This window comes from Corvus cornix, chromosome 1A, assembly GCF_000738735.6.
Source record: "Corvus cornix cornix isolate S_Up_H32 chromosome 1A, ASM73873v5, whole genome shotgun sequence".
Lineage (NCBI taxonomy): Eukaryota > Metazoa > Chordata > Aves > Passeriformes > Corvidae > Corvus > Corvus cornix.
In genome coordinates this window covers 27,297,578-27,441,756 of record NC_047057.1, presented here as the reverse complement: position 1 = coordinate 27,441,756, position 144,179 = coordinate 27,297,578, and positions in this window count along the sequence as shown.

Genomic DNA, 144,179 nt, shown 5'->3' with positions numbered 1-144,179 from the left:
ATGCAGATTTATGTCAAAGCAAACCCCTCAGTTTTATAACCCTACTAATAGTATTTTAAATCCAAACTGAGCTATGATACATAATAAATTGTTAGTTGTGCCATTAGATCACGCCAGCTGCACCACAGTGTTAAGGCCCAATAAGAGATGACTGTAATTAGTGTAATCTAAACACATTAGCTAAAAACTGCAATAAATATTTAAGTTATCCACTTGACATTTTTAACTTAAATAGCACAAATGCTCCATTTAGATACCTGATTTTGTATTGACTATTGTACATTATTTTAGATTTTAGGTCTTTTCACTTGCCTAGTAGTGCAGATAAGGCAGTGATCAACTACTATCTTATGAAGTTAGCTCTGAACTTCAGTGATTAAATTATATCCCGTGAGCAGACCCACCATACACATACCTTAATACTGAGTTAAGGGTAGTCTGCAAATGCAGATAAGCAAATGAACTTATAGATCATTTCTGAAGAGGATTCATAGGACAGTCCTTAACAAACATGTGAGATAATTAACAGGCTACCAAACATTCTGGACAGAATGTACCACACAGATATAGTCACTGGTATCCTGCCAAAACTGCATGCAGTAAAAGAAGCCTCATTAGGAAAGAGAAATAAAATAAAACCTGAACTTGTTCAGATGGTTAAAAAAGATCATATTGAATAAATTCAGAGACCAGCAGACTGGCCTAACTGTATGGCTACTGATTGAAACAAAATCATCAAACATGGTCCCAGTAAAAGGTCACTTCAAGCTTCAGATTGCAGATTATGTCTAGCATTTTACGTGTACCAAGAGTGCCAGAAATCTCATTTTTGTGGAAAGAACTGAAAGTACCTTACCTGCAAGGACATTAGTAAGACTGATTTATATTTTATTTTATGTTTTATTTTATAATTTAATGTAATATAATCTCATCTCACTTTCTTTTTATTTATTCTAAGTTGGTCATCTGTAGGGGGTTAGTATTCTAACAGTTAATATCTACTGACAGTAGTGAGAAAACAGTGGATTGTTGTTACATTAGTATCATCGTAGATATTTTCGTGTGATGAGGGTACAAATTATTTATTTGGCCCTTGACAGAGTTCTGCTAAGTCCAGGGACCAGTGCTTGGTCCTTGGTAAGGTCAAGTACTAACGTAAAATTTCTGACGGGCAGCAGGCCCTAGGGAGACGCAATGATACTCCTCTGTCAGGGCAATATATTAGATGGTCAAAGAGTTGCTTCCCATCATGTTGCATTTCAGCTTGCATCAAGCAGACAATTCTGGTTGCTTGCAGAGAGGTGTTGTAAAGATGATATGAATCATAGAATTATAGAATTGTGGTTTGGACTGGGAGGGATTTAAAAAATCTTCTAGTTCCAACCTCTGTGCCATGGGCAGGGACACCTCCCACTAGATCAATTTGCTCAGAGCCCCATCCAACTTGTCCTTGAACACTTCCAGGGACAAGGCATCCACAACTTCTCTGAGCAACCTGTTCCAGTGCCTCACCACCCTCATAGTGAAGAATTTCTTAAAGTAACTCCAGAAGACATTGAGAGACCTACTAAACGCCTCTGAGTCAGAGAAGGATTGGCTATCAAATCTGGACATATCTGTTCTAAGTTCTCATAAATCTCAGAAAATTTCACAAGAAGGTTAAGAGAGCTTCTTTTTATTTTTGGCATATTCCAGATATATGATGAGATGGATTGCAGCTACAAGATTTGTTATCAGGATCTCTCCCTATTTAAGAAAACTAAAATGTTTACTGTCAGTAAATGTTTTGCCTATTTGGAGTTTTTGCTAAGTATCCATCTGTATCCTTCTGCTGTCTCTAAAATAGGTAGAGACAAAATTTTATGAATTAGCTGTGGTTTGTATGCAAAGAAGAAATGGTGTAGCTCACTCAGCATCCAGAATAACTCTGTGTACGTTACACACATCCGAAAAATCAGCCTAGCTTCTTTAATCTGCATGAAAACTATCTGGACAAGAGGTGACAGAAATTCTCCACAACATCAAAAATCAGACTGATCTTATTAAAATCTTTCATTGTAATTGAGAAAAGTCCTTACTTGATACTTAATAATTCATGCTACACAATAACCACATATTTTATATTGGCTATTACATCTACACAAATTTACAGGAACAGGAGAACTGTGTAATCTTTGCAATTGTTCATGCAGTTAAATAGTTTGTCATTCAGGAGGGAACTTCAGAAATAATCAGAATTATGTGAAAGTCCTTAAATATTCATTACTTTTTTTCCTAATACATTCAGTATTTTCAAGCATTTTTCTTCTGCAAGGAATAAATTATCCATTAGAAATTTGTCATATAAATTCTTTCACTTGTGCTATAACATGGGCTGTCTTTTAAAATTAAACTTGTTTTTAATGAGGCTGTTAGTGCTGCTTTGATAAAGAATTACCTAATAATTTTGCTGCTACCATATAAGTGATTACAGGTGCCACTGTACAACTTCAGTATTAAAAAGTCATATTGTCAAGTGGGTTTAAAAGTACCTAGTATTGTGATAATTCACATACAATTAACTAAAACAATTCAAACATGAAATTGCTGTCAATGTACACTTAGGATAAAAGGTATTACTCAGTTGAATCTTTAGATACAAAGCTTATATTTCTGCATTTGAAGTAGCAGAAGAACACCTGGAAATATTAGTAGTTACAGCCATGAGTGGAAATATATTTTTGTATCCAGTTTGGGCATGAGAGTTTTGTAAGTAAATGTTCAAGCCTGAACCTTTTTGAATGACTTTGTGTTGAGCTGGATCTTCATCTAAGAGGGAACTTAGTAATTTTGGATATTGCTCAATCATTACCTCATTGATTAAAAATTTCATTGGTGGATGAAAGGCAAGCACATATTCTGACTAAGAACTTGGTTTAAATAAGAATGCAAGAATCATGAAGACTTTTGAAGCTAAATGACTTGGTTTTGTTTGTTTGTTTGTGGATATGATAAAGCAGACATTCAATGTTCTATTTAAAACCAAGAACACAATTTTATGGACAAAAATTTTATCTTGTAGTTGGATGGTCCTGGTTTAATCTCTTCTTTTTTTTTGATGAAACAACTTTAGAGAAAGTGAGTGATCATCACCAGTGGAGCAGAGCCAGGCACCAGCAGGGAACACATTGTTAGAGCTGTATGACACAGGGAAAATCGGTTGTTAGCTACTGTGTCAGAGAGGTCAGGGGCGATTGAAGACACTATCATCAGTGCTCTTCTAGAAGAAGACTATTAACACCCACAAATTTTACACAGATTTATCTCCAGGTATGATCTACACTATCCACTGTTGCTGCCTGTTCTGAGCTTCCCTTTCCCCTCCCCAAGACAAGCCAGGACTTGCCTCTGCCATGTGCCCTGAACTCCTTTATTCCAAGTGCAGGCAAAACCAAAGGTAACTCAAACTCTTTAGCAGTGTCTGATTGGCCGGTCACCCCGGGTCCGCCCCCAGTCCTCCCCTTTCCCCTTCTCCCAATAAAAGAAGGGCCTGAGAGGGTGCCAGCCCTCTTTGGCTTTGCAGTCCTTCTGTGAACGTTTGTGTGTCTCTGTCTCTGTTTGAAAGCTTCTAATTGCAGGAATTAGGCAAGCTGAAGGCTATATTTCTCCCTCTTTGCTTCTACTGGTGGTATCAGCTTTGCAGCTACCATTTTGCTGCTTTCAGAGCTACTGAAATGCTGGATTGCCCGTGCTACCTCTCTAGGCTGCTTGAGGCTTTCTAAGGCATTGGACTACGAGCCTAGCCAGTAAAAAGCTGTGAGTATTTCCACAATCCACAATACTAAATATGCTAATGAAAAATATGTGTGTGGGATCACACAGCCTCTGTGTGCTAGGAAAGATTTGGCACACAGAGCCAATAATGGACAGGAGGATGTTTTTCAAAAATAACCACTGGCCTACCAGACCTGATCCTCAGGGTGTCTGCAAAGACCATCACAAGAACAAGCTGAACACTAAAAGTCATAATTCCAGTGGGTACTATAATGTATGAGCTCAAGACACATGCCAGTTTTATAGTACACTCTTTTTGTCATTCCATCCCATCCCAAACTCAGCTTGATGCTTCTCATCAGTACAGACAAAATTTAAAAATCATCTCACCAGTGGTTTAGCTCCGTCTGTGGGAAGTGAATAGAGAGGCAAATCTGGGACAGAGTTTATATGCAATCAAAGAAGCATCTGCAGAGAAAATCAGGTGTATCCTAGGATGTATGAGCAAGTGTAACTAAGATGTCAAGAGGAAATGATTGCCATCTGGCACTTGTGAGACCACATCTGGGGTATTGCCCCTGGTCTTGCAGTCCACAGTGCAAGAAAAACCTTCTGCAGTGTGGCCTGTGGAAGGCCATCAGCATCGGGGGATGGAGCACAGAGGTACAAAGCGAAGTTGTAAGAAACAGGTTTGTCCAGCTGAAAGAATAGAAGAATAAAAGGTAATATTTCTGCTTCTTCAGCTATCTAACGGGACTCTTCTTGAATTGGAAAGGTTAGAGACAGAGGACACAAGTTGGGCCTGGGAAATCCTGACTAGAAATAGGGAAGAACTGTTTGTACAGTGAGGGTGGTCAAACACTGGAGGAGGATGTCCAGTCGTTGTGAATCTTCATAATCGGACATAATCACAGCAAGACTGGTCAAGGATCTGAGAAGCCTAATGTAGGCTTGCCCTAAGCTGGAGGTCAGACTAACTGACCTCCAGAGGCCCTTTCCAACATAAATCATTCTATGTTTCTCTGTTTCCTAGGAACTCAGCATGGTGTTTCTACTAACGAGAAAGGAATGCATTAGAAATAGCAACAACATTCTATCGTTTTGCCTAACTCTTTTATAGGCAAAATAGAGCAGCTGGACTTTATATAGATAAGTTTCTTTTTGCCACTCTTATTAAAAGTCTAAGCCAAAAGCAAAAATCTCTTCACTGAAATTTATGTTTTGCTTTATTAAATGTCATGAAAAGACAGCCTTTCCATAAGTTTTTCTTTACTTGCAACTATATAAGTGGCACAAAACTCAAAGTTCTTGCTTTTTAGACCTTTATGATATTATTATTTTCCTGCTATTATTATTAATATTATTATTGTTGCTATTATTATCATTATTAATGATAATAAAAAATAATATCTGCTCTGTTTTGCAAAAATATAAATTATGCATATATGTATAGATAATTGTTTGTAAAACATTTTCAAATCTTGAGATGGAAAGTGCTAGATAGATTTAGACTATTTCAGATATTGTTGAGTTAATACTTGTAAACCTGATTGTGTCCCAGCAAAAGCTGACCAACTTAAAAAGTGTACATCTTACATATGTTTTTATTTTTTTTTTTTATAATTTTAAATCGAAAAATACAGAGCAAAATAAGAATTAGGATACTCTAATGACCAATCCATCCAAAATACTATTATCAAGATAAAAATGTTAGTTGGATTTTCAAATCTAAATTTAAATGAAACAGAAGCTTAGAGCTCAGCATTCCACAGAAGTAAAAGAGACAAAGTATTGCCAAAGACATAGTGGTAGGACGAGTAAGTTACTTTCTAAAATGACAAGCAGATAACCCTTAGATGAAATAATTTCTGGTTACGTACACGGTTAACAACACGTACTTGTTTCACTGTTTCTTTATACCAGATCAGGATTCCAACATCATGTATCTGGTGGTGATGTTACTACTTGTCATGTTTGGTCATTTTGTATTAGTGTTTGAATGTTTTGGCTGCTGAGTTTTGTGTGAAATGCACCCTACACAGTGAACAGTCTGGGAGAGCTGCCAACAATAAATTGCAATAATCCAACCTTGGTTTTGTAAAGGCATGAGTCAAAAGCTCAGCATCTTGCTGACACAGCAATTATCTTAACCTTGTTGTGCTCCTGAGATGGTAATATGAAGCCTTATCAATATTGTTGATTTGGCTCTCTGAGGAAAGCTGAGGGTCAAAAATTACTGGAATTTATCATGAAGAGTATTTCTTTCAGGATTCCTCTGTCCAGCAGTAGAATAGTGGTTTAATATTAAATTTTCACTGGAATGAGAGAGATCTAGCTGCTTGCCTGTGGAAGCACAACAGGATACAAGCAGAAACCAAAAAATTATATAAACCCCAGCAAAATTAAATAAAAGCTGGTATTTACATTTTCACTGATGATTATCTGATTTTAGGTTTACCCTGTAGGTTTTTACAGACCAAATAGAGATTTCTAGTCTGCTCCACCTTCTCTGAAATCAAAAGTTTCCAGGAAGCCCATATGTGGTTTTTTACAGTTAACTCATCATAATGGTGTGGAAAAAGGTTGTATTTCCTTTTTCAGGAAGAGTCTGTGATGAAAGCAAATCAGATGAACCTAGACATTTTTCAGTAACAGACACACATAGAGTTGTAGCTTCTTAATTTTCATTTAGTTTTTGTTAGTATAGCAGACTTTTTGTATTTACATATTGTAAGGCATAGCTACTGTGGCCTAGGAAACACTATTTTTCCAGTACTGTTAAAAGACTGATCTGACTTTGTATTAACTCACCACTTTAGGCGTGGTGTGGCCTTATCTTAGCAGGAACTGATTTTATGTTGTTTTCTCCATAACTGTTGTCTAAAGGTGAGGTGACTGTTGAGTACTTTCTCTTGGTTTAGCTCTCTGTGTATGGTAGAGATCTAAAAAGTTTATATGGGCACAGAGAAACAAACACTAGGCCTTTAGGGCTGGAGGAAGTTATTGAATAACTTTAACAATGTACTGATGGATGATATAGAAATTTTAGATGGGAAGCAGAGAATAAAGAATAAGATGACTATATTATGAAAATCTAAGAGTAACCTTAAATCTACTTGAGGTTTGGAGTAGTGGAACTAAAAATAATTTTTTTTCATGCCAATTTATATTTTAGATTAGCTGGTAAAGAACTAAGCATACTGGTGACTTTTAATACCTAGCTTTCCCCTCCTCTCATGCAAATTCTTCCTGAGGAAGACTGAAGTTGTGAGCCTTTGCATGTGGAGGGATATTGGCAGGGTGAGCATAGCACTAGAGAAAATATTAGGAAATATAAGTGCATCATTTTACACTGTATTACCAATGAAACTCTTCTGTAGTTCGATGATTTGAACTATGAGTGTTAGGATTGTTAGTAATTGGATGAATAACTAATTGTTTTATTTTGATTTTACTAATAAGGCTTCCATTAGCTTGAAGATAATTCTTAGATCATCATATATGGTGTTCTTCTACCAGAATTTTGCAAGAAATATATTCCAATACTGTAGTCCTGATTCAACAAAAATATTCTGTCAGTTTTTTGATAATTCTGGACTTCCTGATTTCTGATAAAGTTTGGATTTATCTAGGTGTCTTTTACTGTATAAATTCAAATTATTGATTCTATAAACAGAAGGATATGACAAGAATCTGGAGAGTAAAATACCTTTCAAGGCAAGAGAACCTGCTTTCAACTTTCCCTGTCAATAAGATGGAAGATGAAAAATTGGTTTTAGGCAAACATTGCCAAATTTCTGTGACAGGCGGTTGGTTGAAGATACCATTATGATATGAGATATATAAGTACACACTTTTTCAGGAAGGTAAGTTTCATTGTAGCTACTTTGAAAGCAAAATTTCCTAACTAGTTTTTTCCAATTGCCAGGGAAGAAGTGTGGGTCCTTCACTGATGAAGACACCCAGTGGAGGACCCACACAGGAGCAGTCTGTTCCAGAAAGACTGCTCTCCATGGAAGGGACCCACTCGGGGCAGATTGTAAAGAGCTACAGCCTATGGGAAGGACTCAACGCTGGAGAACTTTATTGAGGACTCCTGTGGGAGGGACCCACTTCCACTTAGGAGGAAGAAGCAGCAGAGACTATGTGTGATGAACTGAATGCAGGTCCCTATCCCAGTCCCTGTGAGCTGCTGAAGGGGCTGGACAGAGAAAATTGGTAGTAAAGTTGAGCCTGGGAATATGGGAGTGGTGGTGGGGAGGGTGTTTTTATGGTTTATTTTTATTTCTCATTATCCTACTCTGATTTGATTGGTAATAAATGAAATAATGTTTTCCTGAGTCTATTTTGCCTGTGACCGTAAATGCTTTGAACAGATCTTTCCCTCTCATCCCAACCCACAAGCCTTTTGTTCTATTTTCTTTCACTGTCCAGCTAAGGAAAGAAATGATAAAGCAGCTTTGTTGGGCACCTGTTATCCAGCCAGGGGCAACCTACAACAGCTGTGCATTTGCTGTTTGTCTTTTTATGTCCCAATAGCATTGGATAAAAATTTGAAGGTTTGGGAGGCTGTAATTTTACTCAGGTTCCTCTTAATCTGTGTGGAGGCAGGTGAAAATGGGAGCTAACCAGTTCTTAGCTCAATTTCTGCAGTCGCTTCATTGAATCTTCCAAACCTTTTTAGTCTCTGAAAGATGTCTGCCTTGAATGATATGGAATTGTCCAGAGAGAATATCTATGTTTAGAGGATCACTATCCCGTTCTGTGACCTCAATTCTCTTGTATATATATGGAACCATAATAGAGCCAAAGCCTGGAAGCTCCCAGCAATGTCTATTCTGTGATAGATTAGTGAGTTACTGGGTGACATGTCTACTAGAAGGTGACTGGATATGTCTCTTCAGGGAATGAGCACCTGTTTAACCTACTTTTTATTTTCTGTAAAAACACTGGCATTACAGGAGGCCTAGTAGACACTCCTTTCTCTAAGAACAATCTAGAGTGGTCTCATCAGACTCAAAGAGATATGTTCCAGGCAAACTGGATGCATCCAGCTTCTGCAGAAGACAAGCACTGGGGAAAATAATGACGAGAAAATGATGCTTGCAAGGAACCAGACCCCGACACTGACCTTGGCAGAGACAGAGATAGCTCTTTTGACTTAAGCTGTAAAGACTTCAGCTGTGATCAGATAACAGATATGTTGATTATAAACAGAAACCATTAGAGAATGACTAAACTTCTTTCAAGGAAAAGGTTCAAAAGTCATTTAGAATAACATGAGAGCACATTATTTTAATGAAAAGGCCTTGTAGTTGCATCACATTTTCCCACATCAAAGAGACACAGTCATAAGTTCCTGAGATCTGGGCTAAGGTTTTCAAGATGAAATTGAAAATACTGTTGGTTTTCCTCTCATATAGAGGAACAAACTGCTCCCCTGTGGTATTGAGATCAGAACTGTGTAAAAAAGGCATATGGTAAAATCTCTGCAATCACTGGCTAAAATAATTATTGCTTTCAAAGGATGTTAGGCCTGAAAAGTACTGACTATCTTTCTGATGTCTTCTCAGCACAAGAAAGATATAGGAAGAATTTGGTTGGCTCAGAACAATTTGCTTCATCTCTGGTGCTACCCATTTCTGGGCCATATTATGAGAAAGCCACCAGATCACTGTACAGGGAAGGAGGTGATTTTGCATTTTGCAAAAAAACCCTCCTTTAGAAAAGGGGAGCTTTTCTTACTACAGACATCCTTCACCTCTGCCCCACTGAACTAATTTAGTCCTCAGACAGCAGACCACCTCTCTAACAAGAGAGAGCTTTGCACTGACAAAAGCATTCAAGTCAAAAACTGAGTTAGAAAAGAAAAGAACTTGAGTTCAGGCTCTAAAAAAAAGATTTCAGCTGCTGTTGGAAGACACACTGCAGAGAGGTCCACATGAAAGATTTCATTTATGTGGAAATAAATTTGGAGATTTTCTTTTTGAATAAATCAAGTTTTGTACAGGATACAAGAGAGGTTATAAAGAATTTATTCAATATCATTTTCTAGGAGACCTGTGAAATATTCTTGTTTAACTTTTGATTTGAATTGCAATGGCATACTGGTTGCGGATACACTTATATGACAATTTTAACGGAATAGTCAATATGTAATATTTTGTTCTTAATTAGTTACAGTTTATCATGTATTACTGTCCCTGCTCGGCTCCGTGGGGCACCGCGTGCCCCCACAGACGCACGGGTGGGTTCAGTGTTACAGTCGGTAGCAAAGAGTCGAGAAGGGCATTTGTGTGCGTTCCAGCAGGAGCATTTATTGCTGCTACACTGTCAAAGGGTGCAGAGGCAAATATGAACGAGAGCCTGAAAATCAGTTTTATCTGGGGGTGGGGAAAAGGCAGGAACAGGGAACGGGGACCAATGGGGAAGCTCTGGGGGAGTGACGAGGGGTAGAGGCCAACAGCCAACCAGGGAATCCAAACTGGGATAGATTAACAAAACAGAACATGGCAGCCTGGGGGAAGCCTTTCTCTCGCCATGACTCTAATTCTCTGGCACCAGAAACTGTCTTACCAAGAGCTCTCTCTGTCCCTTGTGCCACAGGCCAATCAACCATCACAATCATGTCCTTGTGTGATTCGGTAAATAGAAATGACCGCAAGTGTGTTAGAACTTTGTTAAATCGTAAACTTGCTTTACTTCTTGGTTACTTGTTAAATAATATGGATAGTTTCTTGAACAAGGCCTAAAGAAGCAATGCTCACCCACATTATCAAGTCAGGGTGAAGGAGGAAATGAATTCTTTAACTATTTTCAGCTTTTTGGGGAAAAAAATCACAACTAGGTGCAATTGGTAGGAAGAAAAGAGCTTCAATCTATATAGAAGAAGGATAAAAAAACTGGATGTTTGGTATTTTCTATTTTTTTCATAAATAAATAAAAAAAAATTGTGTCTGGAAATACTGGACACGCACACACAGGGGAAAAATTGCATCATCTTTCATCATTGAAAAGATAATTTGTTGACCTCAGGTCAAGAGCTGGATAAAGTTGTGAGTTCTGCATTGCAGCTAGTTACTTTAAATCCAGCCTACAGATACAGGTATCATCTCAGAACAACATCGTTTTATCTTATTTTTTTACAACCATAAACAGTGATTCAAAAAATATATGCCTATTTCTATTAGTACTTTTTAGGCCCAATAAAACACATATTTTGAATGTTTTAAGACTTGCACTGGATTGTTTCGTGTTGTATCTTTTGACTGGTATAGAAGTAAATAGCAAATTTGCAAACCAATATTTCTTTTAATTCATTCTGAAAACTGTGAGAAGAGGGAATATAGAATAATAATGCAGAGCAACCTGTGTTCTAAATATAGCATTTTTTTCAACTTACATGTTTGCAATTTATAACTGATTTTGGATAAAAGGGGATAAAGTCAATGATCTGTTAGATTCTCTGATGCCAGTAAACCGCCTGCCAATTCCCACTCCCTGAATGTGTTATGGCAGCACAATGTCCCCAGATACTGGCTGGAAAGCCAAACTACAATTACTTACCAAGCAGAAAAACTACTGAGATACAGTGCAGCATTCTCTCTTTTGTAGCAAATTATTACAGACCATAATAGGAGTAGAGACCTGTTAACAGCTAAGCTATCCAAGGACTTCAGGTAATTCTTCTTGTCTTTCCTTCTGGAACATGTCTTTCATAAATATTTTGATTTTGTAACACCACTTATAAAACAGAATCCCTTCTAAAACAGTCGTGCAGTAATCAGTTCTATTGTTCCAATAAAACCAGGCTTTCCTAAAGGTATTAGCAACTGTAAAGACTGTAATCAAGAAGTCTGCTCTGCACACACATGCATTATATACTGCCTTTGCTTTTATAGGCAACAGAAGACCTGGTATTGGGTATTGAGCTAATTAGGTCCCCAGGGTCTCCAGATACTGACTGAATAATGTCTTAGTATCTAGGGTCTCTTTCTCATCTGGAAACAGGACTGAAAATAATTACTGGATTTTCTTTAAATTTCCTGATGTGTTTAATAAGTCTGTGCTACTGTACTGCACTTTTAGTTAAGCTGATACATTTTCAAATGTTTGTACAGTATTTTCTTTTCTGTGAAAATATTCTTGTAGTGACTCTCGATTTGAAAAATATATTCACAGCAGGGTCACAGCATTGCAGTATGATCAGATGGGATAATGAAGGGAATATGTATTCTTGGAAAGGCCTGGTGGTGCTGTGGATTTTGGCAGGTAAATGCAAAGCAATATTATGTGGAACTCAGTGTAATTTACTTACTAGCACATAATCCACCTGAATAGCTCATTTAAAAGCCTGCAGAGTGCTTAGACACATTTGCTAAACATACCTTGATGCTTAAGACTTTTCTTCCTCCTACCTTTGATTGAGTGCATTGGCCTCAAGAAATAATTTATGGGCTTTCTTCTCTAATCTAATTAAATGAAGGGAGGATTCCTGATCATTTATTATTAAGCTGAAATATGTGTCTTTACTTTCCAGAGGGTTTTGCGTTTTGGCATGCACGAGATATCAGTATCTCAGAAGACATACTCTTGGCCTGCTAAAAGCCTTCTTTGTATCTTCACTTCCCACCTTCCCCTCACCAGGAGACTCCCATGGTTCTTGTCCTGCCAAGCTGCTCCCTTCCCTCTTGTTGCACAGTGCAGGGAGGGACAGGGGTGTGAGAGACATGCCTTCGACCTGATTTGTTCATAAATTTCTTTTCAATGAAGAAAGAAGCCCCTTTGTTACAGTGCTGGTTTTGACTGGGGTAGAGTTAATCACTCCAGTGATGGAGCCCTAGGGATGGCTGAACACCTGCCTGCCCGTGGGAAGTGCTGAATGCATCTCTTGCTTTTATTTTACCTGTGTGCATGACTTCTGCTTTACCTAGGAAACCATGAATTCTCTCACTTTTACTCTTCTGGTTCTCTCACACATCCCAGTTTTCTGGCTTAGCAAATGTGTATTCAGTGCTGAAAATGGATTAGAATACAGCTTTGAAGGCAGAAAGTGATGTGACATCACTGTGACTGGATTTTGGCAGTAGAGCACTTGGTGCATCTTTGCCAATTTCTCTGTGTTACTTCATGGTAAGTAACATTTTCTTCAGCTTGTCTCTGGTTAAAATCCACAGATGCTTCCAAAGGAAATTTTCCAAAGAGGAGTGTTCTGGTATGCATTATGGACTTCATAAGAAACATTCCTGCACAGAGGGAACAGCTGATCTACATGGTAGAACATTTAGGTGTGTAATTATAGACACATATAATGTATTTTCAAACACTTGGACGAGTCTATCCTGTTGTTTTATCTTAAGGGCTGGTGAAGGAAATGAGCCATCCAAGCCTGAACTTTGGGTGGAAACTATTTGGTGAAATTTTTTCTTCCTGAATGGGTATAGAAAGCTAGCAAAGCACTGGCATGGTCTGGGTATTACAACTTTGGAGGGTAGAATTTGACCTGTAACATGCAGGCTTGTCATTCCCTGTCATAAAACCTCCCATAAATCCAGATGGAAAACCGTTGTTTTTGGAGAATATGGTGCGTGTCTGTACATACATTTGTTTGTTTCTTCTTAAAAAAGGAGCATTCTGCAATCCAATAAAGCTGTTAAGAGTAAACTCTGATCCTTGTAGTTTTCCTTTCTAAGGGACCCCAGGGAAATAGTCGCAATTGTTTATTTTTACTCATTATTACTAAACACAGCTTTTACACTAACATCTACTGCCTGGTAGAGATTGTGATGTCTCTTTGTATTCCTTCAAGAATCTCAGACACAATCCAATTCCACTTCAATCTACTAAAATACTGTTAATAAAGAATAAAAACAAGGTAATTTCTGCAATTCTTTTAATTTTTAATTTTTTTTCTCATTTCAGTTTTCAAAGACTCAAGTGACAGCATAAAGAACACGATTAAGATTCAAAAGAATTTGATTTTTTAAAAAATATTTTTTGTTTGTGTAAGATTTTTTCACTTTTTGTGTCAGAGTAAGACTCATTCTGGCTTCAAATGAGAAGTCTATTTGCTTAAGTTAAGGATATGCAGAAATATACTGAGGATTTAGGAATTTATTGAAGGACCCCCTTATGTTCAGCATTCTTGAATTGGTTATTGTGAATGATATAAAGTCTTTTTCTCTGTTCACACCATAATCACTGACATAGAGAAAGATGATCAGTCTCTCCTCTCCCATCTCTGCAAAATAATTAAAATACTCCAAAAGGTAAATCTTTCAGATCCCAGGAAAGAAACACTGGCTTTTATACAGTGCCTGCATTCTCTGTTGTATTGTCTCTGTCTGGGAGCAAAGATGGTAAGTAAATCTAATGTTAGCTCTATCAAATCTCTGGAATCCCTGAGTGTTTTGGATATTTTCTGCATCACTTAATCTAGCAGACAAATAAGTTAGTACACAATCAAAAATTAAATCATATACTTTCACATGAAAAAATACCCCAAGTGCTTCTACAACAAAGAATTTTGAACTTTCTTTTTTGAGCATTCTGAGCAGCTAAAGTAGGAATGATAGTTTATAGTCTAGGCTCTGACACTAGAATATTTCATATTTAATTTCCTGAAACATGAATTCCTGCTCTTGGCTGCATAGAATGACAACAAAATGAAGTACAAAGGCTGTGGATATAACATACTGCTCCCTTAGTCCTGGAGTGGTCTCTGCAGGCTCCAGGTAAGTGCCAAAATCTGCCATGATATCAGCAATAGCACAATTAATTTATTCCATATTGCTCCCTTTAATGATCTTTCAGCAGTACCAAACTGATTTCATTTCTACAGCTACTGTTCTTCCCTATCTCATCTTCATTCTTTCTCCCAGCTTGAATTAAATAAGAGAGGTGAGAGATTTATTTGTGATAGTTCATTGTTATAAAGGAGATTGCTCTGTAGCATTGTATAATATAAAAATCTTCATTACACAGATATATTTGAGCACATTCTTCTCCAAAGAAAGCCATATAGTTGAATTAACTCTTAGTATACTCAACACATAAAGTATCATTTTGATTGTGGTACAGCTCAGTAAGCACTGCTAGATTGCAACAGGGAGGGAAAGTTTGCCAGCACTTTCAAAAAGGTAGCAGACTAGAAGCTTGCTTCCTGTAGTCGTCTTGACACACTGTAATAAAACTCAGAAGTCACAGTTCTGATTTATATTTGAGTGACCACAGAGTTCTACAAAGACATTTCAATATGCAGTCACTTGACCGCATGCTGAATTCACACTGCGAATGCTTGCATATTGTGGCCTATGGAGATTTTGACTCAGAGGTGCCAGCAGCTCACTTCTAGACTATTAAAGCTGCTGGGTCTTTCCTGATGCCATCTTCAAAGAAAGATAAAGTGCTTTTGGAAGGCTGTAGGGACTAGTTGCTTTTAGACATATTGGATGGGTTGAGACAGCTAGGGAGTTGCATTTCTCTGAGGATAATTTTATGATTTCATTGTGTGTATACGTCTAAACTAATATTCTAAATCTGTATGATCAATAAGGAAAGAGTGTGCATTCTGTTCACTGTAATGAATTAGTGATTAGTCTGAATCATTAATAACTTTGGACTAACTTGCAGCCATCAGAGCTGAGATATACAAAGGGATGGGAGAATTCTGGGAAGCAAGAGGCAGGAAGCAGCATAACAAAAAGTTGTGATTTGCCCCAGCTGCATGGATTCGTGTGAGGAGTGGCATTGCACTGATAGCAAAAGTGGGAAATAGCTTATCCCTTTTCATATTGAGCAAAGGAGGTGGAAGCACATGCTGCCCTGTCCCTGCTGAAACAGACTCCCAATTCCCCATTTTGGTCTACAGGAAGCATTGTACCTGTGCTCTGCCCTGGGTTGTCCTAGTGGGATATATCCTATATATGACCTAGTGTGGTCATATCATATTTTCTTCCTTGAAACTTACATCAAAAATCCCATATCATCCTTCAATTGGTTTTAATTGCAGTAAAAAACTTCATGAGCACTTTTTTCTATTGTTAAAATTATTTGTGTTATCACAGTGCCCAGAAGCTCGTTCAAGGGGCTATGTGGGTAAAGCATATAAGGTTACAATGACAGGTCTTGTTTCAAATAGCTTTCAATTGAAATGCAATAGAAGATTCAGCTGATGTGGATAGACCAGTGTGGGATGAAACAAACTGGTGATTGAGAAAAATGATGAAACATCTACATGCATGGCTTTCCATATGTGGAGAGAAACATATAAAATCCCAGCAGTGTCTGTTCCAAAATGTAATCAAACTGTCAGATGGAGGGCCGACAATGCTGTTATTTCAAGCCAGAGTTTATAGAGTGAGTGTACAGCAAGAAGGACTTTGACAGTTAAGACTATCAGCTTGTATTTGACATGAAGAAGGGACAAGTAGTAGCAGGACTTAAAGGGAGAGATGAATTTATTAATCATCTTTGGAGCAATATTGCTCCACATACTGTTATGAGAATATGGGCTGTATGACAAGGTGAGTTTCTGTGTAGAATAGACAGATCCTAGAGATAAAAGAATGTGTAAAGTTTATAGTCTGAAAGCTTGAATTGTCACTGAAGCTTGAGTCAAAGACTATTGACCTGAAAGACAAGTGGAAGGACAACCTTGTGGAACAGATCTGAAAAATTTAGGTAGCAAAACTGAAGGAGGAAAAAATGAACTCATCTGATCTCAGAATTTCTGTCATAAATGTTTCCTAATATAGGAGTAGGAATGGAAGATAGTGTCAAAGGTGAGCCACATCTAAAAATAACAAAAAAAATTATTGTAATAGGAAAGATAACAGAAAGAATCAAGGGGGAAACTTAAAGCACAAAGGGAACCAACAGGTCCATCACTAAAAGAGAGGAGGGAAGAAGGGAGGAAGAAGAGAGGGGTAAAAAGGAGGGGAAAGCAGGAGATCTAGAAACATAATGTGTCAAGGCCCGAAGTGGGAGGTGATGTCACAGGAGGAGAGTTAAAGTCATCAACAAAAAAATTGGTACTTGGAGAAGACCAAGGGAACAACAATTTTTGGTGAATAATAGAGCTCCAGGCTGAATAATGTGATTAAAAAGACAAATGGAGTTACAGGCTGAGATCATTTATGGACTGATTTCAGTAAGGATGGTACCTGAAGAAGGTTTTATTTTCTACTCCAACGATAATCTTAAATTGTTTTAAATTCAAACCAGCTTTAAGCATAAAAAGAATAGGTATCTTTATCAGGAACTCAGTTTCTCAAATAGACTTTAGTCATACTCTCCACTCCTTTTACTACTTCTGACCTCTTACTGCTTTTTGCAAATTTAGTTTTAGCAAAATGAATGAAGATGGTACTTATTCAGGCTAGGTAATTCAGTGATCCCACCTAGGCTTGTATCATATTTGAACTTCAGATATTAGAATAAGCATTTCTGTAGATGAGTGTACACAGTTAGGCAAAGTCCAGCAAATTTTGGGACTAAAGAGAACAGTATCTAAATACTGTGGCAGGGAATGTGGCAGGCCCAGAGGGAAGGAAAGTAGAGAGATGAGACACATGCCTAAGACCAGATCCCATTCAAGGTTTTTGTTGTACTTGCAATTCTATCCATGTGATTGTGATACACAGGTTTTCACCAGTGTGACTATTTAACATGTGATCTCAGATTGCTATGCACGACTCATCATTATAAAAAGGTGTGAAGTAGGATTTTGAAAGTTACTGATTCATGTATTTTGATAATTTTAATTATTTAAGCAGAGGAAGAAAAGGATCATTGTCATTGAACTGCACAAGCTAAGAAAGTAGTGCAATGTTATTAAACTTTATAGCTTGTAATAGAAGTAAATTGCTTGTGCAGAGCAGGAAGATTTTCCCTTTCTATTATTCTGAATATTAAGTACTGGCTGCTGCCCAAGAAAAGGTAATCAGTGAGATGGGACATTGAATTTATCTGATATGTCAAATTCAGGTCTCCTTTGAAGGAGGGAGCGCTAATCTGTGCCTCACAATTCCCATAAATACAAGGAGCCATATATTTAAGCAGTGAGCTGTTATTTTTCTCTCCTTGAGTATAGAACATGGCATCCTTTTGACATTTTGTATAAATACTTAAATCAAAATGGTTGTCATTATGTATCTGGTACTCCCTGCAGCACACGGGAAGGTGTGTTTTTTTCTGATGTGGTAAAGCTGTTAAAGAATCCCTTTTTAGTTTAAGTGTATTTAGCCATATGGTATAACAAATAAAGCCTTCAAAACAAAATGCCTTGAGCTTTTAACCAAGTGAATATAAAACAAGATGCTCAGTAAACAAACAGATCAGGTGTATATCTATACCTGTGTACATACATGAGGAGCAGCTGAGGGAGCTGGGGTTCTTTAGCCTGGAGAAGAGAAGGCTCAGGAGAGACCTGATCTCTCTTTACAACTGCCTCAAAGGAGGTTATAGCCATGTGGGTGGGGATTTGCCTTTTCTCCCAGGCAACCAGCAACAGGACAGGAGGAAATGGCCTCAAGCTGCACCACAGGAAGTTCAGGTTGGACATCAGGAAGAATTTCTGCACTGAATGTGTGGTTACACATTGGAACAGGCTCTCTGGGGAGGTGGTGGAATCACCATCCCTGTAAATGTTCCAGAAATGCCTAGATGTGGCACTTAGAGCTCTGATTTAATCACAAGCAAAAAAGCTGCCTTGTTAACTGACCTAAATATCATTTTGGACTTGATGATCTTGTAGGTTTTTACCAACCTTGATGATTCTGTGATTCTTGTGTATGTGTATATCTATATTTATCTATCTATCTATCTATCTATCTCTGTAAATAGATCACCCAAAATCATGGTAGGTTTTTTTTTTTTTTGAAGACCATCTACATGAATGAGATTTTTGTCTTACTCCTGGGAAAAATGAAGTAGCTATGTTTCAATGCATTCTTACACCTATCTCAGTTCATTTTTTAAATTTATATTGTGATTTTCCCTTTGCCAACTCATTTTTATTGTCTCTTACAGTTATCCATGTATTTTTTTTTTTATCTATCAGTTCATATTCACTTATACTACCTGGGATATTCATTGCTTCATATCTTTTAGATTACAGCAATGAAGAAAAGTACCAATTGTTTTAATTTTTTTTTTTTTATTATTTCTTCATCTCCTCTAAATTTTTTTAAACTCAGTGTTGGAGATATGAAAAGAACATTGTCTTAGTCTGCATTTAAACTACTGACAATCAGTATTATATTGCATACTCTTCTAATTATATTATACGTGAAACAAAGACTGAAATATTCTTTAGTTCTCTAAAAATATAGCAAATTCATAAGCGGAAATAGGATAATTATTTCCCCCTAATTTATTTGACCCTCATTTTTTAACTATGATAGCCTTTCTTACATGGATAGCTATTTTGAACAGAAACAGTCTCATAGTCCCATGGAAACATTGTGGAATCTTGGAATTACCTCTCTACCTGCATCTCCAGTGCAATGGCAAATCTCATTACTTTTAGCAAAAAGTAATAACTTGTGCCAAGTTTAATATGCCATAATTCATTTTTTTCCCCACAATGGATTAAAGAGCAAGTTAGGGCTGCTCATAGAAAAGTGATCTGGGTTTTGACAACTCTGAACTCCTGTGCTGGAAGTTAATCAATCTTATTACCTTCTCAGAAGGGGCCTCTGCAGAAATGGAAGAGACTGCTACTCAGGTACCTGGTCACTGTGTCTTTGGTTGTCTGAAGCACAAAAAATTAGGACTGATTTATGTTTGGGCATGGGTAGTTTATCTTTTTCCACTGAAAAATTAAATTTCTGTAAATTTTTAATTCAGCCCCTTGAACTGGACTGTGACAAGAATGGTCTTCTTTTGCAATACCACAATGTGTAATGCCAAAATAACTGACCTAGTTCACTGAAGTAGAAAAATACAAATATCCCCTTTTATTCTGAGGCCATGGCAAATCATAAGCCTGTTTGTGAAACCAAACCTATGTGTATGCAGAGAATTCAGTTTTAATTCTCAATTACAGTTTTCAGTACTTGTTAAAGCAATAATGATGCAGTTTATCTATCTGTTTATATTTCAAGGTAGAAGACTCTTATGGGGGAATGTAGATGATTATTGACAGAGGAAAGGGAAGAATTTCCAAACAAAGAAAAACAATGCCCCAGGCTTTATCCTGTCAAAATCTGTTACGCTACAAATATCTTCAGAAGTGTGTGATATTCCTGTTGACATTACTGAGTGTTTATACATGGGCTGATTACTCTCCAGTGTCCTCTGCAGACAATAATGACAACAATGAAGGAACTGACTTTTCTCAGCATCTGTTTAAGTCTCAGTCAATGTTAAATTCCATCCTTTGAGTTCAATGAATCGAAACTCAGTGCTGATAATTATTGTATTTGCAGTCCCAGAGACTTTACGGCTCTTGAGACAGAACAGCAGCATTCAGTTAAAGAGGAATGAGACTCAGAGAGCTGCCTTGTCAATTTACCCAAATATCATGCAGTTAATGAAGTGTTTTTAAGGATTCTGTAAGCTCATGAGATATTGGACGCTCTTAAGAAGGGGAGAATATTTATCAATGCAAATGAAGGCAAATAGTCTAGGCAAAAATACTGGCACACATTCCTGTCATGGAAATGACCATAAACATGATTCCCATTTTCTCAGTGTCTTCATAATGTTTTATATGATCTCTTCTTTTTAAACCTTTTTTTAATGCAGTGGAGAAGGTGTGTGACAGTAAAATCTTCCCATGGTACAGACAAATTAAATGTTTGTGGAGCACTCACAGTTCCTTATAGCCCAGCACCACATATTGATACGAAGTATCAATAACTGAAGAAGATTCTCCTGCTTTGCTCTTTAAAAGATGACCTGCAATAGCTCAGTGTCTCAGGGTGATCATTCGCTTTCAAAGAAGGCAAGCAGGTGAGATTGCAGATGTGCAAAGGGAAATACAGATGGATTTGCTTTTAATGAACAGCAAAGTGCACCTCAGCAAGAGGAAATTTAAACACGAGACAAAGCTTGAAAAAGTGGGTTCGTTTTGTGCTTTTTTATACACAGTGTTTTAAAAATGTCCAGCAGTACAAAACCAACTGCACAACCCCTGGCAGTAACCATTGACTAATATTATTTCTGTCCTTTTTTTTCCAGGTACACTGTACTAGCCCATTTGCTGATCTTGAGAATATAACCATCAGTTAAAGAGAAATTGGAAATGGTTATAAAGAGGATTACTTTTTAGCCTCTGGTTAAGGTTATATGATCCAATAGCAAGAAGTAGTTTCAGTGATTGAAATGTACAGTCTCCCCTCTTAAAAGAAAATCTTCCATTTCTTAACTGGCCACAATTGTTAGCATGTGTAAATACCACATAAACTGAAACTTAGACAAGAAAGCAGTACTGGTATAAACAAGAGAAACCATCAGACCGGTAGAATATTTCTAAGCCTGTAATATCAGCCTAATTTTGCTTCCATTAATATAAATTGCAAAAAATCTTAATGCCTTTTCTTGGGGATAAAGTTTATCCATCACTAACAGTTTTCAAAATCCCATCTTTGGTGCTTTGAAATCTCATTATGTTAGTGAAGGGCAGAAGTAATTGCTCATAGTATAAAGCAAAGCTAAAACTGAGCTGTAAAAAAATATGTAATTGCAAAAATGGTCAAAACACTGCTTAGAAGAAAACGTGGAACTACTCTGTGAATTGAGGGTGCAAGTTTCCCGTTTCTGAGTGCATCAAAGGATTATGCCTAAAAAATGGATTACAATTAAAAAAAAAGAAAAAAGAAAAAAAGAAAAAAAGATAAAAACTAAATTAAAATCTGCCAAAGTACAACTTGTAAGTAATTAAAAGTTTGGTCTATGGATTGATTTTTAAAACAATGTTAATTTGAATTTTGTATCTCTGTGCTTGTGACAAGCATTCATCTGGAATAATTAAACACTTTGAAATGCAATTAAAATCAGTCTTTCTTTGACACAAACCCATTTCATACATTTCTTTTTGTTTCTCTTAAAAACACAGTACTTTCTGAGAAGCCTCAAACTTCCATTTGCAGGCAAGAGGTGGTGTTTGAAATGTTTTGATAGCAATAGCTTCCCTCCTTCAGCAGAATATATTTGATCATTGTGGCAATTTTTTTCTTTTCTTATATTTAATTTTATTTTATTTAAATTTACTTTTTTATTTTGCAACATATTTAATTATTGTATATTGCAATGAAATTCACAACCTGCCCAGCTGACTTCTTAGTGAAAATTGTTATTCAATGTAAATACAGGTGTCTCACTTATTCCAAGAGAATAAGGCTCTACTGTGTAGATATATTTTCATTGAATGTGATCTAAATTGTCCAGGCAGATCATCCTCTTTTAGGTATTTCTTGAACAGCAGACATTATTTGAACTTGCAATAAAATGCCATTTTTAAATTTTGCAGCCACATGCGTAGTCATGGATCAATAACTTTATATCAGCCCCACATATGAAGAAAATTTAATGAAAAATGCAAGACTGCATAGATTAAAGACAAATAGTGCTTGGTAAAGTGAGAATCATGTCTTGCCTCCACCCCATACCATGTGGCAACCTCTAGTCCACATGTCAAAGACTAATCTAGGTGGGCACGAATTGTTCAGTTGCACAGCAGAACGCTTACATTGCTTAACTTTGGCATTTCAGTCAGGCAAACTGTCACTTCATCAAAGTCTCTTACAAAATGTCAGCATAGCAGTCTGCTTGAATGTTAGTCTTCCAGTCATTTGGGGATCAAATATGTCCTCCTTTATGCCACTTTGTGTATTGTTCTTTCACACTTCATTTTCCTATCCTGTTAGCACTTGTGAAGGACTCTTGACATTTTTGGTTTGCCATGTGGTCTGAAAAGTAATTTTTTCCCATTTCCTGGGGCATGCTGAGACTTTCTTGAAATTTTTTCCTTTTAATCCTAGAAGAACATTAGTTGAAAGAGAGGGTAAGTTCTGGAGGTCCCTTAGCCCTTGGCTTTGGAGGTCAGTAATGTATGTATCAAAGGGAGGAGGAATAAATCCCTGTGGACAAATACAGACTCACTTTCTGCAGGAGTAGTTTCTTCCTGTTGCATCTAATGTGTACACTGAAGGAGGAAATCTATATCCCAGCTTTTTTCTTATTATTTTTTATTTTCTGAAGGCTATCTATTGTCATCTGTGTAACCAGACAATGGTTATTTTTATAATGTATCTAGGCTCTGAGTAATTTTAATCCCTTGGCCTCCTTTCATGTTTGATATCTTATTCTGTTCTTTCAGTGATCTCATTATAGAGCTTAATAATTTGTGCACCTGGGTATTTTAAATGTTTACTTTGCTTCTCACAGAAGAATATCTAAGATAGCATTAAATTAGTATTTGCAATAGGTTCAGGTTGTTTTATTTATTGAAATTCAATAGAAAATTATATCTATTAGAAGAATCCAGACATAACCATCATAAGAAACAGTCAGTAGATCAGTAGGAATTTTACCCTGGCAAGGCATGTATTGTTTACCCAGATATAAATTAGTCTGAAAAATCAAATCGTTATATAAAGAAACAGTGGCATTTGATTTTCTCCTAAAAAGTGGGTACAATTTATTTCCTTCTCTTTCTCCCGACATTATCTAGGTCTGTTTAGGGAGAAATTTTTCTAAGGTTTATCAGAGAGCTGTTAGGTGGGGTATGTTTTAGCTTTTCTTTCTAAGCAGAAGCTATTGCACTCACTGAGAATTAAAAACTTAAGAAGACTTTTAACCATTTACACTAAAAAGAGACCTTAGCTGAACAAACTGAACAAGTTGAACAATCTGAAATAAAGAAGAAATTTTTTTTCTTTTATTTAGAGGACATCTGATACTTTTTGAGATAAAGCTGGAAAAAAAGGAGCAAAGACCCAGATTGGGTGATTTTTGCCTGAGAAAAAGATGTCCTGATAAGTGGCATCTAAGTAGCAGGAAGAATATCTACTAGTGATTGCAGACAGTTCAGAGACATTTCTTAAGAGAACAAGTCAAAGAGAAACTCGTTTCAGAAAAGAACAGATAGATTTTACTGGATCAGAAACTAGATTATGCAATAGAAGAAGCAAAGCAGAAACTGAAGCTAATATCACTAAAAAAAAAGGAAGAGGCAAATGCAGCAGCTCAGGACCATAGTGAAAAGGTAGAAAGCAGAAGGACAAAAAAACAAACCTCTTCCCTGTGCCTTCAAGGAAAGAAACTGAAAATTGAGGAGAAATGATAGAATCACAAACAGAGCAAATAAGGTAAAGCAGAATAAAAAAGTAAGATAGGAAGCAAGAGGTCTCACAAAGAAAAGGCAATACAGCAGAGACTTATTATAAACTGACGATCACATCTTTGGACAATGATAGGTGGAATCAATTTTACATCTGAACATCTTCCTGTATGTGATGTTTCACTGTTGTTGTTCAGGATGCTAAGAAATGATACCGCATGAGAGAATGCTCCTTGTTCAGTTCTTAACAGCTCTTTCCTTACTCAGAATGCTTCTGGGAATTGACAACCATTTCTGAGAGCACATCAGCCTTTCTGCTTCTGTTTACAGTGAGGGTAATGCACTTATGTTCTGGGCTATTACACAAGCTCGTGAACTTGTGGTAGGTGGCTGCTGTTTTGTGCATGAATGTTTCACACCAGCTTCCTAGGTAATACCTTAATTTTACAGATTTTCAAAACAGGAAATCAATGATTTCTAATGGAAAGTCTCTTCTGCCAATCTAATCAACTAAATTAAGGCACCCATTTAATTTAAAATTGGTTTTAGAGAGTATTACTTTTTTTGCCACCATGCCTATTTAAGTTTGCCATGGGCTAGAATCTTAAAGCTTGTGTTCTCAGCAAAATCTATGCAGAACTGTTAGAGTACTTTTAGAGTCTTTAACGCTTTCCTACTTAAATATCAGATTTAGTAGGGTGGGGGAGTGGGGACTGGAAAGAAAGAGGAAGATCTGCACTCACACCTACAGGCTTATGCATATCCCTACTCATATATCCTCCACAGAAATGCACTTGTCCTTTGCCTCACTGCTGTATAAAACTTCAGGTTTTTTTGTAATAGAGATATTTTCTTGCTGTCATGAAAAATTAAAAATGTATTTACATCAGTAGTTCACCGATACCTGGGTTATCCATGTCATATCACAGTTTGCCATGTATCAACTCAGCTTGCATAGTTCTTCATTGCTGCCCCACTGCCGCCTTTTTGAAGGCAAAAGCCTTTTCTAAGAGGCAGCATGACTGAAAGGGAGCTTGTAAAGACAGGTCCTCTCAAAACCTGTGCGCTGCTCAGAGCTCTACTTGGTTACTGTAGGGTGTGGGAAAGAATGTAAATTCGAGTCAGCTAGAAAGTTACATGTTTTAATTATTTATTTGATATATTTAATGTTCTTTTTTGGTAAAGAAGGGTCCTTGAACAGTATCTGGGATGAATAGTTTACACACATCTCTTTTTAAATTGTGGGAAGTTATACCTAAGATGCTAAATTGCCTTCCTGCTCTTATGCAGTCTTCACTAATCTTCTTGGTTATGCTGTGGCTACACTGTTTAATTAGAAATTGTTTTTGTTTCCTTGACTGAGCTATTTCTACACCTTTAACAGCTTTTGGCTTGTTACATAAATTGCAATATTTTCTTCTTTTCCTAGCAGGAATTCTGGGTTTTCAGCTGAATAAATGCGTGCATGAGCAAAGATGTGGACTCAGAAAATATAGAGTTAAACTGTTCTCATGTTGTTAATGAGGTGCTGGGGTAAAAGAGGCTGCATCTGGCTGAAAAACATCTCACTCCAGGACAGTGTACAACAGGTTGTTAAGCTTGCAGTCACAGATGCAGACCCATAATGCCTCTCCCTCCCTCTCTTCCTCATGCTTACCAGCCACCTCTCCATCTAGCTAAACTCTCAATTTTAGAACTGAAGAAGACCTTGCCAACTCATGGGACTCCCACCCATTGGCACTTAGCTCATCCACATCTTCCCATGGACTGTCTGGGAAGGCAGGTTTCTGAGAAGAAATCATGGCCAGAAGGTTAAAATGTAACAAGGTATAGCTTTGGAGGTAGGATACTTTAATAGTTTGGGTCTTGCAATCTGTACCTTACCCACAGATTGAGACTTAGAAAAAAGAAATGAACTTTCCTTCTGAGTCCCAGAGAGCCCCAGCTCCTGTGTGAAAGCTTCCATCAGTGATTGCTCTGTGGAGCATAATTTCTATGAGAGGATGTCACCTGGTTAGCCAGGGTAAAGGCTTTGGGAGATCAGCTGATTTTCCATCTTTTTATACCAGAGTTCTCAGGAAGAAAATATGAAAAAGGCCGAAGGAAGAAGACATATCCTGTTAGGAGTAGTTGAGGACCTTGAGGTTGTCTAGTTTGGAGTAAAAGAGGCTGAGGAGAGACATCATTCCTCCCTACAGCTTTGTGAGAAGGTGAAGGGGAGGGACACGCTGATCTCCCTGGGATCTAGTAGTATTCCAGCCTCATTCCCTGGAACTTTTGCCTGATGGACAAGTGTGAGGTGAGAAAGAAAAGGACAGAATGGACCTTGTCAAAGCTATGTTTTTCATGGAGTACATACTCTCCCAGCCAGGAGAGTAGAATTTGGTGTCAAGGGTAGCATATATGCCAAGGAAATGCTCAGCTGACTGTTTCCTTTGCCTTTGTCTCCACCCTCACAGGTTGGCTATGCTCCATGCCCCTGCCTGGTTTCGCAGCAGTAGAAGGAGGTCTGCTTGTGCAGGAAAGGTGTGTCAGGTGAAAAGCTGACCTTAATAAGGCATTCACTTTAGGACACACTTGTTTCAGGGTGTTCGTGGGTGAGACAGCTCTGCTGAAATGCTGTCATGATGAAAACACATGTGGTAAAGAGGTGGTGAGCTTGAGTTCACTTCTGCCCAACCCCAGAGAATGTAAGTATAGCCATCAGCAGGATAAGGCTCTTTGTGGATCCTCATGATCTTAAAGCTGCTTAACTTATTTTGAATACTCATAACAAGAGGAATAATATAAAAGTCTGATTCAAAGCCTGATTGAAATTTTTTTTCTTTAAATATCCTGCTTTGTTTCCATAGTTGTATCAGTCCATTTAGAGTAGTTTGTGTTTTTGCTTTAGCAGCAAATAAAACTAGTCATTGACTGAATAGAAGTATTCTCAAAGTTGGCTGCAGAAACAGAGATATAATATCTGCATAGAAAGAAACAGATTATAACATTTATTTCATCTGAGCATGTTTAAATCTGTGAGAATAGCTTCCTTGGCAAAATGAGTCCATTTTCTTTATAAAAGGGTTTAAAATATAGTTCGAATAAAAATTACATATTCTTACAAGTGATTTGAAAGAAGAAAAAGAAAAGAAACATACTGAAAGTGGCCCAGAAGCCCAAAGGCTCTTTCTCTGAGCTAGGAAATGAGCAGCTGCCTACAAAAGAGGCAGCTGAATTGGGTATAAGAGGTAACTCACCTACAACACAATGACACTTCTTGCCCAATCTCACACTATAAATATCCATGATTGCTGTGCTGCATCCCCCAAAGCAGACACTGCTCTACTCCTGTCAAAATATTATGAGTCATTCTGCTGAATCATGTTGTAGAAAAAGTTATTTATACAAATCTAATCTCTTTGGTTGAGGAACCCAGTACTTTCCACACAGGTCTCCTTCCCCATTCGTTCTAAACTTAATTTTGCTCTACTTTGCCTGAATTCATTGCAGGGGTGGGGTTGAGGTCTGTGTAAAACATATTCAAAGATTCTTACAAGTGTATTCCCTGGAGGGAATATTTTGTGAAAATGCTACAGAGATCTAGTACTGCCCATCTTAGCTTACTCCACGTCTACTTCTAGCCTAGTTTATACTCATTACAAAGATGAAAACATCTCAGAAATTATATCTACATTGGATTGAATTAGATGCGTTGTTCCATTTCTGTCTCATGATTGATGTTCAGAGCTACAGTAACTAACTTTTGGTACCTGTGAGAGAAACAGCTTTTGTGCTGCTGTTAGGGTCTTTTCCTCTATGTTCCTGTGCTCTTCTACTGTATCTTCTTAGTACAGCAGGGAACATGGGAGGCTTTGCAGTCCTCTAAAGCCTTGTTTCATGCAAGAAGCACACATACCAGTCACAAATATGTGATGTTAAAATTTCTATTATTTTACTACTTGTAACATAAAAGAACCATGTTTAATGCAGTGATATTTGCACTTTTCTTCAATTGCTTGTAAGATTTCCTAAGCAGTAAAAGTGGAGATGTAAACACATTTATTCATACATTAACAGTTATACCCTTGAGAATATTTCAAGCAAAACTGCATTCAAATAGGCTGTTTATTTGTTTTAAGGACTTTTTAAAAAATCAACAATTAAACAGTCCATCTGTTCCCCAAACACTTCTAGTTAAACATTTGACTATACAGTTTTGAAATGGCAATTTTGCTAAATTAAACATTCTGTGTTGCTTGTGTATAAATCCTTGACTGCTACAGGGAAGCAGCAGAGTAGACAAAAGCTTGTATTTGCCAAATTAAAATACGGTGTATATCAGCAGAATTACACCCACTTATAGTACATTAGGTTACTCTTTTTCTCTTCTTTGAAAACCACAAGTTAAAAATATTCCCTTCTGAAAGCTGGGTTAATCTTACAATTAGAGAACACAACAAAGGGTTCTAAAATCACTGGGAAAGTACTTTCAGCATGTGTTTGTGAAAATAGCTTTTCAAAGTGTGTTTATATCCCCTAGATTTCTTTTTCCTGCATTTTAATGTTGGCTAGAAACTGCTGATATTCCTGTTAAAATGAGCCTCCACTCTAAAACCAGTGGAAAGACTTGCTAATGTTAAAACCACATACAGACAAAAAATGGGTGATTAAGGATAATTTATATTTTTCATTAAATGAATGTACATTATTCTCAAAGCAAAGTGCTTTATTATTAATGGAAATTCATGATTGCTATTAATTACACATTTTTAAGTGCTTTCATTTTAACCTGTAATCAATTTCCCACAGCAAAATAATGTGTTCTCACTTTGAATATTCTGAACCTTACTTTGCTCTTAAATTGTGTCAAGAGTTTCCTTTGGACAATCTGTTATTTGGTGAGCATTTCTTCCATTTAACAATAACCATCCCTTCAGTCTTCATCTTGCTTCCTCATACTACTACTTTTAAACTTGTTTTATTTTTTTCTAGAGTAGAAATACCTTTAGGATACAGAATCAAATTTTAAACTGTTATGTTATTGCCCCTATTATTATTGAGTGTTAATTTGTGGAATCAGGTATTGGAGATTAATTCAATATGCTCATATTTTTGCTTTGCATGCAAGTTAGTTAAATAATGAACGAAATTTTTCTTCAGGAATCTTTTTTTTTTTTTTTTTACATGGGCTGTAGAAATAATTCCTTGAAATGATTGTATCTTGATTCATCAGAATGTATCTCCAAAATCAATCTGTATGTGCAAAACTGACATGGAGACTGAACAACTTTGTAATCACAGATGGCAGGACAGATGCTTCACATGAATTATAAAGAAACATCAGCAGTCAGAGGAATGAGTATATTGTCTTCAACAGGTCCTGTAGATGCCAAATGGAATTGCGTGAGATGAGGCAAATTCTGCTTTACTATTATTTTAGAGGTGTTTCACAACTGTGACTAGGAATACTGTTTGACCTGATCTGTCTTTGAATTCCAGTAGAGAAATTAAGCAATACAGGAGCCTGCTCAAAAAACAAGCAAACCAAACAGGAATATTTACATAGGAAAGAAGCTAGATGGTCAAATAATATCATAACAAAAAGTAATAAGGAGCAAAGTTTTAAACAGGCATGGCATCAATGTGTTTGCTTCTGCCTCTGTGAAATTGTTCAAATCTTAGAATACTTATTGACAAACTTCCCTTATTTAATTTTACTGTTTTCTTACATTTTTACCTTTCTTTTTTAAAACACAATCTTTTGTTCTGGCCTGTTGCCTATGATTTTCATTCAATGCATTTACTCTTTTTTCCTGATTAGGACCTCAGTGCTTTTTAACTCTTTCTAGGCTGAAATTCTCTTTGCAAACAAATAGATGAATAATCCTTCCTTCCTTCCTTCCTTCCTTCCTTCCTTTCCTTCCTTTCCTTCCTTTCCTTCCTTTCCTTCCTTCCTTCCTTCCTTCCTTCCTTTCCTTCCTTTCCTTCCTTTCCTTCCTTTCCTTCCTTCCCTTCCTTCCTTTCCTTCCTTTCCTTCCTTTCCTTCCTTCCTTTCCTTCCTTTCCTTCCTTTCCTTCCTTCCTTTCCTTCCTTTCCTTCCTTTCCTTCCTTCCTTTCCTTCCTTCCTTTCCTTCCTTTACTTCCTTCCTTTCCTTCCTTCCTTTCCTTCCTCTCTAATCTTATCAAATATTTGAACTGCAGGCACTCATTCAAAATCAACACCTTTCACTTCCCTCCCAGTTTAACAATGCCCATTCTGGATATCTTGGTTTTTTAGCTTTGATGGTTGGGGATCAGAGTAGGACCACTGGGAGTTGGATGGAGGTTGGTGGTTAAAGGGTAACTGTGAAGACCAAGTGGAAGCAAACCTGCTTAGTGAAAAGGAAAGGAGACCCTGGTCCAGGGACTGGGACTGTCATGTGACTGGCAAGGGGTTGCATAGAAGATATATTGGGAGAAAAAGGAAAAATCCAAAGGAATAGCCAGTCATTTCTAAACAGGAGAATAGAAAGATCTGAAAGCTGAGAGGCTCTGACAGAGGAAAAATTTGAAGTGATGCACAGTGAGGTACTTTGAAGTGTAGATAGGATAATTTAGATTTAGCTGGAAGTCTAAGAAGGAAAACATTCATTTTAGCAAGGATTTAAAGAAAGAAGAGATGATTCAATGGCAGGTTGCAGGCTAGGGAAGAAGGACAGAAATGAGGCCATGGGAAATCAGAAGACATTGCAAATTAAATTAAGTCTATGGAACACAGAATCTGTAGGAGGAAATATGTCTCATATACTGTGATGACTTCACCTGTTGTCACAGCACTGGATTTAAAGATGAGTCACCAGGGATGAATATTACCTTATTTGAAGAGGATAAAATGTTAATACTAATCTCAAATGGACAAACAAAATGATCCTTTTGGATCCCTTCCAGCTCAGAATATTCTGTGATTCTGTGAAAACAAGTAAAAAAAATCAGCTGCAAGCACTTCATTACATATTAAATTAAAGGATACGTTGCTGTTGTGTCTTTGGAGAATTGAGCAAAGGAAAACAGGAAGTAAATGTGATTTGGGGGCTTTCTTTTCTCATTTTGATTGTTTTAGAATGCTGCTCTACTCTTTTTACTCTTTTTTGTCTTCTTTTGCTGCATTAGCAAAATTAATTGGACTTTTTGTCAAATAGAAAAAGCCAACTAGCTTTGAAAATTCATTCTCCTTTTTCTTTTACTTTACTGCAACGAAGATAACAAAGCTGAGCCCAAACAAAAATCTAAGCCCAAACTCACAGCAAAATACCTCACAACAGGCAAACTCCACAGGGTAAAAATGAGGATACGTTCTGATTCTTGCATAACCTACATTTATCAACCCATTGTATTTTATTGTTAAATATGTTTTTATTACTATTGTCTAAGTGTTTTATGAAACAGATGAAAACTACAAGGTTCCTGCCCTGAGAACCTGTGGCTCTGATTCAGATGTGAAGCAGCAAGGAAGTAAGGCAGAAAAATGGGGATGTGAGAAGTGCTAACCAACAGAGCAGGCAGGTTGTTTGATTGCATTGCACCTCTAAGGTCAGCTAGCTTAAGTTATGTGCAAGAAGAAAGAGTTCACATCTATCCTAGACTCAAAACAGAACCAGAGAGGGTTAAACTGTCTGTTATATTTTCTTCCTTTTTATAATGTTTTAAAAATGTGCTGAGAATGTATAAGCCTTCCAAAAAGTGTTCACTTGGCTAGTAGGTGTTAAAACCAATATGCTAATATTTTACTGGCCTATTCAATGATGAACTGGGAAAAATTACTTATCTCAGTTACATAATTAGTGATCTCTTGACATGGAGTAGCCACTATCCCTAGCCCACTCAGCAATTTACCTTCCTTTTTGCCATGGAGCCTCTAGACCCTTGGCTTTTTGTACCATGCTTGAAGGTATTAATACTATTTCCAAACAATGCAGGACACAAGTTTCCAAGTACTCAGATGCTACCTGCACCCTGATGCCAACAGACCTCCTTTATAACGACAGGTTTGCTTTCCTAGAGTGGAGAAGAGGTGTTCTCTCTGGAGGACAGATTATAGGCTATGCTGAGTTCTAAATTTAGTCCCCAACATTAAGATAGTTGCAACTATGCCAGCTCTGATTTTGAGATAAGAAAGAGGGGAATAGTCTCAAAAATAGAATGTGATTGTGGTTTTCAAGGTAAGGATTTCCTTGGGCATTTAACAGTCATAGAGGAAGATGTTAATTCTTGGTCACTATAAAGAGCACAAGCTTTTCCACATGAACAGATAAAAGAAATTAAGAACTTCTCATGTTTCCTTGTTTCAGCTGAGGAAGTTAAACGGAATGGTACTGGAAAAGTGCAGGAAAAAAAAGATATGAAATGAGTGTTTTGAAAAGATATTCAACAAAAATTCTGCCAAAGTGAGATTGCCAATGCTGCATCCAGAGAATCTTTATATTAATTATCTGTTTTCATAAAGTAAGAATGATTACATCAATAAAGGGTGATTCATAGTTAAGTGGTGCCTTTCAACCATACGACATCTATTGAGAACAAACACTGCTCCAGATGGAAGACAACTAATGCACTAACAACATAATTACAATGATTCCAGCTGTGACAAAGGGTATGAGTGGCTTTCAACCACATCATACAACAGCTTATAAGACATGCATTTCTGTTATTAAGTATGTTGCAGTTTTGATTATAAGAGCAACTAGAATGGAACTGGACCTGTTGGCTTATACTAGACACTACAGAAACTGGTAAGAAGGGAAACAGTTATTAAGACCACGAGAGAAAAATAATCTAAAACCTATATAGCATTCTGCTATTATTTTTATCATATTGCTGTGCTGCCTGTGAGTGTTCATGTGCATACATATGCTGAAAAGAAGGAGAGATCCTGTCATAGAATGATCACCCATGAGAAAATAGAGTCAGGGATGGGATTCTTTTCACTGGCCTTCTGACTCTTGGCTCCCTGTACACGTACCTGAAATGAGCAGACTCTTTCAGAGTGTGATTCATTTTGTCATAGTTTAAACTTCGATTTTTGTGTGGGATTACTTTTGAAGTAGCTGATCTGCTCCTCTGAGTAAAGGGAACTAGGATGATGTACTCACATATGCACATACACATATTGTAAAACTCTTCATGAGACCAGATGTATTACACCTTTGAATGAATACAGAAAGATCAATGCAACAGTGCTGACATAAATAAGACCACGCATTCAAGTTAAGAATAGTCATAATACTATACATAAACATATACGTATACATAAGCATAAGTTGTCCTTTGTGTATAGCAAAGCAAAAGTGAGCTTTGAGAAAGTCAAAATTGGTAATTATTTAAAGACTACTCATTCCAGAAACAAGGCAACACATGAAAATAAGTGGAAAATGGCGAAGATTTAAAGGTTTAACAACACTGAATATTGCAGGTATGTTGCGAATGGAATGCTGCCTAAAAGATAACAGTCTGTGAAGGGATTCCAAAGCAGAGGAAAATGTGGTGTCATGTGGGTTTGCAGAAAAGCTGCTGGTGAGTAAATACAAGAGGAAGGCTTATCCTAAAACACAGCACCCACAAGTGCTACCACACAGACCTTTGCAGTTTGGCATGACCCATCCATAAGTCCTACCTCTTCCAAATCCAGCACAGACACAGATCTGCACTGCTGTCTCTGAAATCTCTGTTTCTGAGGAGACAGTTCACCCACAATCTGATATCTTCATATCATGTACTGCAACATCACTGAGCAAGCAGAATGATAAAAAGTACAGCATTTATTAAGTAGAACTTTAGGTCAGATACTTCATTAAAGACCTGGGAAAAGTTTGGATAAAATAAAAAATTTTATTTTAGTAACATTATGATAAATTTTATTAAAAATCTGGGACCTTAGGTTCAAAGAATAACACCCCTTCTCTGTTTCCTCCCAGCAGCTAACCCACCCACCCAGTTAAAGAGAGGTGGGAATATCCTTTCCCCATAGGCACTACCTTGTTGATCCCCTGTAAATTGTTTTTATGCCTTCTAGGTTCAAGATAAATCTGTTTTCCTTTCCTTTTCCAGCCTTAATTCTCACATCTGAGCTCAGTGAAACAGAGCACTGATAGCTTATCTAGCAGTAGAGGTGAAAATTAACTTTGCTATATAAAGCACTTTATGCCTTATTACAGTTGGAAGCCTTTTTCAATCTGCAAATTACATATTGTAACAAGTATTAGCTATACATATGTTCTATTAAATTAATAATCTTCATTATGGCCTTAGCTTTTGGCAGGGACTACTCATTGAAACCCATTAGTACTTGCTGACACAGGCTTGAGAAATGTTCTATCAAAACCACCTTCTCCCTCTTTTATCTCATTCTGTTACTTTCAGAGGTAACAGTAAAATAAGTAGCTAGAAAAATCTAAACAGAATTTTAGGTACTGTTTGGAAAAGAACAGAATAAATAGGAAAGCACCACTACCAGGCTGCATACATCCAGGATGTCCCTGCTGCTTAACCATTATTTTCAGTTCTATCATCATATATCAAAGGGATAGAGTATAAGTAGAAAAAGTACAAAGAGAGGCCACAAAAGTCACAAGAAACATGGAAAAACTTCTGTAAAAAAGCTGATTAGATAAAGATTTTTTAGATTGGGGAAAATTCATCCAAATATCAATAAAATGGAAATTTATATAAAAGATGGAGATATAATTTATTCAGTAATTACCACAGTGAAAGAAAAAGATGACACTGAGTGAAATTATTGGGTAGCATGTTTAAAACAAACTGACAATATATCTAGTGAAAGATTAAACTTAGGTTAGTTTTCCTAAAATGTTGTGCTGTCCAAGGTATAAGCATGTATAAAAAACCTTAAGCAAATTCTAGAGAACAGACTTGCCCAGGTTTTTTGGGTACCATGGTCCCAGTGGTGTCCAGTACAAGCATTCCCTGGACATTTTTTCTCTAGTAAATTGAAGGAATTTCATTGGAAAGGAGGTGGTGGAATAACTTTTTGTATATGCTAGTCTACCAGCCTCCAGTTCAGCAGGCCTTCACCAGAAGTTTCAGGTGGGCCATCTGGATTTGCCTTGACCTGAAGAAGTTTTTCCTTGAATACTCAAGTTCACTTGGCTCAGACAAGTTGATTCAAGTTTGTAGGTGACTCCATTTTAACCACTTTATTTTTTGTAGTAAGAATGTATGTTATACTACCTTGAATTAAAAGTTAGTTTATCCACCGAGCAATTTTACCAGTTTATAAAATCTTTAAAACCTGTTTTATTAAGTGGACAAGATTTGCAAAAATGTGAAAAATGTGACCTCATTCATGCCATTATTATATTTTTTACAAGATCACATTTATGTCAAGTGCACTAATGAGCTAGAAAGGACATGATTAGCAAAAACAGTACAGGCAGATTATATTGGAGCATTGTAAGAATAAAAAAAATTTTCCTCTTCAAGTATAATGTTTCCTGGTGGAGAAGCTGGTGGTCTAAAGCAGAGTGAAGCATAGCAAAATCTTTTCAAGAAAGTTTTTGTGTTCCGGAAGAACTTCATTTTTGCTATAATTTAAATCTATGATCCAGAACTAAAGAAAAGCTTTACACTTCGTTAGCAAAGCAAATATAACTATGTCACTAATGCTTTGAGACAACACTGATGATGAATGATTTTCTATGCTGTACTTTAATAGTACCTGGCTGCTTCAAATTTTAGAGATGAAGATACACATGGCTAAACTGAATTTGATAGTTTACTTACCTCTGGAGTTGCCAAGTTGACACTTCACTGCTTATAGAATTTTCATGCTTTTACCTGAATTTATAAGCAAAAATCTTACGCAAAAGCTTGTAAATGTGATTTGTCCATAAAGCCTGCATGAATTAGATCAGGTGCCTGTGCACCAGAAGAGAATTTAAACATCAGTACCAATGGCAGTCATAATATGCCAAAGTGGAGAAATTTAACAGAAAACTAAATGTGAAAATTCTGTCAGCCATTGGGAATGCATCTGCTGCTAATTTGGTGCTTTGGCTCTCAGAGCATTCAAACCTGACTCAAAGCTCAGATCATCTACAGGATGAAATGCTCATCTAGTTAAATTTAGTGGCAAAATTGTTCTTGTCAGGAAAACCAGTTTTTCAGAATAGTTTTCCATAGAAAGATGAATCGTTCTGAGGTTATAGTAGTCTTGCTACTGCATAATTTTTTTACATATAGAGTTCATATATTTAAAATTTATTTCAGCCATACTTTGTATATTCCTTTCTACTTATTTTGACTTGAGCTTTATCTCTTTTTTTTGAAACACTTACCTGTTGGGAAATAAATCACACTCTCATTTGATACTGGTAAATGCAGGAGCTGTTTCTACTCTTTTCCTTGATGAATCTTGGTGCTTCAGCTTGCCCCATTTTTCCTTAGTTAAAACCAACTTTTGTAACAACAATATGTTTAGGGACTTTATATTTCTTGGTGATTTTGCCGGCGTGTTTTAATACAGCCTGACTTGTACTTCATAAAACTGATAGCATTTAAGTGGTACTGTACAAAACATTACTGAGGTAACATAAAACATGTTACTGAGGTAGAGTATGTGTTTTATGTATTTTGTTAATATCTAATAGAGTTTTTTTTCAGTATTCATTCCATCCCTTCAGTACATCTTCTTATTCTTGTCCTTATGGAGTGAAAATCTATACAGTGTGTCCCAAATAAAACACACCTCATCTGTTTCATCTGAATTTTTGTTTGATATAGTGGAGTTTTAAAAACCAGTAGAATTTATGCTGGATTCTTCTTATGCAAGTGGCTGTATTTGGACCTATCAGCTATGTCAAAATTTGATATATGAAATGCCAATGACTATGACCCATAATAGCCTGTTTTAATGGAGGTATCAATTTTTCAATATTACTGCTATGCAACAACAACAACAACAAAAAAGACATGGCTTGTTTCCGATGAACTCTGGAGGTTCAAAATTTTCCTTCAGATAAGCTTGCTGACTTTTTGACCCGTATCTGAAGGTTGTCCAATTAATTTTGGATTTAATTATTTAAAAAATAAGATTTGAAAAATTTTAAAAAATAAAGTTTAAAGTTTAAAATTATGTAAAAAGTAGGGAAAAGTGAGTAATTTCATATTCAGAAATGCAGAAGTTTCATCTAAATCAAGGTGCTGGGAGATGAAAAATGAGAACTAATTCCCTCTCATTTAAGAACGGCTTTGTGATTTTGGAAGTATGTTCATTTTTTGTTGTTAGAACTGAAAGGATGCTCCAGCTGTCCTCAGAGCCCTTGCCCAATAGCAAGTGTTCTGATAATATGTTTTTGCTGCACTTTTATTATAGAAAATATCTTCAGTGTCTCTGATAAAATTAACTTCATTGGAACAGCTGGCAAATTCTAGTTTTTGAAAAGAGGACTCTTGTTGAGCACTCCAGTTGCAAAGAGGATATAAATTAAAATAAAAAATCATGTTATATAAGAGGCAAGAGATATATGATCAGTGGTGGTATCCCAGAGGGCTAGATCACACTTTTCTCGATACTTAATCAATGCTAATAACTATATATTTGCATCTGTTTTCATTTAACAAAGATCTTAAGGATACACTTGAGGTTAAGCTGAAGTTAACATGCTAGCTTACTGAGATGTCATGGGTTAGCATAGCTATGGAAGTGATTCTCTTGCAAAAAGTGCTTACAGCTTCCTCTATGACCTAACAACCTATCAACTGGCTAGTTTGAATATTAACAACTTTTTAAGCCACTTAAGGAGCTTGGCACGCCTCTGTGATCCACATTTAAGAATGAACAAACTCTGGGAAAGGTCTCTCTTGCTTCTGGCCTTGGGACAGGTAACTGGGGGGATGCCTGTGAGGTCCAGGGAGGCCGGGCCAGGCCCTGCTCAGCCCAGGCGGGGCCGGGACACAGCCATCCTGGAGCCGTGCGGCCCTGTTCCACCCGCGGCCCCCCACAGCCCTGTTCCGTGCAGGCGGCGCAGCCTGGCTTCACACCCTCTCCCTCCACTGCGGCCGAAGATTCAGCTGAGGCTGCCCCGCTGCCCAGCAAAGATCATGTGACCAACAGCAATAAGCAAACTCCAGCTGCAAGGCCCAGGTGAGATTAACCCTTTTAGTGCTGTAAGTTTCCTCCAGAACAGACGAAGCCTGCAGACATTAATCCTCTTCAGAGTCTGAGGAAGAGGAAAGGTGAAGAAAACACCATAGAGACACCAAAGTCAGTAAAGAAGGAAGAGCTGAAACCCTGAGGGAGAAGAAAGAGGAGATGCTTAGAAGCTGAAATTCTGTTGTAAAGCTATGGTGGTGATGGACTATGATACCTCAGAGTACCTGTTGTAATTTCATGAAAGCATGGGGGGGTGGAGCATTCAAACGGTACTTGTGAGCAAAAGTACCTATGCTGAAACAAGCAAATGACTGTAACTGTGAGCAAAAGTACCTGTGCTGAAATAAGCAAATGCTGAAGCAGCTGTAATTTGATGAGAAGTTTGAAAAGGGAGAGATGGAAGTCATGAGGACTCTTACTCCAAATCGGAAGGAGAAGATCTCTGTTCCTAGAGATGAAGATGCTCCCAGAGATAGTCCTATAGATGAAGATGCTCCCAAAGATGGGTGAAGAGAACCTTTGTTTGTGAACAGCTCATCCTTAAAATGGTACCCCAGTAGCTCAAGATTGGACCTTCAAAAGCAGTTGGGGGGAAAGCTGTAAGAAGAGGGAAGGGACTCTCACATGCGAGCAGAGAATCAACCCAGGCGGCTGTCTCGTTGTGACATTGAAGCCATGAGAGAACTTGTGGAGATGTCTCCATAGCATGAGCAAGAGAGACTCTTCTCCCAAAGTGAACTGAAAAAGGTTATTATAGAAGTGGTAAACTGAAAATCTCAAGGGTTGTCTTTTTACATTGTCAGTGCGTGAAGGGACAAAGGTGGGGGGAGAGGAGAAGTGTTCTGAAGGTTTGGTCTGAATTTTTTTCCTTTATTTTAGGTCTGTTAATAAACTTCTTTATATTCTTTTAAGTTTTGTGCCTGCTTTGCTTTCTCCTAATTCTTATCTCACAGAAGGTAAATAAGTAAGTAATGAGTATTTTGAACCAAAACCACTACATGAGACCTCCTTGACTACATAAAAATCATTTTTAGTATTAAATGGGAAGCACAGATTAGTATTTTACTTTATTAACAGATATATTTGAAACCCAGATTCCGATGAGAAATATAATTTTTAGAATTTGTCCCTCTGGGTCCTGTCAATATCCATTTGTTGGACAGTTGTTGACACTTCAGACAAAGGTAAAAAATTACCCTGAAAATACACTTGGGAAGCAGCATAAGACTTTGACTATTCCAGGACATGAGCCAAGAGACCTGGGGCTGGTTTGAACATGCTGTTAATGTACAGCTGCCAATACTATCAGCTTTCTGAGGTGATGCAGGGAATCTGGATCTTCCTGTGGGCCAGGAAAGAAACAGAAACATCTATGTACACATACATCCCATGGGGAGCACTGTGACAAGCCAAATGAATCCCAGACAGAGACTGAAAAAATATTGAAAGTAAAGCACACAGATCCTACCCTCTCTCTCTCTCAAGCTCTCAGTAAAGTTGTTACAATGTTAAATTGCCTCACATCTCTCAAATTGTTTTCTGCTGCAAGATTGAAATAGTCTTTCAGCTGTATTCTGCAGGGCTGCATACAGCTTTGTTAGCAAGGTGGAAAAAACTCCCACCCCTGCAAGCCTTTCAGTCTGCAAGTACAGCCACCTAGCTATGCCTTCACAGTCTCTTGTTAAACCGGTTGAGTTCTTTAATCCTCACTTTTAAATAGTTGGTTTTCTGCTTTTTTATGTCTTTCTTTTGAACTCTTGTTTGTATTTTTATGTCCTTCTTAATTCATTGTGAGACCAGCTGCTTCCTTCCTCGTGTACTGCACCAGGTCACATTTTACTTTTCTGCAGTCTTCTTGGGAGAGTGCTGGTGTTTCAGGATCACCTTATTCTGGACAAGGATCTTGGGCAGAGTGCTGTTAACAGGGGTATTTTCTCTCCCCTCTCTCTCATATATGAGAGTGTGCTGGTTTTGCTCAGCCCAGGTTTTGGTAGCGGGGGGCTACGTAGGTGGCTTCTGTGAGAGGCTGCTGGAAGCTTCCACCATGTCCGGGAGAGCCAATCTCCGATGGCTCTGAAAGATGGATATGCTGCTGGCCAAGGCTGGGCCAATTAGAGATCATGGTAACACCGCTGTGGTAACATATTTAAGAAGAAATCACAACAAAAGTAGTGGTGCAGTTTTAATTCCAGCTAGAGAAGAGGAGGTGGTGAGAACATGTGAGGGACAACAACATGGCGACACCAAGGTCAGTGGAGAAGGAGGGGCAGGAGGTGCTCCAGGTGCTGGAGCCGAGGTTCCTCTGCAGGCCGTGGTGAGGACCATGGTGAAGCAGCTGTGCCACTGCAGCCCATGGGGATCCACAGGGGATGCAGAGATCCACCCGCAGCCCGTGGGGGAGGTGCTCACACTGGAGTGGGTGGATGCCTGGAGGAGGCTGTGATCCTGTGGGAGACCCAGTGGAGAGAGAGGGCCCTTGCTTCCAGTCTGGAGCAGCCTGTCCTTGGAGGGCTGCACCCCGAGGAAAGAGAGAGCCACAGTGCAGCAGTTTGGGAGGGCTGTGTGACTGTGGGAGGGATTCACATTGCTGCAGTTTGTGTGAGATTGGAGCCAGGCTGAAGAAATTCACAGAGAACTGTCTCTCGTGGGAGGGGCCCCCATGGTGTAGCAGGAGAAGAACTCCTCTCCCTGAGCAGTGGAAGAAAACCTTGGGTGTCAAACTGACCAAAAGCCCTGCACCCTGTCTCCCTGAGCCATTGGTGCGAAGGAGGGAGGAAAGGGGGGGGGGGGGGGGGGGAGAAAAGGTGGTTTTAAGGATTAATTTTACTTCTCATAATCCTGCTCTGATTTTTGTTAGTAATAAATTTACTTAACATCTTTAAGTCGAGCTTGTTTTGACCTTGGAGTGTTTTCTCCCAGTCCTTATTTCAACTCATGAACCCTTCATTATATTTTCTCCCCTCTGTCTAGTTGCAGTGGGGAGTGAGCGAGAGGTTTTTGTGGATGGATGGAGTTTGGCCAATGTCAAAACACAGCAGAGAATTTCACAGCAGAAAGGAAGCTGAACAAGTGCTTGTGCTTTCCTTGAGAAAAAAAGGTATGGCAGAGGAAAAGTTTTCTGACAAGCGAAACAGAAGGTTTCAACTCAGTCAGCTCTAGTGAGAGGGAGGGAGGAAGGAACAGTGACAGGCAATCAGGTCTACGGGTGCAAGGATGGAGGACGGAGGTGGGAGGTGAGCATCCCAGAAATCTAGAACCTGAGGACTGCTCTGCCAGATCATCACAAACACTAGAGACCTGTGATTTCAGCACCCAGTTAGATTAACTGGATGTTTATCTCCTGCACAGTCCTGGATATACTCTTTTTTCTTTTTCCCCCTGCCTTTTTTTCAGTCTGAAAGGCTTTCCTAGCTGCTTTTTGATTACACTCAGATCTCACATTGAAGTGGTGATATGATGTCACACATCAGCAGCCTCTGACCTACAAATTTCTAGTCTTGATGCCAACTGTATTAAAACTTCCAGTGGTTTATAAGCATTTGATTAGGGAATACAGTATTCTGAAGCAGTTTATCTTCCTGATTATTTAATTCCCCAATGAATTTTGTGTCATTTGCAAAGTTTATCAACAATGATTTTATGTCATCCCTCAGCTTTCATAGCTGCTGTATTTTACAGTACAATGCAATTATGAGCTAATATTCTGTTGTGAACTATATGAAGACATTTGTTATGATTACTTAAAATAAAATGCCCAAATTGGGAGATTTTACAAATAATGCAAAAGGAAGGATAAATAATACAATAAAAGTATGAAACCTGAAATTTGCTCCAAACCATGGTCAATCGGTTCTGCATTGCTGTAAAAGACAAGATACTATAAAATTCTCTTTTGACTTCTCAAGAAACAAGAGTGTATAGCTCTGAGTATTACTCCGCCCTTCAGATAAGCCAGAATGGAGCTCATTTAGGTCAGCTGAGGGGAAATCCAAGACTGCTTTGCCACAAAGACTCATTAAAGCAGGTAGTGTTTAGCCTGAGTGCTTCTGCCACTCAGTATGTGGCACAAACCAGCTCGCTCTGACTTTCCAGAAAGAAGCTCAAGACCTGTGAGCACCACAAATCGCTTCTGCACCACACATTCTAGTGATCATTCTTAAAGAGAAGCTCTTTCCATGCAAAGAAAGAAACTGCAGGCAATTCAGAACTGTTGGAGTGCTTCCAGAGTGGCCTGTGTGTGGTGGCCCTGTGCTTCACAGACCTGGATGGTGTTTGGGGTGCCATTATGATCATAATTCCAGATGCATGGTGACAGCAAGCAGGTTTCCCTGTGAAAGGAACCGAAGTTCCCAGGTTACTTTACATCTACAAGTGTGTTATGACCTACCCCAGAAGGCATGTTTGGGGAGCGGTGGTCTTTGGTGGTCACAGATGAGCAGTTGCTTCTTTGCAACGTTTGCATACAAAAGTCTTCTGATGATCTTAACAATGTCTAAGCCATGAGCCATTTCAGCCTCTCACAGAGCGCTCTGCTAGTAGAAACACAGCAGTGTTCTCATTCTGATGCTGAATACCTTCCCTTCTTCAGTACGTCCAAGGTGTACCTTTTCAAAAACTCAGTGTATTTTATGCTAGGATTTATCCAGAATCCAGAACTTTTCCTACTTCCTGTATTATTACTAATGCAATTGGAAAGTTATTTATCATCAGATAAGCTACCAAAGGACAAACCTACTTCAGATCCATTGAATATCTGGCACTGTTTCCTGAGATTTTCAAGGATGTCATTTGCATAGATTGATTTGCTGGAGAACAATCTTGATTTATAAAGGATTTCATCTTAAATAGGTTTACTTTTAGAAATATGCCTGGATTATTTAAGATTTTAAATAATTCAGCCACTGCTGTGTAGAAAAGTAATGATAAAACACACAAGATACAGAAGAAAGGCCATTTCAAGGCTGTTGATCAGTTAGTTAGACAACTTAGTATGCTGAATAGCCAGTGTTATTACCCTGAAATTATCCTCTAGTGCAGTTTAAAACATCCTATATGTCTGGTAAGACATTATTTATACAATGTTAGGCAATGCCCTCTATTATATGGCTATACTGAATTGTTACGAGACTGAATGGGAACCAGAGTGGATGTAATTTATTTCTGAACAGAAACTACAATGTTAGAGTTAAATTAAAAATCAGAGTTAAAATGTCAAGTTGCTCATCGCTTGGGTGTCATGAGCAAAATGTTTATTTTCTAATTTTAAAAATGCTTTATTTATTAGGGTTTTTTTGACTGTGCTGCATTGAAGAAACTTTTTATGTGTTGAAAAAGTGTTTTTTCACTGAAAGTCTGAAATTCTATGACAAATCATTCTGTTGTCCAATACTCAGATTGAGATGACTATGTTGTTCTTCCTTGGAAATTTTATTATAAGACCTTGTAATTATGTGTGGTCAGATTTCTATATCTATGGGGAAGCCCTGTGACAATGTCTATCAAAAGCTTTTTTAGAGTGGATTCAGCTGCAAGAATCAGTACTTCCTAGAGGACCACATATCCAGATGGAATTGAGAGCTTAGTCATGCAACTGTCAGCCATGTGCTTGTTCCTCTCAATGCTCTAAAGGGATTCTTGGCACGATTAAGGATTAATCAAGAGAATAAAAGTTTGCTGGGTCAGGTCCCAATTCTGGAATGTGATTAATTCATTGATTGAAAAAAACATGCTGCAATTTCCAATATTACAAAATACAGTAATAAATAAACAAAGCTGATGTGGCTCTGAGGTTTGTTGAGGATTATAATGAATTCTGGCTTGTGAATAAGAACTGGCAGGCTGTGCAAGGGTTTCAAGTCCAGTGCCATGGATCTCCTGGGAGGTATTTCAGCTTTTCTAGTTATGCAGCAGCACTGATGCTGATTGTATAAGAAGCGAACAGATTTAAGAGGAAAAGAAGTGAGACGACAGCTATAGTAAATCAGAAAGTTTTTCCATGTTACAGAAGACATCTGAGAACACTGTTGGGTATTTCCAGTTTGTGAAAATTTAACCTTTAGCCAGCTAATGATTATAGTACCTAATTATCTCCTTTAAAGTAGAAAAGAAACCCAAAACAATAAACAGTAAAAGCTATTAAATATATTCTTCCACTCTTAACTGTTGTAAATCTGATGATTTCTTGATTATATGTTAATTTTGATTTCTATAGCCTTTTCTCTTATATTTTTCTTCCATTGAGACAGACTATATTTACCCAATTTAATATATTCCCATCTGAAACCAAGAGATATTCCTCAATAATAGTTTGGGCTTCACATTTTAAACTACTTCAAATTTCTGAAGAGGGAGGCTGCTGAGAAATGCGTGTGCTCTTTATTTACTGAGGAAGTGTCAGGAAGAGGTTTCACTCTGCTTGCTGAATCACTAGAGGGAGCTCCAGATGCACGGGAAGGGAAGGCTTTGTTCTCAAAGCATACAAAACTCAAGAAATCAGAAAAAATACCTTTCCCAATGGACAGTGATTGCTAAATGTCTAAAAGAGAAAAAAAAATAGCCCTTTTTTCTTCTTCTTAGTTAGAGAATTTTATGTGTGTTTGTTTGCCAATAATACATGCCTCACAACCTAATAACTACAGCATTTAAAGGCTGGTTACAAATAATGTCCGGTTAAAAACTTTACAAATAGAAAGCTTGAAAAATGCCTGAGACCAGTGCCTGTAAGCCCATTTAGGCAATAGCAATCAAGATATGTGGCTTTTTCAAGTGGCTGGTTTGTCAGAGCTGATGAGATACATATCCATTAGGTTGGAACTGAACCTTTCCTCTGATGCAATGCAATGATTCTAAAACAGTATAATGTACCTGTAAATCCACTGATCTGATGTCTGATATTCATATAGGGCAATGGCTCTTATGGTGCTAAAACGGGGATAATTTTTGATGTCCGAAGAGAAATTTATTTGGGTGAAACTTAACATGGAGAAATACAAAATAGCATTTTCTGAAGCATTTTCAGTCTTTATTATTTGGAAAATTGCTTCCAAAGTGCTGGAATTAAGAAGGGATTTTGTTCTGGCCTATATTTAAAATGTTATTGGTTTATTTTCAGTGTTTTTTAAGGAGATGCCTTTCTTTACATGACATGAAAAGCTGTCAAATGTTCTAATATCTTTTAAGAGTTAGCATTGATATCTCAGTTGCCCAGAATATTTGAATTAAGGCAGTGGAAGTTCTATAAATATGCATACACAAGCACAAAGAGCACTAGGATGAAGCCCCAAAATCTCAGTATACAATGTATAAAAGCAGCTTTTTAGTATCAGCTATATCTATCTGCTTTCCTAGTACAGTGGGATTTTTTATATGATAGTCTTCTCTGAATATTTATTCCTATATATAGAGTAATCTTTACAATATGTATCTCAGAAATTCTACATTTGACATTACGGTCTTACATAAATACCAAGAAATAACATATAAATACAAAAAATATATATATTGTATCATCAGGATTTCTGATGTTTTATCAAATATATTTGTTACATCTTTTTACATGTGCATTATAACTGTATCATGTTTAGTAAAGATTGCAATAAACTGCTGTTTCAACATCACACAATGATTAGTACTGGGAGGGAAATTCATAAAATGTACTATTGAAATCTGCTATTTCTTCATGTTGGATGATAGTGCTGCAGAAAATAGAAAAATAGCTGTGTGTTTTCATACTCTGATGGATGATATAGAAATGTATGGCTCATCAGAATAAATTAGACCAGCTTAGAATTTATGGAAATATTAATCTTTGACTTCCATAGTATTTATACACTACTTACTGATTCCATAAGGAAGAAGCAGAAGTGCTTTATTCTCGAGGCTGTCATCTGATAAACAGTGCTGTCAAGGTTTATGCACTGGTAGGTATGTGTCCCTATTATGTGATGGCCATTGTTTGGGAGTGGCATTGATAGCTGAATGAAGCACGTTCACTTTTGCAATCCCTCCTTGAATTGTTTCCTTAAGGTACAATTTTTTGGATGTCACCTTCTATGAGTCTTGGTCAAAGAAAATACATTTATATTTTTATGTCATTTTATGCTAGTATTATGTTTGGATTTGAAAAATGTAGGGAAAAGAGGAAGAGGTTTTCATCCCTTCCTTACTCCTTACTTTCTAAGGCTAGAACGTAAAAATATTTTTCCCTCCCTATAGTGTTTTTAATGGAATAAGAATACGAAATAGCACATTTCTTCTAAGAGTTTTGTATACTGTTTTCAGAAAGATCTATTTAAAGCTACTCAACACGTGTAAAAGCAGCAGGATTGGGCCTCTAGAGGTAATCAGATGAAACAAGTGTTAGAAAAAACTCACAAACTCTTTTTCTGTGTAGCATTAGGAAGAATCTCCTATAATTTTGAAAAGGGCTAAAATTCTCTTTGTATCTGTTGTAGTCCAAATGTTTATTCACAGTAACATAATAAAACACAAATAAACCCCTCTGGGAGTATGGCCATATATTTTTTCTTAACAAAAGAGAAAGGTTGTGATGTGCATATTGTTCAAAATTAGAGAATTAAACTCACATCATTCTGTGGTGTTTATTTCCTAAAAAAAGATTTCTTTTTTTTAATCCTGCTTCTGTTTTTACCACATCTTTCTGAAATGTTGTACTGGATACAGGGGAATTTATATGATGCAATTACTCCCCATATTTTCTCTCCCACCTGAAAATAGCCTGTTAAACAATTTAAGAAGTGAATGGCGTCACAATTTTAGCCAGAAATTGTCAGGAAACATTTGCCCAAACCCAGTCTCCGTCCCAGCCCAGGTTCTCAGTGTAGCTCATACAATGATGGGAGGAGGATTCTCAGCTTTGCTGTTTAGCCCAAGTCTCAATGTAGCTCACAGGGCTTTGCACTTTCCCAGCACTGTGTAAATGTTAATGGATCTTCATGACACCTCAGTGATGTGGGTAAAGATTAGCAGCTTCATTTTCCAGGAGGGAAATACCTTGGGAAGAACTGAATTTGTCAGCTCATACAGGGAAGCAGTGACCCAACAGCTTTTAGAACTGAGAAGTCCTATCCCACTAAAACACAGTGTTTTGGGCTCAAAACCCACAATAAAATCAAACTGTACAATGATTGACCTAGAGAAAGTGGTAAACCAGATAACTGATAGACATCTGGTGTAGAATGCCAAGGCATAATGATAGTGTCACAAAGTATATTTTAAGGCCTTGAAATAAATAGAGAGTCCAAGAAATTGTAATTATCCCTCACTTATATTTTTGTGGCCATTCTGATTTGACAAGTTGGAGATATGTTTCATTTTGTTGAAACAAATGTACTGAACTCATGGTAATGTGTGCACTGTGTCTAGACACTAGAGCAATTATAAGGAAAATCACATTTTCATTTCTATTGCAAATTGTCTTGTTAATCTGCTCAATATTTCCTTGTCTAATCATTTTATTCTGCAGTTCTCTTCTTTAAAGAAGGTCAAACACGCTCTTTTCAATGTTACTACTGACTGCTGTAGCTATAATATGGGCAATAAGAATCATAGTTCATTACTATCATACAAAAAATCTCATTTTTGTAGTGGATCTAGCTGATTTACATTTTATTTTTCCAGTATTTAAAATAATTAATTTATCAGGGAGCAAGATCTGGCGAGTTCTCTTCCCTACAAATACATGTTGGCCTTTATGGTCACTGCTTTTCTAATACCCACAAGAACTGCAAAAGGTGACTAACTATTGCCTCCTCCTTTCTCTCCAGCTGTGGAATAAATAAAGAAAGGAGAGAATTTTGCTTTCAGGACCAAACAGAACTATTAGCATTGCCAATATGGTGTACAAAGCTGCCAATTCCAACACGGATATAAAACTTAATGGCTTGGGAACTGAGTCTTTTAAGAAACCAGGAGAAGCACTTCTGGATCTTCTCTGACTGGGAATGCAATTGAACCCCAGATATCTGCCCTCCTAGAAGGCAATACAATTCATATCATCATTGTGGTGAAATCACTAACACAGTCACCTGGAAGAATAAAAGAAGAGTGCAATTTTCATTAACAAAACAATGTGTTTAAGAACCTAGATATGGAAAATGATGCCTTGCCATGAACAGAGCTCTCGAGGAGCTGCTTCATTCTAATTTCCAGACAAGTGACCAGGTCCAGAAGCAGGACAGTGCTTTTTCTTTCATGGTTTAAGCATTTTCTGCTGTCTCTTTCAGATGTCCTTTCATACAGCTGACTATGAAGCTCTTTTGTAGATGCCTAAATCCCATGGGATAATAATGAACTTTGGCTTTACCACCATAGAAGGACCTGACTCAGCACTTCTGGAGCTGAATCCCTCTGTGCACTGTAGTGTTGACCATCACAGGACTGGTAAGTCTCTGGGCGTACAGTGACTAAGAATTAGTGCCAAGATTTTTTCCATCTGAGCCTAAATATCTTCTACTCTTGCATAAACTTGCAGAGTTAAATTATTTATTGTGAATTCTTACAGAAACTAATAATAGCCTTCTTAGAAAATGTAGTTTTGACTTATGAAATGAGAGACTGCCTCTGAGTGAATAAAAATGAGGAAATGACCACTGCAGAAAATAGAACAGTGGGTAGGGAATGATTTAGTATGACAATTATGCAAACAAATAATAATCTAAACTACTCAGAAGGTATTTTACCACTGCAAATTGTTAGCATTGTCAACAGTTTCTTGAAATCACAAGCTGTTTGCTGAATTTCTGAATTGTTCCTACCAGGGTGCATATTTCTATGTAAATGAATGCCATTAAACAAATGCTCCTGTGGTGATGATACAAGTTCCTTTCCACATTATCACAAGTTCTTTCCTTAGGCAAACTGCAGGGAGAAAAACCTAAAAAGCCATTCATATTATTCAATGTCCTATTTGTTTCTAAAATACAGCAAATTTCAAACCCAATATTTTTGTCTGTATTGGTGTGTACAACTCTTCTATAGGACATATGTATTTTCCTATTCTTAGAGAATATGCTAAAGTGAAGTCCTCATGTTGGTGCTGATTCTTGTCAATCTTCTTATGATAGTGCCTTGTGCTTGTTCTGTTTATGAAACTCAGGGCCTCTGTTACCCCTCAAATCAACAAAAACCTGCAAATATATGGTTCTGAATATTTCAGGACATTTTAAAAATCATCTTACAAGTTAAGCAAAGCTTAAACTTTCTCTTTAAGATTTTCCTGTACTATTTTAAACTCAACAGTGCTCATTCAGGAATTCCTGAAACTGAAACAGCATTATAACATAAAGGGTAAATAGCTTAGATTATGCTGTTGGCAGACTGTGATTATGTCTTGTTCATAATCGAATACAATTTATCAAAGAGCAGAAATTTACTGTGTGCAGGAAACTCCTGATTGTCCTTGAGATGGCTGGTTTCAGAATTTCCAGGCGTCACATGCTGACTCTTTTAAACATTTCTCAGACCTAGGAGTAACATGATGGCCTTGTTCTTTTTCAAGCTAGTAGACCTGAGCTTAGAAGAAAGTGAGGAGGGATAGACAGGAGGAAAAGGGTTAACAGAAGTGTTTCTAATGTTATCTGTGAAGAAATATCTTGTACCAAATAAACAATCAGTGGTATCTACAGGAAAGAATACCCTACCCACATTATCAGCCTGCTTAGCCCATATGGCTCACTTTCCTCCTTTCTCCATTTTGCAAAAGAAATGTGTCTGTTATAGAGGTTTGTTTCCTTTTGAGTCAAGTAATATCACAAACTTACAAATTTTCTTGATTATTAAAAACCTACAGGTTTTTTACTAAAAGCAAAATTAATGGCAAAAATATTTTTCATTCTAATTGAAAGAACAGCTGTGAAATGTTTAGTTTAATAAGAATTAAGTAGAGAAACCTGAAGTTTTAGTAGTGAAACACTACAGTACTCAGCATTCTTAAAGTATTTTTCTATGAAGTTTCTGTTGGCTGAGGTGAATGCAAAGGCTGTGATGATAATACAAAGAATAAAAAGAATTGGTAGATAATCAGTGATTCTGGAATTTTCACAATGTAGGACAAAATTGGCAGCAAATACTAAGTCTTCTCTTACATCTGATTGGCATTCAGCGCAGATATTGAAAGTGGAAAATAAAATGGATTTCAGTCAGATATATACCTGTTTCAACTGAGAAATTTCTGAAAGTGATTTTCTTAACATTATAGTATGATTATTTTTAGGTATGCATTAATTTCTTTTTTAAGATTTTTATTTTCAGACTGCTTTTAATGGTGCAGAATAGGATATGTGGAAGAAAGAATAAAACCTGTGTATTGTACTTTCTTGACTCCCTTTCTGCTCTGATTCCTAAATGAAATCCTGTATTTCAGATTTAGCAGCTACTGTTGACTGAATTCAGTACAACCACAAAATTTTTTGCAATTTTGCACAAGGCTGTGGTCAGTCATAAAAGCAATCAATGTCCAAACAGCACGTTAACATTTATGGAGTGATTTCTTTTTTTTAAATAGATGGTCATGCTGTCCTAATCTCCATCTATAGAAATCTTGGATAATCTTTCACTCAGATAGTTTTACATTAGAAAGGCAAATACAATTATATGCTTTCAGTTTAACCAGCTGGAGGCTTGTGTTTACCATGTAGAAGAGGTATGAGGTTGTCTTCCAAGAACCTGCTGAAATCTGGTTAGCACAGACTGGAATTACACCTTAACATCTCCTGGTAAATCAGCATTTACTCCTTCTAGATACCTTTTATTTTCAGAAAGCACTAAAGACAGCAAGCATGGAATATACCTTACTTCAGTATATTTTAAATGGAAGTGGTGAAAAAGTTTCCTTTGCTATCTCTATCATCTCCATTCCACCACCTTTTATCTTGACAGAATCAGTAAGGGTCTGTTTACTTTAAATATGAAAAGACATTTACAGTTGTGTCTAATGGTTCAAGAAAAATAAATAGTCACCCTCCATCATTTTTGTACGCTAAAGGAGCTTGGTTGGCTGCTCTTCCCAACAGTCCTGATGTTTTTAGAGAAGTTTCTCAACAGGAAGTATAAAGTTTGAAAACTTAGTGGAAATGGCAATGACAAATAGTAGCTTCTGGTAAAGACGTAAAGGCCACATGAATAAAAGAAACAGAGAAAGAACTGGGGAAAGAAATAGATCTGCTGTATACAACTCTGGCCTTCACTCAGATAATGGTTTGCTGTTTCAATTTTCCTTACATTTGTAAAGGATACACTAAGACTGAGCTACTTCTTTTATAGAGGAAGTGTGTGCATGTAATTGTTTCCTTCAATAATACCAACATGGTTTTACAAAAAACTGAGGAGCTGAAGTAGATTCTAACTTTAAGCACAGGTAGACTTTCTCTCTTTTTGTAGTAAGTCAACATTTCAAACTGGAAGTGAATAGTTATTGGGTCCTTTCCTTTGTCTATGTGCCTTAAATTATTGCCGTATTTACTGAGGTGAGGTGTTCTAAAAATTAGAAAAGCAACTTAATGTCAGATAAATAAAGGACAACCTAGGTAATAATTTTCCTTCATTTTAGTTTACCTTATTTAAGCTGTAGTTCATTCATGATTTTGGCTTGACGACAAATGAAATACTCCCCATTTGAGACCAAGAATCAAAGAGGCATTGTCAGCTTGAATTGGTCCTAGATTTAAATTTAACAAAAAGGAAGATTTAATTAAATCTAACAGTGGCAGGAAAGCTTTTGTAATTAAAAAGACTTGAACTGTCCCATGTTGGTAGATAAAGACTTTCCTGCAGTCTTTGAATCCCAAATGATACAACACAAAGAATATGACTTTCAAAGACAATTGCTTTAAATTGAATTAAACAAAAATAAATTGATTTTTGCATTCCACTGCCTCAGCTGTAGAAAATTTAAATCAATATGAAACAAAAATTGAAAACAAAATAAAACTATTTTTCTCTGTCTTTGAAAGCCATAGCAGATACATAGAATCATAGAATCAGCAGGGTTGGAAAAGACCTCTAATACTGAGTTCATCCTTTGACCAAACTCCTCAATGTCAACTACACAATGGCACTAAGTGCCACATCCAGTCATTAAATATAAATAAATTTATAAATTATTCAATTTAAATAACTGAAATTTTGGGTAATAAAGGTGGACAAATAGTTCTTGCCAAAGCTTATAGATCTAGAAAAACATTAACAGGGCTAGTTGGGGAGTGCTTTTTACCAGAGACTTGTAGACTTGTTTAAACATGCTGTGTAAAAGATACGTCTTCTCTTGAAGTCCTCATTGCCTGCTGATAAAGGGTTAAGTTTCTTCTCACACTCAGCATTTTTCTAGTTTAGTTGGGGTTTTTTTGTGCTTAGTTATATAAATACTATAAAGACATCTTTTTTACATTAATTTCCATTCTGCTTTAAAAGTAACTACATACGGTTTGACTAGTTTTTCACTATTGTGGTGTTATTTGTTCAAATATTTTAAAATTTGGCTGTTTAATATGCTGATGGTCCCAAGTCTTAGGCATCTTGAATGGAAAGACTAGTTTTGATAGAATTTAAGTAATAACTTATAGTATCACATATTTTTAATAAATACTATCTAACAAAGCTTTGTTTTAAAGTTTAAAACTGGCCTGACTTATCAGTCTTCTAGAAAATCTAAACACAGTGGTTTCTAATTCCCCAAACTCCCTCTAATTCTTAACCTCTAAATTCCTAAATTTCTCTAACTTCCTAAAAGGAATCTCCTAAATTCTCTAAATCCCTATATAGCTATGTCTACAAACATACTAACTTGCACCCCATTCTGACGGGAACTTTCAGGAGGAAGATGCTACCCAGTTGGAAGGAGTCTTTCTCTTCCCTTGATCAGTCTTTTGAGGCTGAAGAAGGAGCATCCTGTAAGATTTGAGCCTTGAAGGCTCTTTGGATTTTCAGCATTTGGACTACAAAGGATATTTTGGACATTAATTTACATTTTCCTCAGGATTTTGATTGGAAAGAGAATTTGAATTTTGACCTTGCTTAGAAATGTTAAGATATTCTTTCTTCTCAATGGGCAGATAACACAATGAGTTCAAATAAGTAACCTGGAACATCCACTGAGAAAATAAACCTTTGTCAAGAAAATCCACTCTCAGAATTTTTACTTTCTTTTAAAATTTATTTCCTTTTTTTTTTTTTTTTTTTTTTGGTGAAATTCATGTATAACAATGGTTGAATCTTTTGATAAATAACATCTGGGGTTTTTTTAGTGACTGGGCCACTTATTTGCCTAGGAGATACCTTAGGAATTCAGATTCTGCTGATAATAAGTATGCATTTCCCATTGCTGCCAAGTAAAAGGCTTACCAGGTTTATAAGGACAAGAGCATCCATAATCATTTCTCTCCTTGGGAGTTCTCCGATCGCTGGTGTAACCTTAGGCTCCCTCTTCTCCCCATCCCAGCCAGGGACCTCTCATTCCTGACTGTCAGTGAACTTATAGATGAGGATCTTCTCTCTCATGCAGGAGCTGCACATTCAACGCCTCTTGCACAGAGAAGAATCTAAACTCTAGTTTTCTGCTTTGAGAATGGAAACTGTGTATGGTGCTTTAGTTCCAGAATACATATTTACATGGTTTTATTTTGGAAAATCATATGTATATATTTAATTATATCTATGACTAGAATCCTATTTACATTTTTCTCCTAAAGTGAAGGATTGGAGAAATGAGGCTGGTGGCTGACTCATCCTTCATATTTACCTTTCATCCTAAGTCATTAAAAGTATTTTATAAGGCATATATCATTGAGTGCTAGTCAATACACCTTGCTGGTTTCTTTTCTGTTTCTGGAGGAAATGTGAGGAGTTCTGACCCAGCATCCTTTGGAGCTTCTGTGTCCTTCTGTTCCTCTCCTTAAGATACCGCTTTCTGATAAATATGTATTGTTTTAGTGATCTGATATATGATGATTCTATCTGCAAGTGAGAACCTTGATTTTGGGACTATATTATAAAAAATACTCTGATTAATGACAAGTTTCTGGTTTACAGATCTGTGAAATAATAAAAAAAAAAAGACAGGGTGTCTGAAGGCAATAAGGCCATGTTCATTAGGTTTGATATACAAATCCCATGATGAGTCCTCTGAGTTTGATGGATTACAGTTTTACTAAAGAATATGAAAATATGTCTTTTTTTGTGTCCCAGTTAGAGACAAAATTGGAGGAACGTCTAAAATGAACGTCGTCTGATAGAAGGCAGGTTACAGCCTTGCAGAATTCCTTGCAGAAAAGTGAAAGAAAAAAACCATTTATTTAACAGACGCAATGCACAATGGGAAAAGAATAATGCTAAATAATAAAACCTCTTGCTGTGGAGAGAACCTGGTACATTTTCAGAGTCCTTTCTGTGAGTGTGGTCTCTCTCTTCCCCTCTTTGGGGCTGGGTTGGCGTGGGCCCCTCCGGGCCAAAGGTGTAGGGTCTCCCGATGTGTTCTGAACAGTTCCAGAAGAGAAGCCAAAGTCCCAGGAAAAAAAAAGTTTAGAAAGCTGGCTGAAAAGCAGCAAAGGGTGCTTCCTCTGCTCTTGCTGCCGCAGAAGCATGCAGAGGAGTAGTATGACCTTGGAGCACAAACTGCTTTGAAAAGTTCGTCTGGCTTTTTTTCTTTCTCTCACACCCAGTTTTAAAGACACAGAAAGGCACAGGAATCATGTCTAGGCACAGAGCGGAGATAGGGGATGCACATCATTAAGTCACCCCAGGACAGTTTGGTACATACATTTGATGGAATTATGAGACAACGTAATCTTTTTGTTTTTGGGCAAAGCTTTATAGAATTCAGGCTTTATAGAATGAAAATTTAGCTACTGAATGAATAATTAATATAGCATGGACATTTTCATTGGCCTATTTTCAGATGATTTACCTGCAAAAAGATAGCTCACCCACTTCATTGCTTAAGACCTTTGCTTCAACATCAGATATATTCAGTTTAACATTTGTAATTATCAAACAGTTTACCTTTGCTTGGCAATTACCTACATCCTATTTACAACATTTAAACTATTTTCTTTCAAAGCTACTTTTAATAACTGGCTTTAATATCTAATTAGGCTGTAATTGCAGTACACATTCAGAAAATTAAAATATACTACAGCAAAAGCCCTACCTTGAAAAAGGTGAGAATTTTGAAGTAATAGAAACAAATAGAAGTGATACATATTTTCAATTTGCTCATTGAAATTGAGGGGAATGAAGGTTACCAGATTATTTTTTTTCTCTGAGTGATAATTCAGATCACACCTCCAAAGGGTTTGGAAGCCTCAGCCCTAAATTATAATATTTTAAAGAATAAGAGGCGGGGGCAAGTCTCAAACTAAAAAAAAAAAAATCTCAACAAGCTTGGCTGTAACTATTCCTTCATACCCAATATAGGTAATGCCAAACTAAATGAAATTATGAGTCCTCACTGACTTAAACATGTGCAGGATCAAGCTCTTTGTGAACCAAGTATTCTGTTCCATATGCTGGAAATATAATGGGAGAAACAGACTACTTGGTCCTAATCAATTCATAGCAGCACTGGACCAGTTTAATTTTTTACAATATGTGTACTAGGGAATGGGATACAATTTGGGAAACTGGGCTGTTAATGGTTAATGACTCAAACCATTTATCCATTTGTGGAGGCACCAGGGTGCTTTGGTGAAGCCAAGCTTCAAGGCTGACAAAGAAGACAACAGGCTGGTGCTCTTTATCATGGTAATTGTCCTCTGCTCAGTTGTAAAACTTCCCCCCCCCCACACAGGGGAAGGTCTGATGGGACATTACTGGCTCAGCTGCACTGACATGGGAGCAGCTGTTGTGAATTAGAAGGTGTCATAAACCATCAAAGACCTTTGTAATTCCCCCTCTCACTTCTGAGGCCTTCCACCAGAGGACTGAAAGATCTCCCTCACCACAGGGGAGGTACCAGGTTGCTCCCACCTGAACCTGAGTGTTTATTAACCCATCAGACTGTGTTTCACGGGCTTCTTCCCCCAATCCCGATGGGCGAAGATCATCACTTTGACAAATGGCTTCATTGTAGATCCACTGGTGGTGATTGTATACCTTTTCTACTACTTCCCTTTCTTTTTCTTCCTTTCTTTTCCCTTATACTTTTTTATAAGTAAAGTTTCTATGCTCTCATACTGCTATATTATTACAGATAATAATAACTAAAATAGCTACATAACTGCTTTCCGTTGTAAAAAAACTGTTGTAAAATAAACCCTTCATATATATATTTATAAACACTGATCATTCAGCGTCACTTCACTCTAATCCGCCCCAGGGCATCTATTAATGAGAGCCTGGGTTACTCTTCTTGGGGGGGTAACATACAGCTATTTCCCATCCTCTAGGAGACCAATTTTTAATATCCTGGAGCTTGTATGGAGCTCCCACAGTATGACTCTTCAAATTTCCAGTGGCAGATAGAGCCACTGTGGAAAGCATATGGCTGCCCTATATTAGACCAAAGAATTCGTTTTGTTTGCCTGCTCTTTATCTTTTTGTACCATATTTCCACATGCTGTCAAAGCATAGTATTTTCCTCTGTGTTACAGCTCCTTCAGCCATGGATAAGGCCAAGGGGAGCAACTACACTATCAGCAGATTCACATTAGGTCTTACTTTTGTTCTTTAGTATACTTTTATCTTTCCCCTCTGATTTGTATACAACAAAATAAGTTAGGTCCCAAATGCCAAAAGGTATATGATGAAATGAAAAAGACTTTTTTTCTGTGTTGATGACACTAGTAGCATGACATCAAAAGATAAATTTACCATGAGAGTGACCATAAAGACAAAAAATTGTGTTATTTACTATAGCTGTTGAATATATCTTCCCTCTTTTATATCTTTGTATCCTGTTCCTACATAATAAGGAGACAAAGAAACAGAGTTGTTTGGAGAAAGTTGTTTTATGAACTTACTTACAAAGTTTTTCCCTGCTACTGCAGTTATAATGACAATAACTGTCACCTAACAGCAAGTAGTACTGGCTCCACAGTCATACACGGATATATGGGCTTTTGCTAGGGTATCTGCTCTTTTAATATAATTTAATTTTGGTTATGGTCTAGACAACAATAACACTAACTTACTGTCCAGGCTTGTGACTAAGTTTTTCATTAGTGAGTATAAAACTTTAATACTATAGCGCATATGCATAAAACCAGTGTTTTTATCTTTTGGAAGCTAAAGTTCTTAGCTGTTTTCATTAATATTATATGATATTAGGATAGTGTTTATATGGCTTTTGTAATCCATCCAAAGTACAATGAATTTGAATTTTAGTTTTAATTGTATTCTATAAGTTTATTCTCTCTGGTTTATTTGACACCAGTTAAGTTTTTGATGGGATTTTGGATATTATCTTTACAGATGCCTCAAAAAGCAAGTCCTTCAAAGCTATGAATATTTTTCTTTTAACACAATCATCTTGCATGTTGTGAATGAATCTGTCTTCATGCAAGCAGAAAATAATGCACTGCTAGCTGTAGAGAAGTACAATTCTTCTACAAGAAGGGTTTGTGTAAAACTCTAGTTAGTCTAAGAAAAAAACCCCATAACTCTGTCCATCTTCTTTCCTATCATCTCCTCTTTCCCTGCTTTTCTACACATGCTTGTCCTAATTATAGTACAAAGAACAGAGTGGAACACCAAGTATATATATAGGCAAAGGCTAAAAGATCATGCTGTCAGGAAACATTTTCAGATACATAGAGAAAAAGATGAAAATAAAACATATTTTATTGTTATATTTTTTTCATACAGAAACTTTCCAAAATAGAATAGTTGCTGTCTTACTTTTACAGAAGCAGCAGCAGCATTGCCTCTCAAAGTAACAATAATGTGAGTATGCTTGGGAAGAGAATTGTGGTCGTAGTCAAGATACCCCTTTGGCACTCTTTCCATCTAGTTCAAGATCAAAATACAGGCTTTTTTTCTGACTGAACTAAAGTTAGTTTCTTTCTTCATGTGACAAGCCTTATTAGTGCAAAGCAGTACAGTTTTCACCTCATGCCAGGAGGAGTGCTTCTAGCACATAGAGAAAGTAATATTCCTTTCTCTAAACAGCTCATAAGCTGATATGTTTGGAACATTATGAGGTGGTGTTCATGTTTAAATAACAGCAGAGAAAGACAAGAGCAGTTATGGTAATGCTTATTTCTTATTCATTTTGTGTTACATAAGAGATAAAGGCAATCCTCTAGGACCTTTTAGACACAGGACACATGATGATTCCAAATTTCAGTTTGAACCACATCTACAACAGCAGGAATTTCTAAGTCAACAGGAAAAAAAATGTGTATTTAGACTGACTGACTAAGCTATTCACTTGAGATCGTCAGTTTGTCTTTCCCTCTCATTCAACTGCACCAGGAACATATAGGATTGCATAGGAAGAACGTTCAGACTAGATACCTAAAACTTAGATGTTTTTCTCAGAATCTCTACATCTATTCACCTTTTCCTCCTCTTTTTGTTATATTTTATTGAGAATATGCAACCAAAACTAAATGCAGTGTGCCATATAAATATTCCACCATAAAAATTAAAAAATATTCTGTGTACAAATATTTTCAGGATATTTTATCTTGCACTGTATCTAACCTAATATTTTTTTCTTTAGCCAAAGTTAGCAATGACTTGAAGTTTTCACTGAACTATTGGTATTGATTACAGGGTATTCTTTCTGTATGTCTCCAGTAACTTAATAGCTTTCTAGTGTGCATAAAGTCAATATTTTATCCCCTTTTAATGTGCATTGCCTTGCATTTGTGAATAATTGAAGCCCACCTGCCAAAATTTTCAACCCTGTCATGCTGTTAAACAGTAAGAGCTAAATGTGCAGATGAAAGACTAGAGCTGTAAAAATCAACAGGTTTTTCTCTTCAGTTTCTATTTGCTTGGAAGGGGGAATATTGAGGTTCTGAACCTGGTATGTGTGAATAATGACCACATTCTAGCTTTCAATTAACATAATCAGAGATAAGTAAATAAGTAATACTTTCTATACACCATTACAGATATTAAGTCTTTGTCAGGAATGTTCTTATAGTGGTTGCAATGGGCTGCTATAGTGGATGTAATGGGATCTAGTGATCCCTAACTCTATGAAGCTCTGTTCATCTTGGCGGATTTTCATTCTGTTTACAAATCTCAGACCCTCAGTTGGCAACGGAAACACTGAAGAAATATTTTTTCCATTAAAACATACAAACAAATGGTTTTAACCTTATTTCATCTCTTTATATACCTATATTTATATCTAAAGATCATCTTGCACCTAGGGCCCAGCATTAGCAAAACTTTCTTGACCATGCTGTATTCTAGTCTGGGGTGTTTTAGCTCTTTCACCTGACACAGAATTAACAGGTTAGAAATGTTCAGATTTCTTAGTGTCATGAATTTACATGATAAGAAGTATATTTGCACAGCTGTATCACCTACAGAATTCCTGTCCTTCCCACCCTTTCTGGAAGTCAGTGGAGGAAGAGAGATTGGACTAGAACCAGAGGTCTCTGCCCGACCTGCTGTCTATGCAGTGGCCCTTTACAGGTAGCCATGAAAATTAAGATTTGGTATTGGCATGATGACTTAGATGCAACTTCTGCATGCGTTGTCCTTAAAAACACAAAGAAGCCTTTACTCTGGAAACCTTAAAGATTGAAAGACTTCATTCAGGGCAAGATCCTGGAAAGTCTTTCTCATGACGAATTTTCCTGGAGTCAGTTGGAATTAGGACTTCCTGAGAGAGATAATATTGGCTTTAACAATGTAATAATTTTCTAGAAAATCATGTTATTTCTACCGCATTAATAAATCTCACTATTTCCCAGAAGATTTATCTCCATTGAATTAACTCTTCTTTTATTGTATCTATATTAAACTTCATTTTTGATGGTATGCTTTTTTTTCTTTCAAAAATATGGAAGAGATTTTGCATGAATTAAGCTTCTGGAGACATACTAAAGTACTTTGTGAGTTATTCTTTTAAAATATATCAAATAACTTTTGTGGTTGAGAATAAGTATTTTAATTTGAGGTATATTGCCTTAGAAGTGATGATGATTTTATCCCCCTCTCGGCCTATTTAGGAGGATTTTGAATTTTCTTTGTAGATTAATGAATCTATCAATTTTCTCCTTCCTGAAGCAATAGTTGATCTTTACAACATAACCTGTCTGGCACCTTGGAACTACTAGAAAATTCAATTGATCTTGGGAAAGGAAAAAAAATAACCTTCCTTTATTCTAATTCCTCTCAACAGTCACTTTAATTTTCACCCAAGGGCAAACCATTTTTATTTAATTCCACTTGTCTTTTCTAATAAATGGACACGTTAACAATGTCCACTAATAGAGATGATAATTTTTCCATTTTAATCTTGAAACTTTCTTGCCAATTCATAATTCAATCAGAGATACATTTAAATAGTCCATACAGTAATTTCTTTGAAAGCCTGGTAGTTTCTTTTTGCCTCAAAGCAATAAATATTTTGTATTGTATTATCAGGGATAAAAGGTGAAACACATATCTCTAATGGTACAATTACTAATAAACATAGTGATAGATTTGACCTTTATTAGAAATAGTTTTAAAAGATCTTTACTGCTAATAAGTTGTGCTTCTCTTTCCTGGCTCTCTGTGACAATGAAGTCACAATAGCAAGTAATGCACCTCTGCAAGGGTGAATCCAAACAGACACTGCTTAAGTCTCTGCGTTCTCATTTTCTCTACATTCTACATTTTCAGAAGGTTGGCTTTGTATGTTGACTGCAGGTTGTTACTGCCTTTGGTGTTCAAAGTTCCTTGAAAGCAACCTGACCACAACCCTTTCCTTCCAGAGTATGGGTTGCTCAGCTAGGAAGCACCCATCTCAGCTAGGAAATGAATCTGATTCCAAAATTATATAAAACTTACTGATAATCAAAACACTTAACTGATCTCTCTGAGATGTGTGGTTCAGTTTCATCTTCACTCCACAACTTACATGTTCTTTCTGTTGTGCATCCATTTTTTTCCTGACCCCTGCTCTGTACTTACAGGCTTCTGGTATAAAACAAAGAGAACAACGAGGTGTTATCAGAATTTAATGGAGGTGTATAATTTCTGCAGGTATTTGCCATGGTTTTAGAGGAAAAAAATGTGCAGAAGTCTTGACAGGGCCTGACTGTGCAGATACAGAAGGCAGCACATCTCTTTAACAGAACGTCTGCCGTAAAAAACTCCAGGATTTCATCAACACTCTCTCAAAATGACAAAGACTCAGCAAAGACAGATGCAATTAGAGACAGGCAGCAAAACATCTGCTTATGAGGCTACTCAAAATCTCCCTTCTACTCATGATCCCTTCAAGAACTGTAGGATATGTTCTCAAACCTGCCAGTGCTCCTGTTCCAGAGAATTAATGAAGACAAGATAAAGCATCTGTATCCCATTCTGTTTTGTGATGAAAAACACTCAGAATTAAACTCGCCAACACATTCTTTGTGATAGCAGTGGTCACAATAGTGACACTGCTCATGAAATTTCATTGAGCAGTTTTATTTTTTGCTGTAGTAAAAAGTATTGCAGTAGTGTCAGACTATGAGATCTAAACCTACTTTTTCTGAGTTAATAGACAATAAGCTCTTTGTAATTTATTCTTTCCATATGTGAAAACACTTTTTGAAAACCATATTGCAGTTGTCCTGACCCATCTTTCTCTCTTTTTTAGATATGTTTCAAACGTTACCTCTTCTTCTTGATTTGTTTTTTGCCAGTTTTTAATCTCTACCTAATCAAAAAGTGGTTACAACAAACAAAAATTGTCAGACCTTTACACTTGGCCATGTTTTCTGTCCATATTTATATGTGATATTTTTGGCAAGCCTTTTGGAACCTTTTGGCTAATACATCACTTCATTCATTTTTTTTTAGATAGAGAGATACCTCGGTGGAATTAAGTATATATAATTATATACTGCATAAGGAAATTCACTGTTTCAAAACAAGGATTGCAAGTGAACAAAGAACCATTTGAGATGTAGGAAACATTTAAGAGGACTGAATTAAAAAACTGAAGGAATACTTGGGACACTAAGTAGATCCTTTCCTATAGATCCTATGATACAAAAAAGACTCATTCAATCAGATCAAGGTGAGTAAAAAACAGACATATCTCTAATAAAACTACAGGAAAAACTAAACATGGAAAGATGCCTTTGAGGGACTTTTATACTGGCATTGTATTCAATGTTGAATTGTTAGGTAGAATAAATCCCTTAGAAAATTCCTGTGAAACCTTCCAAAGTTGAAGTTCTGTCTAGGGGTCCCTGATTTGAATATTTTTGTATGAATGACACAAAATGACAGAAGTTAAGAATACTATTTAACAGTCCCTGCTTTATAATAAAATGAAAGGACAAATATTGGAAAGCCAGGAAGCTTGCTGCTTCATTGCACACAGAGGTGAAGACATAACATCATAACTGTGAAATTGTATATTTTATTAACTGAAACATTGTTTTTAAGTTTGTCTCTATATTTTAGCCCTCAGAACACTGTCAGAATTCTTCTCTGTTTTTAAACTGTACCCATCCAGTCAATGGGTCGACTTACCACCATAGAGAGCTCATCTTCATTTTATATTCATTTTAATCTACTGAGTAAACAGTTTACAGAAAAGGTACTATATTTTAGTACTCTATTTTCCCAATGTTTTAGCTTTCATTTAGTTCTGCTGTAATTTTGACAACAAACAATCTTTCCGCTCTATTTATTTTTTTTTTCTGGGAACTTTCCTAAGTGTTTTTTATTTTTTTCTGGGAAAATATGTAAGTTTCTAAAATTCTGAGACTTTTAGAAGAAGAAGAAGAACTTCAAGGGAAGACACTCCTTATTTCCCACAGTACCACCCTTTTCTGGCTAGGCACATTTCCATGTGGACATCCAAGCAGTGACCTGAAGAGATTGTTCTCTTTGTGACCATGAAATTCTGTGTCTGGGGGAGTACCTTCTGGCTTGGTAGAGTCATCTTTACCTTACTCAGTTCTTCCATCTTTATGCGTATACACATTACATTTGTTAAACACATCCAGTTCTCCTGGACATTTGATAGCTGCTGAAACGAGGAGGGTTCTCTCTTATGGCGATTTTGCCTGGCTCGCCATGAGGGGCTGTGGTAGTTTGAAAGTTTGGAAGGGTTTCTGTAACCAGCACAGAGCTTATAGTCGATAGGTTGCTAAAGCAATGCAAAAGCTGGTACTGCCTCTGCGATTTACATATTTAAAGAATAAGCAAGCTTGAGAAGTTCCTTCTGCTCCTGCTTCCTACCAAGGGCTGGCGAGGGAGGGGGCAGGCCCCATCCAGGAGCAGGCCTGAGCTCCCCGTCCTGTGTGGCGGCACAGGGCCGAGCAGCTGGGAAAGCCACCCTGGAACTGGGAGCAGCCGCGCGGCTGGAAAACCCCCAACTGAGCTGGGACCATGCGGCCGAGATAGATGTGAGGGGCCTGAGGGGCTGGCGGGCACTCCCCACAGCTGGCGCGACTCGTGTCGAACTGAGCTTAAACGTCATGCAGCCAACGACAGGAGACATGGCGAGTTTTCCCCTCACGGAGCCCGGACAAGAGAAAAGATCAACTTCTTAGCCACAACTTAACAGGCATTAGCTTTCTTCCAGGTCCGAGAGAAAGGAAAAGTGAGATCATGTGAGAGGAAGCCAACATGGTGGTGCCAAGGTCAGTAAAGGAAGGGAAAGAGAGCGTAGGCACTTCCAGCACCCAGAGCTGAAATTCTCCTTGCAAGCCAGGGTGAGGACTTCGACTATGATACAGCAATTTTTTTTCCCTATAATTAATAAGATGAAGTACATGGGGGGATGCAGAAATCCACACGCAGCTTGTGAAAAAATGCTCAACGCTTCCAGTGTGGGAAGACTAAGTTTCATGGGAGAGAGACTTTTTCACTGCAGCAGATTTTAGGTGGACTGTGGTTTTGTGAAGAATCCCACGGCACAGCAGAAGAAAGTCTTTTCCTTAAACATAAACAAAGACTCTTAAGAAATGAAACACTGACCAAACTCCATGTTTGTTTTCCCTTGTGCAGGTTGGTAGAAAAAAGGAGGTACTGGAAGAGAAAAGTGTTCTGAGAGTTTGCTTTAATTTCTTATTATTTCTTTTTACTTTTAATTCTGTTTATAATAAATCTTCTTTATCCTGTAACTGTTCAAGTGTGGACCTGCTTTGCCATGAAGTTTTTCCATTTTCCTCAATAATCCTTATTTTACCTTATGAAAATCAAGTTTTAATTTCCCCTTCTCTGCTTAACTATAGCAGGGGCAAGTAAATAGATTTCGTGGCACTTGGCATCAAACCATGACAGGGTCAGACTGGAATCTCTTCTTTGTAATGATTTGCACATGCAGAACTTTAGACTTAAATCCATTTTGAATACTCACTTTAACTGCCTGAGTAGTTCTGGGTTTCTAAAGTACTGTAGCAACACAGTGGACGCATATAGTATCCAAACATAATACACTTCCATACAACTGAGCTGAGAAAGATCAACTCCAGAGGCTCTAAAGGCTTTTTTTTCTTTATACAATCACCGATAAGAATCTATTCCATGAAGGTGATTCAAAAATATAAAATAATGAGGAAAAAATGCTCTTAGAGTTGCTAGGCTTTCTAGCAGTTGCTAGGAGATAGTTGGAGTGGTGTGCGATTTTGGAAAATAGGTCCCACCTTAGGCAAACAAGGACTGACTTTCACACTTCTAGCAGGTTTGTTGTCCAGGTACTGTATGAGTTAATATGCTTCCCTAATGAAGTATATATACACTTATATAATGACCATATTAGAATAAATTTAAATGTTCTTGAGCTTATAAAATTTTAAAAAGTTTTCATTTTACTTTTTCCTTTTTTCTGGACATCTTAGGCTTTAAGAAATATCAGAATCAGAAACAGCAGGAGGACCAGCAGCATTAGAAATAGTGTGTTTGACATTTCATTTCAAGCAAGCCAGAAAGGTTTTTTCAATCATGCTGTCTGCTTTTTCTCTTTGGCACATCCTTTCCCTTTGATTTCCTCTTCATTCTCCTGAGTTTTTCATTATCTTTCTGGTACAAAACATTAGCCCACCGTGCTACATAATGGAAATGAAACATTTAAGGGATACTGAATGCTGTGGCCTCACTTCAGATCAGAATGTAACTGTGATACATGTAAGTTTAATGTTCTTTGAAACTCACACTTCTTTTTGTATGATAGCTGAGAGTAGCAGCACCATAGTGGGTTCTAAATTAAATGTGTAGGATTAATGACTTGCTCAGGACTCGGTGAGACTTTTCTATTACTCTGACTGGATTTTGAGTTTATATAAATTTGTTTCTGCCTTCTTGGGAAAAATTAATAAATATGTCAAAAAGCCTTCTGAGGTGTATTTTAACCTGCAATGATCTAATTCCATTAATATTTTGGATTTCTGTGACTCTCAGAACCTTTATAAAGTTCAATTTATTGCAGTTAAAATCAGATCTGGCTATGTGTCCATAACACAACTAACCAAAGCACACTGAGCATCAATTAAATGCTTTTATTATTTAATTGATTTAATGCTTTCATTACAGGTTTTGAGAATACTGACTTCTGTTTTTTTGCAGAACAGTTTGAAAAAACAGTAGAACTGAATGCTAATTCATTAACTGTGTGGGAGTTATGGAGGACTAGAGGAGAGAGACATAAATGACCCTGGCAATCATGAAAGGATGAACACTATCTGAAATCAGAAAGTTGCTTGCAAGTGCTTTTAGAGTGTTTAGTTAAATTGCAGATATTTTATACTAGTGGAAAAAGGGAAAAATAAACCCCAAAGTGAACATAATGTGAATTTTTATTGGTCCAAAGAAGACTGATTTTGATCAACTTGCAATTAAGTTTTAATTTAATTCAGAAGAGCTGTGTTTTAACTCCCATCCATGGCCAAAATTCCTTCTGTTGTCATCTGAAAGAGAAAACAGTTTGAAATCTTCCATCCTTTGCTCTGCCTTAGGAAAAAGTGGCTCAAGCTCTGCTTTCCATTTGAAGACTGGGCACTTTGCAGCTGAAGGAAGGAGAAATGCCTACAATTCTGGGGATCTCTGACCGTTGAATGCCAGGATATGAAAGAAATCAGTATTCTTGAGGAAACTCTTGTCTCCGTGGGGTCTGGGATGCTGGAAGTTTGTTATCAACCCTGAAATCACTCTTAATGCTGGGCATTTTACAAGATCAAAGGAAACTTGAGCTTATTATACTACAATCAGGAAGTACAGGGAAAGGAAGTAATTCCACTAAGCTTGACTTAAAAGTAGTATTACAAAGTTTCTGTAATGCCCTGGAAAATTTCTGCTTCTCCCTAGCTGGGATCCAGGATTCACCTCAAAGACTATTACCTAAATGTTGCTTTTCATGAAAAGGAACTGAATTTGGATAGTAAAAATCTTTCTTACTTTTCTGGTCTCACTTGTATTTCTTCTGACTGTAACTTCTCCCCTATGCATCCCAATGTCATGTCTCTTTTACTCAGAGCATCAGATGGGTTTCCTTGGTCATGGATCTCTTCTGCCATCAGCACAACCCGTGTCACATGGGGAAACATTTCTAGAGCAGCTTCACATTACTGAACCCAGACAAGCTCATGAAACAGCTTGGTTCTTCAAAGATTCATTCATTTGTATGAAATGGATATATTCTTTCCCCAAAGCCAGTAACTGAGGGAAGCTTACACCACCCTAATTTTGCATATGCTTCTACACATAGTTTCAGATGCACCTACCTGGAATTAATCTTTCACCAACATACTGGTGAGAGTGAAGTTGAAATTCTAGGCCAGTTTAAGGAAACAAAGATTTTTAACAAATTGCACATAATGCAATCCTGTTTAAAAATGCAGTTCAGAGTAGTCCTTCAATTGGTGAAAACCACTAGCTATCCTAAGGCTGAGTCCTGTAATGAAAATAAGAGAACCGTGTTACAAGTATCATGGGCTGGGCAAAACTTTGACCTATCGTGCTCTGATGTGAAATGCCACCTTCATTTTCGCAGTCTGTTTTTATAGCTGTTTTATAGCATATATCCTAACAGGAATCAAACCTTTTATTTCAATCCTCAAGTCCTCCAACATCAGTGAAGTGAATGAGGTTCATTGGTTTACGGTGTTGGCAAGAAGGTGTTTAAGCATTCTATGCTGCATTATCAGTCCCCTGACAAATGCAGTAGCCTTGTTTATTTGAACCATGATCTCTAGCTCCAGTATTCAGCATTGGATTGTGTATTTGTAAAAATGGGAATTCAGAGTTTGCTCTTCTATGGAGTTGATGGGTCATGTGATATAATCACTTAAACCTCCTTCCTCCTATTTAAATATGACTGCTTTAGGAGGTTAATTCACGAAACATTACTTGGATTATTCACACACACACAAAAACATTTGCACTTTCATGAGCAGGAACAAGCAAATACAGTAAGATTGAGGTTATTTATTCTTCACTAAAAACCTTTACGATATGGTTGATTGTTGCTTTGCCCTCCTAACCAAAGGTATTACATTTAAGAACAAATTTTTCCCTATTGCCATTACAAGCAAATTGTAATGCTTGGCAAATTTGTAGAACACATATAAGGAAAATAATTCACTGTAACACAGTACTAATATGTAATGAACTGCATTTACATTTTTTTCATTAGCTACAGTTCCTGTATTTCTTCAGCGATATCTTAATTTTTCTTGGAGGATAATATTCTACTTCTGCATAACACCAATGTGAGTTCAAAGTTACAGTGTTTTTAAAGAAACTTGTATTTCTACATGTATTTTTGAAATTGTATTGAGCCAGTTCTACTAGATCTGTAATTTTAAAGGGAGAAGTAGTTGAAGGATTTTAAACACTTGACTGCATGGTTTTTAACCTAGCTGTTAAAAATCAGATACAGAATCAAATACAGAACCTGCAACCAAGTGTAGGTAGAACTAAGTCGCTGTTTAAAAATGAAGCTCAGGTCGTGCTTAAGAAGGATGAGACAATCATCTCTGGTCCCATCTAATCTGCCTCTTCTGCTGTGGAGAGCACTTACCCACAAACATTCAACCTGATCTTGTTAAACTTTTTTTTTTTCAGGGAGGATGGGGGGCAGGGCACTGGCTAAATGTTAGTCCTTTATTCCTCCTCATGACTTAAAGCTGCACTTTAATCAGCCCATAAATAATTTTAGTTTCCTGATCCTGCAATAAGGTAATACTTCCTTCTTCACACTTAACCATTCACCTTTGTTTTTCTCTGGAGATGCGTTTTTCTGTGCTTACAATCCTTTCCTGGGGATAAAACACTGCAGCTCCAGTGTACTTGCACTGGTGTTGTCAGCCTTTTCTGAGCTGACTGCAATTTGCTGGTATCTGGGAAAATAATCGAGGGAAGTATGACTTGCACCTTGCACACCTTGTTTTAAAATGGCTTCTGAGGCATTTGCTAGTCTCTGCTGTCAGACACAATGTTCTGTGTCAGGTGGACATGTGGTCTCAGATGGGGCTGTTGGTCTTTTGTAGTTCCAACAGGATGATCCAGGGATTTGTCACTTAAATATAACATTAGGTTGCTATGCCTTTAGGTTACCATTTCTCTCTTATATGTACATTGCAGGGTGAAGGCAAAAAAAGCCATTTTTAAGACATTCTGATGATGTGGTTGGGCACTGGAAGAAGCTCCCCAGGGAAGTTGTCATAGCGCCAAGCCTGACAAACTTCAATAAGTGTTTGGACAATGGTACATGGTGAGGTTTTTGGGGTTGTCCTGTATGGGACCAGGAGTTGGACTTCATGATCCTTGGGCGCCCTGCCAAATCAGGGTATTCTATGATTCTGTGATATGATTAGGGGTAGAAGAGTCCACGAGAACTCCTTTTTCTTCACAGTGATGCAAGGAGGTGAGAGTTGGAAACGTAAGGCAAAAGAAGTGTTTTGTGCAGGTCTTAGTATCTCTTAACAAGGAGATGAAGCTCCCCAGACACTTGTACTTTTCCTCTGTCTTTGGTCTTTTGCCACTGTCTCCTCTCCCACCTTTGGTCTTGTTGCTTGCTCCATCTGTGTCTTACTTTACCTTAAACTCAGGAATTTAAGTGGATAAAGCTCCTTATTTAATGCCTGAAGGATCATCTTAAGCTATCTGAATTAGATAAATCTTTAACAAGGGACACTTTTTCCTCATCTAGCCATAATGATATTAAGCTCATAGGACAGGTTTTCTTCAGTCAGAGCAAGAGAAGTCTTCTACTACACAGTTTCTGCTTTGCAGTGAAGTTGAGAAAAAAAACTTCTTAAGAAAAAAGAAGCAAAGATAAGCACACCTCCCATCAAAACTCAAAAAATATCTGGGGGAATCATCAAGGTATTTCCCTTCACAAAAGATAGCTGCAGATCTTTAGACTAGTGTTGTGTTGTGTATTCAGATGATAAGATTAAGAATCTGTGTGCTTTTCCTGAATATATCCCATAAACATGCTTTGAACCCTCCAGGGTATTTCAGAAATGTTAAGAATAGAATTTTGTGAATGATTACACAGGGCTGAGAATATGCTGAGAGATTCTAGAGTCCACATACTTGCTATAGGAAAGAATCTTGTTTAGGTTAGCTTCATTTTAAAAAATAATTTTCATACATTTTTCTATCTCCCCCCTCACCAAAAAGCATATCAAATATATGTAAAAAGAACTAAAATAAGCTAATACAAAGAAGCCATGTCAGCATACAACAAAATGATAAATTTTGTTGACAGGCAAAGCCTCAAAATAACTGCATAGCAGAGAGTTTAACAATCCAAGTTGCTTAAAGGTCCGGATCTGATCAAAGTCCATGTAAAGACTCTTCAAGACTAGTCTGAGATACAGGTTACATACACATAGGTGTAGGTTAAGGTGAACAGCTTTAGGGTAAATTAATCTAAAAGGGTTATTTCAGTGCATTCACATAGAAGGAATCTAAATAACCTGTGAAGACATGGACAGATATTTTTGGTCAGATGAATCCCAAGTGCAGTGTTCATGTACACCTTTGGTAGGCATTTGGATATCTAGCAGAGAGCACTTTTTCCCCACTGTTCCTTGTTCCAGGGAGCCTTCCAGGAGAACCACATTATCTTCACCTCAGACACTGGCAGTTAAACACCCAAAATGTTTCGTTTTTCTGAGGAGATACTCCTGTGGCTAGGTGCTATATGATGGCTTCTTACACATAGAAGTTCTGATTTCACAGAAGCCTTGCTATAGCAGATTAATCTGGCTTTCTTCTTTCAGTGTTATGATAGAAAATAGATGCCATTTATGAAACTCTTGGGCTGAATCACTACCATAATATAAAGAGAGGTATTTCAAGTAGCCTTTTATTTTAATAATTGAATTGTGCCCTATTTTGATCAAAACCTCATTTACAGGGAAATTTAACAAATAATAGCAACACTTGTGCCATGATATAATGACGAAGTCTGAAATTGTCTTATCTTAAATCTATGAAGGGTATTGAATCTTATTTTACCTGAGTAATTTCAAAGACACATTAATACAGATAACAGGAAACAAGCTAGTCATGACAGGAATACAATTCAAAACTTTGCTCACTCTTAATTTGACTGTATTCTACATTTAGCTTAGTTCAAGGAAATGTGTCCTAGATTTTGTAGAAGCATTTTCTTTTGAACAGTAAAATTTGCTTTCCAATTAGTGTTTGTAATTTATTTCTAATTGTATTTGTAAAACATTCTAAGTAATGACAAAGTAACTATAGTATTCCTGTTGTGTCTAGCTGACATACTTCAGCCCCAGCATAAGAAACATAGCGGAGATATAAACTTAAACAGGAATTTTTTGTCAAAGTTGACAGGTTAAGGAGATAAGCTAGTGCAATTAAAGAGAAAGTAGATAAGATATTATATTCTATCACCACATAAGCCAAGATTTTCAAGTTGGTTCTCAAGGGTGAAAAGATAGATGACTACATACATCTAAGGGACCTGCTCACCTGAGTGTAATTGCAATTGGAAGAAGATAAGCTATCATACAAACATAACAAACATCTGCTTTGTTGGTATTATGTAATTTGTATGAATGTCAAATATTACACTAAAATCTCATTTCCAGCCTTGGGTTTTTTGCTATTTAAAGTGAATCTCTGTGTTTTGACATACTAAACATCTAAGCTGACCTCCTTGATTCAACTCCAAAGTGCAGGGAGCAGAGGAGCTGAGCTCTGGCAGCTGGACAATCACATGATGGAACTCACTGTCCTGGTGCAACTGAGAACTGCTTCACTTCATATTCTTGATTCGGAGGATCATGTGGTGTGAAGTATGAGGTCTGAAGTTAGACTGTCATTAGAGCCCATCAAACTTTGCAGCAGCTGTTTACTTAGATGGGAGCCTGCCATAACTATCCTCTGCAAACAAAGAAAGTCCCTAAACAACCTTCTCTTTAACCTCTCTGTTCTTCAGAAATACATATCTGGAGTTTACTTCCATGCTAACAACCAGCTCCACAAGTTTCAAGTGTGGGAAAGGAAACAAAATGAAGGAATGACACCTATGAAACTGAACTGAACTGAACTGAAGTAGTAGGAGAGAAATTCGTTCCCCTTGACTAGAGGTAAGCAAAGTAGTAGGATGCCTTAGTGGGTACCCGAAACCTTGTGATTCTGTGAGTGCTGTCTGGGACTTCATGTCCTCAGGCTGATTTATCAGCTTCTGTCAGCAGCAGATGTCCTTTTAGGAGCCTGCAGAGACTGGAATGCAGCTGTGAATCCCTTGGCCTTGGGAAAACTTGAAGGGCAGCAGAGGACATGACATAAACCTTTTGAGTGATGGATAACAGCTGGTTTGGGAACCAGTTATGAACCTCTACCAAACCAGATGGAAATCTCTCTAGGGCATCTTTGAGTCTGTGATTAGCCATTCTCTAGCTGGCTAAAAACATGTTTCTTCTTTCTCTCTTTTTCTTTTGTTTTTCCTTTAACATCCCGAGAAACAGGTATGTGATGTAAGGTGCAGTACATGGGCTGGAAAGAAAGTTAGTGAAGAAGGAAAAGCAGGAAAACAGTAAGGAAACAATCAACTGAGTTCAGGGGTGACTGACTTCTAGGATTCAGTGGAGGCTGCTTACCTGCCAGGCAGAGATGCTGTGATGCCATCGTGTTTGGCTTGATTGTCCTACACTCTTCTGCTGAAGAATATAATTGTGTTTTTTTTATGGCAAATCCTAGATATTTCTTGTGGAAAAATGGGAACTCTTAAATTTTAAATTTTTTTTTACTTTATTTGGTCTATAAACTGTTGGATTCAATATTGTGTGGAATACAGCTGGTGTAGCAACAGGATAATAGAATCTTATTTTTCTGCCTTTTAATGCTTAATATCAAAATGTTCTTTTTTTTTTTTTAATAAAACCAATGACATAAACAATAAATTCAATAAGGATATCATAAATATAGCCAAAGCCACATAATAGAGACCCTTTCCATGGTTTCTGAAAGAAAAAATGGAGCAGAAAAGCTTAGCATTACAAAGCAATATCTGACATAGTGTATGCAAAGCATGAACTGAATGTAGCAAGTATTTAAAAGTGGTAATTGTCCTACCACAGAAAAAGGTAATTAATTTGAGAAATAAATTCTCCTTTTCCTCCTTAATAGTGTTTAAAATAGTAATGGACTAGAGGGAGCTTAGAGTATATTTTCAGTAACAATTTCCATACAAATATAGCTAAAACCTATTCAGATATGCATTTCTGTGCACCTATCATCAATATATTTGACTAAAGTTGGTCCCAATATTTCATTTTCATTGATCAATGGCATTTAAAACAGATGTATCTAAACACTGGTGGAATTATTTTCCACTTGAAACATAAAATTTTGGAATATAAATTCAACATTTTTCAAACCACAGCAAGTTACCTTTCTTACTCTATGAGTAAAATTCTCTTTTCCTCAAGACAATGAAAGACTTGCCTATCCGGCCTTTGTTGTTTGCATGCACTTCTTGGCAACAGAAGTGTTGCTGAGATCTGGCAGGGGTCTTCCAGTTTCCATAACAGTCCCAAGAAACAGGGAAAGGGGATTATGATTCTGGAGGAACAGGAGTGAGTGACAGAAGAGATGGCAAGGCAGTTTCAGCTGAAGCATGCTTTGACTTTGCTGACAACTTGATTGTGCCAATTTCAGAAGTGTATCTAAAATTCAGTGCTATTTTTATTGGTTTTGTTTTTTGCTTAGAGAAGTAAGTAATGTTACAACATTTCTGTTGCGGTGAACCATAGCCAACTCCAGCATCAGCCGGATCAAGTGGACCAAAAGGTCCATTGGTTTGATGCCTCCACAGCCCAAAAGCCTTGAAGTTACAGGCAGCACCCAAAAGGCTGTGAAAAATATGTAGATCTGTGCCTTACCATTGGCCACTGCCCTCCCCTCCCCTTATTTCTCATATTTGCTTGTCTTTCCAGAGAGTTCTGTGTTCTTCAGTAGTTGATTGGCCCTTGCTACTCCTCCCCGCCTACTCCTTCTCCCATTTGCTACAATTCCCTCTCCCCATTGTTGTAACACCCCCTAACTGATGTATTGTTTGTTGCCACGTGCTTTCCGCGCCCATTCTGTAGGGGTATAATACCCCATGTCAGCCCCATTTTCTTCGGCTTCTCCGTGGTTTTCCTGTGTTCTTCAATAAACCCTCTCCCCCATGAAGAAGTCCCTCTGCTTCTTTCCTGCCTCCTTCGTGCACCTTGGCCATCGGTGGGCAAGGCAAACCTGACCAGGAGCTTCACCTGCCCTCCTGCACTGTGATCGGCCTCCATCCTCCCCTTCGGGGCCGGCAGAAGATTGCCCGGTGCTCGGGGCAGCGTGCTTGCCGGCAACAGCACCGCGGCACATTTCCTGGGCTTAGTCCTGCTTGAAATGGAGAACACAGAGATGGAGTTGAATAATGTGTCTTCTTTACTGACTGTGTTGTATATGTGAACTTAGAGCTGAGTTTCCAGACTGACAGCCAGGCTGTTGCTGGTTCTGTAGGTATGATCTGGCAACAGAGAAATGTCATCCTCAGGCCTGTCAATTCAGCATTTGAATAGAAATAGGACTCACATATTTAAAGGACTGTACTCTGCATGCATTTTAAATACACTTTACTGTTACGGAGTCTAAAGGGCAAGATCAATCATTTCAGCTGCTCTCACCTGATGAGCTAGAGTTGGTGTCACAAGAGCTGTTCTCCTGAGTGTTGCTCAGTGTCTGTGTGAGAAGCAGACCCAAGGCCAGATATCCTGCTTTGGCAAAGTTCATTAATGAACTATGTTAATTATAAATAATCCCAGTATATAGTTGTAGCAATTATATTTTTTATGGATATTTTGTAAACTGCCTAATTAAGATATAAAATATCTAGTAAATTTTCACTCATCATCAAAGACAACCTGACCTGCGCCACTTGTATTTTCTGTTAACTGGCAAAGCTATGGTTTCATCCCAATTTAAAACCAAGCTTTATGCATATTCTTCCAATGTAATTCATATACATTTATTGCAAAGAGTAATATCAATATGAAATCAAAACATCTTTATAATTCCCAGTGCTAGTTGCATGATTCAGTCAATTAATGGGGAAGAAACTTGCACTAAGGCATTCTCAAAGTCAATAGCAGCTGATTATTTGATTCTGTCATCCTTTTGAAAGCACTTGGTATATCACTCATCAAACCCATCAAGCAAATAAAAGCTGTGGTGCTTTTATTTTCTGCTTGATGTTTCAAATGTGTATCTCATTATTTAAATGTCCATAGAAGTCACTTCTTTTATTGCAACAAATATATGAAAAAAATATTACAAGTACAAATTTAAACCAAAACAAGGACATCTCTAGTGTAGGTTGTAACTTCAAGTGAGCAGACTGACAGTTGAAACGAGAAATTTTTGCTTTTGTCAGTTCTTGTTAGACCCTTAACATAAAATTAATGTACTGTGAAGTAATTTCTTTGTCTTTCATTGCTTGAAAGAAATATAACTAGAATGGCTACTATGAAAACTGAAATTAACAGAAAAAGGAATATAACGACTTGATATAATGTCTGTCCCTTGAGGCCATAGAACAAGTACTCCAACAACTATGTATTTTGTAGAAAACGTAAGTCTTCCAAGCAAAATAACTCTGTGCATTCCTGTTCTATGTTTGTATGGAAGAAGACTTTACTGCTGAAATGGAGGCCAACAATAATGTCATTTGTTGCAGGTGGATTTGAAAAACATAAACTAAAACAAGCTTAAAATATATGCTAATGTGATAAGTACTGTGGTCACAGTTACTGTCAGCCAAGATATTTATCTTACCTAAGTAGAATTTGTGAAGAAAAAAAAATATTTAATTATGCTGATGAATTTGTAACAACATTGCCCTGGAAAAGTGCTAGTTGGTGGAGTTGTTATCTCTGGTGAGAATTCAGAGCAGTTAGGATGCATATTGGAGAAATGCTTCATACTTAATGGTTTGAAGTTAGTACAAGACTTCAACATTTTACCAATAGAGCTGTCTTTATTTTTAAAATATGTGCTAATTTCCTACAAGCTCTAAGTGTGTATTTAAATAACTTGCTGCATAAAGTCAAAAATGTCAACCTTCTACATGGTTGAGAATAGTAAAAGTAATGTATCTTCCTTTTGACATTCTGGTGTATTCTTCCAGACAACTCAATTTGTTATTTCCTCTTTTAGTATTTGTCTCCTTCTAGTCTACAGCTGATAACCTCTTCTCATTTTTAAAGCCTTAGCAACCAGAGGGTTAACCTGCAATAATCTCTTTTTACTCTGTCCTCCTTTTCCTTCTAAGAACTCTTTTATTCTATCCCCTCCTGATTATAAATTATCTTTCATTTTATCATGTGGGATTAGAACTGCATCCATATTCTCATATGTATATGATATAATTATAAAGTAAAATTTTTGGGGCGTTTTGTTATGAGAAAATTCCTTTTTTTTTCTCCACATTTTCTAGGTAATTAATAACATTCTTGATATTGAATCACACAGTCAACAAGTGTCAGCATTAAAGCATGTTATACATTGTTTGAATGCAATCCTGTCCAACATTTTTCCAGGATTATGGTAGAACGTGCATGAAAAAAAATATTACAGTCAGATGATAGGATAGTAAAGTGAGCAGGATTGACTTATGAGCAGACTAGCTTGATTGTATTATCACTTATTTAGTGGTGGCAGAGATAGAAAAATATGCTTAGAGTTGTATGCCCATATTTTTCATTTAAATAGGATTCTTGTAAAAATATTATCATTTACATTGTGGTAAAAAAGTTATACAACAAGATTTATCTTAATTTGTGTCAAAATTTATAGCTACTGGGAAGCTCCAAGAGAAGTGATTTTGCACAAACACAAGAAGACATAAAGAATATGTAAAATAATTTAAGATTATATGTTTTACCTTTGCTCAGTTATGATAATAATTGTCTTCATGCACAGAGGAAATATATTCTTTCACTATGAGATCATTATAAGAATAAGATTAAATTACAGTAATTGGACTGGATAAGAAAAAATGGAGAAAATAACACTGTACCAGAGTAACAAATATTTTGTAATCCTGAGGACAAATAGTGATGTTTCTATAATTTTTTTACTGACTTTATAGTTGGTAAAGCAAATGAAGATAATTTGTCATTTTCCACATAGGATAATCTATTTCATAACCTGTAAGAGCTTCTGTACACTTTAAAATCTTAATATCTCAAACTTATACTTCCCTTAAAAAATAAAAGTGTGATTATTACAGTCAACTCAGAAGAGATTCTTTGGCCATTTCAGTAAAATATACAGAAAGACTCTGAATACCTGCTACTTCTAAACTGCTCCATATTTCAGGGTATCAGTCTCATATTTTCAGGTTTGCACAGAACAGCACATTTTCCTCTACAGTTAAGTGCTGATATTCCACTTTGTCCCTCAGCTCAAAAAATGCACTCAGAAGTTCTGATTGTGCTTGGTACCAAAAGAAGGGGTGAGGAACTGACACCTGTCAACAAAAATAGGATTATATAATTATTTTATCTTCATTCATTAATTTCACATGGCTTATATTAATAACCTTTGATAGGGAATTTCAAAGCAGTTAAAGACTGCATCTTACAGCTCAAACATTGGATCTTTGGTTCCCCTAAGTTGTCATTAATTGACTGTAAATACCCTGGTTGCCACTTATTGCTTTACTTTTGCATAAGATGGTGTGTAAAATGATTGAACAACAATGAAGATAAACTAAAACTGTGCACCAGCTTCATCTAGGATAAATGTACATTGAGTTACAGGCACCAGTAAATGACAGAGTTGCTAAAATATTGACCAGTGTATTAGTATTCCTACTGCTTAAGATACTTTTTCTCATGCCACCCAGATGTGCACTGTTAACTGAAAAATATGCAGTGTGGTTCTGACCAGTATCAGTGCTACTACTGTCAGTGGAGAAACAATGGTGGAAAAGCGACAGTGTCTGCTAATTTTCAAGTTTTATTTATTTGTTTGTTTATTGGTTTGTTTTTCCTACACTGGTCCACTGACAACCTGAGGCAATAGGTTGCCCACTGCAGTCTTTGGTCTCTGCCAGCACTTACCTCTGCTATGAATGAGTGTTCCCAGGCTGACAAAAGAAAGGTAGATCCCATCCTTGAAAGTAAGCTTGATGAGATCCAGCTGAGAGTGCTTGAAAGGGAAGCACTTTTTGTTGCACAGGCTGTCTGAACTCTGATATTAATAACCCCTTGACAGCTGTTGAACAAGAATGACCAAGACAGTGCTGTACCCAACTAGGCAAGGAGGCTGCTCACAGCTTGGATGGGTGCACTCCTCACTGGGTGTAAACCTGGCAGGAGAGGCAGTGAATTGAGCTGTGTCTGGCTGATGGCTGGTCATTAGTGGGGTTCCTTGGGGCCAGTTCTGTTTAATATCTTTATCAATTACCTGAATGATGGGATGGAATGCATCCTCAGGGAGTTGGCAGACACTACCAAGCTGGGCAGGAGTGCTGGTCTGCTGGAGGGCAGGCAGGCTCTGTGGAGGGATCTGGACAGGCTGAATTGGTGGGCTGAGGCCAATTGTATGAAGTTCAACAAGGCCAAGTGATGGGTCCTACACTTGGGTCACAACAACCGCATGCAGCAGGCTTGGGGAAGAGTGGCTGGAAAGCTGCCTGGTATAGGACCTGAAGGTGCGGGTCAAAATCCAACTGAACATGAGCCAGCAGAGTACCCAGGTGGCCAAGAAGGCCAATGACATCCTGGTCTGTATCAGAAACATTGGAACAGGCTGCCTGGGAAAGTTGTGAAGTCACCATCCCTGGAAATGTTTTCATCTGTGGATGTGGCTCTTGGGCACATGGCTCAGGGGTTAACATGGGGGTGCTGGGTTAACAGTTGGACTCAATGATTGTAGAGGTCTTTTCCAATGCAAATAATTCTATGATTCTATAATTAAGTAGGCTGGAGGGCATTACACACATTTGTTTTTTTTCCAGTGAGGAGTGGGATTATGCTTTTCCTGATGAGATCCCATTCTGCATATCTGCATACAGTTTTTCACACATACCTCTTGTCAGTTTGCATTATTGGCCTTAATATGGCCAATATTCACTATGTTTCCTAAAAAATTTGCTGCTATGCATGACTAAATGCTTTTCTATTTCTAGAACAGAAGTTCTTGCACTTCAAGAGCATTAAATGTGTATACAGTCTAAACAATGTGTATAAATTTTCCAGAATAAGACTGATCTTGTAAGCCAATATTTTAATAGATATGAATAGTTTTTAATATGAAAAATAAGCATGAGAAAATATTAGTCTGATATTAATTGAAATTACTGAAATCCTCAAAAAAGTCTGTACAAAAACATCTGTTTGTAACTGTGTTATCAGATATGACATAATATTGCAACTGGATTTAAATCTGATGTTGAATCTGGATGAAATTAAAGCTTATATTCTCCTGAAGATTACAGTTTTTATAGCAGATAGGACAGTGATGTCTGGTCTGCAGACAGAAAAGAACAAATGGACATATTTCAATTTCTTCACCAAAATTTCATATTTGACATGAATATAGGACAGATATCATATCTGATCAATATCAAATGCTTGTTTCTGCTACTATAAATCCATTAAAGGTTTTCAATAGGTACTGCTGTAAAGCAGAAATCTAGCCAGAATTTCTCACAGAAGAGAAAGTGTTTCTCTATAGTTTCTTTGCCAGATCAAGGTTCCAATTTTTAATTTTTCTCTTTATGGTTGTATACAGTTTATGTAAAAAGACTGCTGCTACTTCTGAAGAAATAATTTTCTTTCTACTAGCCAGAGTACCTGAGGTCCTTTTAAACACAAGCAAAGTTAAAGAAGAAAATGTCTTTATTTTAGCAAAATAAAGGCTTAATTTCTTGACTATGAAATTGGAAAAAAGGTTGCAAGGCAAAGAAAAAACCCCACCCAAACCAGCAAAGTACAGTTCTGGGTCACTCTTAACAGTAAAAATCTTCTTTAACTGCTCCAGAATATGAACTTGGCTCAGCATGTAAAGCATGAGAGTTCTCCTTTTGCTTCTTTCCCCATGAGCTACTTTACACTGGAGCAGTGTTCAAGGCCACTTTGACTCTTCCTCACTTGTAGTGATAACACAGATATCTCAGTGTCATTATCCATTTTGGGTGCATTTCTCCTGCAGTCCAAATCCAGATAAACATGAAGGAAGCAGAACCCGAGAGCTGGGTGTGGCTCTCTTGATCCTCAGATAGCTCATTTTTCTAAGGCATTATTTCTCTGTGATGCCTCATTTCCTATTTACAGTCCTAGAACATGATTTCTAACTTTTCAGTCCTCATTGCAGAGGATTTGGGGCTGTGAGCATATTAAGAGCCAGACCTACTTGCAGTAAGTTTCTGTTAGCAACCACCTCTGTCAAATAAAGATGTTTCTCTGTTTTCTTTGGCTGATGCAGAGGAAGTTGCACAGAAACTATATTTCTTGATATTTAGAGACTTCAACCAAGGGACTGTGCTTTGTTTAACAATCCTCTGAGGCTCCTGATGTAAATACCTTTCTTCATTTTTGGTAGTACCACATTTTTATAAACAAATAATTGAGAAACTAAGTTAATGTAGGCTAAGTTAATGTAGCCATATGCATTCTTAATAAAGACATTCTTAATTTACACTGCTGGTTGAATATAGAGGCTGATTTTTCCTCAGTTTCTGCTACAATACAGAGGTTTCCATGATGAGTTAAAGGGTGTATTTTAGATTCAACCACAAAAATTTATCTTTTAAAATGATTCTGGTACTGTCAGATAATTATAATGTGTCTTCCCTAGAAGTAATGGGCACCACAGGAAATAAAACTGCAATACAGACTTAATCAAATCTGAATGACAAGGTCATTGGAAAGTTAAATGCTTTTTTTTTCATATTGATAATGTGCTCCACAAAAAGAACTAAGTTCAAATGTAAGATAATGTACCCAATCATTTGCTCATGGTTTTTCCTTCATTAGAGTCATCTAATTGCCTATTAATTACTTAAGAGCAGTAGCTGTTCTAAAGTGTGCACTGCTGAGATTTCCAGCATTTTTCAGAGTAAAATCCTGCAGTGTCTGCAGTTCAGTATCTGTTTATTTTAAATTTTTTTCTATTAATGCCATACACACATTTAATATATGCAAAAGCTGTATTCAATCACAACTGTTTCATTATTAAGGCCCTAAAATTTAAATAACTGACACAAATTTCATTCTGCGTTTCTTTAACTTGCCTCATATCTTCATTTTCTGCAAACAAAAAATGAAACCAGTGCAGCTCAAAGGCCTGAAGTCTTTTGTTTGAACTAAAGGAATAAAAGAGAGAGTAACTTCATCAAAGGTGAGATCTGCCGTCCTACCCTTTTTGAGCTCAGTAAAAGGCTGACTTAAAGGAAAATCTCTATTAGGGTGATGTGAACTGCTTTTGAGGAGAAGGTATTGCTCAAATCTATGGGCTGTCCCAAAAGACTCCAGGACTCTGTATTTTTATCCTTCTATCTCAAGTTGTCTTTCACCTTGTTGTAAAGCCCTGAAAGTGTATGAAGAAAAAAGAAAAAAGAAAAAATAAAAAAGAAAAGAAAAGAAAAGAAAAGAAAAGAAAAGAAAAGAAAAGAAAAGAAAAGAAAAGAAAAGAAAAGAAAAGAAAAGAAAAGAAAAGAAAAAAAAAAAGGATTTTGTCCATGGTTCAAAGGTGGGTCCTGTCTGAGCACCATAACACAGAAAAGAGTTCCTCTCCTCTCCTCTCCTCTCCTCTCCTCTCCTCTCCTCTCCTCTCCTCTCCTCTCCTCTCCTCTCCTCTCCTCTCCTCTCCTCTCCTCTCCCTCTCCCTCTCCTCTCCTCTCCTCTCCTCTCTCTCCTCTCCTCTCCTCTCCTCTCCTCTCTTCCTCTCCTCTCCTCTCCTCTCCTCTCCTCTCCTCTCCTCTCCTCTCCTCTCCTCTCCTCTCCTCTCCTCTCCTCTCCTCTCCTCTCCTCTCCTCTCCTCTCCTCTCCTCTCCTCTCCTCTCCTCTCCTCTCCTCTCCTCTCCTCTCCTTTCTCCTCTCCTCTCCTCTCCTTTCTCCTCTCCTCTCCTCTCCTTTCTCCTCTCCTCTCCTCTCCTTTCTGCTCTCCTCTCCTCTCCTCTCCTCTCCTCTCCTTTCTGTTACTTCAAAGGCATTGTAGATTTGAGAGAGAGTTTTATAAACCCCAATATTCTTGTTTATAAATCCCAGCTTTTTAACTTGAAATGTAAAACTGATCTGATAGGCTCAGACATAGATGCTCATAAATAAGGCTTCACTTATTGTCACAATATTCACAGATGTAGTTTTTTGACAGACAGGTGACCCATCATCTGAATGAAAATTTCTTTCAGCAAGGGTAGAATCCATCAGCTGCTGATGTCCTTAAAGTCTGGTTGAAAAGTTGCAACATGCTTGAAATTTTTGGTTAGGTTTGCTTTGGTTTGAGAGGGGTTTTTTGTAGCTTTTGTTGATTTGAGCGTGTGTGTAGGTGGTTTTGTTTTGTTTTGGCTTTTTTTTTTTTACTTTGAGAAGCATTGGGTTTTCTTTGGTAACACCAAATTGATTATAAACTTTTTACTGAAAGAAAATTCTAGATGATTATTGTTGAAAACAGGGAGTTAGGCTGTAGGAGTAACAGCATATTATATAGATCAGAAGGTTAAACTTGACATGTACTTGCCTTTCTCCCCATAACGTAGTAAGAGGAATGTGTACAGAGGAAAGATGGGATAATTTCTTCAGCATGAGCCACAATTCAATTCTATGACACTGGGAGAGAACAACTCTGGGTTCTTTTTTTTTTGCTGTTATTTCATCTTCTGATAATTACCTGTGTATTTCTTCATAATGTGAAGAAAAAAAAGATGCATAAATGGCAATTACCCTGTTCAAATCCCCTTCCTAGCTGATATCCAATGAGTCCTGGATTTTTGGATGCCACGAGGCTTTAGCACAAATACCTTAGGAATTTTGCAGATGGCTGACAGAGACCATTTCTTCTTTAGCATTGAAAGTAAGAATCAGTAAAGAATTCAAAAGTAGTGTTATGTGGTTTACTTTTCTCCTGTGTTTTTGTTTGATATAAAAAAAGCAATTGATCATATGCTTTTAATACTTAGCATTTATGTGGATCAAGCCCTTCAGGGCAAAAATTTTACAGACATGAGTAAATTACCAAATATTTGGAAAAAAGATTTTTTATATCTTCTTAATACAAACTTATTGGGCACTGAATAAATAGGAGATATATATCTATCTATATATCTGAGATGCCGTACTTGTACTATGCATTTCATCCTTATATTTCTGATTGTTTTTCACTTATGCACCATGAATCTGCCCAAATGAGGCCTCCTGAGTGTTTTGGAAGGAAGAATATCTGAGTTTATTCTTTTCACTTTTTAATTCAAGGAAATTCTGTGACATAGTTATACATTAGCAACCAAGACATACCTTTTGGAAGGTATGCATGCCATGGTAACAATCTCTTCCTGTGTACCAAAGTGTATCTGCTTCTTTTGTAGCATATCTGCAGTGGGTTGCTAGGAAATGTGGCTGAGCAGGAATACACGTTCCAGACAAAGCTAAAGGAAAGACATGTAAAGCAAGAGGACCATTATTTAATTATTTAATTTAATTTAATTTAATTTTATTATTATTTTATATTTATTCCTCCTGCTGCAAATCAAATTAGAAAAAAGTAGTTTTAGAAGGTGCTATTCTTGCAGAACATTTCTTTCTGTCATATAATCTTTCTGGTAGCATCAAAACCAAAACCTATAACTACAAGGTGATCATCCAAGGACACAAATAAAGACAATTTATGTGTAGGATCAACAGGTGTATGGAACAGAGCAGACAACTTTCTTGTCATGCAAACCCTTTTTATGTCTTCCCATTTTTCTGCATTTTTCTGGTATGCTGAAATAATTCTCAATGCCTTGACCCATTTACAAAAATACAGTATATATCCCAGTTCAAAAGATTTTGTCTTCATTATTTCCTTCAAGTGGAGAATCACATTCTGCGGGGTATGCCCAGACCCCGCCCTGAAGGGATGTCTGCTGAGATAAGGAGAGTACCTAAACCTGCCAGCAGAGCTCCCCTGGAAAGGGAGCCACTTTTCAGTAACAGTGAGAAGAAGACAAACCCAGAATGCTCTCGGAGACCCTATGCAGATCCTTTGTAACCCACTGGCCTTTACCTTCTGACACCCACCTCCTGTATCCCTATAAAGCCAGCCCCCTGCCCCTGTGAGGGCAGAGAGATGCCCGTCCCTGGCTCCCCTTCGCCGGACCAATAAAGCTGCCTCGTGCAGAACGGCTACACGAGCCTCTTGTGTCTCTCTCCCTGCTCTGGCCTGGAGGCTGCCCTGCAGAGCTGAGCTGAAACCACGAGCTGATAATCACTAAAGAGCTGACAGCCTCTGCAAGGGCCCCTCTGCCAGCAGCTGAGGGAAGACACCGGGCCCCGGGAAGGCGATTCCTTTTGGGACCATCTCTCCGGACCGGTCACAGCTTCCTCGGTCAGAGCTACTGACCCCTCACCAGCTGCCATAACTTTCATCACTTCATCACTTCAAACAATAAAACCCTCTGTGACACAATTCTGTTGTCTTTCAGTAGAATAATATTATATACATTTATCTTTATTCAAATCTGTGAGTAACTGTAATGCAGTAACAAAAGTACAGGTGAATATTACACTCAATTTTACTGAGAATTCTCATTAATATTTTATCTTGACTTACAAAGCAAGTGGAGTGTACAGGAAAGCATGGTGTAGATGTCCATGTCTTTCCTTCTAGTGTTTGAAGCTATTTGATGGCCTCAACCAATTTATCCTTTTTAAAAGACAGATTTACAGGTAAAGAAAAGATGTCCTATTAACTTTAAGAGATGGCTTACCTATTTAACCCTTATCAATTCACCAGAAAATCTACATGAAGGAGAGCTGTGAACCCACACAGTAAAGGTTCAGCTGTAACTTGAGTGTACTTAGAAGCCAGGTAAAGAAATCCACAGGACTTTTTTTTTTCAATAGCAGTCACTAATTTGAAGCAGTGTTTTGGTACAGTTTTTGTTTTAATGTTGATGAATGTTCTGCATAAAGAAGGTATTCAGGATTAATAGTGCAATGTTTCTACATTCTATGGTAGGCAGTATAAAGTGAACTAATGTTCTAAAAATAATCAGTGATATCTTAAAGAAAACAAATTATATATCAGCTGTGACATCCAAGAAAGTAAATTCCAGTAATTTATGACTGTATTTCACAGGTTTATTTCTCTTTGCAATTTTTAAATGGGTAAATGAATCACTTGACTCAGAACGTAAGAAAAAAAAGATGGAAATATGGAGAATAGCAATGAAATATTAAAAACTATTTTGTTCATTAATACCATTTGGCACTACTTCAACTGTTTATCAATCCATCTGATTTGAAGTGAGAGGATTCCTAATAAAACTTCTAAAGTCTCATTGAATCTGTCACAGCCATTTTTGTTGCAATAAAATGAGAAATGTTGCCCATTTATGACAGTAGGGAGTGTAATCTCTTCTGGTGATGTTTTGACTGTTACCATCTCAACTTTAATTTCAGGTAGTACATACCAGTTTTCCAAGTAGTTTATTCATTTAGTTTATTGAATTGTGGTTATATTTAAGCTGTTCCTCAGTAGTTAAGTGAAAAAAAAGGCAATTTATTTTCATGATGAGACCACTACAGCTAAAAAAATAAAAAGTTCAACACAACAAAAAACGTTAGAGTTCCAAATGTGAACAATTTGATGTCAAACACATTAATATTTTTACTAGAAGTGTTCTGCTACACATAAAAATGCAGAGGCACGTGGGGATATCTTGCATTAAAGGCCACTTCTAAGCTGTCCTTGATTCGCTTCCTGGTTGGGAATAGTCCATCCATGGAAAGCCCATGAAACAGGGTTCACAGTGAGCTGCAGAGCCTGACTGCCCAGGGTGCTCCCTCTTTAAGCAGTGGTGGGACAGAGACGGAATAGACTTAGTAAGGTGCAGCCAGGCTCCCTGTTTTGCAAAATGGAGAAATGCAGCAGAGCAATGGGTCCTCCTATGCCACTGCTAGGAAAGTAACAGAGCATGTTAATCTAAAATTATATGCTGCTAAGGTTGGGGTATGTGTGTCTTACATTATTGCTGTGAACTATCTCTTGTATATTCGGAGACAAATCCTTAGGATTGCTTTATAGGGGATTTAGTGAAAGAAGTGAGTTTTGGTTAGGAATCCTAGGGGAATAAGGGGTAAAAGGGTTATATTCACAGAGTGCAAGGAATAAACTGACTGACTAATCTTGTCCTATCATGCTTGTTTATTTGTTTGGGTAGCACACTGGGACTTGTAAACACCAGTGCTCCAGGTGAGAAGTCATTACTTCCTCACAGCTATCATAGATGTAAGACACTTCACAAGGACTGTCAGTTGTCTCACTTTTCCACACACACAGAGAAAGGGGACATATATTTCACATTGTGAATAGTGTAAAATAAGAATCAAAGCCAGGACATATCAAATCCTGCCGGAAGAGTTTATAGATGTATACGTATACATATATTATGCAAATAGGATCTAGGAGATCAAATCAAACTCTTACCAGTTTCCTTATATGTGTCACATTTACAAGAAGAGATGTGTGAAAGCACAGCTTTTTTTCTTAGTTATAGCTTGTGTAGTGTATAACCTTGTCAAGAGGAAGAGCTCTTACTGGTTTCACTTGCTCTTGCAGAGTCCTTCACTTTGTTTTATGCACAACATATATGAAACCTAAAGCAAAGGAAGTGCCCTACAGTTTGTGCCTTTGCTACAGAAGAGGTGCCATATTTTCTTTTTGGTGCAATGCTTCTGCAGGCAGAGTGGAAGTGCAGAGAGGCCCATCCAAAGGCAGAGGTACAGAGAACTTTGGCCCAGCTCAGAGACCTGTGTGCATGTTGGGAGTCCTGCTCTGCACAATGCAGTGCAGGTTTGGGACACAAACACTGCTCTTTGGGGGGGTTGTGTGCACAACACTTGCTGATTTATAGTACTTACAGTCAGCTTTCATATTTCCATAATTTAGAATACATTTGGAGAATGAAATTTGTTTATTGACCGTCTATGCTTGCGCCTTATTGTAGGTTATTTTATTTATTTTTGTTGGGTTTTTTTAGATTCAAATTAAATTATTTGTATAGTTTGTAAAATAAGAAAAATAACAAAAGCAGCTTGTCTGCCTTCTGAAAAAATGATAAGAAGTAAGGCACATGAAAGAAAAAGATTTGTTAGTAGTCTTTATGCTTTTAAACAGATACACATGCTCCATGTTTTAATTGTTAATTTCAAGAATATGCAAAGAAGTTCTGTAAGCCATGAGTTGAAGAAGAAGAAATAGCATAGCTAGTTGAATGGACTCTTTTGAACTACTTCTGTTTTCTTAAAAATTAAGGCATGAATTTATGTGGTATTTCTGCTGGTGTCTGTTCTAGGGCAGGATGTTGCAAATAAAATACACTTTAAAAGCTCTTTTGTGGTTGGATTAACAGCCTCTGAGAGATAGCACATCTGAAACTAGAGAGTGGAAATTTCAATTTGTCATTACTCAGATGGAAATATCAGGAAGTAGGAAGAGAGCCAAGCAATGTGGTAAATAATAAACTAAACCATCTGAAATCTGTCAGTATTAGAATGAGCGAAATATTTTCAAGTTTATGAGTCAGTAATATGTGGAGAGTCTGTAAAACTTTGGATGGCATGGTGATCAGTACTGTAGATATGCTAATCAAGAAGCATATAGTGATAAAGAGGAGATATAGAAGTTGCAAGCATGGAACTATATACATAAATGATAGAAAAAGTAATTGCAGAAATAACTAACATAAGCTACATGGTAAAACACCTGGGAGAATAATGAAGTAAAGCAGCAGGATGACTGCAAGATATGTGACCAACACAGATAAAGATAATAGGCGTAAAAAGGAAAAGGAAAAAAATATCTTCTCAGTCACAATTGAGCAAGAAGAGGCAAACAGAGACCTGCAGAAAAGATATGACCTCATTTCATACAACCAGTAGCTTCAGGAAGCTGATATGGTGGAAGTTGATGTCTAGCGAGTGTCAGGGGCATTGGGCATGATTACTCACTACTTAACTTGTAACACATGAAGGATATGAGGCTCAGCCAACACACGTAGGAAGCAGAAATTTTCGGGAGAGCAAAGGGAAATATTGTTTTCACAGAAGTTATTATTACACTGTGGACCTCTTTACCTCAGAGTAACAAGAAAGTCGAAGGTCAAAATGGCTTAAAAATGTAATAGATCATTTTTTGGAATAAAACCCTGGAGTTTGACCGCTAAAACTGACCTACTGATTCATGGAACCTTTTAAGAGGTAAAGAGCATTCTCTACTTTCCCTTTTTCTTAAATTCTTTGTCCTAAATATCTACTATTAGCTACTGTGGAGTTTTGGGCTAGACTGTTCTTTGGTTTGATCATTTATGGAGATTGTGATCAAGGAAGCTTTAGGCAAGAAAAAAGATGTTGGTAAATTGAATTCACCATTGCTGTCTTTTTTTCCAGGATACATATACCCTCTGAAGTATAATTTTAAGTGGATTAAAAGAGTTTCTTGTTTCTAAACATGATTTTAGGAATTTTTTATCAATTTTAAGTGGATTAAAAGAGTTTCTTGTTTCTAAACATGATTTTAGGAATTTTTTATCAATTCATCAGTGTTTGAGTAACAACAGAAAGGTTGTTGCTTTACATTTAAACTATTTTATTACCTAGCAGAAAAAAGAAACAGAAAAGTCAAGCTTGGTAAGCTGAAGTGTGGGAGTCAGACAACAACTCTGGTTTCCCTCCCCTGAGGTGGGTATCAGCAATATACAGCAATGTGGGCATTCTCCAATAGCATGATAAATGGATAATGAGCCTTGGTCATGTAAAAGTGGTATTTGAGTACGTAAAAAGGCTTCAGACTCAACAATAATATAAATCACTGTAAAGTTTTGGACATTCTTCTCTAAAGTGAAAATACATTCAAATTATGAAGCAATAATACAGTTTTTCTAAATAAATTACAATAACAAAACTCCAAGCAGTGCTGTCTTCTGAAATAAAAAATAATGTTTATGTTCCAGGTTTAATTTTAATCAAATATTTGAACTTAATCTCTAAACAAATCAACAATTCTGTAAGGAAATCCAATTTTACCTATTCAGACAGCCAAATGAACAATGGAACAGAATAAAATAATTATTTTCAAGACAAAAAATAGCCTTCTAGATCTGTGTAATAAGATATACAGGTTGATTTCTATGTGTTTGACCTATATACTTTTGACCTGTTCACTCTTCTTGTTAATCAAAAATAAATGATTGCTTACATTGCTGCATAAATGGTTGCTAAAGAAGCTTAATTCTTTTCTGTTTCGGTCATTCATGTCATTAATAAACTTGTTTAGTGAAACCTGAGTCCAGAAGGCAAGTAATTTAGTTTTAGATTGTATTTTATTTAGCACTGAGGAGTCAAAACCAACAAGAAATCAAACTTCAAACACTTGAGTCATTAAAAATAACCATCACAAGCAGCACCAAACTTTTACAATGATTCTAGGATGAATAGTGTTCCATTCCTTATGGACACTGACAGTGAATACCTTTTGTGGCACATTATTTCTGTATTCAGGCTATTTCCATATGTTTTTCTGCTGTCCTTAAGGCCCTCTTAAAAGTCATATGTTGCATCTTATGACGATTCCATGGGAGCACAACTTACGGTATAATAAGTACTTGTCATCACATTTAGTCATGTAATGTGAAAGTTGTTACTTTGCCTGCACTGTGTGTATAAGTCAATAACAAGCTTATATAGCTTAGACTGGATCTCCTCTTGGGCTTTTAGTTTGTTTCCAATTAATGACTCTTGGCATACCAATAAAGATAAATATTGTGATGGATAGCTAAAGTAATTTTCAGAGTCCAGCATTTCCCAACATTTCTAATAAAAGCTGTTTTACACAAAGATATGTGTGCTGTGCTTCAGCCACTGAACAGTAGCAAAGTTTTCTAAACAGATGTCAAATAATTTTTTGACAAGTAACCTCTGTAGCGGTCTCACATAGATATTTTTTGTCTATATCTGATATCCGTTGAGGTTATAAAAACCCTACTAGGATGATGTGTATTATGTTTCTTGGTTTCCTTATAATTTCATAAACATATGAGTATGTGTACATGTGCATACCTGTGTGTATGTGTGCATATCTGTGTGTATTTGCCCAAAATGTACATATATATATGTATATATGTATATTTATGTACCTATATGTGCATATATGTATTCATTTATATACATATGTACCACTGAAAGCAGTTGTTCAATTGCAGTTCACTACTTCATTCTGAAAAAAACCCAACTTTTCCAGTCATCTTGGTGTTTACTCACTGCAGACTACCAGACTGATCCAAAGGGTATAGAGAGCAACCCTCCCATAACCCTGCAAGGTAACTCATGTAAATCTTGGCCAAGACATATTGGGGGAAATTTTACACTATGCACTGCAATTTCCCATTTTGTGTTTGTTCTGTGAATAGACTCCAACTCCACGACCATTAGACCAAAGCATTTCATGCACTAAATCCAAATTAGCAGCAGGGAATGGCAGCTTTATTGCTGATGGCTGTTAAGATCCGATTATTAAAATTTTTAGAGAGATGCCTCTGCCCGAATTGAGGTGCAAACGAGACCATACGCCAAAGTCAAAAGTATGGATTTTATTTAGCAGTAAATGTGTGTGTGTGAGAGAGAGAGAGAGAGAGAGATAGGAAAAGGGTTGGTGGGAGAGGAAGAAAGTGACAGAGAGAGAGATTAAGTAGAAAATATCACCGCTCCATGCATCCCAACAGCATCCCGTTAATCCTCATTTGGTCTTCTTGGTGGTGAGGGTCTCGAAAAACATAGAGTTCAATGGATTAATATATATTTGGTCCAGGTGGGAACACCCAGGTATCTCCCCAAGGGGGGAGTTTGACACTGTTTATTGCAGCCGACTCTGGATCTGTTGCATCACTTCGCATCACATGCAGTCCTCTGGTGCAAGGCCTCAGGAGTGAGTCTGGGGGGCACTTTGGGGGTGTTTGATGGATTATGACACCTCCACAGCTGCCTCTCATGGGAATGTCCCATATGGATGTGGCCTTCCTGGGGGTGGGTGGGTGTGAGCCAGTTTGTGTAAGGGAGGATGGGTGTTCACTCTCTCTGACCAGAGGTTATGCCATAGCCCCAAAAACTCTCCTCCCTTTTTGGCTGGGGGGAGAGTGTACAAACCTGGCCTCAGCAAACGAGCCTGTGGGCTGTGGCCTCCCCACACCAAACCCAGAGAGAGATGATTTTCAGGACAACTGCTGGCTTTGGATTTCTTCTGAATACATTCTTTCTCAGCCTTGTTTACTTCTCCCTAGACCTGAGATAACTGGAAAATAGTGTCACATTTGTCTTATCTCAAGTTCCCTTAGGCCGGTTAACTCACAGTTGCATGTTCCCCTCAGGAGACATATTCAGGGTGGGGTGGGCTTTGCTGGTTTCAGCTTCCTTATACAGTTTTGCCATAATGGACAGAAAATCCTTCATAACAATGTTTAAGCCATTAACCATAACGTTTCAGCCTCTCACAATGGTGAAATAATTTCACTTTCTGACAGTATGACTTAAAATAAGCCTCACTTTTTTCTCATGATTGTGGCTTGCAGGTACTGCACAGATGTATTTTCTTCATATTTTTTGTCACTTTGGGATATGCCATGGTTTAACACCAGCAGGCACCTAAGCACCACATAGCTACTCAGTGGATTCCCTCAAGGAGGGATGGGGGATAGAATCAGAAGTGTAAAGGTGAAAGAACTCGTGGACTGAGGTAAAGATGAACAGGTAAAGTAAAACCTGAAGACTCATCAAAGACGGAATTAATCCACCACTTCCCTTGGGCAGGCAGGTGTTCAGCCTTTTCTTGGAAAACAGAGCTCCATCACAGGTAGTGGTGACCGGGGAAGAGAAACACCAATACTCCAAAGGTCTCCCCTTCCTTCTTGTTCCCCCAGATTTTATTGCTGAGCACTTCAGTGTTGTCTGTGATATTCCTTTGGTCACTTGGGGTCAGCTGTCCTGGCTGTGTCCCTCACAAAACTCTTGACAATCCCCAGCCTCCTTGAAGGCTGGGCAGCATGAGGAGGAAAGGAGGAAAGACGTTGGCCCTGTGTAAGCTCTGCTCAGTAATAGCTAAAATATCTCTGTGTTAGCCACATGGTTTTGGTCACAAATCCAAAACATAACCCTATACCAGCTGCTATGAAGAAAAATAAGTCTATCCCAGCCAAAACCAGTACAGATACTTTCACATATTTGAGTAAAATAAATTCTACAGTACTTCACAAAGAATCTGAAACTTTTTCATCCTCTCCTTAATGAATATTAGGACAGGTTAGGACCTCAACAAAATTCTTTCTGAGTTTCACTTCTATGTCCTCACCATTGCAAAAAGTTTGCATGAACTTTTGCGTAGTTCAGAGTTGCAAAAAAGACTCAACTCTTTGCTCTCAGAGTATCTATTCACTACTGAGTGTTCTATTTATCATTTTATAGGATCTTCTGCTGCTGAGATTTACAGATGAGCAGAATCTGCTGCAGTGATATCAAAATACAGTGTTTCTGTAACTATTTTAGGTCTTTTATCTTGTTTCTCCCTCTTCTTTTGTTCCTGAGATTTTTGTATTATAGAAGATAGCACCAAATCTGTAAAGAATTTCTATTTCATTTCCCACTGCACATTTGAATACATTTTTTTCATTTATTTTTTATGTAAGCTAAATTTGCAATTGTCTGCTTATCTTTTGCATTTTTTAAAACTGGGTTAAATATTTCTTTTATGAATATTTCATTGGAAAGAGTTTTGCTGTTATTTATAGATAACTTGACACAGCTTCTTAAAAGAGGCTTCTAAGAAATTAAAACCAGTGTCCCTGTTACGAGCAATAGTTTCTTTTTACCTTCAGAAATCTTTGTCCCTTTTTCTGTGTTCCAGCTGCTAAGCATGGTAGATGGTTTGTTATAGAGTAAGTATCAAGGTAGCCCTTGATGTCTGTAGGCTAAGACCACTAGGATCAAAGGAAAACTAAGTCTCTGGAACAAACATAACTGTTCTAGTCTAATGTTTGGCTATCTTTCAAGTATAAACAAAATTATACAGTTTTATGCTGTATTGGCCAACACAAAAAATCCAAAAAACACATATGCCAGAAAGACACAGTGGCATGTTTATGCTTACTAATTCATCTGATTAAGATTCAGTGCAACACACTGGGGAGCAATCTATTCCCATGTGAACTAAGATATATCTGTGAATTCAAGTCAGAATAAAATTTGTCTTGATTCCCTATTTCTCTTTTATTCTGTAATTGTTTGCTCTTGCTTTGCAACAAAACAGTCAGGGTTTTTTGTGCATATGTGTGTTTATTGGTCATTGTTTTGTTTTTTGGGGTTTTTGTTTGTTTGTTTGTGCTAGAATTTCTGAGGTATCGTATACTCACACCTGCTTTAGTTAGCAGTGTTATGAACTAACATATGAAGATGCTTAGTATTGCCTAAGAACTGACCACTACTATGATATGTGAATGGATAAACTTAGCAAAGTTTATATCTCCAATTTAAAGCTGGTCTGTGAGCTTTCTAAACTCTTGCACAGAGATCTCTTCTTCTCCAATTAATTGGGACTCAATTACAACGCTCCTTAAGCTGCATATTGTCTATCTTCAAGTCTTTAGTTTTTAAAGTTCTAACTTGAATTTTCATTGCAAAGCTTTTGTCAAATACCACAAGAATCTTCCAGTTATTTCTTTACAAAATCCTTTATTTCCAGTCTGTCTTGAGCTAATTTAGATGAAGATTTAGAAAAATAGAAACTGATATTGCTCTGATGATGAGGATGATGTTTCCATATGCTAAGATGCTGGTCATGCAAAATGAATGTTAATAATGCTCATGGTCTTATAGAAGTCATAAACATTTGAAAGAATAAGTTCTGATATCAAGAGAAGTTTTTGTGCAACAGAATAGAAGGACTGGGCATTTATCTAAAACAATGAATCAGGAATACTTAATTGAGGTTGAAAAGCTTAGAATTATTTTTTTTTTAGAAAATTGCCTGCATCTATGAAAATTAAACACCATCATTGTGATTTATAGAAAAAAAAGGCAGGTCTAATATTTTGAATCTGTAGAAAAATAATTATTTGTTTGAGCACATTATCACACAGAGAATAAGGTAAAATGATAAATATTTCAAAAGGCAATAAATTAAACCAGGACAAATTCCAGGAATGTCATGCACAGAGTCCTGAATCATATATTTTCAAGTCCATTCAAAACAATTAAAAAGAAAATTTTGGTTTGAAAAATAAAATCTAGTATGTATTTTTATTTTCTTTGCTGAAAATACAATCTAGGATGTATTTTATGGAAATATTTTTATAAACAGGAGACATTAGCATTTCTTTATTTCAAAATATGTGGAGAATCTCTAAATCCTGTGTGTTTTTCACATTTCTCTGATAAAGGCTTGTCATCTAAGCCCTGAGAACTTCTGAGATTCTGTCCTTATACTGAAAAGGAAAAGAAAAGCAGCTTAAAGAGCTTAAAATCCTGATAACTCTATTAGAACAGAAATTCACAGAATAATTGGTCCTAAATTTAATTACATGGAGTATGCAGGGTGAACAAGATCACTGCAAACAAAGAATGAGCATGAGGGTTAAGCTAAGGTCAGAGGAGAAACTGCAACTGCACAGCGAGGGAAAAATGGTATGAAAATGTGTCTGCAGAATATAAATCTTGGGACGATTGTCTTGGCCTCCACAAAACTTTGAAGACGCGATACGTAAAATGGCAAAGGTATGTGCTGAAGCTGAGATATCAATTTTATATCAGCATTTTATAAATGAACTTATCAGAACTGATCACAGGTCTTGTTGATGCTGGTGTTTACAATTTCAACCAGAATCTGAAGAGAATAAACATGATTTCTTGGCAGTATATCTGAGTGAAGAGAGATTTAAAAGATCAGGCATTACAAACCTAATAACCACAAGTACTTTAGATTTCTGTTGGCAAAATAGAGAAAATGTAGAACAATGCTTAATGATCAGGTACATTAAGAAATACAGAATAATGTTGTAGTCATTTTGCCATCTCCCATCTATATATAATTCACTTGGATTTCTTGAAGAACAAGAGCGTTTTACATACTCTGGCAGTTTTCAGAAAACTGGGAAATGGTGAATATTAGAATAGATTAATATCATATAATAGACTTTTAATGGAGCAAAGCAGTGGAAAACTGCAGCAAAAGAGCCAGTGTTGAAGATAAATGTACTAAAGTGTGAAGAAAACTCCTTGAATATCTGGTGAGGGCTGAGACAACGCCAGGTCTGTAAAGGAAAGACATTAGCACTACAGTTCGACTTTGGTTTAAGCTACAAATAACAGCCTGAAATGATCAGTCTTAATGAAGGCTATGAAGTAACTGCAAATGCTTTTAGCCACGGCAGAGAATATGAACCGCAGTAGTTTACAGAGTTGAATGCATTTTGCCTCATTTCTGCAAAGGACTCTATTTAAATGCAAAGGCAATTTCTGCAGCCCAGCTGACAAGGAATGCACTGCATCGCCTTCACCATTACTGATACATTCTCCTGTTATTATGCTGAAAAACTTCTTAGTTGTCTTTGCAACTAATTAATGTTATTTCCTATTTCTATATTGTGAGACCTCTCCCATGTTGCATATGCAGAAATGCAAGTAATAGTTCAGTATTGGTGCAAACCTGTTACAAGAAGTTATTGAAGGGAACTATTTTCTGCCTTGAAAAAAGTGTTCAAAATGGCACAATTAAATATTATTAGAAAATAAAATAGAATAGCCATTTTGAAAGCATATAAAGTGCTGCTAGTTCAAAATTAAGGGCTAATCTGTGAATTAAAGCTGCGACTGGAGCTGAAGAGGTTTCAGCTCTTATTTTTGTCAGGGCAGAGCCCTGGATGTGATTTTTGACAGGTGCCCCTTCTTCTACCATTTCCCATGTGTAAGTCATTCACATCCTGAATATCTGTAAGTTTAATTCCCCCACACTTTCTAATTTGCAAGGAGTTCATTAGCTAGGGTGAGCACCATACAATCATACAAAAAATAATGTTTAACATAATCTTGTTGTTTTGGAACCGAAAATGGATAGTTTGAAATTATGCTACAAAGTAAGATTTATGGGAAGAACAATCATGAGAGATTTTGGGCACTGCTTGCCTGTGTACAGATAAGCAAATCCCGTTTCACTGGTATCACTGAAGTGGCATGCACATACACAAACACTAGAACAGAGCCCAGCTTTTATTTAAGCCAAGGGTTTTCTGTGCTACTAGAAATGTTGTAGAACAGCTAAGGCTAATCATTCAGAGCAATAACAGACTAGGCCTGCAGCACCTGAATAACTGAAGGAATAAAGATTATATTTTTCTTACACACACACATGCACCTACACACTCTCACTGTAGTCTGTGGCAAAATTATCTTGGGCTAGAAATAGGTCAAGCTAGATGGTGTTAAAGCTTATCTACATAATACTTCTGTTCTTGGGTCTTTGGTTTTCTGGCAGGAATCAACATCAGGAAAATTTTTACTGATGCTCATTTGGAGCCAGTGTCCAAATTGCCTGTGGGGAGCTAATCCCTCCTGCTGACCCACTCACCGGGTGAGCAAAGACAGCAGCTGGTATCCTTCATTCATTACTTCAATTTAGACAGAATTTAGTCTTCCTTTCTCTTAGATCCAAGCATTAATAACAAACTGCTTCATTACATCACCTCACACTCTATTTCCTCTGAAGCTGATGATTGCTATTATAATTATAAACTCCATCTTAAATTAATGCACATGCATTTTGGAATGCAGATGTTAAAAAATATCTTAAATTTCAATAATAATATGAAATTTAGGGGATGATTTTCACCTCTCCCATTCTTTCTGGGGCTATTTTCAAGGTTTCTTTTCAAAAGTGCTTCAATGAAAAATACTGAAAATATTTTCTTAAAGATTTTTTTCTCTGCTTTTTAAAAGAGAAAGTGTGAAAGAAGCAACATGATGCCTTTTTCATTGTCACAGAGCTTGCACACTTTGCAGGATCAATGATTCAACACAGCATCAGAAAGCCATTAATATGTGGCTGCCAAAATGGGCTTTGAAGCACAACCACCAACTCAGAAAGACAGGAAAGGCCCACATAGGGTGTTAGGAAAGCCATTTCTGTGTAAAAATCTCTTAATGTAGGCTAACCAATTGACTGCCTCCACAGGTATAGAGATGTTTTCATCTTTGTGGTCTTTTGTATTTGTATTAATGATACAACCTGTATATAGCGTAAACATGAAGCCATGAGTACATCTATACTTCATCTCATGCATTCTGAATAGACCATTCAAATCAATAGATGGTCATATTGTATCAAAATAAACCTATTTTGTAAATCTTTGCACTAGAGGTGTATGCACTAATCAGGCTTTGAGTTGTAATTCTTTCTCTATTAACAACATTGATGTTGAAATATATTTTGCAGAAATCCAGGTTTATTGATTTCAGTGCATATCAGCTGGAAGAACAGGCTCAACTTGCATCTTACAAATAATAAATAGAAAGTCACCCAGACTTTGTAGAATTAAAAGGTTATCTAGACTATATTTCTCAGGCTTCTTAATGATTGCTAATGAAAAATTACATATTTCACACTTCTACATCATGAACTGGGAGGATTAAAGAAACGTTTAAACATGGTAAGGCCCTGCATTCTCCTTTTTTTTTCTACTACTGTTCTGTAGTGTACAATGATAATTTTAAAAGTGATCTCTGCAATCCTTATCTGTCATGGAAACAAATTCATTTGCTGGGTGGCTGAGCAACATGAGGTGAAATAAATTTCTCAGAAGTCTATCCCCGGAAGGCTGCTATCCATTACTGTTACAAGTTTGCAATGGAAATGGCTTTACTGCTATGCAGAGAGTATGATAAAATTTAAGGCCCTGTGAAAGATGCATTAGAACAACAAATATAGTTCAAATAATGTATTAGTGACAAATATTGCCGAATGTGACATGTTTATTTATTCTGACAATTTTTTGAGTTTATCAAAGTAAATGTAGAAGTCCTTAAATCTGGAAGTTAGCCTAAAGAGTAATAAAAGTGAAAAATTATGCACAAATTGATGTATTCACATAGCATGGGCATTAGCATTTTTTCATCTTACCTATATATAGTACCTAGAGTGCCAGACTCTCTGGCAGATATGATTATCATAAATCAAAAGATTCATCATAGTCAGCTAGCTGATTCCATCTTAACACTTCCAGATGTTCACTGTCTATACTTTAAAAGTACATTATGCATCATTTTCATCTTGTCCACCAGGAACATCAAAAGCCCATATATCTACTATAATTACAATTAAAGCCTGATCAAACAAGGCACTGAGTGGCCTCAGCACACAGCCTTATTTACAACAAAGCACTAATTTATATCTCTGAAGATGTGTGTTAGAATACTATTGCTTTAAGTTGGACTTAAGACCAAGCCTAGATACAGGCATTGGCTTTAAACCTGTAATGAGCTGTGGGTTGATGGCAGTTATATTGCAAGTCTGTTGTTCTTGCAGATAATTCCAGCTTTATAATATTTGCCATGGACATATTATATTCAAACAGTTTGATTGAATACCAAATGGATAGTACAATAAATGATCTAGTGAAGCAACAACTTACCCTTTGAAAGTTTTGCTAGGTCCCTTAAATTTCAATTCACCGCTGATTTTTAAATATGAAAAGAAAGAAAGGTGTCATTTATCTGAATAAGTAAGTATAATAATATTTCATCCATAAGAAAGCCTTTTAGTCCTTCTCATTTTTCAGCAGAAGAAAATAGGTGAAGATATTTAGATAAATACTTAACCTTAAATAAAATTCCCCCCTAAGAAGGGGTTCTTGCAAGGTAACTTCTCTGGATATCAGTCTGTGTCTGAGTAGCAGACTGGATCCATTACGCAGCCATAGGCTTTAGAGTTTTGCATTGATTTGTTCCCACTTGACAAGGCCTCTCCCTGGATGACCCATGTTTCTTCTGCAGGAAGCCAGATGCTAGGTATACCATATTGCTAACATAACATGCTCCACACAATCTACTTTTATGCTCTAGGGTGTGCTCCTGTGGTTCAGCTGAGGTGGTAAGTTGTATATGCACGCTGCCATCCAGCTGCTTTATATCTTGAGTTCAATACCTGAAACTTCAGACTGCCATGGTCACTTCCCCATTATGCTTCAGACAAGCCTGCTGTTGATCTGATCCTCTAATTTAAACTCTAGTGAGTACGTTCTGAGGGGAAGGGAAGGGTGGTGGGGTTGTGAAATATGCCTATCAAAGAATGTTCTTACAACACCCACTTTATGGCATTATAACCTCAGAAGTTATGAATTCACTAACAAATGGCAGGCTTTCTGTGATGTATTCCCTGCCCATTCTGGTTTCACCTTTTGTAAATTGGAAGTATCTCAACATGTCAGGCTGGAAAGCTCATTGTGTCCTCATTCCTCCTGCAAGATATGACTATTTTGTTGTCTTCTATGCATATTTGCAACTCTCATGGTAGCAATATACATTCAAAATTGGTTCCCACTTTTTCATCCCTTTCTTTTGGGTGACAAGTTTGCCCTTATCTCTGCAAAGGGTCTTTGAGCCAACAATTTGTTGTTTCATGGAAATACACTGGCACCTGAAAGATAAACAGCCAATTCTCCTTGACTGTAACATTGACCATTTCTCAACAATAGTTTCTATTGAAGTTTTAAACCGTTTTATTGGTCGGAGTAGCTGTCTGAAGTGCAATTCAATAAGCTATCCAGTGCAAGTTAGGTGTTAGCAAAAAATACAAAATGAAGTTCCTACTACAGATGCACCTTGCAATTTGTAAAATGGCCATTAGTCCTGTTTAACATTACAGGGCATCAAGAGTATAATGTATGAGGGAGAACAGGCAGCTCTGATTATTTTTTTCATGCACTTGGTGGTGAAACAGTGCAATAAGATGAGCCTGTACTTGGCAAAGCCAGTGAAATGCAGTTTCCTTGACTTCAGTGAGCTCTGTGCGCATCATACTCTTCAGCTTAACTGTGTGAGCTTCAGAATAAAATATATAGTTACATTGATGCTTATAAAGTTAGAATATTATTTTCTATCTAGCCTATGCTCATGTGTTACTGGGAGAATGGCAGGGAATTACATGTTTGCAGGGAACTTCCTGCTTTCTGAAATAACACAACTTCTGCAGGATAACTTTCTCAAAGTTAACATCTGCTCTAAGTTAACCAAATACTTTACAGATAATAGGATGGAATCACAGTTCTGCTAACTCTCTGCTAAGGAATACAATTCTTTATGTTCATATTTGATTTTTCTAGCCTGCCTGACCTCTCTTACACTTCCATTTGAGTCAATTGAATATTTTATCCTAACCTATCCTTTGGCTCCAATAAAAGAAAAATGAAACAATATTGGCATACATTGATCTTCTCTCTTTCCATAATCCCTTTGTCAATGTCAAAAGGAATAAAAAGTTGCAGTAGCCTTTTTGTAGGATACCAGCATATCTCAGGTGAATGAGAGATCAAATAACTAAAAGTTTCCACGACGAATGAAAAGTAGACAGCGAGTACTTGCTAATGATTAATTTTTAGATGTTATCTAAATCCAGTTTATCTAATCCGCCTTACAGGATTTAATTATGTTTGCATTTAATTAGAATGGAAAGCCACTTCTGCCATTAAACACTGCAGAACTCTTTCAACTATTCTCATTTCAACTGTTTTTTTCTCCTTGTTTATTAAACAAAAATGTCCAACTTGTGCTCATCAACTAATTTTGATATTACAAGTGGCACTAAACCGTTCTGAGATGTACATAAATGAAGACTTGCTCTTTCCTCTATAATACCTAAATATTTTTATCAAGAGGGCTGGAATTTCCATAACCATGGTTTAGCAACATGTCAGAATATCATGGTCACATTAGAACTAATGAATGAACCCATGTACAATTTAAAAGTGTGTGGTGGTTGTAAAGGTCATTTTGGAATATAATTACAACTGAATGTAGTAGCAACTCAATCATACCTTTTTGCATAATTTTCCTGAAGATTTTTCAATACAGTTTGAAAAGAGCTGTGAGGGAGTGATGTATGTATAGACTTTTCCTCCCAGCAGGATACAAAAACATAACGAGCAGAGACATAAGAAGTGGTAACCTGAATGTCTTAAAATACTTGCCTTAAGATGATCTATTTTATAGGATATCAGTATCTAAACACCTCTGGTGATGGACCCAAAATTATTTTTATTTGACTGGTAAATTCCTTCCACTTTAATGTAAATCTTTTTATCCTAATATATAAATGATAGTGCAAAGTGTCAAGCTTTTTTTTTTTTTCGATTTCTTTCATAATATAAACTGAAATCCTTCTTGCAGGATATTTAACTTGATACTATAATTGAAAATGGTTTCTGGATGAGTACCATAGGCAGCTTAAGCACAATCAACTGGAGGATCAACATCTTGTGATGTATTCATGGCTCCTTGAGTTTGGTGTAAAAAGAATAAAGCATAATCAAGAGTCAGAATTTGCATAAACCCAAGTCTCATTACATTACCTTACAAGGATAGTATGGAGATTTTAAAGCTTATTACCTGTGTCTAAAATAATCTCTCATGTGAAATGTGCGGGTAAGAAAGAAAGTGCTCTAAAAAAACACTGAGAAACAAGTCAAAACCAAGTCTGACGAATACCACAGAATTGCACTGCTGCTACTGAGAAAGACTTCTAATATCTTAAAAATATGTAGAGTCCCCCTCCAATGTAATTTATATGCCCATTTTCCATTATAATGTATTATTACTCCCTCAATAATTTTTATTCAGAGCTCTGAGCTATAAACTCTAACATAATTTTTCAGGAATCTTTAAAAAATGAGAAAGTCAAACCTTTCATGGATTCTGGATCAGAAGAATACAAAGACTTCTTTAAAAAACTGTTGTCATCTTTGTCTTCTTTCATCTCAGTAATGAATTATCTGTAGAACTAGCACTTCTTGCTTTCAAATATAGATTAAAAATGCTTCAATGATGTGATGAAACAATCAGTGCAGTAAATTCCCACGTCATCCGAGCCATGCAAGCTCATTGCAAACCTGAGCTAACGTGTTTTCATTGAGATTTGTCACTGATTTGCCCTACATTACCTTTGCTCTGAACTAAAAATGCCTATCTGGTCAGTCAAAAGTGATCAGCTCATGATACCTGGACTGTTAAATTTGTCTCACCCTTTAGGCACTGTCCACAAGAAACAAGGTAATTTGTAGATAGGTTATTAATTCTAATTGTTGCTTGTCATTCTGGAATCCAGTCATCCTTTTTTTTTTTTTTTAAGAGTGTGATTCCCTTTTTAGCTCCATAAATTCTGTTCACTAGCAGGGGAAAATATGATTTTAAACAAAAGCCTAATTCCTGATAATTTAGACATATCCAGGAAAATATTAATGTAAACCACACCAAGACATCTCTTACTCTATGTATCTGTGCAACATGATAGATATAGACATAAAGTCACAGTCTATTTTGAAACTCTTTATGAGTGTTTGGATTAAAGACTGCTGTTTGTAGATACAGCTCTCCATTAGCCCAGGAAGACTTAAGGACCATCACTTGTTCTTTACAGTCTTTTTATCTTTGGTCTTCTAGAGACAGCTGCCTTTCTGCAGGGTGGCATTTACATTTTTTTAGCCCATATAGAGTCTCTCTTGTTTCACTTGTAGTGAATGCACAAATTCTGGCATGTATTTTAGAAATTTCATATAAATATCATATGATGAAAGGTCATATTGACACATATATTAGTATGAGCTTGCAGACACTAATGGATGTTTATGGAGGCTGTCAACGCTTGAACCGTCTCTGTTGCTGAAAGGCATTTGACTAAGGTTGGGTTCCTGGTAATTGTACAACTGTTTAACTCTCCCTGGTAAATTGCCCATCCTAAATCTACCCTACAGCTTTAAATACTCTACTAAACTTCCTCAGTCATCAGAATCTAATCTGCACCAGTTTTCAGGCATATTTCCCATTCTTGTTGTAGATGAAAAGATTTTGCCAGCAGTGATCATCATTTGCTGCATATTTCTATAAAATTTAAACACAATAAGACCCTCATAGGTCAAGTACTGTCTCATAAAATATTAAATAAAACTATTGGCGATTTGAGAATGCTAATTTTAATCAAAACTGTGTCTGAGGTAAAAATAAGCCTTATTCAGAAAAAATACATAATAAAAAAACCACCTTGAGACCTTGTTTTTCACTTCTTCTTCTTGCCTTCATTTTAGATAAGCTACACTCAAATGGTTCTCCAGTAATTTTGATGAATGTTCTTGGAGTGTAACTCTCCTAGCTCAGACTGTCAATTGACATAGATATCTGTGGCTTTAAATAATTTAGAAAAATTCTTCACCCTTTGTGATCTGGTTTCCTTCAGTATGACAAAGGTTGGCAAAGGTCTGCAAGTTGCTCTCAAAATATACCAATTTCAATATTTCCCCAGCCTACATATACCTTGTCTTGCCAATCACTCATTCACCATAACAGATACCAATCTTTTCAAATGGACTAGAATGTCTAGATGTTTGGTCTGTGTCTGCTGACTCTCATGTATTATGAGATGTTTGAAATTGCACCTGGACAAAAAGTATTTCCCATACAGGGATGCTGCAACTCAAGGACTGACTAAGGGGTCAAAGACTTCTTCCTCTCCAGCTACTACTCTTATTCCTGGCACGGCACTAAGAACTAAGAACTAAGAACTAAGAACTGTTGCATACCCTCAGGGACAACACACCAACACCACAATGGTAAATACTAACTCCACAGCTGTCACTGTCTCCCTTTCACTTGTTAATTATCCCCTTCTTATTTATTCCTATTCTTTCTGTCTCTCCTGCCAGTGTAGACACATAGCAAGGTTTAGGACTATTTCAAAGGGCTTTACATTTCCCATAAAACATCTATATATCTGGGGCCAGAAGGCTTCAACAATCACTGCAGGATCAGGCTTTACAGGAGGCTTTAGAGGAGGCTTTAGAGCCTTCCCTTTGTTTAAAGATTAAATTACTTGTTGCAAATTAAGTTCCTCAGAGGTGGATAGTGGCTCTGATATTACTCAAAATCTTCACAAAAAAATCTTCATGATGGGATTGGATGTACAGTCATCAAGTTTGCAGATCATGCCATGCTGGAAGGGGAGGTTGATACTACAGAAGGAAGAACTGCCTTATGAGCAGAAGTCAGAAGGTTGAAAGGCTGGGTCAACAAAAATAACATGAAGTTTAACAAAAAGAAGTTTGAAGCATTGTACTTGTGGGTAGCAGGATGCTCTGCCTGGAATGGGGAAAGCAACTTGAACAATGCCCTATTTGCAAAGCTATCAGTGTAAAAGAAGAAGTTCTCCTGAAGAAGGCCTGGGAGTACTGGTGGACAGAAAAATGAATGTAAGCACATAAAACATACAGTGTGCTCAGAAGGGTCTGCAAGTGCATGCCCAGCAGATCAAAAAAGGCTATTATTTTAATCTAGCACAGAGAACCTTCATCAGTGGCTCCAGCCCAGAGGTCAGTCAGCCCTTGGGATTGGCCCTTCTCCCTAAGAGCCCAATCCTACCAGTCAAGAGCAAAGCCAGCACAGGATTTCTGTTTCTCAAGCCTTTGCCTTCACAGTACTGCAGCAAGCAGAAGAGGCTGCTGAACGGCCTGAGCAACTCTACGGGTAAAACGGGAGCTTTGCCATGCTATTCAGAAGCCTGAGATAACACTAAGAGCTGGATGCAGGAGCCTGCCTTATCTTGATCAAATGGTTGCTTGCACGGCCTGCAGGTTACCAAAGCTCACCCATGAGAGCAAAAGATGAGCAGCTCCCAGGTGCTGTTCTAACAGGTCACAACAAGGAATGAAATAAAACTATTCTGGCAGAAGGAGACTTGACTGCGTAAAACACCCAGGATAGATGAATCCTAGCCTGCACTTTTTTGCTGTATGGAAGTACTACCTCTCTTTGCAATTGGAGGGAGGAGGTGAGTAGAAGTGTTTTGGAGCAAAACATCATTATTGTTTGTGGTAGACTCAGTGCAGTGCAGGGATCAATGCAGTGATCCTTTAGGAAGCCTCTGGGAAAAAATGACTAATGCTACATTTAGAATAAAGCTTGAACGTGTTCCTGGAAATGAGATATTGTATCCTGAATGAAAAAGGAGAGGGAAAAAACCACATAGCAGTGCATTCAGTAAGGGCACTGAAAATGGAATACTTCCAATGGAAATATGGTAGGGTAGGACATGATAGATTTTTTTGTACTTATTTACTGAAAAGAAATAAATGTTTGTTTTGTTAATATAAAGGTTTTGTAAAATTTAAAATACATTTCATTGGGATATAAGTGATTTAGACTTGGGGAAATAATTTTTAAAATACAGTGATACATCTTTCACATTCAAGTATATTCTACTATGGAGGCAGAAAAAAAACCAACAGCTGTTGTTGTAGTTTATGTGCAGGTTTCCATTTCTTTCCATGCATGTCCTGACTCTAGGTAGAGAAGTTGTGAGAATTCATTAGCTGTGTGGGGTGAATTGTTGTTATTTACTTATAAATCAGTTTATGGTCTAAAACACAGTTAACAAGGCATTCTTAAATAAAAAAGAAAACTAAATATTTCATAATCACTGAAATTATAATAGAGAAATAAAGAATACATCTGTGCCCTAAAAAATTAAATACATTTTGGGAAGCAGGATATTTTTAGTCCCTCCTGCCCTTAGGAAGGGCTTCCTTACTGAAAGTGTACTTTGACTATCAAACCTGAGTTCTGATTTGAATGAAACTAGGGGAATAGCAATAGCAATAATGTAGCTAAAGTAAGAGCCTACCAAAAGGCTTCTGGGTAGTTTTTGTAAATAGCTAAAGGAAAACTTCACATGTCTCCAGGACCTTTTTCATATTACTATAAAACCCAGACTCTTTCCAGGAGATTCAGCACACAACTGATAAGCAGAGTTGTGGAGCTGTGGCCAAAACCAAAGGTCTGTGTAGCTCTATGGCCTGTCATCAACAGCAATTAGTCATAAATGGCTAATGTGGGGGAGACGTATCGTGGTATAACCCTTAAACACTGTGTCAGCCTCCAGCAATTTGCAATACAGGGGCTTTACGTTCCAGTGATGATTTCTGCTTGTTTAGTAAGCCTCAGCAGATTCTTTTGTGTTGAACCATCCAAATCCCCTTTCATTTATGGAAACTTTTGTCATTCAGAATGTTGTATGGCAAGTAGTGCAACAGCACCGTGCACCACGTAAATAGTCACTTCTTTTTGCTTTTCTTGAAATCAGGTCAACCATTTTTTGGTGGGTTCTGTCATGGGAAAGAGCTTCCCATTCTCTTTAAGTCTGCAAGGAGAAAGTTGTCATAGTGTTGTGAGCATTTATTGGGCAAGCCCTTAAATACCAGCCCAAGCACAGAGAGCTCCCAGACTGCAGTAAAGAATACACTGGAGAAAGGTTCAGCTTTTTTTCATGCTGATCAGGGAGGTTCAGCTGGTCACAGTTTTGGTAAAATAAAGAATGTATAAGGTTACCAACTCTGTAGCTATACCAAGAACTCTGATTTTAGTTTATAGCCTGTGGGATGCTTCACAAGGATATTCTACTCTGAAACTGAGGTGCTGGTGTCCAGGAAGGCTTCTGCAAACCCTGGATTTCTATTAAATAGAGTTTTCTTTTCCAAAATAGAAAATCTCTCTGAGGACTGACAGATTCTGACAGTGTCTATTTATAAAAAATACTATGACATGCATGTCAAAGTGGTGATGGAATTTATTAAAAGTTTGTGTGAGAATTGAGATGTTTTGTCATTTACAGTAACCTCCATTTTAGTATAGCCTTTCTGATTGTGTCTAGCCTTCTGTTCCTCTGGCTGATACCCAGCTTATTGAGGAGGCTTTAATAATAGCATTTAGCTTTTATAGCATTTTTTATCTGAAGCTTTAAAGTTCTTTACAGGAGTGGGTACTATTATCATGATTTTTATAGACAGAAGAACAGATTGGGTTACACAGTAAATATACAGATGAACTTTGAGCTGTGCTTGGATTTCTTGCTCTTTAAGCAAATCTGCTAATCACTAGCCAAATTTATCTTTTAGGAGAGCAGTGGGAGATGGAAGGATCTAACAAAGTGAGGACATAATTTTTGAAGTTATCTTTACAGCGGCAGAAGTCTTCCTGTTGCGATGCAAAGATGAACTATAGGCAAATAATAACTGATCTTTTTTTTAGCAAAGATCAGTGCAAATGAAAGTTCAGCATGATGCATTGAATGCTTCCTGCCCTAATGAGGAGTTCTACACCACTGTTCCTAACGACGAGCAAGACAGAGGCTTAGTGAGCATTGAAAGGGTTGGTTACCCATTCCAGTTACAGTAGGGAGATGAGCTTCAAAAAGCATAAAGCAGAACTTGAACAAAGCAAGAACAGCATTCTTGAACTGAAATTAGTTCAGCATTTGCAGAATTCAATGAAGCAGAAAGCTTTTATTGTTAGATTAGCTCAGGGTATATGCTTATATCCAATAGGTGGAAGAAGAGCAATGAACTCCTCAAGTGAAGATTCTTGCACAGGATCATGGGTGATGAAAACCTACCAGGTCTGCCATGTGATATTCACAAACAAAATTATAGTGTGTTATAATTGATAACATGTGCTTGGTCCTGACACAAACAAAAACAAGCTCTGCTTTTATAAGTAAAAATGAGACAGAATAAATTAATGCTTTGTATATTTACTTCTTTACACAGTATTTTTCCATATCTTTTTGTATCCCAGGTCTACTATCTGACTTCCATTTACTGTTTGATTATCTGTGTTTAAAATCACTTCTTTTCACACAAAGGCATTTCCTTTCAAACCAGTGGATAGCATGAAATGGGATGCCCTTTCCATTACATGTATTTTCCTAAAGAAGTCATCAACAGCCACAATAGAAAACAGTAGAATTTGTGGAGTAGGGATTCTGTCCCCACTAAAGAAACATAGAAATTAAAGAGGAAATTAAAAAAGCACAGCTTGTTTCAAATCCAAGAGGAATGTGCTATTCTTGGATTAAAACCATGTTAAATAAAGATCAAAACATTCTGCTCCATCTGCAGGAGTACCAGCATTGTACTAAGACTATATTTTTCTTATATTATATGTGTGTACATAGCAGCATTTGTGTGACAAAGTGAATAAAATAGGAAAGAATGCAAACTGTGGTAACTTAAAATCATAATAAATCATCAAGGAATATTTTTCAACACAATTTGCCAGAGGTGTTAAAGCTAACCATAAGGCTCTTTGAGCGCAACAGACACAGAAACAAGGTGGAGAGTATGCAAGGTTCATGGCTAACAGGGATGTTACTGAGGAAGCATGCACAGAAGATAAAAGTCCATTCACCACAGCGTATTACTGGACTTTCCTACAGTAGTGTATTTTTTTTCTCTGGAAAAGTTGGAGGAACTGTGTCAAATAGAAGTGTCAGAACAAAACATTTCTAAGCAAATTAATAAAATGGATAAAAATAATTTTACTGTTTTTATCCAAAATCAGATTACAAAGTCTGAAACCAAATGGTATTTGCACAGGATTTCTGAAGGAACTTGGATAGGAGATTACCAAATATTAGCTGAGATGGGTAATATATGGCTTAATTTGCCACAGGAATAGAAAGTAATAAATGTTACTATATCTTTTCCCTAAATGTCTGCTTCTGGCAGTTTTCAGAGATAAGATATTGGGCTATGCATCTCTTCAGTTTCAGCTGTAATGGAGATTCGTGTGTTTATATACAACACTAGTTATTTAGTAATTAGCAAATGAAACTAAAAACACAGAAATGTCTATCTTCTGTTCTTTAAACATAACTTTCAAATATCGATGGCTGTAATTGTGTTAGTCTTCCTTTTGATAAAGGTTGGAAATTTAGGATCTAGAAGAAAAGTCCCAGCATCAAAATGATTAAAGTACTTGCATTCTTCTGGTCATTAAACCAAAGATTCAGATAGTTGATTACCTTTACTTCACTTTTCACATTCCTGCTATCACAAACAATTCTCTTTAAAGTCCTTCTGCAATGCTACATTGCTGAGGAACTATGGGTATTTTCTCAAACTAAAGATGATTTTTGAACTGGGAAGTATAGATTAATGTTGTGAATTGGTTTGATTTGTGTTACTCAGGAGAAATTTTAAATGCTAATTGATTATATATATTTTGAAGTCTTATGAAGTAAAAAAAAAAACCAAAACAACTTAGGAGGAGCCATTCCTGGTAATTAAAAATGTTCAGGTTTAACAGCAGAAACAACGCAAAATTAGCCTGAAGATAATTAAATAGAATTGCAGAACATCCGTTCTCAGGGTAGATTTGTGAGACTGAAATTTAAATCAATAACACTACATTGCAAGAATTCCTGGGCTTGTCTAGATACAGAGGTTGTATGTATCTGACCAGCTGTAACTCTTTATATTTGGTCAAGTTTAACTTGTCCTGCAAACACCAGTTTCTTTCCTTTAATTGTAAGGAATTAATTTTTGCAGCACAATGATCTTTATTCCAGAAACATGCCGCATAGCCTACAACATTTTCTGTGGCTAGACACATCTGTTTCCCTGACTTAACGTGAGAACAAGCCTCTAGCAATTTAACACTCTAAGCTTTGCACTGAAAAAGGTTACGTTCATATTATATGTGAAAGTAATGAGAGCCTGAAATTAAGGTAAAGATATCCAGTGGGTTTTCCTTCTGTTTTCAATTCAAGTAAATAGGTTTTGGGGAGTCTGTCCAAGGATAAGTTATGGATAGTATGATAGGAGTTTTGAGAATTACCATTTGAGGACATGGTTCACGGTTTTTGCACCTAGCTCATTCATGATAGTGATATGGAATGCAATGTTCTCCCCTCCATCTTTTCAAGCAGTAAGTAGTCTGATGTTGAGTGATATAGAAAATGCAAAAACAAATTGCTTGCTCTGTTTTATATTGATTTGTATGCTAATATCAGAAAATGTAGAAATTGCATCTGGTGCTCTAAATCCTGTTGTTCAAAAAGACTGTTATTACAGCATAATTATAATCTGGAATACACTGAGCTGGCAGTAAAAAAAGTCTTGTCAGCTAGAAATTACTGCATCCAGACTGCAGGCTGAACATAAGAGAGAAGTAAATTAGAATTGTTAACCTATTCGAGAGGGTCTTTCTGTCTTCATTTGTGCCAAATATATACGTTAAATTTTGACTAATTAGAAAGTCTGGCATTTTGATTTTGAGAGATATTACATACAAAGTAGTGGGATAATTGAGAAAACTGTGGAGGAACTTCAGAGTTGCTCTAAAATATACAGGTCATCAGTAGATAAAAAAATTGATTGCAATCAGAGATTAAGAAAATTGATTCTTGATGAATTACAGTGTTACAATCACAATGTGCCACTGGCCAACAAGTCAGTTCTGTTTGATCAATTTTGCATGGTCCAGATCCTTATTCCAGATGTTTGAAAAGCTGAATATCAAGCTTAGAGGGACCTGCAGTGAGAATAGCACAGGACATATATTAGGAAAACCATGGCAGAGTAAGGAGAGGAAGTATGTCTTTCCATAATTTCTTCTCATGCATTCTTTCCCAACATGCCCTAATATTTTGGAATGACCAAAGATTGTGTCATACTGAATTATGATACCAGTAAATTTTTTACCAGCAATTTTCTAACCAGTGTTTCTGGAACACAATAGAGAAAAAATAAGATAAATTTCAAGTAGTGCAGGTCCTTTACTAAATAAAAAACCCAGAATTCACAGGGGGAAAAAAGTGAACTTTGTTTCTTGTTATTGTCAGAAATATTCTGATTTTTCTCACAGTATTTTTCTTGCTATTTTGGATTGCTAAAGTACTTTAGAAGCTTAATACACCTGTATTAAGAAAAACTGAATCACTGCACATTTCAGCTCCCATTTACCAATTTTTTTTTTTGTTAATTTCTCTTGTTTTATCCGATAACTTCAGCATCCTTTTAAACATTATGCAATTTCTATTTCCATTTCTCTTCATTCTGTGTCTTAGGATACATTGAATAATTATGATACGCATTAATGCATTATAAATTTCCTCTAAGTAAAACAGGTTGCTAAATGTTACTTTCAGTACTAATTTGTGTGTTCAGGTTAATATTTCTACTTTGCAAAAACATAAAAATATGAAGTTGAACTAATCCAATGATAATGTGGAGAGCACATTTTCTATTATATCCTGGAGTGCCATCTATATTTATGAGTTGTAGAGAACAAGAGCTTTTGACTTGATTGGCAATTTGTATACAAGCCAAATTTTCTCAAACCACTGTTACAGGATCATCATCCTATCAAAAACTCTAAATATGCAAGCTTACAAAATAATGTTGAGAACCCAATAAGCTCTGATGTTAACAGAATAATAAAAGTAGATCCATTAATGAGGATTGTTCAGGTCAAAACACATGAAGTATTAATCTTTAGACTGTTGAATTATTATTCATTTTTTCATTGTTCTTTTTGCACCAAGATGATTTATATGTGGAGTCTTAAAATGAAGAGTTTTGTGGACTTTTTAGAAGCTAAATCCCATTTCTTGTCCTTCTGAAATAAGCTGACTGTAGACTGAGTAGGTTTTCAGCATTCCTTAACTTTGTTCATTGCAGCTACACACAGGAAACTGAGATGTAAAAAGAAATCCCTGATCCCATTTCTTTGTAGGGCTTGTCAGTATGATGTAGAAAGCTCATTCTGGTCGGGAGGGGGAAAAAAATAAAAGGATTCTTACTGCCTTTCTCCTTTTGAATTTGAGGCTTCCCTAAAAGCCTATGCAGTACAATGTCCCTCTTTCATTTTCAGCTCTGCTCTGACCTCTTTCCTGCACTGGGTCTTGCAAAAGGATTACAAACCACAGTGACAAGATACTGAGCTTTTTGAATTCTCACCTTGCTCTGTAATAGCAGTTGTCTACTACCAGGTGGAGGAAGGAATCATTCTGAAGTTGTTCCAGCCATGAGGAAGATTTAAAATAATTGATTATAATGGTAGATACAGGACTGAAATCATACGTATGAAATATTTTGCCAGTTATGCTTGAATATGAGTAATATTGAGATAAAGAGAGAACTGTGAATATACTTTTTTTTTCCTGATAGGTTAAGACATATAATCAGGGAAACTGCTCAAATTTTTTCATTAGCACTATAGTCAGTCATAAAAGATTTCTGCATAAATGTTTATAAGTATTCTATGTGATGGTCTGAATTTCTTCATTATTATCAATGAACATGTCACCCTATGCTTTACACAGAGATAATTCCATTTGGTAATAAGCTTTCCATCATTAATTGGTATGGAAAAATTCTGGTAGCTAAATTGCCAAACTGATCTTTTTTCTCTGTGGTCATCTCTCCTCCTCTGCTATCACCTTCCCTCTCTCTGCTGCTCCTGGAGGTTACAGTTTTCAAGCATATGTTTTAAAGTAAGGTTCCTGGGAGCCAGGCATAGTAGGAGAAAACTGCACAGTGAGTAAAATCAAACGAATCGTAAAAGATGTGTGTGTCTTTGCTTGTCTGTGTAATTAAGCACTTCTCTGAGCTGCTCAGCCGGGGAGAAAGCAGGAGATCTGGCCTTGCTGTTCTTTACTGTGTTTGTGTAGTCCCAGACCTGATTATCACAACTCAGCCTTCATCTGAAGCCAGCTGTGACTTATAAAGGAGTAGTTGCACTTAAATAATGTCAGTCCTTTGGAGCCATGCATTTCTTTAGGTACGTAGTACATTTGGATTGGATTTTGTGACAGCGGGTATCTGTTTTATTTGGTTTTTTAGTTTGCACATCTCCTCCCTGGATCAGCTGCGTCTTGTGAGGGCCTCCTTTGCTTGTGAAATGGACACAGCCTAGGGGAAAGGTTCCAGACATATGAGGTAGAAAAGGCAGGCAGAAAGTGAGAGCAAGAGCAATGACATGAGATCCTGCAGATCAGGCTTACCCTGTGAGACTGTAAAGAGGAGCAGGGAATAGAGAACCTGGTCTTACGAGGCAGAAGAAACCTTTGCAGGAACTGAAAAGAGTGTACATTGTTAGTGGTGACTGAGAGAGCCACTGGACTGTTATCAAGCATCTTCCTGCAAGGAGAGAGGGTGCTGAGGGAGAGGTATTCATGTTCTTGGTGTCACTCCTTTTTACCTAATTGCTTTGAGATTTTTCTCTTTGAAATACTAAATATGTCAGTTTCTATTCTAATACAACTTTGCTCTGTTGACTTTTAAATCCCCCTGACCTTTTGAAATGTGTTCTTAGAAGACAAAAATCTAGGCACATCGATTTCAAAACTGGCCACCAGCGATCTTGCTGCAGTGTATAACCCATAATCCAGTTAGATAGTTAGGCAGTGTATCAGTATGAAACTAATGTGTGGTTTCTGTTAGCTTTATGCATCCATGCTCTAACACCTGTGCAAACAGGGAGCTGCCATTCTAGAGCTGTGGGCTAGATTTCCTGGATAGCCATTGGAGAGGCTTCTGTCCCAGATAGTATGTCACAGTGAAATGTTCAGAGTGGTATGAATGTCAGGACACTGAATGACACAATGAACAATATCTGTCATTCTGTCAGAATAGCAATATGAATGGCAGAAGGGCTGTAAGAATGGCAGGTGGTGCTGGCATCCAGATAACAGGTTATGAAGATCACAACAAATCTGCTCAGTGCTTTTCAGAGTATCCAACTAAAAGGCATCCTAAAACCTGGAATTCTCTTTGATCACCCTGGTATACACATTTTTGTGTCTGAATTCTTGGTGCTTGTGAGTATGTGACATAATAGTGGGGATGTAGGACACTGATTTTGTTTCAAATACAAATACCTTCTCCTCTTTCTTATTCCTTTTTTCACTACACTTTTATTACCATTGTTATGAGAAATACCTTCTTGTTAGGTTTCTCAGAACTTTTATACTTCTTGATGTCAAAAGGATAAGAATGCTTATTCTGAACGCTCTGGTCCTGAGTGAGCAAGGACCTTATAGATATGTTCCCATTAATTAATTTTTTGGTTTTTTCCACTCAATGACTGTGTCACTTGAAATACTGCAAATATTATGGAAAAATTCTCCTATGACAAAATATGAAAATACAGTACTGTTTCAGGAATACTGCCCCAGAAAATGCTTTAACAGTCAGTCACCTCCTTTAAAGAAAAAATATTCAGTACTTATGGGCAAAGGGAATATGAACATATAGCAAAAATTAATATAGCAGTCATTTATCAGCAAGAGCCTGAATTGCTGTTTGATCTGTTTTTGAAACATGTGTCTGTGTGTGCTATATGTGCATACTACCCGTATACATACATAAAATGTATAGCTATATAAAAAGGTGAATTACTTTCTAAAACTGGAATTACTTGAAACTCTGAGGAACTATTTTAGGTTCCTTGATTCTGAAAAGGCAGTTACTTGCGTCAGTTTTGTCTGGGCTTTTTCCTTTAAAATTCTTATCTTGGTAAGAAAAATTCTTAAATTAATTTTCAGTATTATTTGTTTTCTTCAGTATACATTTCCCATTTTAGAACTTTCTGTTCTGTCTGTAACATATTTTTGACTATTATGAAATACAATATTTTCAGATCTTTAAAGTAAAAGCTGAGTTAGGCGCTTTGCAGAATCCTTGAGTTGAATACGGACTGTGATTTAAAAGAATAGGCACAAGTCAGATAAATCTATATCAGAAAAATTATAAACACTCTTTTGCTACATTGTCAGTTAGAATTTGTCTCACTTTAGAAGTCCTATCTTTTATTTTATTGCTGCATATGAGTAAGTCTCTCTGTAAAAGTATGAAAAATATACCCTGGACTTCAACTGCAAGTCTGTTTTTTGCCTCAAAAATGCAAGCAGAGTGCAAATAAGTTTTGTATGAAAGTTTGAAGGACTGCAGTTCTTGACATTAACTCCAACATCTAAATGTGGCAATACTAGTATTAGTTAACAAAGTAGGGAATTTTAAGTAGCCTGAATTTTAAGTAGCCTGAATATTGCTCAAATTCTTGATGTCAAAGGTAGGCTATCCGGTCAATAATGTCTTAACTGTTTTCAGAAGTTTTGCTGAAAGCACAAGTTGAAACAATTACCTTTATATGCCTCTCCATTGGTTGTTTCTTTGATCATCACCTTTTCATGTTTTCCTGGGAGGTAAAATGTACCTCAAATTTTGCCCTGTAAGTTCATTCTTATTCTATTCTTGAAAAATTTAATTTGACTAGTCTTCAGGCTGTGATAGGAAAGCTACCCCGAACTGTGATATAAATTAATCTCCAACAGTAGCTTATTTTCCATATTTTCTAAGATTTTTTTTTACATATTCCATCAACTCTGAATAAAAGTGATGTAAAATACTTTAAAGTTGGAAATTAACTTTGAGGTGAAGGAATGCAAAGTTTGGTTAGTACAGATTTTTTAAAGTCTTTTTAATTAACTGAAGATGCTGAAGGCATAAGTAAATGTACCATCCTGCAGCACTTGCATATCCATTTTTGAGATGTCACATCTTAATCGACTTCTTGTCCATCTGTTCTAGTATCCTATATCAGGTGGTGACCAGTTCCAGAGACATTTGCCAAAGATGCAAAAAAGAGCCCAAAGAATTGGATGGGATAATTTGGGCACTGGAGAAATACATAAATAAACAACGGTTAGATCTGAACCGTTAACATTAAAAAAATACTGGAAATACAGGGGGTGTACTTGATTTATGCTGCAGTGTAGCATGGCTTGGTTACTCTCTCTATGTCAGTCCTTTCTTCTCTCTTTGTATTATTTCCCTCCTTAAAGACTGCACCTGTTAAGAATTTATTCTTAAGACTTAGTGGGGAAAAAAGGAAAAGACAACTCACAGAAGATACCTGTGCTGTCATACAAAATCCATGGTTCCCCCTCCCCCGAGTACAATATTTATTTCTGGATCCTCAGTCTCAAAGGAGATATGAGAGAACTGCAAACAGTTCAGAGTGGGCAACACGGCTGATGAGAAATATGCAGAGGGACTCCTGTGCATGAAAACATAAGACTTAGCGGGGTCTGATTACTCTCCGTCCTTTCTAAAATAGGAAGCAGGACCTTAGGACCCCCCCAAACAAATTAGGCAGTTGTTCATATCATTAGCACAAATTCTGTGAAACTCCTTTTTAAAGGATGCTGCCTATACTTAGTGTATATTTGTGTTTAAGGGCAGATCTGACAAGCACTTGGAAAAGGCATCTTTAGGGAGCTAGTAAATGGACAAGAAGACACTCAGGAAATATGAAAATAGTAAAAATCTAGGAAAATTGACAGTTATGTGTTTAGGCTCTCTCTGGTTTTCTTATTCCCTAGGGTCCACTTGAAGCCACTGTTGGAGACAGAAGGATGAGATAAATAGGCCCTTGATTTGAATTAGTGTGGTCTTTCATGTACTTTTATCTACTCCCAGTTACGCGTTACAAATCAGATATTTATCTGCTGTTTGATATCTTTATTTCTGGTCCAGACAAAGAATATGTCTGTGTATGGGAACACAGCATTTCACATGTCTGAAGAGAAACTGAACCTTTAATTAAAACAGTTCACATGTATTCCTGTTCTAGTAGAGGTGGAGCCAAGTCTCAAAAGTCAAATAAAGTACTCTGCACACCTTACTCTTAAAACTCCAGTCAGTAATACAGGTATTGGCAGGGAAAGTATCCAATCTAACATTTATCAAGAAAGAAAAAAATTGAGAAGAAAAAGGGGAGTAGAAGTAGATCCTGGGCAATAAAAGGCCGACGGAATAACAAAGCATGCTGTTGCCAAGGCAGTAGAATTCATCAAGGTGGCATCACACAGCCACTGCAGGAGGACTTCTACCATGGGACAACTCTAAGCTGGTTGGGGAGTAAAGATTTTTTAAGGAAGGTAGACAGTATTAGAATTAACTGTTTTGCTAACATAGCAATGGTTGTACAGAGGAAAAGGAACACGAGAAATAGGAATAAATAAGCCATCCAAAATCTGGCCCAGTAAGCTGATCACCTATATAAAATATGAAGAGCAAGGCCATGGAATAAAATCTACCCACTTGGGACAGAGAATTACTTACAAAGTAGTTTGATGTATGACACAGCTGATTCATATGACTCATATGTTCAAAGAAATACTTTTATAGGCATCAGAACTTTTGAATTTTGATTTCTTATGGCTGCACCTCTGGCACCTGTGTTCTGTGGAATACTCAAAAGAAAACTCAAGAGTCAGCCTTTTAAATAGGCTTTCTGGTCACTACTATTATAGTCATGTACACAATGAAAGTACATTCTTCAGCTATGGGGAATAATTTTTTTAATTCACTTTTTTACCTTTTACTGAAATATGTAGTATATACATTCTGTTATATTTCTTTAAAAATGGTCAAATGGTTTGAAAATTTATTGGGGGAATTGGTATGTCAGACACACACAGATAATGCCATCAGTGGCTGGTGAAACCAGCCTAAAACATCAGACCAAAACTGTTTTCCTGAGTTATCCCCTGTGGGAAGAACAAGAGATACAGGGCAGCATCTGAATTAAAAGGAGGATAAAGTCATGGATCATTGAAAACTTAACCTTTAAAAGCTCATAGGCCCATCCAGGCTGAATCCAACTGTGCTGAGAGAACTGATGTTCAGGCAAGGTTGCCTCCTATAATGTTTGAAAAGTCATAGAGATGAGGGGACATTCCTGTCAGCTAATGGAAAACATACGTTGGATCAGAAATACGTGAGAACGACCTGAAGAATGAACCAGGGAACCACAGCTGATCAATCTCACTTGGTTCCTGAAAAAGCAATGGAACAAGCCTTTTCAAAGTGCATTTTTGGTCGTGTGAGACAGAGGTGATTGGAATCATTCAGCACAGACTTATTAAGGGTGAATCAAGCATTACCACACTGAATACCTTCTCTGATAAAATTAACACGTTTTTAGAAGAAACAGGGACAGCTGAAGTAATTTATCCTGATTTTCAACACTACATGCCAAAATATTATTGCATTAAATTCTGATGTTACAGTCTGAATGGGCAGACAACCAGGTGGATGAACTATTAGGGTGACAGAGGATAGTGATTAATGTGGTATACTCTATTCAGGGGCAAGTAATATCTTCATCAATGATGTGGAAGAAAATAAGATATGTACTCTCATCCAGTTTACAGATGACAACAAATTGGCGGAGCCAGTTGATATATTTGACAGCAGGCTGGAGGAATACACAAAAGGAATATAATGAAATTGAAAAAAGGGAAATACGAAGTCCTGCATCTGGGGTGGACAAAAAGCTTCTACTGTACAAGCTAAAAACAAACTGTTTGGGGAACAGGTCTGAGGTAAATGGCATGAGGTTCCTGGTAGACAGCAAGCTGAGCATGTTTAGCCATGCAGCTCATGCATTCTAAAAATGCTGTGTGGTGACAAATTCTTATGTCCTGAACTACACTGATACGCAAAAAAAAAAAAAAAAGAAAAGAAAAAAAAAGAAATTAATTGTTTGTAGAAAACCTGGAAACAGGTGATCTAGAAGTGAGGACTGAGGCATATTTTTCAGCAGGTGCCCATTTTTACAACAATATATATGTCAGGTAGAGATTGTTGTGATCAGAACAATTAGAAAACCTATAAAATTGACTGGGTTTAAATTTATAAACTAAATTCTGCTACATTAATTTATTAATGACACACTACATTCTCATTGCTAGTTGTTATGCAGTATGATTGCATCATATCTACATATACAGGACAGTTAGTTTTTGAGAGTTATAGCCTGAACTAAGTATGGAGTGGATGTCATGCAGTTATCACTGAAGGTAACTGTCCTTGATAGGCTTAGTCAGGATGATTACTGTGACAGCTTTGCCTGTCTCCCAAAAATGTGAGTCTACTCTCTTCCTGATACTATTAATATTGCTACTGCTATTTGATACTTGGGGATTTTTTGGTTGGGTTTTTCTGGGGCTTTGTGGGATCTTGTCAGTAATCCTTGTGCATTCAGCGGGATGTCTTACCTATATGGAGTCAGTTTTACTTATGTGATTATCTTGCTTCTGGCCTGGTAACTTTCTCTTACTTGAGTGTCACCTCAAACCAGTTTGCTCTTTTGGTGGTCACACTGAGCACATAATTCAGTAAAATAATATGACCTAAGTATACATTGCATTTTGCTATTATATCACAGTGCTAATAAATTCTTCTGTGCTATGGTTGATTTCACAGTTTTTAAATGCCTATGTTTGGATTCAAAGCAAGATAATAATAGTTCTACTATGAGTAGTGCACTTGTAATTTATAGGTGTCATAGGCCTCTGCACTGGTTTTACGGCTATGTTACATATTTACTTCTGTGCTTAGGCAATCTATGTTTAGATTTAGATTTTATATATAATAGATCTAGATTTTATATAGATTCAAAAGACTAGCACAATAATCAAAGTTTTAATTAAATGAGTTTAACCTAACACCTCTGTCTGGTAATTATTACTGCTGGTAATAGGAGCACATAAGCAGTAGGACAACAGAACTGTATTTGACACCAGCTGCTGTTTAAAGAAACCTAATCCAGCTTTATGGTTCCCTGTGTTCTTGCCAGAGATTTCTTGCACAGAGGGCTCCCTGTGTTTATAGCAGCAATTTGGGAGTTTATATCTATCTGGTTAATTTTCTGTGAGTGCTTCTCCCATGAAAAACTGGGAGTGTGCCACTCAGACTGGGAACCTAAAATAGATCTTGCTTTTTTCCTTTACTCTCTTCCCTTCTCCTTTCCACATTAGAGCTATTTTCAACCATTCACAAAAAGGAAGATTAATCTTGATTTGGTTTACACATGGCATTGTGGGTTGATGTTTCAAATATATGAATAACTATTGAGAGCATGAATATTCTTGAAGAAAAAAATTGCATGGTAAAATCATCAGGGTTTTTCATGTCCCTTACATTATCATTTCTTGTGGTCCAGGAAATAAGTCTATAAACATGTCTTGATGTGAAAGTGTCCCTTCTTTTCTTACCTTTCCCCTTCCTTTCTATGTTTTGTTGTATATTTTCTTTCTCTCTTTATTCCTGTCCTCATTCAGTACATTCAGAAAATACTGAATTAACTTTCTCCTACAATTTTTCGGCTCCCTCCCCCATGACTTTTCTATTTCTTTCCAAATTAATTTGCCTTGCCACCTGGTCTCCTTGGAATTTAGCAATTATTCAGTATATAAAGCCTGGCTTGTAACAGATGGGGCTTCCAAAATACACACATCAACAATGTACATCCTAGGGCCAGAGATTGTGAGTTAGCTGCAGTTTCATTATGACTTCAATTTTCTAATGCTTGTGAACATTGTCAAAGAACATTAACGTTGTTTGTGATACCATGTCTTCTAAATCGTGGAGTTCAGACCAAGCCCTGTTTCTTTGATTTAGAACATAAGTTTGTTTTCCAATTTCATGATCCTGATGGTATGAATTTTATAGCTACAGGGATGGGAACCAAAATATAATAATTACCTATGCTTGTTTTCACCTGTGCTTTGCAGAAGGCATTTTAGTGTTTGCATCCAATTACCTAGATCAGCATTTGTCATTTTCTAAGACTTTCTGTGTTTTCATAGTTAACCTCATCATTCATATTTCCTCATTGTAAAATACAAGACAGAGTTCCACGTGATATTTTTCAGTTATATCAGGCTATATAAGGAATATTTCAAGAAACTTATGAGATGGAAATTGTTTTAAATGCCTGAAATTCTCATGAGCTATATTTGCACAGATCAGAAACTTTTGGGGCAGCTATATAATTTGGGGAGAAAAAAGAAAATGGACTAGGAATAAGGTGGGAATAATATTCTAATATTCAGGGTGAGAGAGGGGAGAATACAAAATATCCAGTATTTTTCAAGTGTTCCTGTTTGAGCTGTTCCATTGTATAATTAATTCTGGTCCTGAGAATTGTTCCCTCTTGTCCTGAGTGTGGGCAGTAACCACAAGATTATATTCAGTATTTGTTGCTTTCCTGATTGTTCTATTTTGTATAAATGACAAATATTACTGTGGGAGCAGATGCTAATTCTGCATCCAGAGGCACTTTTAGAGAATATATATATGTGAGGTGTTGCAGGAGTGATTTGAAACTGGGCATTCTCTGTATCACAGAGCATGATGATAAGTACTGTAAGGGCCAAACTCTTCTGAGGTCTGGAGTTTTGAGCTGGAATTTGATCAGAGATTTGTCCAGAAAAATCTCTGTGCTTCTATTTTTGGAATCCCTTCTCTTGCTAACAGTCCATATCCCATAGAGATGACCATAGTTATAAAAGCCAAAGCACCAACTACAGCAACAGTTATGCAGCCAGCTGTTAACTTGCAGAAGACATCAGCTCCTACCCAAAACCCTTCTCAGACACCTGTACAACTTGAGAAGAGCAGCATTTGGGCTCTCATGTCTTCCAACTTTGGCCACAGAAATCTGCAGTTCCTTGTTGACTTTGTTCCATGTCTCTGTGGTGTCATTGGTGTTTACACTCATGAACAGTGAGAATGAGCTATTTGGGATGTAGGAGCCTCTCTGCAAAGTCCTGGTGATCTGGTCTGCCAGCAAGTGATAAGAATCCCATGACAGCAACTTTGATCAACTTCCTGCCCTGCAGATGGGAATCTCCATCATTTGGCCTGTCTTCTTGGTGTTAATGAGTGTTCCAGGCTCAGATGACTTTGAATTGTCCCCAGGGAACTAGTTCCCCTTCCTTGGCTATTAGGGCATTATACTGATTCTGCAAATTCACATCTGAGGGCAGAGAAGGACCTTTGTTCCCAATGCTACCAGGTCTGCTCGTCTCCTCCCACAGCTCCAGTATCTGGCCACTTAGTGCCTCAGCCACAGGTCAGCGCCTGCAGGTGAGGCCACCAGCAGCTCCATCTCCAGAAAGCAGCATCAGGCCCTCCCTGTGGCCCCAGTCCTGCATGGCAGCCTCTCTCCTTTGGAGTGGGCCATAGCCAAAGGCTCTGACTCCCTGGGAAAGGTTCTTCCAGCCAGTCATGAGGACAGAACCCTGTAGCTTGTAACCAACACAGTCATATAGTCCCAGGCTGTAAAGGACAGAGTTTCTGGGTCTCCTTCACATTCCCAGTTGAGCTAACTGCCCTCCTAACTGCAACAGTACCTTTTAGCTGCCTCTGCTCTCTGCCTGCTTGCCAGCCAAATAGGTGTTGTCTGCTGCAGATGAGCAGCAGATTATTCTTTAATTGGCAGATGGCTGCTGAACGTATTCCAGACAGCTTTGGTGATAAATGATTTTTTGCAGCGGTATGTAGTGAATTGCCTTTTTGCATCATATGCATATTGTAAAAGCTTGGTTATATTCCCACGATACCTTTTTAACAATCACTCTGAATGGCAGAACTGTCTGCCAAGACTTTGTGCTAATTGCCCTACATAGCCAAGAAGAGATAAAAATGAACTAATGTTCTTTTTGTGATCCAAAGCAATCCTAAAGGATCAATTTTTTAAAGCATTATCAAGCATTTAACTAAGCAAAAAGCTAAAACGCAACAAAGAGATTCATTCCGGGAAATAACTTCTTTCAATGGATGAATGTTATCAACTTTGGGACTTAGAACATCAGCATATTTGGATGTGATCCATGAGGAAGATGGGCTGCTTTAAAGCTTACCTCTGTTATAAAGGCATTGTAATCAAACTAGCGATTTAAACCCTATTGTAATTCCACCGTTTTCAAATTGTGCATTTATCTTTGTGGAAGGGAATGAATTGTTAGTGGAAACAAAAGCAGGGGGAGAAGTATAGTTGAATTATCAAGCCTGTACACTTATGGTATCAGAGCACTTAAATTTCATATTAACATGAATAGTGTGTAAGTTTACAATGAAGAAACTTCAGCTATCACATATGCATAGTCACTGTAGTGGATATGTAACTAGAAGCAAAGGTTGATAGCACAGTCAGTTCTGCCTGACAATGGAGGTCAATATACTTTCAGCAGGAGCTTTGGGGAAAAGATGATAAAAAAATTGAAGATAATAGCTGTCCTAAACAGGAACTTTTATTTCAGGGTGGACATCACAGAGTCGTTGATCAGGTCACAGTTGTAAACTTGTGATTGCAAAATACTCTATTCAGTTTCTGATATCTGATGTGATAAATTACAAACCTGTAAGAATGTGAATGCTACTGGCCATGTGTTCACATTTATAATTTCCCTGTGATGTATATGAGGCTAAAATCCCTTTGACTTTTGACTTTATATTGAAAATAAGTAAATACTGTAAGGATATGCTTTTTCAATTTTGTATTACGTAATTCTAGAACCTTCCTTGAACACCATCCAATAGCCACTAAAAAAATTTGGTCTCTTTTCCCCCTGTTTTTTTTACTGGAAGCTGTTTCCCTTTGGAATAAATAGAATGTGAATCTGAGTATTGCTTTATACAGTCCTACTTATTTTCAAAACTATGCAATCTCATTTGTAGACATAAAAAGAGTTTGAACTCCTAATTTAACTGTTATCACTCAGCCTAAAGTTTCCTCGTGTTTAAAAACTGTGATCAGAATTTTTATGTACTATTTCTAACCATCTCCTCAAACACAAAGAAACTCATCAAAAGAGTGTTAACTAAACTATTTTACCTTTCCAGGGCTGCTGATGGACTTGTTTGTATTTGGGGAATGGTTCCTATGTTTTCAGGCATTTCTTCCCAAAAACAGAACAATCAGACTTCTGCAGGGTGGAAACAACTGGTATGCCCATCTTTGGTGGAGCAGTAACATTCTCCAGTGTAAAAGGAAAAGTACAAAACTTTATAAATTGGTAATATGCATTATTAAACAGTTAAAAATCTGATTCTATTGAGAAACAAAAATAGCTCAGAAAAAAAAATCTGGAATTCATTTATTTGAGAAAATTACTAGCCACACATTAAGTTTTGATATTAAGTAACTTTAACTGTTATTGTGACTCTGCAAACTGTAATTAGAAATTGCATTGGTAAAACAGGTTTCCAGATCAATTATTCAGTTCTCCTGAAAGTATGAAAAGAAAATCTTCACTAGCCATGTATCTTGCTTAGTTTAGTTTGGTTTTTTTTTTCCTAAAAGAAAGGCACACGCCTCTCCACTGTTCATGTGTCCATCCTAAATACAAAAACTGGCCACCTTTGTCATATGACAAATGAAGTACCCGTGCTGATCCATTAGACTATCATCTTCCTTCTGTGGAATTAGCGTGGGAATTCCATTTCAAAAGAACCACCTCCAATGCAAACTACTCTGTTGTTTCTCTATTGTGCTAAAAGCCTTGTAGGTTACATGGCAGGATAAAGGGCTTCGAATTTGAGGGGGAAGATCTTGTCATATATTTTATTTATGATCTCTAAGTGTTTGAATGATTCAGGCTTAACTTTCCAAAAACACATGCTAAGAAAAGGACTCATTTAGGTCTAGAGAAAGCTAAAAAAGGCCCAGGTTCTGCAAAAGAAAATGGTGTCTATGGGATCAAATTTATTAATAGAAGAAGATTTGTTAATACTAGATTGCAAGCTTTCTTTTGAATAATTTTTTTATATTTTGTACTTCTACTTTGACTCTGAGTCCAAATTAAGGAATGATAGGTGCTTGTTTTATTTTATTTCATTTTGTTTTAACTCTTTTCTCTTATGTTCCAAAATAATGTATTTGTCTCTTTCATCCCTCTATGATTTTTGTATAAATAAACATCACTTTAGGTTTCTTTTCTGATTATTTAAGCAACAAGCACATCACCAGGACTATGCTGAGATAATCAGGTTATCGGATTGCCAGTATAAATTGTGCTACACACTGCAATTACCTGAGTGCTCAATCACAGGTAGTGTTTACTGTGACATGATCACACTCCGTGAATATGTTATTTCCCTCTTGACTGTCACCTGCTATTTCATTACTGAAGGTAGCAAAGAAGAGTCAAAGAAAAACTTTGATTAACTGATTATTTAAACTTGTCAGACTATCCAATATTCACATGGGGTTTGCTCCCCTCATCAGTGATAAGGCCAAAGTGAGATATCCAGACAGGTACTTAGTTGTTGCAAAGCAGAGCATTTTTACAGTTCAGTATCAGGTTCATGATCATAAGTGGAGTCTGAAATGCAGTGTTACATGTCTAGGAACCTCACCAGGGCATAGAGAGGCATGCTGGAGTGGGCTTCCAAGTAACAGTAAGTTGGAGCTATTTAGTTGTGTCTGAAAATGCATTATTATCTTGGCTAAGAAGAAAAAGTATATATGAGCATCTGGATAGTTAGCATGACTTGCATTCATGTCTCCTCTGAGACAGTTCCATGTTTTTATACTTCTGCAGGGAGTTAAGAAATGTGTCTGAATTTCCTTAGATTTGTATACTGAAGGAGAGGCAGGTAGAATCTGTGCATACTGGCATAAGGGATGGAGACTCCATTTGGAAGTCAGACTGGAACATTTTGAGTTCTGGCAGCAGCAGCAAAGTTTCTCCTCCAACTGCAGATTTGCAACTATAGAATAGACTCAGTGCCCCAGTGGAAGATGAGGGGCTGGGAAGTATGTCCAGTGAAGAATCAGAGCTGGCTGAAACTGAACTGTGCAGCAGCAACAAAGTGAGGTGGGGAGTGGTAGCAGTGGGATAGTCCCTGCCATGGGGGATGGATGCTCCCACCTGCTCACGTGAGAATCAAAGACTATGGAGAAGAGAAGGGATCCATCTGCTAAAGTGAAGTAAACCCCTCTTTGCCAACAGGCTGGCCACCCTCGTGAAGAGAACTTTAAACTAGGAATAATAATGGGAGAATAACAGAAAGTGAAGAAATGGTGGACTGGTTGGTAAGAAAAAGTTATATCGATAAAGTTCTTGACTAACCATATTCAGATATCTGCAGACTTAAGTTTCTTCAAGTGAATGTGTGTGTCTTTCAGATGATGTCAAACCTTTACTAGAAGAAACATTTCTGAAAGGAGGTATTATAAATGAGAATACCTTTTTCATTACCTAATTCATTATCTGGGACTTCAGCTCTGGAAAGAGTACATCAGTGGAAGATGACATCTAATACCAGAAAACACTTTTCCTTTTAAAAGAACAATTCAAATTGAAATTGTTTGATACTTAAAATACAAATAAACCCCAGTGTGCCCTAGTTATCATTAATTTTGTGCGGAAGAGTTGTAACTATTTGCCTAAAATAGTTCAGTCACTGACACAGACAATCTATACTTGGTTCCTCCTAAGTTTAATGTATTCTGGATGTTTTCAGTAATTGTAGGAGCAGTAGAAACTGTGGAGTACCACTGAAATAATCTGCTAAAGAGCAGGTAGCAGTATAATCCCTGAATTGAAACTTTTTGACTTGACTTGAGAGAATCCTAGTAAAGCAACTGTGACTCACTGGAATGACAGTCATGCATCACTAAGCTGAGGTCCATTTTGGAGGTATGGCTGCATACAAATGATGATTGTATATTTGTCTATCATTCGAGACTCAAAAGGCATTGACTTTCTTAGTGATAACTACAGATCATGAGCAGAAGCAGTAATTAGAAGAAGAATTGCTGCACCTGTCTGTGCTTCATGCTGTCTTTCCAACAAATCAGTTCTGTCTTGTCATGTTGTCTCTGAAACTAATTAGCATCCCCAGACATTTGTAAAGAAAGGAAATGTCTGCCTCAGAACCTGAGAGAAAGAAAAGCCGTGTGTCAACAGGAAAAGAGGAGTCCTGACCTTTGAATATGCACCCACAAGGGCTACACGTACCACACGCAGACAGGCTGCAACCAGGTCCAGCAGCTTTCTGCCCAGCTTTTAGGGTTATAAGTAGATATGAACTCAAACCTACATGTGATTCCAGCTTTCACTATTTGGAATGCAAGTTGGGAAATGGGATCTGACTGTAACTGGTTTTATTTACTGTGATCATTGTTGTTGTCCTTTTATTGGGTTTGCATGGCCAAGCTTTGGTAGCAGGGAGGGCTACAGAGGTGTCTTCTGTGAGAAGTTGCAAGAATCTTCTCCTATGTCCAGCAGAGCCAATGCCAGGTGGCTCCAAGACAGATGTGCAACTGGCCAAGGCTGGGCCAATTAGAAATTACGATAATGCTTCTGTGATAACATATTTAAGAAGGAGAAAAAGAAAGGGTGAGAATATGGGAGAGGAAACACACTGCAGATACCAAGGTCAGTTGAGAAGGAGGAGGAGGTGCAGGAGCTGAGTTTCCCATGTAGCCCATGGTGAAGACCATGGTAAGACTGTTCCGCTGCAGCCCATGGAGGTCCATGGGGATGCAGAGATCCACCTGCAGACTGTGGAGGACCCCACACCAGAGCAGGTGAATGCCAAGAGGAGGCTGTGAAGCCATGGGAAGCCTGTGCTGGAAGAGGCTCCTGGCAGGGACCTGCAGACCTGTGGAGAGAGGACCCCATGATAGAACAGGTTTCCTGGTAGGACTTGTGACCTTGTGCAGGATCCACATTGGAGGAGGCTCTGCCTGAAGAACTGCACTCTGTGGAAAAGTGATCCACAGTGGAGCAGTTTGTGGAGAACAGTTGCCCATGGGATGGACTCTTATTGGATTCATGGAGAACTATCTCCCGTGGGAAGGGCCTCATGTTGGTGCAGGGGAAGGACTCCTCTCCCTGAGAAGAGGCAGGAACTATGGGTGTGGATGCTGAAAGCTTGATGCGGAGAAATTTTCCAGCTTTCTGCCAGCATCCATATGAAAGCCTTGCTTTCACACACATGCCAGCTGTAAACTGAGAGGTTTTTGTAAACCAATATTTTTATCTTGCCACCTGCAGTTTGTTATGCAGCTTGTTATGTTACTGACTGGAGAAATATTTTGAAATGGGTGTTGTAGGGTTTAACCAATCATTCTAAGAGGTGGATGGTCAAAGGACCAATAACCTTATGCCATTCAAGTGAACCAGGATATATGAACGAGTTTGGAAATTAATAAAAAATCGCCCTTCTTCTGGACTGGAGTTATGCCGCTTTTTTCGCCATCCCCGGTACAACAGCGACAAATGGGTGATGATCTGAGCATAACCCCCATTCCCTATCTTCCTGCACTGCTGGGGTGGGGAGGAGGTAGAGCTGGGAAGGAGGAAGGCGTGGGGGGAAGTTGTTCTTAAGGTCTTATTTTATTTTTCATTATCCTGCTCTGATTCTGTTAGTAGTAAATTCAAGTAATATCTGTAATTCTAGCATGTTTTACCCGTAATGGTATTTGGTGAGTGATTTCTCCTAGTCCTTATCTCAAATCATGAACCCTTTGTTATAATATCTCTCCCCTGTCCAGCTGCAGTGAGGAGTAATAGAGTGGCTTTGGTGAGTACCTGGAATCCAGCCAGGGTCAACCCACTACAATCCTAAACCCCATTAGTGTTTACAATAAGCTTAGAAACTTACTGCAACCAGTAATGCCATTTAGCACTTGAGCCTGGCATTTCCTCAAGAGAAACATGAATGACAAATTTATGCCTCTCAAATTTGGAATTTACCAAACTGCCATTCATCTTCAGCATGGGAACTTATCTAAGACCTCAAGCAGTTCTCCCAGCAAGTTTGCCTGGCTGCCTACACCCTCTTCTTCTGTTAGTACATGCTTTCAGGAATACTGTAGACTGATTTCTCTGTGCTCTCCTGAGCTCGATACACTTAGTTTAAATCATTCCTCTAAAGGCCAAATTGGTCTCTCATGTATTACATATCATATTCCATCAGCAGATTTTCAGAGTTAAGTATTCTGTGCTCAGCAAGACCGCCATCAAAGAAATAAAATCGAATAAATTTTAGCTTCTTCATTTATATTTATCTGCTAGAAAATATTAATTTTACCATTTTACCCCACGTATCCTTGCATCTTTCACAAGGCTATTTTTGCCTATCACAAGGCAATGACACTATCAGTGGAAACACTGCTGCTGAAGGGTATTTCAGCAACTCATATTTGAACAGAAGGTTCCAAGCCCCAAAAGGAGAGGATGTCTGGCAAGTTTTAGGGAATGTGAGGACAAGCCTCGGGATCCAACCCTTTTTGTCATCTATCACTTCTGAAATCTGCTCTACATCATTAACAGAGAGAAGAGCAATTTCTGCTAGATTCAGGAAGAAAACCATCTGACTCCAAATACAGCTTTAAAGATGACTTGGCAAGTGGTGTTTGGAAGTAAGGGAATTCTCTTCTGTGGTCTGAGGAATAATGACATCACTGCTATTCTTGTGGTGTGAGAAACTGCAAAGGCCACTTTTTCACAATTGACTAAGTCATGACTCATTATTCATGTTGCCTTAATAAGCTTCCCCATGCTGCTGATGTCAAGTGATATATTTATTCATTCTGCTGAGGTTTTTAGCTATTCAAAGATTAAGTGAATGCAAATAAAAATGAAGAAACTTGAAAAGAAATTCGAGGCAGGTTTCACGTGGAATGAATATGAAATATTCGCTATGCCATCACTGACTTACAAATTGCTGACCTAAACACCCAATTACTGGAAAGTAAAAAAAATGGCACACATTAACAAATTATTATTAATAACTGAAAACAGTAAAATGACAATCTTTTGTGAACAGATAGAGTACATTTCTTTAGAATGCATTAGCAATAGGCTTTAGAAACAGAGAAAGGGAGCACATGTGCAGCAGAGTTCATGCTTCAGCTCACCAGTCAAGGTAAAATGCAGAAAACCATAGAAAGATAGAATAGCTTGGGTTGAATGGGACCTGTAAAGGTCATCTAGTCCAACCCCCTGCAATAAGCCCTGAATATCTTCCTAATATCTAATCCAAATCTACCCTCTTTTAATTTGAAACCATTACTTTTGCCTTTTTGCGACAGACCTTACTAAAAAGTCTGTCCCCATCTTTCTTACAAGTTCCCTTCAGTATTGAAAAGCCCCCCTAAAGTGTTCCTGGAGCCTTCTTTTCTCCAGGCTGAACAAACCCAACTCTCTCAGCCTTTTCTCGTAGCAGAGGGGTTCCATTCTTCTGATCATCTTCTTGGACCTTCACTGGACCTGTCCTTCCTGTGCTGGGAGCCCCAGAGCTGGATGCAGCACTCCAGGTGGGCTCTCACCAGACTGGAGAAGGGGCAGAATCCCCTCCCTTGACCGGCTGGCCACGCTGCTTTTGATGCAGCCCAGGATACAATTGGCTTTCTGGGCTGGGAGGGCACTTTGCCTGCTCATGTCCAGCCTCTCATGCACCCCAAGTCCTTCTTGGCAGGGCCACTCTGGATCTGTTCATCCCCCAGCCTGTGTTGTTACAGGGGGTTGCCCTGACCCAGCTGCAGCACCTTGCACTTGGCCTTGTTGAATGTCATGAAGTTCCCATGGGTCCACTGCTTGAGCTCGTCCAGGTCCCTCTCGATGTCATCCTGTCCCTCAGGCTTGTCAACTGCACCACTCAGCTTGGTGTCACCTGCAAATTTGCTGAGGGTGCACTCGAGCCCTTCGTCTATGTCATTGATGAAGACATCGAATAGCACTGGACTCCTGAGGGACACCACTCATGACTAATCTCTACCTGGATGCTGAGCCATTGATGACTTCCCTCTGGATGCAAACATCTAAGCAATTCCTTATCCACCATACAGTCCATCCATCAAATCCATACATCTCCAGTTGTGGGGGGACCATGTGAAGGCTCCTACAGAAATTTAAACAGCTGATGCCTGTGGCTCTTCCCTTGTCCACTGGTGCAGTCACCTGTTGTAGAAGGCCAGTAGGTTGGTCAGGCAGGACCTGCCCTTGTTGAAGCTGTGCTGGCTGTCTTGAATCATCTCCCCATCTTCCATGTGACTTAGCATATGATTTTGGCACCAATAACTTCCAGGAGGATCTGTTCCATGACCATATTTCTCAGATAATCAGTTTCAGACAAGATACCATTGCTCTTGGGAACTGTTTTGCCTCTCTGCATTGGTTTTCCTTTTGTGCAAAATGGTCACAATCTCTTTTGTTCCCAAGGGTATTTTTTTAAAATGTGGCTTAGTTCCTACACTGAAGCCTTCCTTTCCTGTCATGAAAAATTAGACAATTTATATTTGCACACAGTTGATAAGTTGTCTACAATTCCTATTAAGCTGTTCCTATTGAGCTATTAAACTAAGCTGCATTGTCACATTACCAAAGGAGCTACAAGAAAAACTCTCCAGGAACAGCTTCACTATTACGATGTTTTCAAAAATCTCTTTTTTTATGTTTTAAAAAGAGAAAAAAATGGCTCTCCTGCTGAAACCAAAAATCCTACTACAAAATAGGAAATAAGTGATACAAATATCCCCATCTGGAGATGAGCAAACCCTTCCCTAAATTAAAGCCCAACCCCAATCCTTACACCAACCTTAAACTGAGATATATATTTTTAGGAAATAAAACACAGACTTTAAAACTACCTGTCAAGATTTTATTATTTTTCTGGCACCAGAAAAAAATCAAAGGTATATAATATTTTGAAATAGACCTAGCTGTCTACAAGCAGAAGATTTTTATTAAATAGCTACATTTGTCTTCAAAGGAATTCTATGTGCTAAAATATATTTAACAGTTCACTAGAAACGTTATGCAGAGAAATGAGGCTTTTCTTTTTGTTTGTTTTGAACCACTGTCACAGAACCCTTGTCAGTATAAGGCAGTCTGATTTTTAATCATGGGTCAGTCTACACAACACCAGGCTCGTTTGCAACAGACAGCAGGGGAAAAAGGATTTTTTGTGAAGAAATTAGCAGAGTTCACAGAAAGAGCTTTAAACCAGATTTGAAGAAGATGAGGGATAAAACCAGGCTCACTAGAGATAAACCTGGGCCTGGCACACCAATATTTGAAGGGTAGTGTGCTAGGGAGATCCTTCAGTCTGCCATCTGAGTGGAGGTAGGGGATGGATATCCATGTGGCAGCAGACGGAATGGTTATGGATGTATTAGAAACCATGGAAGTACCTGAGAAATCACACAGGAACTAGGTTTACCCCTAATAAGATGGGTAGGTATATTCAGGAAAGTTAAGTGGCTGCAGGCAAGATCAGAGAGACAGCAGATCAGAGAGATAACAGATCAGAGAGACAGGATAGAAAATGAAGGAGCTTTTGTCTGAACTAGAGTTTTCAACTGGGGCAAGATGTGTGAGAGACACCAGAAGGCAGAGAAAGTACACCAGAAAAAAATGCATAATTGAAGTAGACTTTTGGACTGATACACAAAAACCTCATTAGAAGCACAATTTAGAAAACTGTATAAAATTACAGAACAAAATGTTAGAACTTGAATAAAAACCACAGGATTTTAAAAAGTTGCTAATGCTAAGAGGGAAAAAATATAAATCATAAAAATAGGTAGGATAGGTATTTTACAAATGAAAATCTCTTAGAGCTGCATGCAAAAGTTTTCCTACAGACATACACATATTGAAAGGACTATACCTATATATGCAAAGAATGTAATTTTTCTGTTTTCACTTCAGCCATTCTCTGCATGCAAATCTTTGCATAGATGTTATTATTTAAGGGGAATCTGAAAACATAAGATGACAGAACTGGTCATTCAGGTGATGAGTGTCATATATGATGAATATGTAATTTAAAAAACCTCAGCATTGTGGCTTAAATTATCCTATTTTCTATCACTTGAAATTTACATAGATAGCTCACCTTCAGGCTCAACCTTAGATTTCAAGACACAAGCAAACTGCAGCAGATCTATTTCAAAGCTATAGGGAAATTAGTATTATTATTGTATAATGTATTATTTTATAGCTGTCCAATAATCATCCAATAACATTCTGAAGATTGGTGCAGCTATTTTCATATTTATGAAATTCACCTGGAAGAACAGTTTCTGAATTACTCTGAATTCATGAAAGACGATTCACAGTCTCACAAATGGATTCTCATTGACCTTTGTATTGCAGGTAAAAAGTGAGGTAAAGGTGTTCATCCCAAACGAGCATCAGTGTAACTTTCTGAGAAAAGTAAATTATATTAGTTGGCTCTGCTTATTTCATTTTTATTCATAAGCTGTGTATTCTCACATCTTGTAAAACAGCTTATTTCTCCTCTACTGAATAAGAAAGTTCTGGAGGAATGAAGACTAAGGTGACCTTCCCCCTTCCTTCTATATTTGTAGCAGCCTGGAAGGTGAGGGTTTGAAAAGCAAGGTAGAGCTCTAGAATTACCTGTTCAAACTGCTCTTCTTTTTTTAATTACGTTCTTTATGGGGAATAAGGTGTATCAACTTTTTTCTTTTTTTTTTTTCCCTCCAAGCTTTGTGGCAATATTCCATACCAGGAGAAATAAGAGTTTTCTAGCCTGTTTCAATTAGCATTGCAAAGAGACACACATTTCTTTAAATGAACACTTTTACCTTCAACCAACAATTTCTGGACTGAATTAATGGCTGTTATAATACAGAGCATCCCAAATATGTTCTTGTGCCAAACAGCTGCTTTAAGACTAGGGTTGATGAAAAAAAAAATCCATCAATACTGTAATTAGGTTAAAATATTATTAACATAATATATTTGAAAAATTATAAACAATTTAGCAGTAAAAAATTATTATTTTTTTTCCTTCTAACATATTGATCCCTTTAATGCACATAGGCAGAGATCTTCATGGGATTGTGTCCTATTATCTGTCACTTATCTATTGGCTGGAAACAAGTGTATTGTACATTCCAGAGTACAGGATTTGGTTGACACTGACCAAAGATGCTCCTTAAAGTGAAGCTCTAATTTTTTTCAAAATTTATGACACAATGCTCTGTCTATTGATAATCTAAAAGTGAAACCAGCAAACAATACAGTTTATAGCTTCATAATTATCTGCCTTGATCTCATTAGGCTGCCCTATGGTAAGTGCCATATCTGATCTTAAAGAAATCAGAGAAAGTAATTAATCTCTTAATTTCATTCATAGATCACGTGTCTATCCTGTATAAAGACATAATTATACTCAAGAGAGGGAGAGAAATAAAATGAACATGGCCTGTGAAATGATTAATTTTGTATCCTGGAGTCAATTACACATAAGGTAACTTCAATTCTCTGAAATTACATTTAATGCCATAATGCACTCTAACAAAGGAGCTGGTGGGAGTACTAAAACAGTACTGCATATGAAAAATTGGTAAAATGTGTACTTCACCATTGAAGAGCTTCAACAAAACATTGAATATCCTTTGAATTTATAATTAATAGCAGTGCTTAGTGGGTGCTGTTTCATTACTAATCTCAAAGTACAAAATAAGTGTAAAAGATTCAAGGTCAAATGTGGCAAATACATAACAGTAGTGAGAAACATGGTTTCCTAGACTCTCTAGTTCATGCTCAGTGAACTGAATCATGGGAGTCCCATTGCACAGTAAAAGAATTTGGTATTACTTCTGATTTGTGACTGCTTACAGATTAAGTAGGTTGAGACATGCATATTATCTTCTTTACCCACATGTACCCTCAAAAATATGGTTCTAAAAGGGTAGGCATCAAGTCTGCCTATTTTAGACAAATGCAGAAGTGCTGTTGTGGAAGTGATAATGCCAGTAGTGAACATGCTCTATCTAAATACTCACTAGATGTCTCCAGAAGTCTGAGAATACTGACCATGCTAAAGTGCCCTATAATTAATATAATTAATGATCAGCCCTTCCTCCCTCTATAAAACTGTCTCCCGAGGTCTTATTTAACATAACTTATTGAATGAACACACAGAGAAATAATCTAATTGAGACAGCTGGGTGAGAGAATTGAAATGGGGGAGAATAAATGTATCAGAACAATACTAAGAAAAAATAGTATTAACTAGATTGTTGCAATGTAGTTTTTCAGTGTGCTTGATTGTAAGAATCCAATACTTGATCTAGGGCAGCTAGAATGGGTTGAAGAACAGATAAATAACAAGACAGTTTCAACTGCACTCTCTTAGACACATGTACTTGGGTTGGCAGTTAAGAGTGCCTTCGCCCTGGCATGAAAAATAGTAAAGCTCGTAGGAAAAATGATCATTTGGGGAATGCTTGATAGATCATATTAAGCCTTTCCCAGAAGTCACCTGCTTCATGAATATTGACACTTGATGGAAGAAATTTCTTCAGTTTTGCTGATTTTACTTAGCTCTTGATAAGCAGGGACTTTGTGTCCTACCATTGAGCCCATGAGTGGAATTTACTTGTCAATGTTCATGATGCTCATGGCTAAGTTTTTCTGCCCGGTTTACAAACTGAACCTGCTACACCACCAGACTTTGAACACCATTTTATATCAGCTACCATGGAGGCCAGTACCTGAACTTTGTGAAATTGTAAGAATTTGCCGTACATTGAAGAGCGCCCATGGGAAAAGAACTATGTAGTAATCAGCGGTCTTTATTTGGCAGGTCACAGCTATTGCTATGATATGTAATTGGAAGGCCAAATTAATTCAGTGAGCTACACAGTTTCATAGCACTTTCAAGTAAAGGAAGAAAAAACCAAGAGATTTCACCATAACAGGAGCTTTTGTGAAAAAAAAAAAAGAAATCAAGTATAAACACAAGAGGGATGAATGTATTATAAATGCAGAATTTGTCATCCTTAATTAGATGACTTTTTTTTCAAGCTCATTCCATATGGCCACCTTTTAATTGATACACAGTGAGGTAGCTATGTTATTAATAGCTATAACATTTTAGCAGACACAATGCATACCTATCATTGGAATATCATGCTAGGTTTTTGTTCGCTGTAGCAGGTCCAGTGCATGATGCATACCTTTTTTATGATTGCTATATCTTTTATAATTCATGTGTGCAGGCTTGTACATTCTGATTTGTTGGCCATATCTGATTTTGCAGTTTTGCATTTCTTTTTTCAGTACTGAACACCTACATTAGTGGTGTTTATATAAACTGAGGATCAGATACCAGTATATGTACAGTAGACAATGAATATTTAAGCTTCTATAAATTATCCCATTGTTATACTTGCACTTGTTGAAAGATAAAACACATGAAATGCAACTTCTCTTTGAACTAAAAGGTGTTTTTTTCAAGAGACCTCAAAGTACCCAATATTCATATCCAGTTCTGCTGCCTTATCTCCTAGTTTGGTGTGATTTATGGCAAGCACACTCCTACACTAGAAATGATTCATCCCTTGCTACATGCTACTAATCAGTGAGATTCTGCTGATTCCATATTGCGCCTGAATGCGCTTTTGTCAAGTATCAACTCTCTAGAGCTATCGCACCTTTTTCTTAAGCAGCTAATGCAGTTTATGAGGGAAGGTTTGAGGAAAGTTCCAGGAAGTTCCACCACCATACTAGAAAGCTAGCAATCAAATAAGCAGGAGTGCCACTGACTGAAAAACACTGTATGAAAATAATAAGTCAGTTGGCATCAAGCCTCACGTAAATGGAGAAGAGACATGAAGGGCATAGAGGAACTCTTTGACTGATGACCCAGGCACTGAGCGGGAAAAATAATAGTGAAGAGTTTAACTACAAGTTTTCAGGAACTTTGCTTACGTAAGCCCTGGTTTTCTTGTCTCTTTAGAATTGATTACAAATATTCAAGTTATATTGCAAAATTATTTTTTTCTTTGCCGAAATACCAGTAAAATACCTAGTAAGAGCTTTTTTTGCCTTAATTATTTATCTGGTTCAGTATTAACATTAGAGCCATACAAACGATAATGTTAAGTAACCAGAAAGTGTTTTGGATTTGTAATTGTTTATAACAAAGTGATGTTTTAGCTATTGCTGAGCAGTGTTCACAGAGCATCAAGGTCTTTTCTCCTTCTCACACTGCTGACCCCAACTGAACATAAAGCTGGGAAAGAAGGAGAAAGGGGAGATGTTTGGAGTCATTAAATTTGTCTTCTCAAGTACCCATAATTTATGATGAAACCCTGTTTGCCTGGAAATGACAAAACATCAACCTGCTGATAAGAAATAGTAAATTAATAACTTATTTTACTTTTGCTTTACCTATTAAACTGCCTTTATGTCAACCCATGTATTGTCACACTTTTATCCCTCTGATTCTCTCCCCATCCCAGCAGGGGAAAATGGGTGAGAAGCCATGTGGTGCTTAGCTACTGACCAGGGTTCACCCACAAGGAATAAGCTCCATATATTATTCCTTTCCAGAAGGCTGGGTATTTTAGCTCATTGCTGAGTAACAAAAATTAAATTTGCCAAAATTCTCAAGTTGATGATTTGTGAATTACTTGTTATGAGACCATCATCACACAGTTGTGGGCAAGATACTTGTCATTGTCTGTGTGTTTTTAAAATTTTAATTAATTTTTAGTATCTGGTGATAAACTGTTTTTGCTTCGCTGTTTTACAAATGAAATGAAAGTTCATTAGTAAATTTCATTTAACAACACAACTCTTCTGATGAGACACAATTAACCAATTATTGTTTAATAAGGAACTGGTGCTGTTCTTTTAAAAGAACAGCTCTAGTTTACTGAAAAGCTAAAATTCAGCAAATTAATTTATAGTTGTTAAAATATGTGCAAACAAATCAGAATTTGTAAACTTTCCATCCTTTCCTCCAAGTTAATGTCTATTAGTGTTAAAATCATATTTAATAGGACAAAGAAGATCTCCTTAGTCTTTTCACTGGATTAAAAGGGCAAACTGGTATTTCAAATAAAATTTTTTTTGAGATGTCACTATTTCTTACATTTTTAGTAAGTATTTTTGAATGATTTCATATTGTAAATAAACAGTTCTCACTATGCTAGGGAGAATATTTCTGCTTGCTTTTTGTCAGAGACTTTGATAAATTCCACAAAAATGCTGTTCCTGCTGGCAGAGACAGTTATAGATAAAAGACTGCCCACATTGCCTGTAAATCAGTGAATAGGCTGATTTCCTCACTACCCTAATTAGTTTTGCGTAATTTGGCATATTGCTTCCTGAAATAATGATTTAATCTAATTAAGATTTTTTTTTCAAGATATCATTTAAATGAATTAATTAAGGACTTTATCTCCAAAGCCCAGAAATTATTATCACTGAGAATAATGCTGGCACCTTATTTGAGAGTATAATTTTATTTTCCCTGTAAACTGACTCTGCTTCTAACCTATGCATAGCTAGGTGATTAGATGAAAAATATCCTCTGATTTCCCACATTACTGCTAATCCCTCCTAGGCAGGTTTGCAGTCCAACAACTTGTGGAAATGGGATGTAATCTTCCCCGTCTTATTAGGATATGTACATACACTAATGATATCTATGGGAAAATGAGAGAATAAATGATTATTTAATATTACTGACAAAATCATCATTATAATGGAAAAAAGAGTAATAAATTACTATTTTTAATCTACAATGATGTGTTATTAACTGGGCTAGATTGTGCATTTTTATTGTTGTTTTTTTTCTTTTCTTTGTTTCCCAGTAGACCCATTATGTGGCTTACAATGACAAAATAATGTTTCATAACTTGGATGTATCATCTGTCAATCATAAATCTTTTCAGCCTATTAAAGGGAAACTCACTGGCAGAATGAAGAATGATACCTTGTTGAACTCACTGGACAGTATGCATTCAGTTACTGCTACCTGTTGTTCAAAAAACCTTCACTGATATGTTGAGGGCAGATTCATCTGACTGGATGAAGAATCAGAGAAGAGTTAATGGTTTTAAAAATTATTATATGAGCCGTAAATTCTCTCTTACTTAGATATTTGGTCTCAGGTGAAAGTTGAATGTACCTGCCTGTATACAAAGACTATTCCAGATCCAAAACTCAGCAGATTTAATGGAGGAAAAATTACTTATGACAAACTTTGAATTATGATAAGGAATTGAAGAAGAATTCTGTTTAGAAGTTCAGACTGTTTGCTTTTTAGCTGGGGAACTGAAGAGGTTAATTCTCTTGAGCAAAATGCCTACTTCAGCAAATTAAGGAAGATATACTCTATTTCAACACAAGAGTTTTGGGGTTAATTGATTATTGCTGGATCCTTGAATTAAAAACATATGAAAAGCGGAAATGTTATTGGTGCTCCTGATTGAAGATTCCATCTATATAGGAGAAAGAGGTCTTATATGAGTAATTTCAGGAGGTGCAGAGATTGTGTTGCTAGAGGAGACTTAAGATGAGTTTCAGAAAGTGCAGGAAAACAGAACACTTGTGATATCTATAAACTCTGAGTTTCAGTACCTACATTGGTGACACTAAAGTGTTTGTAATAGAACAAGTGAATGACAACAGTGGACGTCCCTGAAGACGCAGATGAAAACCAGGGCACCGTTTTCATTAGTGATTATGCTGTTTGCTTTGACCAGAACTGTCAGAAGCCCCAACTGCAGACTCACAGTCTGCAATACTGTTCCATTTTACAATGTCATGTTCAATTGCAGTAAATACTAGGTCTAATAATGTTGTCTATGAGAATTTATTAACCTAAATGGTGAAATTATCTCTTTGTTAGACAATAAGTTTTTCTGTACTGTGACTATGCTGAAATGAGGATTGAGACTCATCTTTAAAATTATTGCATAATTGTTTCTTCAAAGCATACTGCTAGTTGCATTTTTCAGTAATTTTCAGTCATTACTCTGAAAGGTATGATTTGCATTTAGCTGTCTTCTGAGTATATTTCTAAAAATTCACTATAAACTTATTTTTAGAAAGGATATTTTTACAGATGAAGTTAAGTCTCTGAGCCAATGATTAAACTTAAAAAGCATATGAAGATTAATAAATAGGAAAATAACTAATTTTATTAACATAACTATATAACTATTGAAGGATTTTTAGATTCTACCCTGAGAGTAGGATATATGTCACTCATAGACAAAATTAATTAGTACATTTTTGTTGGAACTAATTTACACCAACAAATGACGAACTGGTTTCTGGAAAATTGCTGACACCAAAAACATGTAGTTAAGTACAGTGGAGCAACACTGACTCAGAATCTGTATCTGCTACATTAGTGTAATGAACATAGAGTGACAGGAGAGTAAAACCAGAGAAAAGATATTTTAATCAAGCAGAAAATTGAAAAACACTCTTAACACACTGAATCACACTGCCAGTTCATCCTTGGGTATGTGCTGTGCTGAATATTCTCTCACAGATTTTTTTTTAGTACTGCACTCTCTGCTAAAGATGATTTTGTTACGGAAAGTGAAGCGCAGTCATTGCAAAAATTCGCCAAGTTTTAAATCCCTTTGCTATTCCTTTTACCAAATTTATATCATAAAACTTACTTTCCTGATGAATAAAAATGATGATAATCACACATATCTCTACTGAAAGCCATATCTAGTATCTAGCTGTGATAAAAATGAACAACAAAAAAACCTCAAAGACCATTGACTGCCACTGAAACTGCCTTTCCTAAGCCAAAATTTTCAGCACAAAGCACAGAAAACTTGCTGTATGAGAAGTACTAACCAGAGGGTGGAAACTTCCTGAATTTTCTTCCTCATACCTCATTGACCCTAATTTCCTGGTATGATTATGCCTTCCCTCCACTACCCTCTCTATTGGATGCATGAGCCTTTGCAAGTTCATGGATCATCCCCCTGCAGCATATTTCTTGTCTCTGTTAAATCCATTTTCTGAAAGGTCCCTGAAGATAAATTTTATCTTAGTCTGGAGTAGGTTCAGAGATATCATAGCGAGACCAGCCCGACCTGAAGGGTGAGGCCTAGGACTGCAGCCCTGTGCCTGCACAAGCTCCATTGTTATCGGCACAAGTGAAGGTGCTTGTACATTTGAAGTCTCTTGGACCCGACTGGGAATCCAGAAAGACTTAGAGGTTTACTTCCATATACCACATGGTGGGTTTAATCACTGAAAAATAAGCTGAAACCTTTCAGTATAGTACCTAGTAGATACTTCTGGTAACAGTGAGCAGTAGCCAAATTTTCCTTAGGAAAAATCTACTGTTGAAATTTTAGTATTGGGTTTATCCTTTTTATCACACAAATCTGCCCACATATTTGAATAAATTGATTTTCCTGCTCCTGGCTGCCTTTGTTAAAGATTAATGCTAGTTGCTTGTCAGTGAAAATAATTGTTTTAAATTAACTTTGGGCTTTTTTTCAAAACAGTTAATAGGGAAAATTAATCTGCAGAAAACATGCATCTGCTATAGATCGGTTGATTCTACCTCATTTTTAGTCCCTCATTTAAAGAGACCCAATCAAAGTATGCAACTAAATTTCCATGGTTACCAGACCTGTGAGAAGGCACTCATACACTTTCATTAACAGATACTTGAATTTTAGGGAATATAATCTGAAGATCTCCATGAGAAACTAATTTCAGAAAGCATATTTAATGAGAAAAATGGCTAGAGCTTTTCTTGATTACATGCTGATTTTTATAACTAAACCATGAAAACTGTTGCTTTCAATCCTGCTTTTGTTTCATATTTCCTTAATGAAAAGATATGTTATTAATTTTATATGTTTTTAAAGATAATCACTTTTCTTGCTTTACTTTGAAATGTGATGTGTTTTGGTAGTTTTTTAGGGGATTTGGAAACTGCTTTGAACTGCTTTGATATTTTGTAAACACTGCTAATCATATAAGTTTTTCTCACAGGTACATATTTTTTAAAAAGTGGAAATCTATACTTAGATTTTTAATCTCCACATAAACACTTAAATATTTATTCAATGACTCAGTATTAAGATCTGATTCCTGAAAAGCTTAAGTACAGCTTATCAGTGCTTTGTCTGCTTCATCTTGAATCCCTCACTCATTCAGGGAAGTCCAAAGCCCTGCAAGTCCTTTTCTGAGGAGGAAAGAAAGAAAAAAAGATGCTTTGATTGCTGGAAATATTAAAATTTAACCACTTCTTATATTTTATACTTCTGGCTAAATGTCTTAGATGTACAAAGCCATTAATCCTCTTATTTAGCATGAGATAGTTTTGTTTAAATTATATCTGAGAAAAATAGTCAAGCAAAGGATGTACATACTGAGCCATTATCAGTCTGGTAACTTTGTAACCTCTGTCTTCAGAAAGGTCTGATTTTTTGGGGAGCGGCACTTGAAATGTATAAAGCTGCTTTATTTGGTATATAGTTGTTGGCACATTTTTAATACATACCAGATTGTTATTTCCTCCATTATCACAAGTGTTCTCTTAATTTCTAGTGCCACTAAAAATTTCTCATAAGAATGAGCACAGAGATAATTATCTGGGTTTGAGCCTATATGCTGTATAAAATGAACCAAATTGTAGATGAAAAGAAGAAAAGACCGGGTTTTATATTATCAGTATTTTAGGAACTGAAAACAAATTCCAAGTGCATAGATACCTTGATTACTTTCACAGGTAATATTTTTCTCCTGACCATTTTATTGTTTGAGGCACATATTTCAATTTTACATTTATTTTTAATTTCATACAAGACAAGGACTTTAAACATACTCTGAGCACATGTTATCAAGAGGCAATGGGCACAGACTGAAACAAAAAATGTTCTGTTTGAACATCAGGACACAGTGGCACAGGTTTCCCAGGAAGGTTGTAGAGTCTCCATTCCTGGAGATATTTAACGGACATCTGCACATGGTCCTGGGCAACCTGATTTAGGTAGCCCTACTTGAGTGATCTCCAAAGGTCCCTTCCAACCCCAACTGTTCTGTGATTCAGTTACAGAAAGTCTTGATAAATTTTTATCAAACGTTGTTTGATTAGCTTTATGAAAAATTTTAACTGCCTCAAGTTAAAAGTCATAATGTATTCTAATTACAAATTAGACTGAATTTTATCCATTGTGAATTTTAATAGTGATCTCTTGTTAAAAAATATGTCTGAGAGAACAGTTCATATGATGAAAGTATCTGTCTGTAAAAATAATTGTGCTTTTTGTACATTAATAATGAAACTATGGACATATACCACTGCAGTGTTAGACTAAGCCAAGAAAATTTTATTTCCCCATTACTGTCCATTAAAAATAAGACAGATCTTTCAGGACAATCTACATTACATTTTATGTTGTGTCTCATTGCTGTTACAGTGTGTAGTTCTGTGTGTTAATTATCACAGGTGAAAATCAAGGAAGAAGTATTTTGCTTGAGAGCTCATATTAAAGCTTTATCAAGAACAGGACTAGCTCAGCACAGCAACCAGTGAGACTCTCCTCGCAGAGTTAAAAAGAACCTACTTGACCTCCTTTGATTACTGGAATTGAAGCAAACCTCATGTCCTTTTCATCTCTGAGAAACATGGGATTTTGTTCAGGAGTTTAACTTTCTAAATTGCTTTTTAAAAGAAAGAATTGTGAATTGTGCTCATAGGAATGTGAAACTGAACTAAAACATAGTGCAATAAACAAGCAAACAAACAAGCAAGCAAACAGAACCCACCAAAACCATCAAAACACTAAACCTCTGAAAAACTGCAGATGTGGAAACAGACAGGAAGAAGAGAAATGTTGTTGAATATAAACTTGACGTGTTCCTGTAATGGGACAGAGCATCATGGACAAACTGAGGTGATTGAATACCCAATTTCTCTGTCAGAATACCTTTAAACTAATAAATGACAAAGACAGCAGCTGTTCCACAGTAACGTATTTTCAGCAGAAAGTCACTGGAATAACAGGATATCAAAACAAAATAAAGAAAATAATCAAAAATACCTTCTTTTAGCCACCAAAAGGCAAAACAAGCAGAGAAGGAACTGAGAATTTGATCTTTCAATTTTATTGTACTTATTTGTGTACATGGGGGAACAAGATCTTATACCATTGCTTTGTGATTTATGGAGCATGTCCTGTCCTTCTCTTTGATCTTTTGTGTACAAGGCCAATAGTGAATCAAAAGGGTGTGACAGTTTACAGAACACCAACCAACAAAGAGAAAATGATGGCCTCTCCTCAAAGAAAGATGATTCAGGCTGAAAAGCCAAGCTGGTAGCTATGGAATGGGACATTCAATTGTTCAGAGGCCATGCCCAGGGCAAAATGCTTTACAAGTTCAGAATAAAACCCCTTATACAAGTAGAGCTATTTTCCTTTGAGATTTCTTCTCTGACTTCAGATAAACTTC